The sequence below is a fragment of the Primulina tabacum genome, chromosome 11 (genome assembly GCF_025594145.1).
Source record: "Primulina tabacum isolate GXHZ01 chromosome 11, ASM2559414v2, whole genome shotgun sequence".
Lineage (NCBI taxonomy): Eukaryota > Viridiplantae > Streptophyta > Magnoliopsida > Lamiales > Gesneriaceae > Primulina > Primulina tabacum.
The window spans coordinates 8984820-9128998 of NC_134560.1; the positions used below are offsets into that span (position 1 = coordinate 8984820).

Sequence of the window (144179 nt, forward strand, 5' to 3'; positions counted from 1 at the left end):
TAACACAAAATTATTTTCAATTTAGAAGAGTTGTTCGATTTAAAAAGAAAATTTTATTTAGATTGTTTCTAGTAAAATATGAGGTGATTTGAGGAGGTTTTTAGTAGTGTAAGAAGTGTAATTATGAAATTAAATATTTTGATGTCCTCTAAGTTAGTTATTCTAATGATCTCACACTTAATAATATAATAACACAAAATTATTTTCAATTTAGAAGAGTTGTTCGATTTAAAAAGAAAATTTTATTTAGATTGTTTCTAGTCAAATATGAGGTGATTTGAGGAGGTTTTTAGTAGTGTAAGAAGTGTAATTATGAAATTAAATATTTTGATGTCATCTAAGTTAGTTATTCTAATGATCTCACACTTAATAATATAATACAGAAGTATAGGTAAACCATGTACATGTATATCTCTAATATACATCATTTGAACTAACGGATTCATACACCCGATGCGTGATCCATACAAAAATAAAAGAAATATTTGTTTAAAAAAACAATTAAAATTAAAGTTATCCAATTTTAAAATTAAAAAGAATATAAATATGAAATAAGATTTGTAAAATATGCAATTGAATGATTGAAATATATTTGAAATTATGAAAAAACTTTACCAACGTACCGAAAATTGATTAGTATAATGAATTTGAATTTAATTAATAGTACAGATTATATATTAAATGATTACAACATTGATAATTTAATAATTTTTATAAAATTTATAATATATATCATATATAATAACTCTTCGATCCGATTGGTGGAAAAAATAAGAGTGTATCCTTATGCTAATGATCTCGATATATTGAATATTAGTAATAAAATATAGTTTTATGTACAGTAAAATTTTGTGTGAAAACATATAACTACGTAGAAATATTTTTTCACCATCAAGTTATGTGTTATTTGTTTTTTTTGTTTTTGTTTTTTTTTCTATTTTCATGAATTATGAAAATCAATAGCTGACATATCACACCAACGTAACTAATTTCAGCTAATAAGCTGTGTATTTCACTTTTTGACAGAATACATTTAATGTGAAAATGTCACAAATATCTTATATCAACCCCTAATTATATTTATAATAAAATAATAATATTTTTTACATTAAAAATAATCACAAAATTGATCTGTAAGACTGTTTTATACGAGTTTTTGTATTTGAAAAATTACATTAATTGTTAATTGACACTCCATAATAAATTGATATATCTTTTTTGACTCAAAATTTGAGAGATCTTAAAACTCTAGAATTTTGCATATACTTTACATTTTCATTTTAAATCTTTTGTTGAGAAAAAAAAGGTAGATTTTGAGTATATAATTTCCAATTAATCAACTGCATACTGAAATGCGAAACGGGCACAGCACATAAGCTCATCTGAAATATGTCATAAAAATTAAAATTTTCCCTTTTGTCAAAATAATAGATGCATAATTTTATTTTTATCAAAATAATATGTGAGATACATTCAAAATTTCATAAAATGGGAATATTCATATTTTATTAAATTTCTCTCAAGGAAAAATTACAAAGGGATGAGTTATCGAAATTGAAATGTGATTTACGAGGTAGGCTGGGAGGGTTTTTTAGCTTCTTCAATAATTATATCAATACTCGATCACTCCTAAGCTAGCTGCAAATTGTGAAATACTAAATAATATTTCTAGTTTAAAAACTAAACAAACTTACCAACTCAACTACTCAAGGCATAAAAGTCGAATCTTTATTTGCGGATCTACCAAATAGGCTATGATCCTTCTTCTTGAGTGAATCTAATGCAGGGTATCCCAGGATTATTCCATCCTTTCAGAGATGAATGATGTCTAAAAGGGACAACAACCTATTCTTATGTATCAAACGATTTTGTAACAGAAATAACACTGCTTACTTTGAGTCATCTTGCTTAAATCTGCAGCAGATGAGGATTGAACAAAGTCAAGGGATCGGTTTATCCTCTTCCAGGAACAAGTGAATTATAGATCTCATAACTTCATCATCCGCCATGGACGAATTCTGCAGAAACAGAAAGGGAATGAGTGGAAAATCATTGATTCAGATACAATCTCCCAAAATTCGTCTCAAATCATCACCAAACTTTTTTTTGAAACCATTCATTACCAAACTTCATCTTCATACTTATGGTTAAAAACGAATGACTCGTCGTTCAAAAGTTCATCACTGGCAGGCTTTAAGTTGGAAAATTGGCACAAGTACTAGAAAAGATACTGACAACAAGTAATATTATGAACAAGACAATATCAGCAAAAGGTAAACTTTTTTATGAAGTTCAGTTGGGCTGAGATATTCTATGAGTGACGATGCATGAGCATGGACTACGGCTCATGCTGGACCATCCTAACGACCCATAACCAATAGTGGTGCATAGGTATGGGCCGAGGCCCATGTTGGTTCAGCCTAATGGCTCATGATCGTTACAAAAAAAGGTGCACTTTCTTGCAAAGCAATATATATATGTGCTGAGGGTGGAAATTAGGTCTAGCCATAAATCATATTAGGATGTCTTGGAAAGGAAGTTCAAGGTCAAGTGAACATTCAGCATCATTTGCAACTAGAAGGATCATAAAGCAATGCACAAATATGTACCTGAGGCTTACTAATGAGCCCCTTTAGAATAGAATGTAGAGTTAAGCGAAGTTCTTTGAAGAGGACCGCAGTTTGAGCCGGTGCTTCCATTGTCAGCCAATTATCTACAATGATTCGTCCAGTCTGTAATATCAAGAGCAGACACCATTACAAACCATTAGTAAATTAGTGTACATAAGAAACGACAATGAAATCCCAATAAAATCCTTGAGTTAAAAAAAAAGGATACCAGATGCTGAACACTTATTGATCCCCCAAACAACAAAATAGAGTAGGGGGAAACAATTGTTGTGTCTCGCAGGAATACTTTCTTGGTCTCTACCTGAAATTATGATTTACAAGAAGGTTATACATATGTAAAAAAAAATTCCCTTGGAAAAATCAGTGTAAAAATTTTTCTCCATCGGAAAATATGATTTATAAGAGGGTTTATAAATCAATGTAGAAAAAAATTTCCCTTCTATTTCTTTTATTTATTTATTTCACTAATTTTGTTTTACAGTAAAAAAATATGTTCTTTGGTAGGCAGTTGGGGGGGGGTTCAGCATCCATCCACAGAGTCAAAAAGCACGAACCTTTTCGAGAAAGACAAGAAATGGATATTGAAATGCTTTCTGGTTCCTGTTAACAGAAGAAGGGTGTATGTGAACTTCTCTTTTTCCATCATACCATACCGGACGACCTATTGCATTGCTTCCTTCAATTTTGGCCACATTAGGATAGAGACCCGCACAAATTATTGCCTGAATATGTACCTTGAGGATCAGAAGAGCCAAAAAAATTTCCACAGCTCATGAAAGAAAAGACATCATAAGTTTTGGTTTTTCAACTTCGTCTATTTCCAATTGTTCTAACTGCCAATTAATGTTGGATGGTGGGTCAATACTTATTAAATCCATAACATCTACAGGCTAATACAAAATCTATCAGGTTTGACCGCTTTTTCTAGTAAACCATGCATTGACTCCTTCACAGGATATTGAATAATGACACTCTCATTTCTTGTGTAGGTAAACTCGATGACATGAGATAAGATAACTAAAAATGTTACATACACTATTGTGTTATAGTAGTGTCAGGTAAGTTAAAATAACAGGATGATGGATGTGATCCAATAATTCATGGGCAGGCATAAATCACAAGTCAACTGCTAACAAGACATGGGAAGTAAATCTATTGACAAATAAGAAAATACATTAATAATGCACTCTAACTATGATGTTTAAGCAGATTTTGAGACCCTATGGCACATGATAATCAAGTTGATGGAACTTGAGGATGGCGAAATAAAATTTTTACCTTTACTACAACAAAATGACTTGAGTGTTTATTGAATGGCTGTGAAAAATCTGTAAGCCAACTGTCGAGTTTTTCTTTCTTTTTACGGCCAAACTGCTTCGGAAAAAATATACTAAATTAAATGCAAGCTGGAATGCAAAGCTTTCAGAACAAAAGTCAATGTCAGAAATACAGGGAAAATATCGGTCTCTCACCAAAAGAACTCGTACAGTCATCAATATATCTTTACACATCAAATGTGTTATCAATTTACCTGGGACCCTGGTGTCAGATCTGATAACCCAAAATAATATGCAAAAGACTCCAAACAAATAGGGAATCAATTTTTTGTCGCCAAAGTCCCAGGATTAGAAAAATGACTACGTGATTTCCACAGGTAGCATTCCAGTAAGGAAAATTACTAACACAGATCAACAAAATCTCTACTGAAATTTTTGAACCAATGTGAAAATGGGTGTTCGAAACATGATACTTTTCTGTCATCAAATACGACAAATATAACTGTTATATATTGTCTCAGTCAAAATTAAATGGAAAGTCATTAAACTCAGGAAAACAAGCATCATGAAGAAATGTCTACGAATTCCTGCCAGAAGGTCAGAATTCCATGCACTCATATTGTGTAAATCATGATATCTAAGTTGACAAAAATATGTCTTCCAAACCGTCTTCTTTCCATCCTTCAACCACTTTTCAAAAGAATCAAGATCCAAATGAATCAAGATAGAACACAAATTAATGCAAATAACAGTTTCTCTGGCTTTTCTAGATTATCTGCAACAGCAGGTAAATAAGACTAGACAAGAATATATTTTTAATCGATTGTACACAAGATTTTTTCTCAGTTTGGAGTTGTGTGTTCGTTATTACTCAGTAACTGAAATATATAATCACGCGGAGTGTTCATCACAGTTATCCGAGGGAAAAATAATCTCTAATACAGAAAGCAAACACATGAATGAATCCCAAGAATTGACAACCATGGCTTGTCTTGGTAACTTAAACAGAAGTACCTGATAATCTCTTGGAATATTTATCAGCCCAATGTCAGCAAGCAACGTACCAAATTGTATTCTCATATCCCTAGAATAATAGCATGCTAGTTTAAATGCAACATTCACTTTATATTCCTAGAAGATATAAGTTAAGCTATTTTTATGTTTATGCAAGCTTTTTATAGCACAAATCCCAAGAGAGACTCTCAACTACAAGTTCCAGAGAGAATATAATTAACCATGGTTGTATACAAGTCAATACCAACAGGAGACAGACATTATACCTTATCATGTACATGACAGAGCTGCTTAAGAAATGTGAACTGCAAAATTTTTGAGCTGCTTGAACTCCATGCTGAAAAACATTACAAGTTATCACCTTCATAATTTATGTGAGATAAATAAGGACCTCCCATAAACTGAGATAGCAACAACCACAGTACGAATAAGCCCATAGATGTTCAATCTATAGAGAAGCGACCAGGCAAAAAGTAAAAGTTGAAATTAATCATGTCGGGTGTATGATTTACTAATTTTAGGTGGATTCCCTTATCAAACCAACAATTAAATAAATATGAAAAAACTGCTGGCGTCTCCCCATGTTACCAATTTTGGGCAGCTAGAATATTTAAATTAGATTGGCAAACCAAACCAGGCTAGCGAAAGAATATATTTTAGAAGTTTTATCACATCTTTAAGCCAACAATCAGGCACAGTATACCATTAAAATGATCGTTTAAATTCAAAGTGTTGAAACATTTACCAAAGCAATATAGCCACCAAACTGGCCTAGTAACAAGAATGCTGCATGCAAGAACTCAATTTGTTGCCATGTAACTATGAAATTGGGAAAAATAAACAGAATAACAGATATGCCCTTGGGCAATGTATTGACAGACCAACCTCAGTCAGAATTTTATCCCATTTTTGATACGCAATCAGCATGACTAGATGATCTGAATGCCGGATAGTGTCAACTGGAACAGCCATATCACCTACCTTATCAGTCAGCAAAGCCAATTTTGCTCTATCAACATTTTCTCTCTGCAAATTGTTTTGTGTACATTACATTGTAAATTCATTCCCTCAATGAACTCAAGGAAAAAACTACAGAGCATTAAGATAACTACCTCATCTCTTGGCTGTACAAATGGTGACTTGTAACTCAAAAAAGCTGAAATGGTAAGAATTGGTGACAAACAACTAAATATTCCGCCATATAACATCATCTGCAATTCAAACAAGAACACAAGATTAAGGCTTCCAAAAAATGTGCATAGCAGAGCATCCAATTGGTGTTTACCATATAAAAAACTTAGTGAAAACCATCCATTAGCCTCTGTCAGATTATGTAGATAATATATTATTAGAATTAATCTTTTATTATAGTAGATAAATCATGCAGATTATGTTAATTATATTGTGAATATTCTATCCCAATTTTGTAGGGATCTTATTACTAGATTTAGAAGATTATGCTCTTATTTATATGTACCATTGTAATCAATTGTAAAATAATAATAAATTCTATTCTTTCTACTCTTTGTTTTGGTATCAGAGCGAAGTTCATCCATCTCCAGCAAAATGTCCGATAGTACTGTAATCAGCCTTAGATCTGATGCTGCCTTTGTCGAACATACTGCAGCAACAAGAGAATTACAAAATTTTCATTCTGCTCATAGATTGAATGGAAAAAATTACTTGAAATGGTCCCAACTTGTCAAGACCTTTATGAAAAGTCGAGGACGGCTCGATCATTTAACAGGTACTGGACCTTCGGAGAAAGATCCCAAATTTGCATCTTGGGATGAACAAGATTCCATGGTAATGTCATGGTTATGGAATTCGATGCTGCCAGAGATTAGCGATACGTGCATGTTCCTTGGATCAGCCAAAGAAATTTGGGAGGCCATGCGACAGACTTAGTCCAGGGCCAATGACGCAGCCCAGATTTACGAAGTTAAGTCAAAGATCGCAACAACAAAGCAAGGAAATCAGACCACAACAGAGTACGCTAATCTCTTACAAGGACTGTGGCAAGAGCTGGATCAATACCAATACATTAAGATGACTTGTGCATCAGATGCTACAGTCTTAAAGCAGTTTATTGAAAGGGAACGAACCTATGAATTTCTGGTTGGCCTCAACATGGAGTTTGAAGATTTAAATTATCAGGAAATCTTCTACTACTTTTTTGATTAAACCAAGAGAATATATATACACAGAGATTGACAGGAAGGATAAAAGCTGACTCCTAAAGTTTAGCCCTAATTGATAGACCATAAAATTAGGAACTGCTAACTTACATAGAATAAAATATACGCATGCTAAATATAGCCTAGATTACAAAGATACTAATCCCTAACTTCTAGTGATATAATCGACACTCCCCCTCAAGTTGGGTAGTACATATCGTACATGCCCAACTTGTTACATATTTCATCAAAGTTAGGACCTAGAACGGCTTTAGTGAGAACATCTGCAATTTGCTCTCGAGTAGGTGTGTAGAGAATCTGAACATCGGAGTTCTTGAGCTTCTCGGCAATGAAATGTCGGTCTATTTCGACGTGTTTTGTACGGTCATGATGAACCGGGTCTTTCGCCATGCTAATGGTAGCTTGGTTGTCACATCTGTGGGTTACTGATCCTTCCTGTTTTATTCCCAAATCTTCCAAGACACGACGTATCCATATTCCTTCACAAGTAGCTAATGCTAGAGCCCTAAGTTCAGCTTCTGCACTGCTTCGGGAGACCACCGGTTGTTTCTTGCTTCTCCAAGTTACAAGATTTCCCCATACAAATGAACAATACCCCGTTGTTGATCTTCGGTCCGTGTGGCTTCCAGCCCAATCCGCGTCGGAATACAATACAACACTTTTATCTTCGTGTTTCCCAAATAAGATTCCTTTACCCGGGCACTTCTTCAAGTATCGGAGAATTCGATATACGACTTCCATGTGTTTCTGAGTGGGACAGTTCATGAATTGGCTCACATAACTCACTGCGAACCCGATGTCTGGCCGTGTATGAGACAAATAAATAAGCCTCCCTACGAGCCGTTGACACCTTCCTTTATCGGACAAGATCTCTTCATCTTTTTTTTCCACTTGGTTTGATAGCTTCCATGGGAGTACTTGCTGGTTTACAGCCAAGCATCCCTGTCTCACTGAGTAAATCCAAGACATGTTTGCGTTGTGACAAAACAATTCCCTTCTTTGACCTTGATACTTCCATACCCAAGAAGTACCGCAGCAACCCAAGGTCTTTCACCTCAAATGACTGAGCCAATGACCGTTTAATATTCACAATCGCCTCTTCATAGTCCCCGGTCAAGATAATGTCATCCACATAGACAATGAGGATGGCAACTCTATGATCGGTAGATCGTTTGACAAAGAGGGTGTGATCGGATTGACATTGCTGAAACCCTTGTTCCTTTACCACAGTAGAGAACCTCCCGAACCATACCCTTGGTGATTGTTTCAGCCCATAAATCGATTTCAGCAACTTACACACCTTATTGCTACTCTCATTGACAGAAAGCCCGGTTGGAATATCCATGTAGACTTCTTCCTCCAATTCCCCATTAAGAAATGCATTCTTAATATCAAGTTGTTGCAGCTTCCAATCTAGATTCGTAGCCACGGACAAGAGAATTCGCACGGTGTTAAGTTTAGCTACAGGTGCGAATGTCTCCTGATAGTCGATTCCGTAGGATTGAGTAAATCCACGAGCCACTAGTCGGGCCTTTAACCGTTCAACACTTCCATCCGCCTTGCATTTCACGGTGAATAACCACTTACAACTCACGGTTTTCTTCCCGGGAGGTAAATCTGTGATAGTCCACGTGTCATTCTTTTCCATAGCCCTCAATTCTTCTTGAACCGCCTGAGTCCATCCCGGGTGCTTCAAAGCTTCTTGTATTGATCCCGGAATAGGTACCGTGTCAAGGTTTGTGATGTAAGCCCTGTATTTCTGTGACAAACCACCATAGGAAACAAACCTCTGTATTGGATGATTAGTGCAACTCCGGGTACCTTTTCGTAGAGCAATAGGTAACTCTTCGGACTCTTCGAGAGGTGGAAGTTCCGGTGTGTGTGGCTCCGTGCTTGGAATCGGAACCGAGTTTGATGACGGCTCAACAGTAGGATGTGTCAGTGGCTCACTTATTCTTGGAGTGGGTCTCGGCCGACGGGTGTATACTTGTATGTCTGCTGGGGTTGTGGGGATTGGACCTGGTCATCAACAAGTGTAGGAGGTGGATTCGAGTCATTTTGTGGCATATTTGGTGTAGTAATGAGGAGAGAACCCCAAGACCAAGGTTGTACTTCCCTCGAGTTCTCCCCCTGAAGAACAGTTTTGGTGAAATAGGGAGTCTCTTCGAGAAAAGTAACATCCATAGTGTTAAAGATCTTTCTAGTCCTAGGACAAAAACACTTATACCCTTTCTTATTGGAAGAATAGCCGATAAAGACACACTTAGTGGATCGAGGATCGAGTTTGCTACGGTCGTGTGGATAGATGTGAACAAATGCGGAGCATCCGAAGATTTTTGTTGGTAAGTTGGAGGATAGGATGGCTGCATGGGGATAAGCTTTGATTAGGGTTTGATATGGCGTAGCAAACTTCAAGACTCGGGATGGCATCCTATTTATAAGGTAGGCAGTAGTCAACACCGCCTCGCCCCATAAATATTTTGGGACACCAGTTGAAAACATAATGGATCGGGCAACTTCTAATAGGTGACGATTTTTTCGTTCGGCTATACCATTTTGTTGGGGTGTATTTACACATGAACTGATTTGAACTATCCCATGTTTAGAGAAATAGTCTCCTAGAATTAGGTTGAAATATTCCCTGGCATTGTCAGATTTTAGTACCCGGATTTTTGACATAAACTGAGTTTGAACCATGGCTTCGAATGCTAGAAAAACTTTTTCAAGTTCTGATTTTTCTTTCATGAGAAATACCCATGTGAGCCTAGTGTGGTCATCGATAAAAGTGACAAACCATTTGGCACCATTTATATTAGCTATCCTTGATGCTCCCCATATGTCACTATGGATTAAAGTGAAGGGTTGCGATGGATCGTAAGGAATGCTTCGATAAACTGAGCGTGTGTGCTTTGCAAGTTGACAAATTTCACAATGAAAATGTTGTGGTCTTTTATTCATAAACAATTGAGGAAATAACTTTTCAAGATAATAAAAACTTGGATGTCCTAGTCGATAGTGCCAACACATGACTTCAGTATCCTTATTGACTCTAGAAACTAAAACAGATTTTGAAACCTTGGATTTGATTGACTCATGATTAGGCTGACTAAGGGTGACATGGCTTGATGTGGATTCCGTTTGCGAGTTAAGCAAGTAGAGTCCTGAGCACACCCTAGCACTGCCAATCATCTTCCTCGATCCCAATTCCTGAAAAATGCACATATTTTGGAAAAATTCAGCGGAGCAATTATGATCAGATGTTAACTTATTTATTGATAACAAGTTGCAATCTAATTTCGGAACATGCAACACAGATTGTAGGGTGAGAGTTGAGGTTAGGCAGATTTTTCCAATCCCGGCAACTCGGGATTTAGAACCGTCAGCAATCCGCACGGTCACTTGGGTTTGGCTCGGTTGGTATTCTTGAAACAGGGACCGGTCTCCCGTCATATGGTCTGATGCTCCTGAGTCAATAATCCAATGACGAGATAGAGTATTCCAAGTAGACAAAGCATAATACTTGTTACCTTTATTTGCATGCAAACTGACAGGTTGGCTCGTGGTATCGTGGTGTGTTAAAGTGGTGGCTAATGCCTTCTGTAAGGCCTCGATCTGCTCCTTTGAGAATGAAGTGACTTCCGTGGAAGTGGCTGAATTTGCTCGGCTATTTCGCTCATTGAACGATCTAGAAGGCTTCCAATCAGCAGGTTTCCCGTGAATCTTCCAACATGTGTCTTTTGTATGGCCTGGCTTGGCACAATGAACGCAGTATGGTCGAGTTTTGCGCTGAGAACGAGTATCCTGTTGGCTGGCAGGATGTGCACCGTATGATGTAAGTGCAGATCCTTCTACGCTGACCGAGCTATTCTGAGTGCCCATCATCACCCGCTTTCTACTCTCTTCCCTTCGAACCTCAGCAAATGCTTCTCTCAGGTTCAGGAGTGGCTTTCCACCCATTATTCTGCCTCGGACTTCATCTAAGTCTTTGTTGAGACCTAGTAAGAACTTGAATGTCCTCTTCTGCTCCTGAATTTTGAGGAATCGCTGACCATCCTCGGCACACTTCCATTCATGGCTTTCAAATGCATCGAGCTGCTGCCACTGTCGGACAAGGGCGTTGTAATATAGAGTGACTGGCTGATCTCCTTGCCGCAAGTCATATAGTACCGATTCTACAGCGAATAGCTCTGAGGTATTATCTGAGCTAGAGTATGTTTCCCTTGCGGCCTGCCACATCTCAAGGGCTGTTTCATATAACAGGAAATTCTCTCCAATTTCCACTGTCATAGAATTGATAAGCCACGCCATAATCATGTGATTCTCGATGTTCCACTTCTTGAAGCCTGGATCCGTCTTCTCTGGGATGGCCGACTCGCTCATCAAGTACTCCTCCTTCCCTCTACCCCAAATAAACATTCTAACCGACTTAGACCACTGAAGATAATTGTGGCCATTTAATTTGTGGCTTGTGATGACAAGGGAATTGTTTTCGGTGGGGCTAGGGTTTAGAGTTTCTGATTTTGAGGTTTCGGTAGCCAGGCCATGTTTCACCATGGTTGAGGATGGCTACACGAGAATGAGGCTATAGGGGAGGAGATTGCGATTTGAGAGAGAAGAGCCGTAGCTCTGATACCATGAAGATTTAAATTATCAGGAAATCTTCTACTACTTTTTTGATTAAACCAAGAGAATATATATACACAGAGATTGACAGGAAGGATAAAAGCTGACTCCTAAAGTTTAGCCCTAATTGATAGACCATAAAATTAGGAACTGCTAACTTCCATAGAATAAAATATACGCATGCTAAATATAGCCTAGATTACAAAGATACTAATCCCTAACTTCTAGTGATATAATCGACAGAGTTCGATGCAGTTAGAGTGCAAATTTTAGGAAAGGCAGATCTGCCTTCCTTAAATGAAACAATCTCTATCATTCGGGTAGAAGAAGGCCGTAGAAGGGTTATGCTCGAGACACGCGGAGAGGAAGGATCTGCACTTGTTGCTAAAACGGCTGGGATAAAAGAATCCAAGTTCAACAATCAACACCAAAAATCAAGATTCAACAGTCGTGAATCTCTATATTGCACTTACTGCAGAAAGAATGGTCACATCAAAGATCAGTGTTGGAAGCTGCATGGTAGGCCTAATCGAAACATTGATGAAGGAGGCAAGGCTTATATGGTAAGTGCACCATCGAACAATGAAGGAAGTGAACAAAACATTGGTGCAGGATTAAGTGAGCAGGAGATCAAGGCGTTGAAAAATTTCTTAGTGTCAGTTGAGAAACCCTCCTCATCAGGTACTAGCTCCTTGGCTTTTTCAGGTATCACATCTCTGAAAAGATTTCTCCAAGGTTATAGATAATCTATTCCGGAGCCACTGATCACATGACCTATAATTCCAAATCATTCTCTACCTACACACCATGCTCTAGCCACAAGAAAATCACCTTTGCTGATGGATCTTTCACTACCATTGCTGGTCAAGGTGATATCTATATAAGCCCATCCCTTGTTCTTAAAAATGTCCTCCATGTTCCAAAATTGTTTGCAAACCTAATCTTCATTAAGAAACTAACCATGGATTCCAATTGTTGTGTGACCTTCTCTTCCCATTGTGAGTTTCAGGAACTGAAAATGAAGAGGATGATTGGACGTGCTAATGAGAGGAATGGTCTTTCCTATCTGAAAATCAAAATGGAGGAACTAGGATGGAGAGATCCACATCATTTTTTTTGAGTCTGTTTTGTTAACTAAGAATAAAATTTGGCTTTTTAATCGTCGTTAGGCCATCCTTCCTTTAGGGTCCTTAAGTTAATGTTTCATTTATGGTTTAAAGAAAATAAATTAGAGTCTTTTCATCTAATGACTGTGAATTTGCGAAACACAAACGTGTTTCATTTCCAGCAAGTAATAAAAGAACTAGTATTCCATTCTCTTTGATCCATAGCGATATATGGGGTCCCTCTAGTGTTCAAAATATTTCTGGTGCCAAGTGGTTTGTGTCTTTTGTCGATGACTGCACTCGCATGACATGGATTTACCTTTTGAAAAATAAATCCAAAGTTAGCACTATTTTTCCAAAATTCTATAACATGATTAAGACGCAATTTGATATGAGAATTAAAAGATTTAGGTCAGACAAGGCCAAAGATTACTTCAATTTGTCTCTTTCCTCTTTTGAAAAAGGAAGGAATTTTGCATTAATCCTCTTGTGTCAATACACCACAACAAAACGGCGTGGCTGAACGAAAGAATGACCACCTCCTAAATATCACAAGAGCATTATTGTTTCACAAAAATGTTCCTAAATACTATTGGGGAGAAGTTGTCCTTACTGCTGCACACCTTATTAATAGACTTCCCACTAGTATTCTTGATTTTAAAACTCCAATAGAAATTCTCACAAATTTTTTTCCTAATTTTATTGCGTCTAATAATCTTGTTCCTAGAATTTTTGGAAGTGTCGTCTTCGTTCACATACATTCCCAAAATAGAGGTAAACTCGACCCTCGAGCTCTTCGATGTATGTTTATCGGATATTCCTCTACTCAAAAGGGATATAAGTGCTTTCATCCTTCCACTCGAAAAACTATTGTTTCTGCTGATGTCACCTTTGTCGAAAATGAGTCTTATTTTCCCTCAAAATCTCCAGAAAACAAAACTGACAGGGATGGAGGGGATATATGCCTTTCACTTGATCTTCCCTTCGAGTCTAGCACACTGCCACTACCACACAACTCACCATCTATACTTCCTTATCAAACAGCCAAATCAGCCCCACAAAGTGATCTGATCGTGGATAAGGAAAAAGAAACCCCAACACAACCACTCAAAACTCATTCCAGCAAAAAAATTCCAGCCTCTACAGTAGCACCACCACCTCTGAATATTGCACGAGTTCCTGAAATTTCCACGCTATCAGCTGGAAAAGGCCAAGCCACAGCCGAGAGTGAAATACTAGTTGAACCCAAAATCTTAACAGATTCTAAGACCTTAGATGATGTTGACCAGGACATGAACTTGCCAATCGCATTAAGAAAAGGAATTAGAACCTGTACTAAACATCCCTTGCATAATTTTATTACCTATCAGAACCTGTCCCACAGCCATAAAGCCTTGTTGACCAATCTTCACAATATATCCATTCCAAGAAATCTATCAGAGGCATTAAGAGACAAGAAGTGGGAAGATGCCATGAAAATAGAAACGGAAGCTCTTGAAAAAAACAAAACGTGGGAACTGGTTAGATTGCCACACGATGTTAAACCGGTTGGTTGTCGATGGGTATTCACTATCAAATATAAATCAGATGGGACAGTTGAACGTTATAAGGCGAGGCTATACATATGGACATGACTATTGGAAACCTTTGCACCTGTTCCAAAGATGAACACATTACGGATCCTTCTGTCATTAGCGGCAAATTTTGGATGGAATCTGTTCCAATTTGATGTTAAGAATGCATTTCTTCATGGTGATCCTGCCGAAGAAGTGTATATGAATATCACACCGGGTTTTGAATCTAAAAAAAAGATGGTGCGTAGGCTGAAAAAGGCACTTTATGGCCTCAAACAATCACCACATGCTTGGTTTGGAAGACTCAGTAAAGCAATGACTAGCTTGGGATACAGACAACGCCAAGGGGATCATTCTTTGTTTGTGAAGCACTCGGCTTCAGGGGGAGTGACTATTATGCTGGTGTATGTTGATGATATGATAGTATCCGGGAATGATATAGCAGGAATACAGGACCTCAAGCAGCGCCTCCTCAAAGAGTTTGATATCAAAGAACTTGGGAAGTTAAAATACTTTCTAGGAATTGAAGTGGCTCACTCACAGCATGAGATATTCATTTCCCAACAAAAATATGTGCTGGATTTGTTGAAAGACTCAAGAAAGATGGGATGCAAGCCGGCGGACACCCCAACTGAAGTCAATCACGGACTATGTGATGCACCAAATGACCCAGTGGTAGATAGAGGTTCTTATCAGAGGCTGGTTGGGAGGTTACTGTATCTAACTCACTCTAGACCAGACATTTCGTATGCTGTAAGTGTAGTTAGCAGATATAAGCACAAAGTCCGAAGGAAAAACACCTCAAGGCAGTCCATAAGATCTTACATTATCTTAAAGGCAGTCCAGGAAAAAGCATCTTATTCACAAAAAGGGATGCTATGTGTCTTGAAGCCTATACAGACGCCGACTATGTGTGCTCCTTGGATGATCGAAGGCCCACTTCCGGCTATTGCACATTCTTGGGGGGAAACCTAGTGTGCTCCTTGGATGATCGAAGGCCCACTTCCGGCTATTGCACATTCTTGGGGGGAATCCTAGTGACGTGGAGAAGTAAAAAGCAAAATGTGGTTGCAAGATCAAGCGCAAAATCAGAATTTCGAGCTATGGCTTTGGGAATATGTGAATTACTATGGTTGCAGATAATTCTTGATGACTTGAGAATTAAGTGGAAGACACCCATTAAGTTATATTGTGACAATAAATCAGCGATTAGTATAGCTCACAATCCGATGCAACATGACCGTACGAAACACGTTGAAGTTGATAGACACTTTGTCAAAGAGAAATTGGAAAGTGGATTAATATGCACTCCATTTGTCTCTTCCAAGGATCAGTTGGAAGATATATTCACAAAGGCGTTATCCAGTAGTTTGTTCACAATATTGTTAGCAAGCTTGGAATGGGCGATATCCATTCACCAGCTTGAGGGACAGTGTCAGATTCTGTAGATAATATATTATTAGAATTAATCTTTTATTATAGTAGATAAATCATGCATATTATGTTAGTTATATTGTGAATATTCTATCCTAGTTTTGTAGGGATCTTATTACTAGATTTAGAAGATTATGCTCTTATTTATATGTACTATTGTAATCAGTTGTAAAATAATAATAAATTATATTCTTTCTACTCTTTGTTTGCCTCTTTTTCACAAAGGGAAGAAAGTGATACGAGGAAATCAAATTGCCGATAATTCTTAAACTAAACTAACCAATCAAAGTGTGAAGACCATTTAAAAAAATTACCTAGGCACTATGAGAATGTTGAAATGTCATGACAAAAAACACTAGGTAAAAATTGATGTTTAAAGATGGGATACCTAACCAATGTTCTGCTGTTAACAGCTCGCTCTTGCTAAACTATATCTATATGAATGAACTCTGGGAGTACTTGAACTTCGTGCTTGAGTGGATTCCATCAATACCAAATCGCAAACAAGAAAAGCATATTTAGAGAGAACGTAAGTGAGATTCTCATCTTGTATTCCCTTCACCCCCCAGCCAAGAAGATAGGAAACCTCCCCCTCATCTATTTCAGTCCTAGATCAACTGTAATTTTATCAACAACCAATAATTCTTTTTAGGGCAGCTGATGGGACAGTAAAATTTGAAAGTAAACATTGTCGATATTGGAGTTTGTTCGATGCACGGGAGTGCAAAAATATGTTTGCCATCTCAGATACAGTCACTGGTAGTACAGTATTGGGGTTTCTCATGTCCGAAATTGAGGAAAAACCGATGCCTGTGATATGATAGAAACATGAGTTGCGTTGCACAAAATAAGTTTTCCTCATTCAGTGTATACTTCAGGTGCTTGTAAAATTGGGTTGCACTCGGTGAACAGCCATATGTAACGAAACTCCGATGGGAGTCATGGGGCAATGGTGAAGGAAAAATTGGCTTGATTCAGCTGGGTTCAGCGTGAACAAATTCTCAACCCGCCGACTAATATTCAGTACCATAACTCTCTATGTTAATTCATTGAACAATTCATCTAACTAATGATCCAACTAGCAGGTACATTCATATCAGAGTCAAATATTTACCAAAAATTACCACTGATACCTAAAGCACCAGCATGGCACATAAAATCAATCTGTCATCTTTTCCTTGAATCTGGCAAGATGACACTTCAATATTGAATTCTTAAGATTTTGGGTAGTATTAAAAAGAAGTTTGATCATGCATGCCTTTCCAATCAGTACATCGACTGGGAGTCTCGCCAGATGATGGCCAAGAGGTGTCAACTCTTCTTTTCCTTCAATGGCCCCAACCTATGGAGATAGTTCAACTTCAGCATGGCAATTGAAGCACAGAAATCAAATGCAATAAAGACAAATTATAGGAAGTTTTTCCCTGGCGTGAACGATAAGAAAAAATAACTCTACAACATTAGATGGTATCAAATATCATTACCATAAATTTAGCCTGAAAACATGTGTAGGTAAGGAAAAGATATGTTTGGGTGAAGTCGGAAAAATCTCTGTTCATAGTTGTGAAAAACATTGGTAGGTACAATGAAATAAGAAGTGTTTATGTTATAATAAATTCCCATGATAGTAGGTTAGCGATTACACTAGTTGCAACGTATTTTTGCATTTGCATCAATTTCGTAGATATTCTAGGATTTGATCACTAGATTCAGGGGAATTAGTTGTTCCAACTATTCTTATATAGATACTGTGTATTTTGATTGTAACAAATTTAAGGAATCATCCACTTAGGATGGCAAGTTTATAACTGGTTATTTCACCAAAATCTAGGGAAGGTGAATCTGGTTACATGGAGAAGCAAAAAACAATATGTAGTTACCTAAATGGTGCAGAAACAAAATATAGAGCTATAGCAAGGGGAACATGCGAGCTAATTTTGGATACAGACACTGAAGACGAACTTGAATGTGGCTTCGAAACAGGTCCATTAATATATCAAGTGATAGTACACCAACAATCACATGTTCCACAATCCAGTCAGATTAAGATGCAAAATATAATATTTTAGCCAGGATTTGATTTCATCAAAATTAAAATAGAAAAAGTAAAACCTGCAACTTGCCCAACTTCCAACTGTGTTTTGAGATGTAGATTTTCTTACGAAGACATAAAGTGGATTTGATCCTTGTGGAAACAAGACCGGAATAACTAATTTGTACTCAATGGTTTGAGGGAGAGTTTTTGGAAATTCGGGAAAAAAGACCTAGGATAATATGTTAAGTAGTCGATAATCCGTAACTTATCTCCGTATCTAAATCAATTAGTAGATATTTGGGATTCCGTGCACATATGCCAGGATTTTGGCTATTTCCTATAATCCAATAAAGCATTGGACAAAGAGAGGTTTCTGTCTGGGGTCTAAATAGTGGTAAAAATGAATTTGATAATAAAAACATTGTTTTCCAAAATTGAAATCAAGCTTTCTCTATCCAGTATTATGACATGTATGGACCTGAAAATTTTAATGCAAGTTACTTCAAAATTGAAGATATAAGTTAAATGGAAGAAGTCTGTTAACCTATAGAGACATACATGATTTGGTTTCATACTCTTATTTATCTTTCAGAACATGTGATGTTGCTCTTCCATTCTTTCTCTCTATATATGGGTGTGTGTGCATATATGTATCTAATATTAAAAGGTGCAAAAAAATCAGCAATTTCAGTTTTGTTTATCAATCGAATTAAGGCCTTGTAATCAGCCCTAGAGAAGAAAAAATGTGCCTTCGCTAACATATTGGTCATTCTGGCCTCAATTCAGAAAAAATGGAAAACCATTACCTCATACAGAGAAGAAATTGCCGAGGCAATGGCCTCTTCCCTGGGAGGTTCCAAAGCCTGAAAATGGTAATTTGGACCAAATAAACTTAGTGACAAAAGGCACATGCTGTTAGATTAGAACTTTGCAACAAAATCTAGAAGATGAGTAAACAAACAACTGGTTTCTAGTACAATATTAGAAGTCACCTCAAGTAAAAATTGCTTTATGCCACCAAGAGAGAGAATCTTTACTTGCAGACACAACTCAACCAATGGCATTCGCTTCATCTCTGGTATCTAGATGGCCAAAATTTGGTCAGAACGAGTCAAGTACAGTAACATAATCTACATAGATACTCATCTATTTATTTATTCTTTCTTACTAGAACAGTCATTACCTGATATGGGCGCATTAACTTTTCGTATCTATGGCGAGTATACAAACAAAAGCAAATTCCGGGCTTCACGCGTCCAGCTCTTCCTCGCCTTTGCCTAGCATTTGCTTGAGATATCCAATCTTCCACCATGCTTGATAGTTTCTTTTTGCATCAATCACAGTACGTAGTGTATACATTGAGAGATAGATATCAAAAGTTATGCAAATTCAACAGATTTCCAAATCAACAATTCATACGCACTCACAGAGGTCATAACATATCCTAGATAAAAAGGAGTCGGCAGTTGTAAAAGAAAATTAACTTATATTATATAAAACATTATTACACTTGTGTAATTTAAATGTTGTCACTTCATATAGCATCTTTTTGCATCCCATTGTATACCTAGATAGATCTAGGTTTCTAGGATGGTTACATCACTTTCCAACTACCATAATAAAGTTTCGAAACACTATGAATTGCCGCTTCCTGTTACGGTGTTCCCCAAAAGGAGGAAAATTAAAACTAACACCAGAACAAACCCGGTGACTTTTGAGACAAAGGACCATGTACGATATCTAGCATTCATTAGTGGAAAATAGTGGTGGCTGAAACCGCTTTGTTCCACCAAATCAAGAAACCACTTGATCAGCATAAAAAAGTAATTTCATATTCTATTTTTTAAGAAGATAAAAGATCCTAGTTCAGTTTCTAACCATCCAACAAAGGCCAACAGAAACATTGAAGTTAACAAGAAATGTACGTTCTGGAATGTGCATCGGTGATGCAATGTAGTAACTAGCTTAAGTAACAAGGAAAACACATTCTGGAAAGTGTATCAATGATACAATGAGGTAACTAGCTTAAGTACCATAATGCAAGATCAAATTATAGTATTCTCTCACTTGAAAACTGAAAAGTTTTTTCTTTTGGTGAAATATTCTTAAGCATATAATAACCAAATAAGAATTTATCCACACTGCAAGTTTGTTAGGACAATTCGTCACAAAAAACATAACTTATTTCTAAAGGAAATACATGAAGACATGAACAGACCTTTTGAGGATTATAGTGATTCTCCTTGTGCTTTCCACAATCTACCACATACACCACGTCATCTACAGTTATACTCGTTTCTGCAATATTTGTGGCAATTATAACCTGGAAATAAGAGCAAAAGAAAATATTCAGTATAATGAATATATTTTACACATAAAACGAGATCACTTGTATAAAACACTAAGCAGAAGATCCATGTCTCTCATTTCCCACTGATATTTTATGAACAAGATAACAGCAAAACACTAAGCATACCTCTTTCAAAACCACAATACTCAGGCACCATGCATTAGTATAAACTACTATTTCTGACGATTAGGGGTGGGCATTCGAGTATGAGTACCCGACACCTAACCCAACCTGATCGGGTGCCCGCTGTTTTTTTAAAAAAATTAAGTAGCCCTAAACTAATTCAATCTCTTTGGTCGTTATATTTTCTGCCTCTGGTTTGTATCAGTCGGCAAAATAATGATGAATGGTAGGTATGCATTAATTATGAGGGAAAAGTCAGGTCATATTTTGCGGCGGAAAAAACGGAGTTGGCATCGTGAATTCAGATGATGAAATTGTGCAGAAATCTCTTGCGTTCAGACGAGGTAGAACACCTATAAATAGGTGCATAAATTCACCTCATTTATCATCTCATTCTCAGTTCTTTTCTCTCATGTCATAGAATTTGAGTGAGGTGTTTATTCTCCTGTATTAAGAGAGTGTGTGTTCTCTTTGAAAACACAGTAAGTAAATGTACATTATAAAATATTATAACGAAATTCTCTTTATCTTGCCCGTGGTTTTACCCTAATATTTTTAGGGGTTTTCCACGTAAATCTCGGTGTCCAGTTTTAAACTTTATTTTCATATTATTATCTAAAGATGTCGCACCTAGGACCAACAAGTAGTAACAATTCTTGGTTTAAAATTTCTTAAAATTCTATGTGGTTACAGCATAGACTGATCTTCCACATCAGAAAAGTTTTTTTAAGATTTTTTATTAAAGCAGAATTATTTTATTCAGTCTACTAAATTGTTGTAGATATAATGACAGACAAGTACGAGACAACAAAGGTCAATGTGAGCAATTTTATGATGTGAAAACTAAAGATACAAGTTTGACAACTCTGATTAAAGTTTAACATTTCTGCTGCCAAAAGCAAAAGCATATTGGAGCCGATTCATTCGGATGTTTGGCAAGCACCGGTTGTGTCCCTAGGAGGAGTGAGATACTTTGTCTCGTTCCTTGATGATTTCTCTAGCAGATATTGGGTATATCTAATCAATAAGAAATCAGATATTTTCTAGATCTTCAAAAATTTAAAAGCACGAGTTGAACTTGATTCTGAAAAGAAAACCAAGTGTTTGAAGACTGACAATAGAGGTAAATATACAAGTGATGAATTTAATGTATTTTGTCAACATGAGGGCATCAAAAGATAGTTCACGACGGCTTACGCACCTCAACAGAATGGATTGGTAGAGCGGATGAACATAACTTTGTTGGGCAGAACAATAGCCATGTTGAGAACTGTGGGTCTGATCCTACTGTCCACAAGCTTGTCATCAGCGGATATGTTATCTTGGAGAAAGATAAAGTAAAAGGAGAAAAAGACACAATGAATTCAGAAACTACAATAATTCAGGTGGAAAAGAAGACATGCGAAGATCAAATTTCTAGTGAAGCATTACCGGAGCACGAGGAACAAGAATATGTTGAGCCTGAGGTTTCCAAAATGAGGCAATCAACTCGAGAGATAAGATCACCGAGTTGGCTTTCAGACTGTGTCACTGAAAGCAATATTGCATATTGTTTATTATCTGAAGATGGTGAGCCAGTTTTCATCAGACTACTCAAAGCTCATATGTATCCTTGTGGATGACAGCAATGCAAAAAGAGTTGGAGGCATTAGGCATGAATAAAACTTGTGATCTTGTTACACTACCACAAGAGAGGAAAGTTCATTGGTAACAGATGGGTCAACAAGATCAAGCGTGATGGCAATAACCATGTTGTGCAGTATCGTGCTAGATTGGGGGTAAAAAAATATGCTCAGAAAGAAGACATTGACTTCAGTAAGATATTTTCTCCTGCGGCTCAACTTACAACAGTCGGTATAGTGGTTGCATTATGTACGGTGTTTGACCTACATCTAGAACAACTAGATGTGAAAACGACATTTCTTCATGGAGATCTTGAAGAAGAAATCTATATGCTCCAGCAAGAAGGTTTTGCGGAAAAAGGCAAAGAGAACTTGGTTTGCAGGTTGAACAAATCTTTGTACGGTCTCAAACAGACGCCGAACTGTTGGTACAAGAGATTTGATTCCTATATCATGAGTCTTGGATACAACAGACTTAGTGCAGACCCTAGTACATATTTCAAGAGATCTGATGATGATTATATCATTTTGCTGTTATATGTGGAAAACATGTTGGTAACAGGCCCCTACAAAAGATCGGGTCCAAGAATTGAAGGCACAGTTGGCTAGGGAATTTTATATGAAGGACTTGGGACTGACAATCAAGATTCTAGGGATAGAAGTTTACCGAGACAAGAGTAATAGAAAAATTTATGTAATGACCCGAATCCTTATTTTGAATGAAGTACAAACTAAAAAATAACTAAATAGTTGTTAATTAAGTATTATTAAGGAACTGATAATTCGGGATCAAGCTGTTGGGATCTACGGAATTTAAAATGGACAACCAGATCTACTTCAGATTACATTATCCCGAGAAAATCTAACTAGACAAATGAGATTCTGACATGTGGCAGATAAGATTGATTCATATTTTCTGAACTAGTCCGGATGCAGCCTATAAATGGAAGTTGATTTTTTTTGTTTCCTACACCGCATTCTTCAGAGAGAGTTCTAGCATTATACCTTGGGTTTTCTAGCCAGTTTCTAGGGCATTTTGGTGTTGGTAAGTTTCGAAGCTAGTGTCGACTCGATGAGGGGTCGGTGAGCTGAGATCGAGACATCATCAACGGGCTGACGACAGATGCAGGTATAATCCTAAAACCTTAAATAATGATTTAAGGATCATTAGGGAGAACTTTGTAGCATGTTTGGTAATTCAGGATCTGCTTTAATAGTGATTTCATTATGTTGGTATTGTCTAGGTTCAGAGCTTTCTGTCAGATTGTTTTAGTGAGGTACGTGATGTACTGACTGAGATATCCAAGCGTAGTATACACACTTATATGCTGCATATTTATCTGTTGCATGATACATGTTTTACTGCTTTGGCATATTATGCATGACATATCATGTCTTTTGATATATATCTCGTTTGTTGGGGCCGCTCAGCCCTATTTTGTACTGTGGACGATGGGGCATCGAGAGCTACAGTGTCCGATGGGACCCGCGGGCTCTGTTGACCTGGACATTGTAGGTTCGCGTCTTGATGATGAGTGTGAGAGCCAAAACATGCCTAAGACAGATCAGAGATTACACACTCAGACGCCTCTGGACTGAGCATGAGATTCTTGACTTGATCCTTGATATCCGAGCATATTGCATTTCGCATGCATCATATCAGTTTGTATACTCGTACATTCTCGTATTGGGCGATTGTCGCTCACGTCCTTGTTTTCATCTTGGACACCCTATTCCACGGGACAGTCTTAGGTTGGACGGTTCGGACGGCCAGGGCAGTGGCTAGAGCAGTTGGGTTTTCGGTGGTGATATATTGGAGGTTTTATGTGGTTTATCATTTTCTCATTCAGAATTATGTTTTTCGATATGGTTGTATTAATGTTTAAGACTGCTGTTACTGTTCTGTTTTCGTTTGGGTTGTAAGATGATTAAGTATTTAGTTTCCGATGTTTAATTGTTGTTATTAAGTTTAATGTTGCATGTTTATTAGTAAGTTTTGTAGTGGCTCGTGTAAGGGCGCTACAATTTGGCTTTCCCATAACAATTATTTGAAGAAAGTTTTGCAACGCTTCAATATGCAAGATAGTAAGCCAATCTCAACCCCTCTTCCTGTTAGTTTCAAGTAATCCTCCGAAATATGTCATAACAGTAAAGCACAGAGGATGAAGATGTCTCGAGTACCATATCCATCAACAGTGAGAAGTTTGGTGTTCGCCATGATTTGTACAAGACCGGACATTGCTCAAGCAGTGAGAGTAGTTAGTCAGTATATGGCGAATCCTGGACGAGAGCATTGGAGTACTGTTAAGACGATCCTTAGATATATTAAGGGTACCACAAATGGTGCTTTATATGATGGAAGATCAGATTTTTCACTCAGGCGATATGTCGATTCAGATTATGCAAGTGATCCTGGTAAGAGAAAATTTACTACTAATTATGTGTTTACAAATGCAGAGGGAGCAATAAGCTAGGTTTCAAACTGCAAATAGTTATGGCATTATCTACGATAGAACAACTACTCAAACTTGCAAGGATGCAACATAGATTAAAATGTTATTGGAGCACATCGGACACAAACAAGAGAAGGTTCCTTTGTTTTGTGACAGTCAGAGTGTCTTGGACATCGCATGAAATCCAGCTTTTCATTCTAGGGCTAAAAACATTGGAGTTCAATTTCACTTTGTGCGAGAAGTAGTAGAGGAAGGAAGTGTGAATATGCAGAAAATTCATACAACGGACAATGTAACTGGTTTTCTGACCAAGCCAGTGAACACAGATAAGTTTGAATGATGTAGATTCTCAAGTGGTCTAGCAGAAATGTAAGCAGCGGAGAATAACAAGATAGAAAAGATGTGTGGAGATATGTTTGATTCTAAATCAAATCTTCAAGTGGGAGAAATGTTAGCAAAATAATAATGAATGATAGGTATGCATTATGTTTGAGGAAAAAGTCGGGTCATATTTTGCAACAGAAAAAACGGAATTGGCATCGTGAATTCAGAAGATGAAATTGTACAAAAATTTCTTGTGTTCATACGAAGAAGACCACCTATAAATAGGTGCATAAATTCACTTCATTCTTCATCCCATTCTCAGATCTTTTCTTTCATCTCATAGCATTTGAATACTTAGTTCTATAATATTTGTGAGGTATTTGTTATCATGTATTAAGATAATGTGTGTACTATTTGAATACACAGTGAGTGATTGTACACCATAAAATATTATAGTGAAATTATTTTAATTTTGCCCATGGTTTTACCTGATAATTTTTAGGAGTTTCCCACGTAAATCTCGGTGTCTAGTTTTATACTTTATTTTCATGTTATTATATAAAGATGTCGCACTCAAGACCAAAAATATCATGCTTCTACTTCAAAAGGCATTGGAAATATTTGAATAAATTCAAAGAAAATAGACGTTGAAAGGTCAGTTGTTGACAGGGCTTTATGTCATAATTCATATCTTGATTCTTGACTTTGTTTCTGTATTTATTCTACCAAATAGATATATCTACTTGACTGATGCAGTGGGCTAGTGTTTTGAATGTTTAACTAAACCTCTTGTTTTATAAAGAATGATATGAATGGATTTGGCGACAAGTATTACTCCCAATAAGACTATTATTGTTGTGTGCTGCTTCGGAACCGTATATGCTGTTTTCACAAAGGGCCGTAAATATTATCCCAAGATTTTCAATAATCATTTGTTGTGCATAAAAAGAATGGTTTAAGATTTTGTCCTAAAAAACAAGAATGTGTTTATGGGGTACCCCAAATCATTTAATGGATATAGTTAGTCGGGCATTTTTTTCCCCAACACGATATGTCAGGTGCCCAATTAAATTTACCCGAACCCGACAAAATCCGACCCACGCCATCCCTATCGACAACAGGGATATTTTCAAATAAAAAAGCACAAGTACAGACAAGAAGTCTAAAACGCCACGTCTCGAACAATTATCACAACACAAGAAGGCAGACCAATCTTACACATATTTTTCATTTTTTAAGATTATCAAAATGAAGGAAAACGAAAGATAAAGATTGTAAAAGTTTCAAAAGTAAAGTCACATAATCAGTATATGTAACAGAAATAAAACTCACAACACAAGGAAAGCTAAAAAAAATAACAGCGGAAAGATTTACCTTGCGAAGGTTATCAGGAGGTTTCTGAAATACTTTCTTCTGATCCTCATGTGCTATAGATGAATGTAAAGGAAGAAGCCATTCGGATGAATTTCCCCCAAATTGGCGAGAAGCAGCAAGTTTTTCAAGTAACATATTTATTTCTGCAACTCCCTATCATATTATAAAATATTATATCAACTTACGTTTAAATAAAACAATAAGCATGCCACCAAAGTAAATTACACATCAATGGCCCTACCGGCAAAAAGACTAGTATGGCCCCCTCTGCGTAAGTTTTGTCAATGTGGCAGACAAGATCCTCAAGAAGATCATAATCAATAACATCTTCGTTCAAATTTCTCTGAAAACATGATTGTGAACAGGTAATGCATAAAAATTAATTAAAAAATGTTAAATATTTGACCTTGACAAGGAGAAACATACCAAATTCTGGCAAGTTTTTTCATTGTAATTTAGATAATTACTTCGAATATAATACGGATTGACAGATTCTTCAGAAAGTAAGGACTCATCACCCCATCCAGATAAGACAAGGTTTTTCTTCCCTCTTTTGTTGCCAACAGGAGCATTCTGCAATAATGCAATAACAGTTGAACCAATAAGCTAAAATTAGACAATGCACATGAAATGTAACCACAGGTGGTTAAGACACAAGTATCAAATTTATTGGTAAATTAGCTGGTTCCTTAGCTCTAGGTGTTAATTTCTGATATAACAAAAATGCATAAAACTCATATTTGTAGATTATGAATTACGATTACCAATTTCTTCTATCCAGTGTTTGAGATTGCTTGTCTCCTAATGTTAGTTTTCAATAATAACCCAATCAAAATTGTACCTTGCCTTTTGCAGATATTCCATAGTTTATAGAGGCCGGAGAATCTGAAGCAAGATGGTAGTTCAAGTTTTCATGTATATCTTCAAGAAACAGGGTCGACACAGGATGAGTTCGCCCTTGCACGGTAATTACTGGGCAATCACCAAAATAGTGGGAAAACATGTGTGAATCAACAGTTGCAGACCTAACACAGAAAAAAAGAAAGATAAATTAAGTATATCATAAAAACACAGACCAAAACACCTCACATTCACCATAGAAAATGTAAATTGCAAATGCTACCAGCATACATAAGAATAACTTTCAAGTTCGATTTGCTGCTAGCACGTCGCTTCTCAATCAGATTCTTCAAAATAATAAGCAGAAAATCCCCCTGTTACAGCAAAAGAATTTGCAAAATATAGTTCACATGGAAATCAAAATCTTCTCAGAACACTTTCATGTTCCCAATGATAATGATGAATACAAATTAATAATTGTTGCACCGCGTAATGACTTTATTTTTTAAGAGGACATGTAGGATCGAGTGCTTGCCACTTTACCAAAAGCTATAGCTGGTGGTAACGGTGCAACTCAAATATTTTAAACTGTACAACAGTCCATGCGTCATGGTCCGATTACTCTATTCGACACGGGCAATTATTGCACCTCTACATAGCAAATCTTAAATGTTTTGTGAGTATGCTAATCTAAAAATATAAATTTTAAGAATTTAGCAATCTTAATTGAATATTATGACACTTACATCTAGCATTCTTAAATGAATTTTATGGCAAGACAAGAAAGGTGATCAAATATTTTTAAGACTTCATATTGTAGTAATAAAAATTAACAGAAAGTAGGGTGGGAGAAAATACCCAATACTTGCTCACACACCAAGATGACATGGGAGTTTCAAAGAATTAATTTAATCTCTGACTGTTCCTTTCACTTAGAAATAGATTGGTTTCATGGTTCCTCATTTGACAAAAATTCTAAATAGCAGTGTAAAGGAATAACAGGCACAATTTTATATTTCTAAGCACATGTGGACCCATATGACCACATGTTGTTAATCAAGCATATTAAATTTTACACAGGCAAAGCATGACAATCTTTAAAACTTACAGGTAAGTTTGGTTTTATTTCCGGTGTGCTGGTTGTTCTGAGAAAATGAGTTTTCAGATGGTGGATTGGGTAATGATATGAATGTTCGTTTTGGGTTTTGGATATTTTTAGAGGGAAATAATTATTGTAGCAAATCAAAATGTATTATTTTCTGTCTTGTAATTAATTTTTCATAACATAAATTGTAACTGGCATAGTATTGTAAAATAATATAATAATAGAATTTTTTTGGAATAGATGAAGTTTTGAATGTAGATAATTAAAATTGTAACTGGCATAGTATTGTAAAATAATATAATAATAGAATCTTTTTTGGAATAGATGAAATTTGAATAAAAAAATATCGATCAAATCGATCATGCAACAATGCATTTTTAGAAAAGAAAATGAAAATGGTTTTGTTTTTGTTTTTAAAAAATGGGAAAATGGTTTTGAAAACAAAACCAAACTTAGCCATACATGTTATAAAGCATCAATTTCTGAAGTTAGTACGATGAAGGAAAAAGATAAGCAATACATAATTGCTACCATTTAGTAAATACATCATGCTATTTTCTACCGTATTGACATCCGGTGCTTGCAAAAATTATTATTCAAATTGACAAATTATATGAGCACGCATATTCTGCTAATAATTATTGACATAGAATCCCCAAGACAAACAAGACCAAACAATTTTGTACTCACCAAAAGAGATCGCTCGTGTACTTCATCAACAATTACATGACTAACACCAGACAAGTCTTTATTTCCCTGAGAATTCAACTCAAAATATGTAAGAGATGAAAAAAACTGAACGTTCATGTAATTTGAGATGACATTTTTTCGTTGCTTAAATTAAATTTTTTTAGGATGCATTTAGATTGATGGATTAGCAACAATGGTTTCAAGGTTTTTGACCAGAACTTGCTTTCATTAATGAATTGATGGGCAGCTCGCACGTTCGTGTAGGGTCTTCCTTGAGCATTTTTATTTCATGGATGCATTTTAAAAATCATTTCATAAATCAAATCCTTCCACAAAATAAAATCCAACAATCCAAACGTAGCCTTAAGGTATCTAATTACATCTGAAAATAACTGAATTTATACAAATGTACAGTATTGTCTAATTAATACACTGGACGTACCGATAAAATCCTGAGAAGAATGCCAGTTGTACATAACAGAAGCCTCGTTTGCTCAGTCCTAAAGCAGCAAAACTAATTGTAAGAAAAAGAAAAGGTAATCCAGAAGCTGAAACAGATAATGCACATGTACAATTGCATCTGACCATAATTAAATGGGTTTTTTGGTGAGATAAGTGGTAATTTTTTTATTTAAATTGTACATCACCAAATGAACAAAAATTTCACGACATTACATAATCGGTTCCGTGCCAACATCGTGAAAAGCTCTAGAATACACACCCACGGTTGGAACAAAAGTAAAATTTAAGCAAAATACATATCCATTGGAATTAAATTTTAATTATGTAGCAACTGAGGACTGGCAATGTTATCATGTGTTCATGTGCATGTGACACTTGCCAGTCCAAAACCTTCATGTGAGTACAACCATTAATGAGTGCTGAATTAGCAAATGCCATATAGTTATTTTTCACCTGCCAAAACCCTCAACGGAACTCTTGGGCAGAGAAAAAATAAAAAACACAGACAAAAAGGAAAGAAAAAAAGTAAACAACTAGAAAAGAAGTGTTTTAGGTAATATTCATTCTTTCCATCACATGATATTTCCTATAAATACTTTTGGTTTGGTAAATCTAGAATATCTACAAGCTTATACATCCATAAACCAGAAACAACCATGTCAGGTATACAAGCAATAATGCTTTCAGTAAATACATTTTCTGATGAACATGGTCACATCATCTCTTGCCAACACAAACATATCACATGCTCATCAAAACTATCAATGGCGAACATCAGAAAAGTGATGGGACTTCACCACCCGATAAGATATGATCTAGCATATTCCACCAAACTACAATCACAAACAAATTTAATTTTATAATTCAGACAGTATTTTAACTTTTATTATCCAGATTATCCATTTCAGCTCAACATGAATAAATCTTTATTAAAACATGCTAAAACATGCTAGACGACTAGTATACACTATTCGAATTTTTATCGCACTCTTGTACAAAGCAAAAATCTTTCCAACTAAACTTATAGAAGAACCCAAATCAAAAGCACTTCCCAATCAATAAAACCAGCTCTCTCACCCAGTGCATAAGACAAGCATACAGTATTTATGAGGTTCAGTTGATCGGTTATTTGTAAATTTAAATAGATTTGCCTTCAATTCTATATCGTTTCTTTTGTATAGATCATGGTATCATTTTGGCAACCATCAAACCCCATCCATTTGTTGCTCATTGGTCATATACCAACCGCCTCTATGTAAATATTCAAACAAGCATATTAAAAATAAATTGCAAAAGACAAAAAACTGCCGGTAATCTCAGTGATGTATGATCAGTCAAGCCCAGTCAAAAACAAAACAAAAGTTTGCCACAGTGTTTGCAAAATCACCAAGGAGATTCCAGTGTATCTGATGATTTAAATGCAAAGAAAATGATAAAATTCATGACATACTACCCTAAGAATGTCCGAGGAAAATCGCCAAAAAAAATTAGCTTACTGAAAATGATGACAACATTTAGCAAATCCAAAAGGTTGAAAAATAAGCGGAAGAATTAGGATGTGAGCCTCACATTCAGAGTATTACAATATGTGTTGCCAAGGGTATTCCACTTCATTTAACAGGAAGCCATATAATTATGGAAAGTGTACTTCAGAAAAGGACAACAACAAACCTTGCACTATCAAGACGAACCTGATACCCAACCAAACAATCATTCGATCCTGGAGAAGATTCACAACGCTCATCAGCAACTCTTTCAGCAACAGAAATAGCCTGAAAACCAGAGTATCTTCAGTCCAACATTTTCAATTCTCTCAATGACAAACTTGGAAAGCAATATATTTGTACAACTGCCGATGCTATACACCTATGTATCACGGACACTCCTAAAAATTTTTTTTCTAAGTATCGGATACGGACGGCAAAATCGGAGTTGTTGACTTTTTGTATGTTTGCCCAGTCGGATACGCCATGGACACGGCTAGGATACGTCATGGACACGGTGGATACAAGTTTTTGGATACATTTCGAGAAAAAATTGGAATTTTTTTTTTTTTTACATTTTCTTTTTAAACCACCGCTCCAAAGTTGTACATTATATATATTTACATAAATATGTATATATATTTCTACAATATATTCATATAAATTCGTATATATCTACAATTTTTATTACTAAATTTATATATATATATATATATTATTTATATATTTTTTAATAATTGTCGTATCCTAGCCGTATCGTGTCGTATATTTTTAAAATTTTCCTTATCGCCGTATCCATACCGTATTCGATACGATACCTGTACCCATATCCATGCAACATAGTTATACACATACCAAGGCCTAATCGAATTATGGTTCTTCACATGAATCGAAAACACTATGGAATAATTTTATGCCCAAATTAGCAACTGAGTTATATCACTAACCGCAATCCTCCGGGGCTGAGTGCATATTACATTACAGAAACCCCCACGTTCTGCTTCAATCATATCATCCAATATGTACTGTGGAACCTACATAACCGACACAATATACAACAGCCCTGAGTAAAAACATGCAATGACTAAAGCATAAACTTACTGAAAGAGTTAAATTAGAGGGATAATTTCAATGAATCTCAAACCTGAGTTGTTTTTCCACAGCCTGTCTCCCCAGAAATAACCACAACATTATTTTCTTCAAGTGAATGCAAAATATCACCTCTTAACTCAGCAATAGGGAGGCTCAACCTTGATTTCAACAACTCCTACTCAGAAGAACATTGGCACATCAACAGCGAAGACAAGATGCAACTCCTACTCATCACAAATTTTCTGGATAGCGAGACACTAACCTTGTACTTTATTATTTCCTGCTTACGCTGTTGTTCCTTCTTAAGATGCAAGCTTACAGCAAGCATGTTCCTGTTCATGCCTGTATGTGAAAAACATGAGAATGGGGAAAGCATCAACAAAGGATTTCAAGAGCTGAAAAAAAAAATGCTTGCACATACTGTCTAAATTAACTACATTTAGAATAATTTTACTGTCTAAACTGACTTTGATCAGCCTTCCTCTTCAAACACACAACTTAATGTTTAATGTAAACGAAAAAAATGTTGATTGACATATCATGACCATTACGATCAGCGCCAGTAGTAGCTTCAACAATACGTGGCATTTGAATCTTCTCGTGAAGAGCACTATTTGCACCATCAGCCTTAATGATGGAAGTGACTTTTTCATTACTCAACAATGCATCCACAAACCCAGCCCTTCGATGTTCCTGGCTGTAGTTTTCTTTTCCCCACATTTCTCCTGAAAATTTTAAGGTGGATGATTTCAAAAAATCATCAAAGATAGTCCTTGAAAAAGGTGACAGAAGGATTACTCTGAACGAGGCATAAGTTTTAACCAAGACATATTCATTGTTGTCATTTGTCAACTCAAAGCAAAAATCAGATGCAAGGTAATCACCTTCTTTCAGTCTCAGTACAAATGAAGCATATGGCTCTGAAAGTGCTAAGTGAACAGGCAGATCTGGAAATAGATAATGGAGTGCATAAGCTGCGACTCTGTTTTGTGCATCCTATAGAGAAAACAGTTAATATGATCCTTTCAAATTAATTAAGTAGGCGAAACATATTCAGATGTCCAACGGTAAACATATAAAAAAAATCAAACTATCACATGAAGTTTCCAAATTGACCATTCCAACAAAAACAAGTAAGATATCAAGGGCTTGGGATACTTCTGAATCAAATTTGGAGATCCAGATGATCCACTCCTGAAGTAAATTAGTAACAGAAAGACCCTTGTGAGCCCTCGTTAAATTGATCAACATTTTTTAAGAAAATAAGCCAAGTCTTCTGCTTCTTCCCATATTTCTAAGGCTCATCTTCATAACAGAAGTTGGTAAGTGTTATGGTATTTTCTCAATTCCTGTGCATATATGAGAAGACATGAGATAGAATTCAGGAGAAAATTTTCATTTTGCATATCATCTTTGGTTACCAAAATGAGGAAGTAGAAAAACCTGGTTATAACCACTACAATTGAAGTGGCCATAGATTTCTCGGGTTTTGAAGAAAACCAAAGGGATTATCCAGATATTAAGTTGGTAGCAAGAGACAGAGATACAGAAAAATCATCTTCTTCAATGTGAAGCGGTGATCCGTGATTTCACATTAATACTTTAAAAGATACATAAAAAACAATTGACTCCCTTCAAATTTATATCCCTAATCAACTCATAATCTCGTTCTAAGCTTCTGTTAGAACACTACTGCATGCATATATGCAGGTTTCTTTCATTAATATAACAACAGAAGGCATTATAAACTAGGTTCTAGTCAAGAAGCGTTATGCAGCATGTTAACTAATATCAGATTGCAGATATCTGAATGAAAAAGAAACCAAACCACACAGTCCCAACTGGAGCTTGCAGTGAATTTGATCCCCTAGTGTTGTCTCCATGACCGTTTGACCAATCTAAATTGGGCTGTTATGTGATATTTTATCATATTGATATAGGGATCAATTCTCAGGCACGATGTCTTAGGTTTATGGAAAAATGCACACACTAGCACACCACAAGAACAGATCAGTTCCTTGTGTACTGAGCCTTACATTAAGATCAGATGCATTTTACTATTTGGATAGAAAAAATCAGGATTTACCTCAGGTGTATTAAAAGTTTCATCCTGATTTGGAAGCTGGATAGTTGTTAGCCCTCCAGCTTTCCTGCTCTTACCCCTGCCACTAGCTTTCCGCAATATACTGACAGAGTAACCAGACTTATGTCCTTCACCAAGAATTTTTTCATATTTTGGTGCTTCCCATTCAGATCTTTGACAAAGTTGGTGAAGAACAGCCTTTGGAATCTTTGGTAGATCGCCCTAGAGTTAAAAGTCGTGCAATGAGGGATTAAAAAACTGTCATATTACCAAAAAAATACAACACCAAAATCAGAGATAAACTAATTAGTGAGAGAAGAGATGGAAATGACAGTGAGAGGGCGAAGGAGAGGAGGAGGTTGTTCACTTGTCATCGTTGTTAGGTATCTTAGAAATGGTTAGGCTTGTCGAAGGGGTAGATGATTTTAGAGTGTGGGAGGGGGATCCGTCGGGGAAGTTCACAGTCAAGTCGTTTTTCCATTCATTCTTCTCCGCGAATAATGGTGTCCAAAACTTCGAATTTAACAAAATCATTTGGAAGACACCGATTCCTTCAAAGATTAAAATTTTTTCTTGGACGGCAATTCTTGGTAAGTTACCTACATCAGAGTTGATGCAAAAGCGATGGCCTAACTGTGCTCTTTCTCCCAATTGGTGTGTGTTGTGTCGTAATGAGATGGAAACGCAGGATCATTTGCTGATTCACTGTAAGCTTGCAATTGAATTGTGGTCAAGGGCGTTGAATGAGCTGAAATTCGTTTGGGTCGTACCGAAGACAACCGCTGATTTGTTCAATACGGATCTCGGACAATGGGTTGGTAAAAGAGGAAGAGTTTTTTGGAGGGTGGTGATCCATGGCATATGCTGGGGCATCTGGCTAGAAAGAAATAGAAGAATCTTTGAAGATGTGGAAGACAGTGCAGAAGAGTGTTGGGAGAAGATCAAATTCAAGATAGTCAGCTGGATTGGAATTAATAAAGATTTTCAGAGTTTATCAACACTAGATCTTTTAAGGGATTGGACTTATGTGTATTGCTAATTTTGAGTTTTATAATTTCCTATTAGTGGACCACTAGTCCACTTCATGTAACTGAAAAACTATTTCAAATTAATATAAGTAAGTTTCTATCAAAAAAAAAAAAAAAAATCGGCATTATTTATATGTATTATGATTCGAAAAAATGAATAAGAAACAGTCATAAGCCTATTTCAGATAGGAAATATGAATTATTAGAAGGATGAAAGCACTATAAATTTTAATTTCAAATTCAAAGTACTCAACAATTATTATGATGACTACCTCCATAGATGACAGATTACCTTCTTCCAGATTCCTTCCATTTTCTCCAAGTTCTTTCCGCTACAAAGCTCTTTTAATTTTTCTTTCTTTTGTAGTTTCAAAACTTCAGTAGGCAAAACCTCCTCACATGCATCTTCTTCCAGAAAGAAATTACCCAGCTCTACATCACCTGATTCCCTTTCTGATGCAGCTTCATCTAGTGTTGGAATACCCATACCCAAGGAAACATTGTTGGTTGGGTAATCCTGTGAGCCAGAGTTAACAACTCCCTTATGATCAACTTCAGCTACAAACATGGTAGAGGGTGAGTCTGTAGAGGGTGAGTCTGCTTTCATATCACATTCAGGAACAGCAGCATCGTGATAGCTGTCTGAGGGAACAAAATCAGAAAGTGCATCCACAGGCGTAAGATGGTAAGAACTTTCAAATCCAGATTCCAACACATCAACTGATAACCCTGAATAGAAATTTACATCAAGTTTTCAAAATCATGCACTCAGAATAGATCAATAAATGAGAAATGTAAGCCGTACACAACAAAATTTTGGTTACCTGAGGCCAACATTTCCTGCTTGAGTTTTCGAATAACTAGGCCTGCTCCTTCCTGGCTTTTTTTATCTCCTCTTGCTTTGGCATTTATTGCTTCCATCCTGGCAGCATTATATTCATCAGCAATAGACTCGAAGTTTCTCTTTGGCTCCAGGTCCTACCAATTGCACATAACAAAAAAATGCTAAAAAATGAAACTTATTTTGCAGTTGGTGATGAACATCAGAACCGAAGAAATATGAATACCAGGTTACAACGTCATAAGGTTCAACCATGCCTTAATTAAGAACATCAAAATAGCTATAGACTTTTAAAGAGAAGATCAACTAAGCATCCAACCAAAAATATAGTTTGGTGAAGATCCGATTCACCTTGATCACACCAAAAATATAATGATTATATGTGACAAAACAGCATGTACAAAATTTGAAAACTCGAGATAAGACAAGCAGCACTATAATACATACATATTTGCAATCAATTTCTACCAAGCTTAATTGCATAAAAAATAGGTGTATCGCTTAAGTATGTTTGTCATCAAACAGCTAACAAGATAATTATGGTTAGTAGTTAGTGTGATCACAATAATTTGCAATACAATGATGGAAGTACCTTCTTTGACAAGCCATCATCCACTAGATCAGTTTCCCAAGAATCATAATCATCCTGCAAACAGAAATTTTGTCATAAATCTTCCCTATGGTAGAAAGAATAACATCAAATTTTCTAGTCAGTTAATATCTCGGCATAATGAGACTAGATGAAAATTGAAAACCCAATTCTTTTAACAAGAAAGAAGATGAGAAAATCCTTATTTTCTGATAAAATACTAACAGATTGACATATTATTTTCCACATTATTTGGCAGCAAAAGGTTTATTGCAGATTAAAAGATATTTTAGAGATAAAGTTGCTGAAGGCAACTATCTCATACAGTTTTGTTGAAGATATCAAATCTTATTTAATGAATGGGATAGAGTTCTTTTGTATGTAAACTTTGTATTAAAATAGATGATTAGGAAGTTATCTTATCCAGACTTAGGGAAGTAGAAGAATAAGTGACTATAAGTTATCCCGTAGATTCTTCCTGTTTTTTTGTAACATAATCAATAAAACATTTTCCTTTCTCCCACGTTGTTCTCATCTCAAACTACATAGTATCAGAGACGGTGGTGATCCATGGTTAAATACGGCATGGCATCATCGGACAGCTCCTCTGCCTCAACAGAGGTCACCTCTCCTATGGTGCCAATGTCACCCATCAGCCTTTCCGACAACATTGTTATTCCCATTTCAAACCACAAATTGAATGGGCACAATTACCTCCAATGGTCCTAGTCTGTAATGATGCTTATCTGCGGCAAAGGGAAAGACGATTTCCTCTCCGGAGCGGCTGACTGCCCCAAAAAAGACGACCCAGGCTTCAAAGTATGGCAATCTACGAACAATATGGTGATGTCTTGGCTAATTAGTTCAATGACAACTGAGATTGGTGAGAATTTCTTACTTATCCCACGACAAGAAATATTTGAGATGTTGTGCGTGACACATAATCTTGCAAAGAAAATACATCGGAGTTGTTCGAAGCTGAAAGTCTCCTTTACAACCTTAATCAAAGCAATGGACATGTCATGGAGCATTTCACATCCCTAACCTGTTATCCCTAACCTGTTACTGGCAACAATTGGATTTATTTGAGGCCCACGATTGGAAGTGTCCAGATGATGAGGCCTGCTACAAGGCCGTTGTGGAGAAGAAAAGAGTTATTAAATTTTTTTGGGCCTAAACAATCAGCTAAATGAAGTTAGGGGCCGTGTCTTGTCTACAAAGCCCATGCCCAATCTTCGAGATTCTCTCTGCAGTTCGACATGAGGAAAGTCGACGTAAATTAATGTTTGGATCGCCTTCTTCCTCGTCTTGGAGGCCTCGACCCTTGCCTCCCAAAGGGCATCCTTTCCGCATGGTGATGATTCCCCTAATCTCGACTCTAGGCAGCGCAATATACCATCTAGGCAACGTGATTTACCACCTAACAGGGCTGTCTTTGGTGCAAAAGGTGTAAGAGGCCCAATCACTCCTAGAAAACGTGCTGGAAGATTCACAATAAACCTGCAAATTTGAAGCCTTCACGTGACAGACAGGCGAAGAATATTACAAGAGAATCTGGCGCACCGGAATCGCCACTCTTCAGCAAAGAACGACTAGAAATGCTTCAAAAACTTTTTGGTCAGTCCCTTCCAGTATACAATCCTTCAACTATCGGGGCTACCAGTGCAACACGTAAAGGTAATTCAACTTTTGCATCACTCTCACAACACGTTTTATCTTCTTCTTGGATAGTTAACTCCGGTGCTTCAGAGCACATGACTGGAAACTTTAAAGCTCCTGGATTCCTACTACCCGTCCAAGGAGTCTCATTCAGTCAAAATCGTGAATGGCTCTTGCTCCAAAGTCTTTGGTTCAAGAATAGCACATCTCTCTAACAATATCTGTTTAAATTCAGTCTTTTTTGTACCTGATTTGGATTGGCACCTACTATAAGTTAGCAAAAATAAAGACCTCAACCGCTCAACTAACTTCCTTGTTGACGCTTGTGTTTTTCAGGATTTGGCCTCGGAGAGGACGATTGACAGTGCTAATTTTAGTGCAGGGTTATATCTCCTCAAAGCTGACTCCTCGCAACCACACCTGACCAAAGGCCCAATCATTTCGTTATTGTCAGCTTCTTCTTCTAGTTTGAATAAAGCGAGTGATGTCTAGTTATGGCATTATTGCCTAGGAACCTGAATTTTTATATCTTGAAAAAGTGTTTCCATCTTTATTCAGGAATAAAATTTACAAGTTTGTTAAATGTGATGTTTGTCAACTTTCAAAACACACGCGCAACACTTTCACACCACAACCACACGATGGTTCTTGCAGTTGTCGATGATCATACGAGACTCTCATGGGTCTTCTTAATTAAAGACAAAACTGAAACATGCCAACTCTTTAAAAACTTTAACTCTTTATACCACCTTGATGTCAAGAATGCATTCCTTAATGGGAATCTCGAAGAGAAAATCTATTTGGAAATCCCACCTAGTTTTGACACCGAGTATACAACCAATAAAGTATGCAGATTAAAGAAGTCCATGTATGGCCTAATCCAGTCACCACGAGCCTGGTTCAATTGATTCACAAATGTTAAGAAAGAAGATGACTACACTTAGTGCCAAGCTGCTCATACCTTGCTCGTCAAACACTCAGAAGAAGGTAAAATCATTGTTTATCAGGCTATTGTACATTTGCGTGGGAAATCTTGTAACCTGGAAAACCAAGAAGCAACCAGTAGTAGCACACAGAAGCTGAATATCGAGCATTGGCCCATGGAATAAGTGAAGGAATGTGTCTTAGACGACTACTCAGTTAATGGAGTCTCGAAAACAGTAACCCAGTTTACACGACTAATAAGTGAATTGAGTCTCGAAAACAGTAACCGAATGAAAGTGATGTGTGACAATCAAGCAACAATCAGCATATCAAAAAATATAGTCCATCATGATCGGACCAAGCATATTGAAGTGGATTGACATTTATTTAATAAAATTAGATATCTTCAACATTCTCCCTCAAGCTGAGTCATATATGTTGGACATGCCTAGCTTGGAACTCAAATCTTCAAAAATTGGAAGCATATTGAAGTGGATTGACATTTATTTAATAAAAAGATCGAGAGAGGAATCATTGATCTCAACTACATCTCTACTCATTTACAAGTTGCTGACATTCTAACTAAAGCCCTTCGTCGACCAATTTTTGAAGATTTGAGTTCCAAGCTAGGCATGTCCAACATATATGACTCAGCTTAAGGGAGAATGTTGAAGATATCTAATTTTATCTAATGAATGGGATAAAGTTCTTTTGTATTTAAACTTTGTATTTAGATGATTATGATATTATCTTATTTGGTGGGGGAATTCTTCCTTCCGGGATCTTTATTTGTCTTTATGTTAGCTTTCTTAGGTTCATAATATGCATATATCTCATTTTGTTTTACTTGATAATGTGTCCACTTCCCCATCACGGGACTTGCATTTTCGGAGGGTTTTGAAAAATGAGGAATTGTGTGAGTTGAGTGCATTATTAGGAGATTTAGATAGAATCATGTTGATTGAAGAGGTAGATGATGTCCGAGCGTGGGGTAGGAATCCATCAGGCCTCTTTCAGGCAAATCTTTGTTTGAGTCTTTCTTTTCGAGCAGTAGCTTTCTCGCTTTTCCATTTTACAATGTTATTTGGAAAGCTTCCAGTTCCAACAAAGATTCAAGTATTCTCGTGGACAGCGGTTCTGAGTAAGCTACCGACCTCGGAGATGATGCAAAAGAGATGGTCCACGTGTGCTCTATGCTCAAATTGGTGTGTGTTGTGTCGGAATGACAGGAAGACTTAGGATCATATGTCGATTCATTGTACGTTCACAAGTGGGTCGAGGGTGAGTTTTAGAAGAATTGAGATTGGTTTGGGTAGTGCCGAAATCAACGCAAGATTTATTCGATACAGATCTTGGACAATTTCTTGGCAAAAGAGGCATAATTTTTTGGAAAGTGATTGTTCATGACATATGTTGGTCTGTGTAGATAGAGAGAAATAGATGAATTTTTGACAACATTGAAGATACGAGAAAAGAGTGCTAGAAAAAGATCAAAATATCTACTTGGATTGAATCTCATGTAGACTTTCAGAATTTCTCAATCTCAGATTTATTGAGAGATTGAGCTTGTGTATAATTAATAGGGCTACTAGGGTCTTGTCTAGCATTTTGTCGTGGGTGGATTATTAGTCCACTTAGGCTGCGTTTGGTTGGAAGGATAGGATAAACTAATGATTAGTATGTAAATGATAAAGAAAATGATTGTGGTAGGATTGTAATATATGGTGTAAAATAATATTATATTTGGTAAGATTTTTAAGTGTAGGATAATTTTGAATTTTTTGGTGAAAAGACAAAATTGCCCTTCCCCTTCGCGGCGGCGGCGGCGACGGCGACGGCAACAGTGGCGGCGGCGGACGGCGGCCGGAAACGGCAAGCGGGAGGCGGCGGCCAGAAACGGCTGGCCGGAAATTTCGACCGGCGCCGGAAATAGTCGGCGCCGGCGGTCGGCCGGGGCTCGGCCGACGGCGATCGTGGCGGCGGCGGCGGCGGTCGGTGGCGGGAAGTGGTGGTGAGTTTGAATATAAGAGAAGGGTAAAATTGGAAAAATAGGAGGTATTAAGAGTTGGATAAATAATCCTAGGGGGTGAGGAGATATTATTTTAACCTACCTAATATAACCTAATCATTCATAGGAGGGATTGACTTGGTTAAATAATCACGCGTACCAAACAGCTGATTAGGTAGGATAAAATAATCTATCCCGGCTAATCATCCGAACCAAACGCGGCCTTATTGTAATTAAATTAAAGCTACTAAGTATTTATTAAAATATCTTTTTTTATAATTAAAAAAAGTATATTATTTTATCTAGATGTAGGGAAGTAGATGAATAAGTGACTCTATAAGTTCTCCAGTAGATCTCTTCTTTTTTTTTTTTTTTGAAACAAAATCAATAAAACGTTTCCTTTCTCCCATGTTGTTCTCATCTCAAACTACAAGTTTAAATATGACTGGAACATCGAGCAATATTTTTAGCAGAAAAACAGAAGCAAGTCTCCAGTTTTACACAAACCCAAGCATATATACGTGACTCAAATGCAAGCAGTTAGATATGGGTAACACCATAGATGCTACCAAAGGTAAAACAGATCTTGACAATTTATTCGAAAGAAAAAAAATAAATTAATTAAAGTCCTCAGCTCTTTCGTGCAGAAAATAAACTTAATACTCTGGTGAAATTTGTTTGCTTATCACAAAAAATAAGATAGAGCCCTAGTGAGAGAATTTTTTGAAAATGCTCTCCCCCCATTTCCCTTTCATTTCAACCGAGTTCCAGTACTGTTCCATCTTCATCATAAATCCCTGAATCCTGCTGCCCGCACCCTTCACCATCTTCCGGCGATGGTCGCTGGCCGTCGGCGAATCTCTCAGTACCATTTTTTCAGGTTTTTCCGAGACTACGGTTTGGTTCTTTCCTACCGTTGCTTCAACCAAATCCCGTCGACTCTATTTCTTCACCGCCCATCTATAAAATTCGGAATGCTCCGTCGGCCGGTCGTCGGCTAGTCCTGTTCGGTTTTTCCATTTTCTTCGATTCACGCACCTCTTCTGCTGCTTCTTCGGCGATATAGGTCTTCCAAGTTTTCATTCGGTTTGGAAGATTTTTCTTTAATATCCGACACTGCAATGCTAGAGAATAACAACAATCATCGTTGGTATGGACCAATAAAGACCAGGTCAGTAAGTCGAGACGAAACGATCAAGATTGAATTTAAAACCTTCACTCTGAGGCTGGGGAATGATGGTAGATCCTTATGGTGGTCCGAAAGAACTAGAAAATCTTGCTATATGATGGACTTCGATTGCGAGGAGGCACGATGGATCAGTCGTCGGTTTAAGGACTACATTGACTCAACCCATTCAGGATCGGACTTCCATCGTTTCAGAGGCAGAAATGCAGTTATCATAATTCAGAAATTTACTAACAAGCGGGGAAGATTTCTAGAACTATCCAAGTTCAACAACCATGGTAGAAAACAGACTACCATTGTGCCTAGTGGGTTCAATGCAGAGGGATGGATTAATATCTCAATAGCAATGGACAAGTTGATGACAGGAGGATACCAGAGGATGAAAACACAGCAGGCCGTTGCACACAAAGCAAACCAGATGAAGGACAATTTAGACAGTCAGGACGAGAGATTTTTGGGCAGAAAAATTGATGATAAAATGTTCAATGCATCGGAAGTCAGTGCCGGGTTGCGGTCAAACAAGAAATGGAACGAATCAATAATTGTCATCAGAGGCAGAGTAACCTCAGCTTGGGAGTCTATAGAAGGAGTTCTTGGGAAAGCTACAAACAGAAGAGTTGAACTCTATCCGTTCCAAGCAAACAAAGCTCTATGGTGGCCTTCAAATGCGGCTGAAGCTGCTTTCTACGTCAATTTGAAAAGGGGCTTCTTTGACTTCGGCGTGTCTTTACAATTTGAAGGGTGGTCACAAGATATTAATACAATGGATACGGTAGAGAATTGCTGCAATAGCTGGATATCGATTTGGGGGCTACCTTGGGAACTTTGGTCCCCGACTTCGTTCAAAATCATTGGCGATCATTGCGGGGGTCTGTTAGCCATCAGTGCTGATACTCTACACTTACGAGTGCTTGGTGCAGCGAAAATTAAGGTAAAAGGAAATGAGGGAGGTTTTATTCAGACAAAGATGGTTATTCCGATTGAAGGGAGAAAAACAGAGATAAGAATCAAGGTCGAAAGTTTTGACCCTAAGGGTTATGAGGCATATGAAAAGCAGACATACGCTCAGGTCGTAGTCAATGGAAAGAAAATTTTGGCAGGGTGGGGCAATAACAACCTTTACAGGACCCTATCAGCGACGGAGGAACTATATAACAGGCAGGTGACAAACAACGAAGTTCAGGGGGTAATATCACCACAAGAAGTACGCACGATAGATGGCAAAGCAGGAGTTGGAGCAGGCAGTCTGGAGAAAAATATGAAAGAGAAACAGGGGTCCTTCACAGCGAACTACCAACCACAAAGTTCAAATTCGAGGATACAGACAACGAATCAATCAATTGGTGAAAAGGCGGTGAAGATACTGAAAAAAATTGATCCAAAAGATGCAACAGAATTCAAAACTTCCTCTGTTGAATCCATGTGCAGCAATCGAACAGATGGACGAGATATCAGGATGAATTCCGAAAGGAACAATAAATCAAGTCAAAAGGTTTGGAAAACCTACTGCAGAAGAGGCAAAAAAGATGATGATGTGGGGCACGGAGACCAATCTTTATGGGGGAAGTCGACAATAAAATTACACGACAAGGGGATTTGCATGAATACAGGGGCTGCTGATGCGGAAGGTGGAGAAGAGATCGAGTTCGAAGATTCACAAGATGAGTTGTTAGAAGAGGAGTTTGATTCATCAGATTCTGATAGTAGTGACTATTACAATTTTAACTCTGAAGCTTCCGTGACAGCTGAAGAAGAAATAGAAACACTGACCGGAATGTTCTCACCTCTGAAAGTAACAAACGATACCTCAGGCTCACGAACACAAGAAAATACGACATCTTCTGTGGGACAGGTACTTAATGGTATTCATTCATCCATTCTAAATCATTCTTTCTCTTTAAATGCTATTTGGCCATCTTCTTTTTCAGTCTTGGGTTTGTCTAGTGGTCTAGTAGGGTGTGGGTTACAAAGGGTTGATGAAAAGCTAGGTAATGTGAGAGATACACCGACAGGGGAAGTAGGAGATAAAAAGATTGGTGAGACAAGAAAGGTGGTTGAAATTGGAACAGAAGACGGAAGTGGAAGAGGACACAAGCGGTCAATTGGTTCCTTACAGAGAGAGATCTATAGATTACATAGTGGTATAAATTACGAGAGAGGCTCAACTTCAAAGGGTGCCACTGTGTTCTCATGAAAATTTGCTCATGGAATATAAGAGGTGGAGGGGGAGCGAGAAGGAGACAATTGGTTAGGAAAATAATTTGTAACGAAAAACCAGAAATTGTTGTCCTTGTGAAAACAAAACTCGAAAAGGTGGACAGAAAATTTGTTGCTAGCGTTTGGAAATCAAGATTTGTCGATTGGGTTTGTCTGCCATCAGTTGGAAGATCTGGGGGGATTCTTGTGATGTCGGATCCAAGAGTGGTATTAGTCAAGAATAATTTGATTGAGGAATTCTCGGTTTCAATTCAAATCAGCTGGAATGAAGACATAACTTGGTGGTTCACAGCCATTTACGGACCGGTTAGGCCGAGAGTGAGAGAACTATTCTGGGACGAATTGGCTGGACTGAAATCGATTTGTGGGGATAATTGGTGTCTAGGAGGGGATTTTAATGTTGTGAGGAATGCGGGGGAAAAACTGAATAGCCTTTCTTTAACCACAAGCATGTCATGTTTTGATGCTTTGATAGAAGAGTTGCAGCTCATAGATCCACCACTGCTGAATGCCAAGTTCACATGGTCAAATTTTAGAACGACACCGATTTGTTGTCGCTTGGACAGATTCCTATTCTCAGGGGGGGTGGACGAATTTATTCCCCAATTTCAGACAAACAGTGTTACCAAGAATCACTTCGGACCACAGCCCTATTCTGATTGATACAGCCAAGTTCACGTGGGGTCCAGCTCCTTTCAGATTCGAGAATGCTTGGTTATCACATCGAAAATTCAAAGAGCTAGTGAGGACATGGTGGTCAAAGGGAGGAATTCAAGGGTGGGAAGGATACAAATTTATGCAAAAACTGAAAGTCATCAAAACTGAGGCATCAAAATGGAATAGAGAAGTGTTTGGTGATGTGGGTGTCAGAATCCAAGAGCCAAGCAACAAGATTAAGCAGTTGGATGCGATTGAGGCAGAAGGAAGATGGTCGGAAGCACTAAACATTGAAAGAAAGGAAGCAAGGACCGAGTTGGAAAATATGTCATTTACAAATTTCCAAATTCAAAGCCAAAAGGCAAAAATTAAATGGATCAAAGAGGGGGATCACAACTCAAAATTTTTTCACTCGTTACTGACTAACAGGAGGAACAGAGCCCTGATAGACAAAGTGGAATTGGACAATGGTACTGTGGTTACTGAGGAAAAACAAATTATACATGAGATCCTAAAATTTTACGGGCAAATGTTTAAGAAATCAGCCGGGGAAGGGGGGAGTTTTGATGACATGGAGAGAGGCCTTAACGGGCTGGATTGGAGCCCTTTACAGAGAGGAGATGCTGATGAGCTGGAATCAATTTTCGAGGAAGAAGGGATTAAAAAGGCAGTGTTTGATTGCGATGGTACAAAAGCTCCGGGACCGGATGGATTCACAATGGCTTTCTTTCAAAAAAACTGGGATACAGTGAGGATGGATTTATTAAAGGTGTTTGCTGAATTTTTTGAAGATGGGATTGTCGATGGAATTACAAATGAGACTTACGTATGCCTTATCCCAAAGAAAAAAGATGCGAGACTTATTAAAGACTTCAGGCCAATCAGTTTGATTACGAGTCTATATAAAATTATGGCTAAGGTCTTGATGAATAGGTTGAAGAGAGTCGTGTCTAACACCATTGCGGAGAATCAGTGTGCTTTTATTAAAGGAAGACAAATACTTGACTGTTGCCTTATTGCAAATGAAGTTGTGGAAGAATATCGACGAAAGAAAAAAAAAGGATGGGTACTAAAAATTGATTTGGAAAAGGCGTATGACAACGTAGACTGGCGATTTTTAAATTTCGTGTTGGAAAAAAAGGGATTCGGTGAGAGATGGAGGAGGTGGATCAAGGGATGTGTTTCTAATGTATCTTTCTCAATCTTTATTAACGGAAAGCCACAAGGTAAGCTAAAAGGGGAGAGAGGTCTCAGACAGGGGGATCCATTATCACCGTTCTTATTCAACTTAGTCGTCGATGGGTTGGGAAGAATGATGGAAAAGGCAAGGACAGATCATGAGGTCGGGGGACTCGAAATAGGGAAAGAAAAAATTGAAATGACGCATTTACAGTTTGCGGATGATATTCTTTTCTTTGCGAAATCAAAAAGCGATGTGATGGCGATCATGAACATTATAAAACTGTTCGGCAACTACTCTGGGTTGAAAATAAATTTGGGCAAAAGTGTTGTGCTTGGATTGAATTGCTTGGAAGAGGAAGTGGAAGAGTTGGCAGAACGTGTTGGGTGCAAAAAAGATAGCTGGCCTATTAAATATCTTGGGCTACCGCTGGGAGGTAATCCAGCTAAGAAGGAGTTATGGGAACCCGTCCTCTCGAAGATGTCAAAGAAATTAGCGACTTGGAAAAAAGCTTTTCTATCGAGAGGAGGCCGTCTAACTTTGATAAAGGCCGTGCTAAGTGCGATGCCGTCCTATTTCATGTCCCTTTTCAATGTGCCGGTAAATGTTGCCAGTAAAATGGAAAAAATCATGAGAGAATTTTTGTGGGATGGTGGTGACGGGGAAAAGCATTGTCATGTCGTCGGATGGAAACAAGTGTGTAAACCAAAGGAAAAAGGAGGGTTGGGATTGGGGAATGTTACTCTCAGGAATAAGGCTCTTCTTGGCAAATGGTGGTGGAGAAGTTCAGTGGAAACGGGGTCTTTGTGGAAAAAAATTATTCAGAGTTTATATGGCATACAGGAAAACAAGTGGGACTTGGGGTTGGCGGAGAAGGCGACATTTAGAAGTCCTTGGAAGTGTATTTCTCGGTTTTACCTGGCTTTTCATCAACTTATCAGGGGAGTGCCTAAACAGGGGAATATCATTCGGTTCTGGGAGGATGTCTGGGAGGGAGATACGTCATTTAAATTAAGATTTCCATCTTTGTTTCGTATTTGTACTTCTACCAATGAACCCATTCGTCATTTCATTGATGTTGTCAATAGTGGGGATAGTCTTTCGACCATTTGGGATGTCAGATTTAGAAGAGATCTTAGTGAGGTTGAGGTTCTAGAGTTCACTAACTTGCTTCGAGTATTAGAGAGGGTCAGACTGGATAGGGGTACTGAGGATGTTAGAGTTTGGAGGGGGGACCCTTCAGGTTTGTTCTCTGTTAGCTCTTTTTATTGCTCCTTCTTCCCTATTTCCACCTTTCCGTTGTTCGATTTCTTTAATACCATTTGGAAAGTTCATGTCCCACACAAGATTAAGATTTTCTCGTGGATCGTCGCCTTGGGGAAGTTGCCTACGTGTGATTCAGTGCAAAGAAGGTGGAAGACTTGTGTTTTAAGACCGCAGTGGTGTTGCTTATGTCGACAGCACGAGGAGAATCAGGATCATATACTTCTACACTGCTCCTTCTCTACAACGATTTGGGCTAAAGTTTGCAACGAGCTGGGGATACAATGGGTTATGCCGCGGCATGCTAAAGATCTCTTTCATTGGAATTCAGGAGGCTCATTCAACAAAAAATACAGCGATTTCTGGTACATGATCGTTCACGGCATATATTGGTCGATATGGTTGGAGAGAAATCGAAGAATTTTTGAAGAAAAAGCAGAATCTGTTGACAAACTATGGGAAAACATCAAATTCAGAGTCGCAACTTGGACAACTACCTTGCAAAAGTTCGACCACTTGTGCATTTCAGATTTATTGAGGGACTTCAAATTTATTTGGTCATGAAATTTGTGTTTCCTTGTAACGCCGGGGTACTTTCGAGTTGATGTAGCTGTACTGTTGTCGTGGAATGCTCATCCACGCTCATATTGTAATTTCATAATATTATAATAAATTTAGTTTCCTATCAAAAAAAAAAAAATTTGTTTGCTTGCTGTAGAATTAAAATCCCCAAATTCAAAGATAAAGACATAATGAAACAGGGGTAAAAACAAATAAATTTATTGTAATTATTATTTTTGTAAAATGTATGATGGACTGTGAAAGGCTGGATAAGGCAAGAATTTCCAATAAAAAGAGGCCAACACCTTTGGCACAATGTATGTGCGAGCATTTCATCTTTCACATGTCCCCAGCTTATGTAAATCCACGTGCATTTTAGATCTTTGATTTTTACATTGATAGTTTCTTATCCAAAGTAATAAGATTAACATGATGCAAAATTTTCAAAACAAATAATCTGAAAAGTCTTTTGGTAGTGACTCATCCTTGGCATGCTATGCAGATACCTCTTCATGTAGTTCCATATACTGACGAATCCAATCTGCTTGCGAATGCTGAAAGGACTCCAGCGTTTCATCACCTTTTCGTCCCTTAATTTTAACGACTTCTAAAGCTTCATCAGCTATAAATTCTGGTGACTCCATCGATGAAACCCAATCATCACGAGCGGTGGAAACCACTCCAACTGAACCTGCTCAGAATGTTCGTTGAGACGGTTGTGCACAATAGGAGATCAGAATTAATCAACAATCTATGTAATTACCAGTACCTCTACTTGGGTGCGAAGAAGTGCCACTAGAAAACCTCAGTGGGAGCTCATTCCCAGGAATATTTAAGCACAACCAGTCTAAAGCAGACTCATATGTTGCACTCTCCTGATTAATGTAGACAAGACACGAAGAAAATGTTCAGATATCAAAATCCGCAAGGGAAAAGGTTTTGACCCCTAATTGCAATATAAATACTACAATCATAATTAATCACCTGTAGCAAAGAATAACTCTCATGGTAATTAACTTAGAAGGAAGTCAAGGCTAAGTCAAGGAACCACCATGGAGAATCACAACACCTAATATAAGTATTTGCCTACTTATCAAAACAATTGGCAGTCCACAAAGCTTGAAGCCGTAAGCATCAAATACGTAGGCAAATGCTTGTTCTGATTTCTGATAATTTATTAATCAAGACATCTTGGTGGGGTTTTCCTAGGACTCAGTACCAGAAGAAGCAAGTTAATAACTACCTTTGGCACAAGCTAGGTAGCAATCACTCCGGACTCCGGAGTATCTAAGTATCACTCTCAGGAGAAGTAACCAAGACGAATTGCAAAATAGGATATGTATTGTCTACAAGAAAGCATTTCAATTTTAGTGCAATGGCTCTCCATCGAAGTGTGGCATGTTTTACTCGAAGAACTTTAATTCAAAAATAAAACAAAAGGAAGCTAGTAATTATTCTACTATGTACATTTGACAGTTGATCTTCATGATTGAAAACCAATTCTTTCTGAAAATTATACCACCAAATAACATAGAATGCAAGAAGAAAAGCTTTAAAAGTGCTGGTACGCTCCCCCCTAAGATGTCGGGACATCAAGCGCAGCTACATTCCAGGGACAACAAGAGAAAGAGTTTTATTTAGAATAAGTTCATACTTTGCATGCGTAATATCTGGACACGCAACGTACTGTTCCAACCGGATTCCGTAAAAATTGAAATAGGAATTTATGGTTCTGGGTAAGCACTAGGCACTACACCAACCTTGAGACTGGAGAGAGCAAGTTCAATCTGATCATCTTTAAAACCCTCACATGACAGCTTCTCGTATATCAAATGGAGCCTTTTCGCCTTCTTTTCTTTAGAGAGATGGTCTTCTACCGGCGCTGGAGAAGGCGATGAGCGGCCAGAGTTTATGAGGAGGCGTCGGAGGCGGTTCTCGTTCTCCGTCGACAGCTGGAGCTTCGGACCAGCGGATGGAGTAGGCTTCCCCTTTGATGACGTTTTCTGGTTTTGATGTTTTTTCTTTGGTGCCATCGATGCGTATGATTCTTTCCCGGCGGAAGCGTGGTCCGACTACGGTTTATGTAGCAGCCGGTCGCCGTAGTTCACGTCCACGGATTGGGCTGTTTTGTTACAACGGCCCACATACAACGCCCATTTAGATTGGGCTGGCTCAATTATTCACAGATGAGGATCCAAAGAATCTAAAGCCCGAAATTTTATTTCCTCATCCGCATAAAATTAAATTTTTAATCTTGTAATTTATAAATTTTTTATTTTTGTTCTTGTTTTCGATATATTAATTCACGTTAGGGAGGTAAACGAACCAAACCGTTTGTGAGCTATTCGAAGCTCGATTCGATAAAAGCTCGTTTGAGCTCGTTTAATGAGGCTCGTTAAGATAAACAAACCAAATTCATGCTTTACAGTATTCGGCTCGTTAGCTCGTGAACATGTTCGTTGGTAAGTAATCTTTTAGATGAAAAATTAATAGTTTTGATATGTGATTTATTGATTTTGCATATTATTTATGAAATATATAGAAAAATCTATTAAATTTATTTATTATAATAAATTTACAAAATTTAATAAGAATAATATATTTTTCTTTAAATATATAATTTACTTTTTAATTAATTTAATGAAAATTTAAATGTATAATTCATAATTTATTAAGCTTGTTTAGGCTCGATAAAGGCTTGAATAAGCTCGTGAATCATGCATATATTCGTTAAATAAAGCTCGAGCTCGGCTCGATTATAAACGAACCAAGCTCAAACATTCAAGAGTTCGGCTCAACTCGACTCGATTACATCCCTAGTTCACATCATCATTTCAATAAAAAAAAATGATTAAAATTAAGAGAAAAAATCGTGCACAAATAATTATAGATTGATGGCACTATTATTTGATCACATGACACAACCTTTGTAGTTTGTTCAAACTTTCCAAGATTCAAGAAAACCAAATACTTATTATACAGGAAAATAAATTATACGAAAAGAAACTAAGCATACAAATCAAAGAAACAGCAGGAAAAATACACATCAAAACAAAGCATAGACTTGTTTTCAGTTCCAATGCAAATGAGAAGATGAATGAAGAGAGCTATACATGCTCTTTGATGTCCTTTTTTTGCCAGAGAAAAGACCTCCAACAAAAGGGATGATAGGCTTCTTTTTCACAACTTTCTTTCCCCAAAACAAGCCTTCATTCTGCCCCACATTCAAAATCTGTCTCAAACTTTGTGAACTTGTTCTTCTTTCCCTCTTCTCCTCTTGATCACCCCTTGTGATCACATCCCCTACACCTCGAACCAAGTCCACTGGTGCCAGCTTCGACATACTCTGATGGAGCTCAGCATTCAACATCGCCAATGCCACCTCCGTGTCGGATTCTTTTTCCTTGAGCAACTTAAGCTCCGCCTTCGTCTCCTCCAGTTCCACCTCAAGCTTCTTCACGGTGTCCGAGAGAGTCATGTTTTGGCCGTAACTAGGGGACGAGTGTCTAGTCCATGTTTCTTCGTATACTTTCTGACCTGGCGTAAAAAACGGTGCTTCTTTCTCAGGGAAAGAGAATGGCTTCTTGGAGGAGTAAACCTCTCCTACCAAGAACCGCTCCCCAAACACTGCCACTGCCTCCTTAACAGAGCGAAAAGGCCGCGAACTGTCCACGTTGGAGCGATAATCGACAAGATTTTCGTCGACGTTGTAGAATTCTTCCATATGTCTCTATAGTTGAAGACAAACAAATGACCCATCAGGTTAATATAGGAATAATGTGAAGGAAGTTTTCTTTGCTTGTAAGACAGACAAATTTGGAGGGGCTTCTATGGTATAGGAAGTGTTGGCTGGTGAGAAATGAGATACAGTGATTTGAAGGTCAAGCAAATAAAATATTTCATAGGAGTTGTATGAAGCAGACTACTCAACCACCCAAGTATATCATGTGAGACCATCAATGTTAAAGTGGTTAAAATTCCTTCAATCACACTTTTTGAAAATAGTAATCAGTTTGGCTGCTGGGGGACGTCGCCGAGATGATCAATCCAACATTTTATATTAAAATCAAATCAGCATATATATTACAATCGTTTCTTAAAACATAACTAAAAAAATTATATTTTTACGGTGAAAATTTATATTTTGACGTAAAAATAATAATTTTTTATAGATTTAAATCAGAGATCTTTCGGTTTGTTGACATGTGAATATAAAATGCTATTTTTTTTTTTTATAAAAAAATAAAATGCTTTAAATTGTAATAAACAATAATAATAAATAAATAAAAACTATGCTATTTAAATAAGCATTTTAATATGTGTGTGTCATACACAAGCACAAGCCAGATGCCAAAACTACCAGAAACAATTATAATATAATAATTCTGACAAAGAAACCAAAGAAGAGTCAGAAATTTCGACAGCATATCGATTCGCGATGCACGCAGCCATGGCCATGAATCCTCCCCTCTGTTCGATCCATTCCAGGCTCCATCAAACCTTAGAGACCTCCTCCTCCTCCTCGTCAGCATCTTCGTCCACGACAACCGCCGCCGCCGCCACTGTTCTATTTCGTGGCCCTGTCCCGCCGCCAGCAGAGGTCAGCTTGTTACTTTCTATTTTTTTGTGATTTATATTTCCGATGAATCGGTATGGGTTGTTTTCGAACTTTTTTACTGAGGTGATGGTGGTTGATTTGATTTTGCAGATTTCGAGTTTCTTCGGGTCTCGAGTCCCGCTTTCGGGGAGGCTCAATCAGGTACGGCGGGCGTCAGCGGGTGGTTTGAGGAAGATTGGTGAGTGTTTTTGCTTTCTTTGATTACTGTAGGAGCATCGGTTGCTTGGAATTGTTGACTTCGCTGATCATAAATTAGATGATTGATTATGGGAAGTGAATTATAAAATTAGTCAAGTTTGTTATGGTCAAATTAATTTAGCTACAGTATTAGTTCCCCGTTTGACTAGAAATTGGAAATTGATTTGTATATAGTTGATACACACACGAACTGATTGGGGCATGGGTTTTTTAGAAAAAAAATTTTGTATCTGCATTCGATCAATTAGGTGGAAGTAGTTATGCTTTCAGATTATATTATATTGTATCGTTCCACCAAAAGAACTGTCATATAGGGAAAAAAATTGTTGAGTTAAGGTTCTTTTAGGTACCTGATGATGAAATCACCCGCTTTGTTTGTGCATGACTGGCACTATATGCAAACTTATATCCTGCTTCTGGTAGTTGATGTTTTGATGACTTTCTTAGTTGATCCCTTGTTGCTCTGTAAGATATTCTATTGAGTTGTATAAATGTACACTAGTACTTTCTGCATCTTAGCAGTTGTGTGCATCAAGTAGGGTGGGGTTGGCAGACACCCACTCTGCTGAAACTGTTGCTTTGCCTGCTGACTGTCCAGTTAAAGTTCCGGAGTTGTATATTTCGCGCAGGTGTAAAAGCAGTTGCCATTCCTGAATCAGCCGTGGAACTACCACTCACGTCCGATAATGTCGAGAGTGTGTTAGATGAAATCAGACCTTACCTCATAGCTGATGGAGGCAATGTTGCATTACATGAAATTGATGGAAATGTCGTAAAACTGAAATTACAAGGTGCGTGTGGTTCATGTCCTAGTTCTACAATGACGATGAAAATGGGCATTGAGCGTCGGCTTATGGAAAAGATTCCTGAAGTAGTTGCTGTTGAGGCATTACCTGATAAAGAAACTGGCCTTGAGTTGAATGAAGAAAACATAGAGAAGGTAAAATTCTTGTTTTTTGTGCTCTATATCCTTAGATGTTTGTTGTTGAGTTATTTTTCAGCTACTAAGAAATGCTTTGGTGATATTAATTTAATTTTTACTGAATTTCGACTCTCTGTTTTTTACATTATTTGTCAAGCTCACTATAATTTCATCTTCTTTGGTTGAATTTTATCACATGAATATGCTCTTAGTTATTCTTAGATCTTGGGTGTGATGAGTGATTTTTATGGTAATACAACAATGCAAATGATGTCCTTGCACATGCCTTGTGCAATGTTAATTTACCATGTTTTCTTATTTGACTATTAAATCCACTAGGGGTTTCGTACATGCTTCATAATTTTGAATAAATAGCAGTTTTTTATGACATTAATTCCAGAATCTTCCTCTTGAGAGTTGATTCCATGTTTCCTCGTACCATCTATTTTGATCGACATGCAAGAGAAATGATTGACCTAATTTTGTACATTGTGACAAACTTTCTACAGGTACTTGAAGAAATAAGACCGTACCTCATTGGGGCAGCGGGCGGAGATTTGGAGCTAGTTGCCATTGATGAACCGATAATTAAGGTACGAATTACTGGTCCTGCAGCTGGTGTCATGACCGTTCGCGTGGCTGTGACTCAGAAACTTCGAGAAAAAATTCCTGCCATTGCAGCTGTTCAACTTTTGTCGTAAATCAATCACTCGAAGATCTCTTTAAGCCAAGTATCTCTCAAGACCCATAGATTTCATTCTGGGATGGATGCTGACCGGAAGGTTAATCTTTTATATAAGAATCATACGTCTGAGTTGTACGATTTTGATGCAGCACAATTGGTTAAATGCTGCACTGTACATGTATACATCATGCCATTACTTACATCAGGAATTTGTGCTTAAATAAACATATTCAACAGGTGATTCGCAAGTTTGGATCTTGTTTTTCAACTGTAGTAAAAATGGCGAACGACGCAACTCTTACATTTTGATTCTTGAATTTTTATTTTTTATTTTTGTCTGAGCGTATACTTGGTTACTTACGTAAGTTATCGACTCTCGGCAGCCTTTCTTTTCGTTACCTGTCTTTTTAACAACGCAGGAGTGGTTTGTTCTTTTCCGGTACTTATTGGAGAATGAATCTTGCCATTACTGATTCTGTTACGTAAACGCCAAGTGAAAAAGTTGGATTCCGAAATGGTATTCCATACGTACAAAAAAATCTAGTAACACGACTATTATCAAACATCGAGACCCCCAAAAATACAAAAAAGAAAAATAAGAGGCATCGTTCTGGATCAATACTTATGCTTTCTTTCTTTTAAAAAAAATTTAATCCAATTCGATGTTTGAATTCCAGACCTTTCTTTAATCAAGGAACGGTCATTTGATAGTAACCGCCAAGTACTCTTGAGTTGATAACTTGGCAAGCAGTCACAACTCACAAGTCATATCACTAAACAGAAACTCATAGTTCAAATAATTCCAGTAAAAATGTGGTTAACGAGATCGCAAATAATTCGGATGACAAAGTTGTCTACAAGAATAGTCGATTCCAACTGAGGGGAAAACTGGTCGGCAAAAGCATTTTACATTTCCAAGGGAGATGAGCGAATAAAATCTGGAATCAAATAATGTAAATCGAAACACATGATCGTACCGGAATATGTTTGGCAAGATTCCCCTGCAGGGAAACTCAAGCGGCCTGATAAATGACAAGGACTCGAGTAGCAAAAAATGCTCTGGCATAGACATTTTCCTAGATTTTCAACCCTCATTTTAACACATTCTAAGATCTTTTGTCACGAGTGTTCGTCAACTTAAAACATCTCACCCATCTATACTCAAAAAACAAGTGATGGTACACAATTTAGACGGACAATCTATCTAGACTGCTTTCACGTGTGGTGTTTAGTGACAGTAGAGCTTGATCAAAGAATCCGCCCCTGCAGTAAACAACCAAGGTTGCCTTGGATGGAACTTGCAGTCCAAGACACCTGCAAAAGTGACAACCACAAGTTGTTCAAGAAAAAATAAATATTCTAATACCAATCACAAATTATGTATGGAAACAAATTTTCTAACACCGCAAAGGGTGAGTACATCTCGTGGGCTAATTACAAATCATGCTGAATTTTGTCCGAGGCATACCCATATATTTCAGAATACTGACTGTGATCAGCCAACATGATGTATATATGAATTGGGGTAAAGCTAAGGGTTGCCTAATTATAGGGGCCAACATTATGTAGGATTGATTCAGAAAAGAAACTAGTTCTTATATTACAGCAAAAAAACAAAGCAGCAGATTTAAAAAATTAGTTACCTCTTCCATCAGCACTGGCATGCCCTCGAAGAATCTCTAAGGGGACAATTAATGGATTCTGATTCAGATCTGAATAAACCATTCCATGAAATACATATGCGGTGCAATCATCAGAGCATGAGGCAAATAAAGGGTAGGACCGATGGTAAGCCACCCCAGTAATGTCCTTTGAATGACACCTGCAAATTTAGGCCAATGCTATAATGGTAGAAGACTCTACCCACAACTTCGAGAGTACATTGGGAAATAGTTTAAATTCTCATTCTGGCTTCTTTCTATAAAGGGTAAAAAAATGGAATCAAAGGAGTAAGTGAATAAAGACACCTTTCTTAGGTTCCGGCTTTCACAGAACAAAGTAAGGATTTTGGCCAGTGACCTAAATGAACTAAATCATAGTTGTAAAAAGTGTACGCCTAGGCGCACCCTAGGCGCCGACCTTGCAAGCGGCGAGCCCAGACTTAAATCCAGCCAGGCGCACCCAACTGTTACCCAGGCGCCGACCTTGCAAGAGGCGCACGGCTTTCCTGAGGCAACAAAAAGCATGATTCTATATTTCACCAGCCCAGTTTCTCTATTTTTTAACAAAAAATGGCTGCAAAGCTTAGAGCCAAAGCTGGTTTAGAAAAAAGAAGTCATCATAAACCCTAAAAAATAAGAGGCAGGACATCAACGACAAAGGCCAGTTACCTTCTATTATGTTATGAAAAACTAAAAAAAATAAAAATTCAAAGCCCCACATCAGCAAGCAACCTGAAGAATAAAAAGCGCAACAAGGACAACGAAGGGTCTCCAAATCATCAACAAACAATGAATCATTTTTATCGATGAATTAGACTTCTGAAAAGCTTAATTATTTCAATAACAACATTTTTGTCATATAATGATATAGTACATAAATAGGTTTTTTTAAAATTAATAGTGTGACTTGCTTCAACAAGACACGTGCCTCGCCTTGCACCTCTAATAACTATTATCTAAATCTTGAGAGATAAAAGGCATAATGGTAACTTGCAGCTAAACATGCACTAAGATAAAACTTTACAAGGCCCTTTGTAAAAATCCCAATCTCCATAACAATGACTGAATATATGTGCCATACAGGTAAAAATATTAACTAAGGGTAACACATAAACCTGTCAACTTTAAATATTTTACGTTTTTCTGCTTTTACAACCTAAAGCCAGAAGATAGTAATAATAGTGTATTACCACATTGTTTTGATTTACTACCACGTTGTTTTGATTTAGTGTGGAATTTTAATTAACAATACTTTAAATTACCGTTTTTATAGCCAGGTAGATAACTCCACGAGTTGATATCAATCAATATTATCACAAGAACTTCAAGAGTATCAATAAAAACTTCAACTCTTTAAACAAGTTCAAACTAACTTTCATGAAATTCTTACTAAATTTTAAGAATATTAATTTATGGAGCTACATACTTGAGAACTTTGTAAGGTCGAGATGAAAGGTCCATGTCAAACCAGCACAATTTTCCATCTTTACTTCCCACAATGACATTATCACCTGCAAACCATGAGAAACAAATGTTAAAATTGTACCCTAAACTCTAGTCCCATACAATGCATCAACGATGTTGCAAGCCGAAAAGCATTCACAATGTAAAGAATGAGAAGGAGATAAGGATGTACCAGCAGGGTGGATAGAAATGGAAGAAATTTCACGGACTCCAGCATCAAGCTTTTTAACAAGTTTTTGCTTTAACAGATCATACACACGCACATTCTTCTTTGTTGCAGTAAAAATTATAGATCGAGTTGGATGAAAAGCAGTTGACACTGGAATTCCTTTTGTCTTGAATGGGATTCGTTGAGTAAGTTTTTTGGACAGCTGGTGAATCAATACTGATCTTGATTCACGTTCAAATAAGTTAAGAAATTATTATGGCCAAAAGTGAAATATATATTTATATATTCACAGTTACATCATTATCTCAAATCCCCAAAAGAACAGAAAAATCCAAATTCAAGAAGCAACTAGCTCACTAAGGATGCATTGCCAACTTGCTGCAGAATGCAACCAAGAAACTTCTTCAGAGTGCATATTTCCTCCACACCACTGCAGCCATTCCCTTCAATAAGGTGATTACTGGCATTTGAATTTGTAATTATAATTTTTCCTGAGGAACTGAAGGCTTCCTTTGGAGACAGCATTCCATAATTTTAGTTCCACCCCTTCACATCAAGATACTTGCCACACCCGACACAGTGAAATGAAGCCTTACCAGAGTATGCCATCAAAATATTGAAGGCCAACAAACAGTTTTACATCATGACCAAACAAGGAGAAAGGACAGGAAGATTTTAGTTAATAAAAAATTGGTCAGTAAGATGTACTAAAAAAATCATAGTTAGAAAAAGGATATCAGATGGCGCGAGTGTGGACAAATAGTCTCCTTTGCGATGCCATTCCACTTTGCTCACAGCCTACAATCCACAGCATTTGATTTAAAGAATATTAACCACAATTTCATTATCCAAATCTAAGTTGAATGTCAGAACAATATAACACGTGAATTACCTTAAAGTGCTTCAACCTGATTCCGCCATGCTTATCATCTTGACACCAGTCAACAATGGATGCACTTATATCTGGGAAAGAACAAGAACAAAATGTGAATGTCAAAATTGTAAGGTTGCATAAAAAACAAAGTTTCTTACTCGACAGACCATTATTATTAGTTGTTTCTTGGGGCTCAAAATGGAGAAGCTCTTCGGTATTTTCCTGTTCTTCATCGTTTCCTACTCTGGTGTCCAAGAGAAATACGTCGTGTCCCCTATAAAACATCAGGAACTCATAAATACAGAAACAAACATTTAAAATCAATGAAACTAAAATCTCATTTATTGCTCTTACACTGCCACTGCTAATATAGAAAGAGCAGGCAGAGGATTCAATGCAACTTCCTCGATTGCATCACCTAGATCCCAGATCCGAAGACACCTTCCAGTTTCAACTTCCCAAATACGAACAGTTCCATCCTTAGAACCTGCATGCTGACAACTTAGGATACACCATGTATCTTGTGCATTCTTAAAGTTTGAACAAGAAAATGACAAACCAGAAGCAATCCATTGTCCCGTTGGTTCTGTAGAAATGGACGTGACAGGACCCCTGTGTCCCTTGTACTCAAGATAACGTGTTGTTGGATAAGGTTTAAGGTCTTTCCGGCTAGGCAACTTTGGTTTCAAGGACTCGGGATCGATATTAATCTGAAAAAATTGACCGCAAAGTAAGTTGCTATAAACTAGAGGTTGTTTGCTAAGATTTTAAACCAAAGAAAGAATCAGTCTAAAGAATTTTGAAAAAACATTCTTTGCATACATACACGTTTTTTGCGAACTCGTGGGCATAAATAAAGATCCAAACAACGATCAAAAGTTTCTTGGACAGCTTTTTCATATGCGGGAACCCCTCTCAAGGACTTGAACCTAAATTTTCATGCAAACAATAATTTAAAATTTCTAACACAGAAAACATAAAAGTAAAGGGATACAAATAAAAGAAAAATAATTGAAATGAAGAATACTGTTTAGGAATATATTTAGGTCGGTCTTCCTCAAACATAAGCTGGTAAGAATTTACTTCTTCTTGTGTTGGAATGTATTCAAGAGAGGGATTATATGATTCATCGTGACCTGAAATAATAATTTTGATTAGATCAAAAATATATATCTAAATGATAATTAGGAAAAAGATGTAAATTTTTAAACATGCAATAAACTAATAAGAATGTCAGATTTTTCATATCCCAGGCCATATCTATCAGAGATATACCTGGCAATTTAGGTTTTGGCGCAGGTATATAAGCCAATCCCTGTCTGTCAGCAGTGGAATCATCATCCCACAAAGCATAAAACCGAGGCTCTTCCTTAGGTTTGTCATCAAATTTAATCAATCCCTTCCGAATGGCACGGACATACCGTAGAACCTGTAAGTTCAAAAAAATGATGGAGTCAACTTAAGCATAAATGCCACAGTTCCACTGAGGTCTCAACTTATGAACTTCATCTGTCACTCTAAAATACCCACTGAGCATGTCCACAGATTAGGATATTAAACCTAAGCGAAGAGAAAACATATGACCATCTAAAACCATTTGAATAAATAAAAAACTGATTGGGTAATTACTGCTTGTATCATAAATGTCATTTGAAATGAAAGGGTGTTTTAATTTTTGTAAAGATATTTGGGGGAAAAAACTTCAAAAATGAAATAGGAAAAAATCATTACAAGATAAACCAACTACAGCCTTATCATCTCACCGTGTATTTGATCCCATTCCACATCAGAAATTCATTAAACAAGCCAAAGAATTAGCAAATAATAGAGGGACAGGCACGTGCAAAAGATTAATTTGTTACCATCTGGCCAATAGTTCATATAAAAAAAGGGAAACGCGAAAAAATTCAGCCAGAGACATGATATTTATATTATGATACAGCAGCAAATTCCATCGCTAATTACCATGTTACTTTCCCACTTGGAAGCAATGAAACGCCTCTTTGGTTCTGGTGCGTTAGAGAGTGGATGCTTAGCACCGTCCCAAGCAAACCAATCCACATAAGGCTGCGGCAAAGAGAATAACCATAAGAAGTTTCTCTTGGTAAAGAGAGAAATTAATGCATAATCTACAGAAGATTGGCAAGTCCAAAAATAATATAAATATAAAAATTATAAAATGGGGCAAGGACGCACAGCATATGGATCAAACTCCGCATGTGGTGCCTTTCCTTTTAATAATCTGCTAACAAGTTTGGTCTCCGCTTTCGTCAATTCCACTTCTTCGTCATTATATTCATCATATATCTTACGCCTGAACACAAAAACCAAAGTATCAGTTGAAAGTTGATCAAGCATCAGCAATCCAAACAAGTAAATCTTCCATACACAATCAAATGAATAATAATAAAATCCGATACAAATAATAAACTTATTTAAAGTTATTAACCCACCAATTCTTTGAGTCATCAGCACTTGCAAGAAAGGAATCCAATTTACTTTGTCTCTCCTTTTTCTTGATCTTCTTTCCAGATAGATCGTATCCAATATGTTCCTCATCCTTGTACCATTTCAGTGGAACATCTCCAATAGTGTTACGAGGCGCAACCTGATTTTGTCCAGAAAAGAAAAGGAAACAGCGTTCAACAACTAAAAATATTTATACAGCAAAGAAAAATAACAAGTAAAATGACGCAATTCACACTCTATATACAATCATTAACCATGTCAATAAGTCAATTGAAAAAGACAACAAATAACCGAAAGATGTTAAATGAATGAGAGGATGCAAGTAAATTGGTTTTATCTAGCACACATGAAAGTTCGTCTAAACTGACCAAGAAGTATAAAACTAAATTATGAAATCAACCTCGTCTTCTGACGAATCACTCTCTTCAAGCACTTCACGGGAGTCTTCGCTTTCATCAAGCTTGCCTTCACCATCATTATTGTCATCGTCACTGGCACTACCTCCACTTCCATGGCCATCATCATCACTACCAGCCCTAGGATTGTCACCATCACCGGAGTAAATATCTTCCTGTCATTACCAAAATCAGATCAACATAAATATAAAACCCAAAATATGAAACAAAAAGAGATGAACCCTTCGCCTTTTAAACAAAAAGGCACAGCATCTGCACAAACATATCCTTATTTATTTGTTATAACTGATAAGTCACAATTTTTTTCATAAATTAATGTACAAACAACTAAGTGAACATTTTTCAATCAACAATTAATCACACAGACGTCTAACACTGTTGTATAAGGAATAACCATGAGATGAAATGGGTATCGTTCACATAAAATTAAACATCCATATTCCTCAAACCCTGTGGTAGAAAAAGCTCGTTATTAAATGGGACACCTATGCAAAAGAAAAGAAAAAAAGGTAAAAAGTTTAAAAGTCAGCAGGCAGGCAAAGAAGAGTTCTGATCATAAATTTCAAAGTAAGATTTTCGAGTATAGAAGGAAGTACAGCAGCTTTTTTGCGCTAAACTTGTACAATTCTTTATTAAATTTAGCAAGAAGTATCACAGAACTGAGAGAGAAATCTAAGCAAGAACATAAAAGCTAAGATGAAGAGAGAAAGAGGCAGCAGAAATTTCTAATTATTCTACATCTTTACAGCTCTAGGTAAAACTTGCAGTTGAATTATGAAATTCCTAACTTCACTATCCACTCACCAACCCATAGGCTCTAAATGAAAATCGATTGAGATGGGACAAACAGACAAATAACAGAAATAAATTTTGCACACAAACATATATTTATCCAATTTCAGAACATTAAACAAAAGGGAGTGGCTATGTTAGGGTGCACCTACTTTGGAAAAAATTATAAATAAAAACATGTCTAAAAACATGTTCCTTTGTGTTTATTTCTAGGATGTGGCTATTTATTATTTTTATAATATAAAATGTCTTCTGTATTTGTATTCGTCATTTTTTTTTCACAAAATCACCCCTTTCATATAACTCGAATTAGAAATTGAAAAACTATTGTAATTCATGAAAATCAATTTAACACCAAAAATAAAACTAGCACAGAAATAAACCCTGGCACTTGAATTATAGCTATTATCATTTTTAGTTTAATATTCAATAACTGTGCCTTTTTACTTTATATTTTAAAATTTTAAATTATTTTAATACTTCCATTAAATAGATTTTCTTATGATTTTTTATGACTAAATAAGCATGTTATTGATCATTTCAATTAATAATTCATATAAAATATTTATAAACATCTTAACATCAGCATCTATTTTTTAGCAATAGGAATTACGAATGATTTTATTAAAACAAAATCTATTTACCAATATCATTTATTCTTCTTCAATCATAACCATCAAGGAATTTTTTTTTTTTGAATCTTTAACTAAAACAACCCCTTTTTCTTCTACTTAAAATAAGATTTTATCTGTGAAACATCCACTGATCCACATGTTTATTTGTTTCTTGAGGGGAAAAAAATATAATTCCCCAAACACAAAACCAAGAAAGAGAAACATGAAACAGATAACATAAAAATTGTGACAAAGATTGTACACTCAATTGAACACGTCGTCCACTAATACACAAGAGTGTGAACGAATATGCACAGATATATCTTGAGTTTATATTGAGTTTCAATCGAGGTTCTTCCATGTGGAGAACACAGAGAAGTTTTAGTTTTAAAGTTTTTTTAAACACATACGCTGCATAATTATTGTAAACAAATAATGCAAATGAGGAGCAAAAATGTTCAGCAAAAGACATCATAATTTGCAAGTTCACTGATAATTGCAAGCTGTTGGTGCCAAAATTATCCTTTTGCGTCTGAAAGTTTCAAAACAACTGTACGGTAATTTTTACATATCCAAGACTCGAGATTTAACTTTAGAATTTTAAACCACAAAGTAAACAACGAAGAATATTGATTTGGAGGAAAGCAAATACAAATCAAAACCAAGGGAATTACCATGTACCTCATCCTCAGAGAGTAGGCTAAGCTCTGATACAGATTCGCTTCCGGTGAATTCACCCTCGGGTAGACTCTACGAAAATAAAAACAAATCACAATCGCAAAAAATGTAATTGCTTACAAATGGAAATATCAACTTTAATTTAGTTTCACACAGGATATCATATGAGTGGAACAGAACTAAAAGGTAATATTCAGTAGCACAATAGCCTAGCTTAATAATTACCAATTTAGTTCAACAATTTCGATTTAATTCAAAACTTTCGCTCTTTTATAATCAAATCGAAGGCTTCTTTAAATTTCAATACTGTAGCTAACTGGGACTTCCAGCATTACTGTCTTCGGAAGAATGATCATCACTCGAATCACGGTCCTTTCAAAATCAATTATTGAATATTCGCAACATACAATAGTAAGCTCCGTGAAGCTCAGTCAGAAACGAAACAACAATAAAATGACCGCAATACTTCGCCGCAGCAATTTGTGAAGCATGAACAATACCTCATCATCGTCACCATCATCAGAACCCGAATCAAAAGGCGAATCGTCGGAGCTTTCAGCTGCTGTTTCTTCTGCTTCTTTTATTCTGCTTAGAGTCCCTTCAATGTTTTTATCTTTCAAAATTTCAATTTTCTTCCTTTCATTCTCATTCTTCGGCTTCTGGGAGGAGCCGATTGCTTCCTTTCGCTCCCTCTTCCCCATTCCGCGAGTCTGAGTTCGTATGGTGTGTGCGAATGAAGAAGGGTAAGAAGCCGGGGAGGAGTAGGGTTCTAATAAAGGTTTTAGCAAAGGGCTTGCCCAAATTTGTTTGATTTGGGCCATCAACATTGGGTTGGCTCAATTTTATGACAACGGGCCTGGGTGTTAGATAAAGGAGATTTTTCATAATTTTCGTGTAGTTGGTCAAAATCTAAATTATTTATAAATAAAATATATTTATATTGGATAAAAAAAACACCATTAGATTGAGTTTTATTTTCTTACAAAAGTACATATTATGTAGATGGATGTTGTGCGAAAGAAAATTGATAAAAATGTATTCTACAAACCAATGTTAATTATCACAAATATCTCTTAATTAATAGCATAGCATAGCATAGCATAGCATAGCATAGTACATAATTTACCAAAATCATATAAGGCAGTCATCGTATGTCACCCCTTCTTCTTCAAGAAAAGTTTGTATTAAAAGAGTTTGATAATTATAAGTGATTTGTAATTACCCACTTTAGTAGGATTTAACACTGTCTAACTGAACAAAATTGATTTATGGTGTCATGTGTAGATTAATTTTTCAAAGAATAAGAAGATTATAAAATATTGGCATAGACATGTGAAAATTATATGTTTCAATTGTCGTAAACAAATATTCGTATTTGTAGTACAGTAAAAATATTAGATATCTTAATCGAATATTGTATCAAATATTCATTGATCTCTCGAATCATTATATTGTATCTGAAGTATGTTAATAGAATTATATCAAGCATGATACATTGTTTGTGGAGGAAATTTGTAAGGCCCGAGATTTTATTACTGTAATCTGAGATTAATCTGAAATGATTTATTTATTAATTGAGATGATTATAGACGAAACGGATCAGACCGGGAGAGCCGAAGGAAGATTTGACATGAGGTGCAAGAAGAGTCCCCGCGCACATGCGAGACATGTATGGGCGCACATGCCCGAGGAAGACAGAACCATGCGTGCACATGCGCGGCTTGAATGCGCGCACATGCGCGGAACGTCCAGAGAGTTCGGCGCACATGAAATGAGATTGAATTAGACTATGTTGTACTTGTGTTATCTGATTCTGACTATATTATTGATATTGATATGCTAACAATTACAGAACTATTATAGATTCTTGCCAGGATATGGTAAGATTCGGACCTGAAATGGCCGATGAACGAATGATATACGGTAAGGATTCTCGATTTTGAATTCCTTGATATCCGTATTATGTATGATTCGATAATTATAAAAAAGAATAGAGTAATTCCTTATGTATTCAGTTGATTACTGAAGTTGAGCCTATCTGGGAATGAGTTGTCAGTAGCAGGAGAGTTGCTATAGTTTTTCAGATGAGATTTCAGGTTTGTCTTATATCAGAGAGAGCGACTTCAGCCTTGATTTGATATCAGGTATGAATTTCATTTTAGACTTCTGTACAGAATGATATTGATTGAATTGAAAGAATTGAAATGTCAGTTAGAAGATTTACTGCCTGAGAGTTAGAGTTACATCTGATTATGTGTTCCTCTGGGAAATACTTCAGTTATGTGTATGGGTTGATAAATCATGTGTTCCGAAGTGTTCTGATGACCTTATGCTCGTTTTATCTATGATATTTTGATATATTCGCAGCGTATGATTGATTGAATCGAACAGTTGAAATTTGTATTGAATATTCTGGGAACTGAGATTGTTGTATACAGAATTGTTCGGCTATGAATCCAGATTGCACCAGATTGTATTCAGAGTCTGTGATATCTGAAGATAGTATACTGATTGATTGTAGCACAGTTGAGACAGTGATCAGTGGCTGAAAACGACATTGATAATGGCAGAACTTCAGCACGTTTAAGCCGGCTCAGAGCTGATGTTGAAAATTACAGCAGTTCCGAAGTTTGATCAGATTGTTCAGAACATGATTTCGATAGTCAGAACAGTGTGTCAATCAGAATACCAGGTAAGTAATGCTTTATTTTATATAATTAGCTGATTTGTTTGTGCCAGATATTTCGAATTTGAAATAACAGGTATTGTCAGATGCACACAGTAGTAGATTCAGTATTATTCTGGTAAACGAAATCAGTTATGTCAGAATTTATATTGAAATGTCTAAATCGCTGACAGATGAGGACAGGAAAATAGAAACCAGGAGATTGAATATACAGATTATCGATTCCTGAATAGAAATAGGAGTACAATTCTATGGATCTGATGATAGTTACCAAAATATTGCCAAGAATGTACCAGGATATGGTTATGATTGAACGATTGTTCAAATCTGCATATGTATATTGTACAGGATGACATACAGATATGACAAGACGACTGAGAGGTATGTCAAAAAAAAGGGGTCAGATGGTATTGAATGCCAGAGTTAATTATATCATACCGTGATTTTGGTTGATTTTGTACTTTTGGCAGAATGTATAGCATGATTTTTTATCTATGCTTTATAGATTGACGGATAGTCGGAGCGAACTATCTAGATACTGGAGGATATCCAGGAACTGTAGTGCTGGATTTTAGCACTAGTGACCTGATGTCTTGTCACTTTATGAATTATTATACAATAATAGCTATTAGATGAGTATCGAGATAGCTCTAATCGAGGTATTGTACAGTGAGAACTGCGAATTTCCTTCATATGGGGATGATACTGCGGTGATACCTGAGATTGGATTTGATGGGATCAAAGATCTGATAAAGAAAATGAAACTGATTCAGAAGCAAAGGAAGGTAGCTCGGAAGTTGATATGAAATATGCCAACGTCAGATGATGACTGTTGGTATTTGAAGCCGAGATTGGGTTGAAGAGCTATTGATTGGTATATACGGATGTTGTATAGCCAGTATTCGCAATTGATTTTATCAGAATGATCTTAAGTAGTATGATGATATTATACTTCTTGAATTCTTCTTCAAATTGAAATCAGGGATGCGTGAAAGAATGAAAATTCACAATGAAGACTATTCTGCTGTTGGAAATACGGTAAAGTTAGCAGGGCATTAAAAGAGACAGAATCTGATATGAGATTGAGATTTCGGAATGATTTTATAGAATAAATTTTCTGAAGTAACCTCTAGTATACATTTCTTCTTTATCTGATTTGATTGCATGTGATTTCGAGGACGAAATCATATCTTAGAGGGGGAGAAATGTAAGGCCCGAGATTTTATTACTGTAATATGAGATTAATCTGAAATGATTTATTTATTAATTGAGATGATTATAGACGAAACAGATCAGACCGGGAGAGCCGAAGGAAGATTTGACATGAGGTGCAAGAAGAGTCCCCGCGCACATGCGCGACATGTATGGGCGCACATGCGCGAGGAAGACAGAACCATGCGCGCACATGCGCGGCTTGAATGCGCGCACATGTGCGGAACGTCCAGAGAGTTCGGAGCACATGCGTGGCGGAAGGCGCGCATATGCACGAGCCATGCGAGAAGCCAAGGGAGAATTCCAGAGAGTTCGGCGCATATGCGCGACGTAGATGGCGCACATGCGCGTGATGGGCAGAATGTTCGGCGCATATGCGCGGAGTTGATCGGCGCATATGCGCGAGCAGACAAAAGATGCTGGTTCGAACTACCGGCGCATATGCGCGACCTTGTGCGCGCATATGCGCGCGACGTGCAGAACATGCAACAAGCCACTTGCCTTTTATGCACCGTGTATATATATAAATATATATACATATTAGTCTTTGAAAATAGAAAGGGGAGAAATCGGAAGTGCCGAGGAAAGTTTCTTCAAAATTAGGAATTGTGATTTGCCGAAGATTCCATCGTCTGATTTTGAATATGAGTACAGGATCGAGTTATTAGCGACGACAGCTATAACGGGACGTAAGTTTTGTTACGTTTTGATGTCGTTTGAAATTATGATGTTGTTAGAATTGAGTATGAATCATATATGGTGTTTCTGATATAGTAGACATCGTATAATCGAAGTCAGATTAAAGAACAGACTGGTTATGTAATTGTTATGATTTTTGGAATTGATTGATTGAGATTCGATATCAGATTTGTATTGTTATTGAAATTATGAGTTGCACCGATATTGATTATGAGTTATGGTATTATATCTGTGGTGTTGGAATTAACGGGGTTATCGATACTGTATTGTTATGCCGTCGAAACATCCGTAAATTGATATTGATCAGACTCGGTATTGGTTGAGATGGTATTGTGGTATCATATGTCGATTGGCGTTGATCAGATTATGTTTTGATTTGAGTATTAATCAGAACAGGTTTTGAACTGAGTTATATACTGATATCGTATCTATTCGATTGTCATTATCAGATTGGGTATGGACAGAGTTGACTTCAATACTTCGTCTTCGTCAGACTGAGAAGATAAATGTATAAATTAATGTTGAGTTGGGATTGCACAACTCGAGTGAGGTTTGGCTCGAGTTTCCCTAAATCACATACTTTACTTTATTGCATTGATATTTGCATTGATTTGATTGATGTACTTGTTCTCTTGATTTATAGATAGCAGGTATTAGACGAGTAATCTTGGGACAGAAGTGCCTGATAGTGGCGGGATCGCCACGGGCACATTGCACGATGTCACAAGATAGTGTATTGGCGATAGTGCCAAAGTCTGTCACCGGATGTTTGGTTATCGATGTGGATAGAATTGTAGCTTCTTCTATTACTGGTGATCGGTACCGTATCGATGTGGATAGAATTATAACTTCTTTTATTACTGATGATCGATATTATATCGATGTGGATAGAATCGGAGTTTCTTCTATTACTGGTGATCGATACTATACCGATGTGGATAGAATCCGAGCTTCTTCTATTACTGGTGATCGATATCATATCGACGTGGATAGAACTGGAGTCTTTTCTATTACTGTTGGTCGATATGTGAATAACCACATCTGGAACCGGGATCCCTAGGCTAGGATTGAGTCTAGTCTAAAATGTGGAGTCATGAGTCTAATTGACAGTTATATTGATTTATGTTGATTATGTTCCTGAATATGGTACATATCGATTTATGTTCCTGATGATAGTACATGTTTAGAATAGGATTTATTCTTGATATTGATTTATATTCTGATCTGAATACATGTTAGAAATATCTGTTATATGCTTTTATATTGTTTTTATGATTGCATGTATACATGATTTATACTGAGAATGTAATTTTCACCGGAGTTATCCGGCTGTTGTCTTGTTTGTATGTGTGCATGACAACAGGTGGGATAGGATCAGGGTCAAGAAGAGAACGAGGCTGGACTAGATAGCGTGGAAATCCGGGCTTCGAAGCAACTTAGGATTTATCACTGATATATAGTTGAACCTAGTTGAATTCTTGTAGATAATACAAGATTTATATGTTTATGTTTAGTATGTAATCTGAATTGAATTACATTACGTTTCCGCTTTGTATTTAAAAAAAAAAAATTTAGACCCTGTTTATTATAATTGTTTGAATTATTCCTAAAGACGATTAAGGAATGAATTAGCGTCCGGGTCCCCACAAAATTAATAATCACCCAAATTATATTTTCGTTGTAACTTAAAATAGATGTATTAAAGATCCCGAAGATTACTGATAGCAGATGAAAAAATGATGTGTTTAAGATAGTTTAATGTTTCTATTCATAAGACGTGGTTATTGGCAAGAACTTAATATTTGGATTTTTGAATCCAATGATAATACTCATTCAATATAGTATGTTATTACAAATAAATTGTTTTATAAGAGCTCTAGTGCTCCATTAGAGTAAATATGCATTTTCTTGAAAAAATAACACATTTAACGTTAAGGATATAAGTTTTTTGGTGTCTCGTAGACAAATAATATCGAAACAACTAGTTCAACATATATCGAAATAAAATTGGGTGGTACACAAACACGATTTCTTAAAAATGGTATTGTATCATGCCAATATGATAAAATATATGTCACAATAAACCAATTGTTTATTGATATTGAAGTTTGCTTACATTATAAATATGAAATTTATTGATATCGTAAACAAAAATTTAAGGACGTTATAGAATTAACTATTTTGATATTAAAATCAGAAGTTTTTATCAAATAAAAAATCTATTGATATAAATACTTCTATAGATTGACACAATTGATTGATTTGTTCATCCCAGTTATATCTAATATAAAAAAGTATTGATAGTGCATAAAGATATTGATCAAGGAAATAAAAGTACTTGAACATATCAATAAGAAGATTATTGAATCAATTAACAAGAAGATTATAAGATTTTAAGAATTTTTATATATTAAATTATTAAATATGGTATCACTATCAGTTGTTCAAATTGGGACTGAATCCCTATATTTTCTGAAATGAAAAGATAATTATAAATATGGGTCAACGACTCGCAACATGATGTTTGCGAAGATATTTACTGAGAATAATAATTTTCATAATATACAATCATTTAAAATGATTTGATTGATTAATTATCAAATGCCTCCAATCAACTATTAAATTGTTAATTCTGAAAATAATGCGTCATATTTTGGGTATACAATATGTGGCCTACAACAAATATTGTAGACATTATGTCAACTAATTATCGACGATATTGGTTTTAGCCAAAGTTTATTATTAAAATTATTGATTTTGCAAAAAAAAAAAAAAACAAAAAAAAAAAACAAAACAGATGCATTATGTTGAGTATCTAAGGGAGACTGAAAATATTTTGGAATTTATGTTGAAGTATCTTGAATCATTAGCATCGAGATTTTTATGACGCAACATCAATTGTTATTTTAGCAAATAAATGTTTTCCAACATTGAAGGGGGAACGTGGAAGCTAAATGTATATTAATGAGAATATTCTCTTTTTTGATCATTCATATGAAATATAAAGTGTATTCTAAGTTCGAAATTTAGTTTTAAAACACATTATTTGATATAATGTGTTAACATATAAGATATATTATTTAGCTCTTATAATTGTTCCAGTTGAAAAATTTATGTTTTCTTGTATGAATCATATAAATATACCTAATTGGTTTTTAAATATAAATATCAATAACTCTATTCAAATGAATTTATAGAATAACTCATATGCCAAAATTAAGGAGGTTGATCATCGTGAAGAGACCGTGACATAAATAATAGTAAAAATTTAAAAGAGGTTTAGGTGTCTGGAACATATTAAATTAATTGATGTCACGCAAGAACATATCGTATTTTACTTGCAAATAAATATAAAATACACCTAATGTGGTAGACCAATAAATTCAAAAGAATTTGTACCCTTAAAGTATAAAAACTCCAGAAGAAGTAATTTTAGATGGTACAGTAAAAGAGATTGATAAATCAAAATAATTTTATTCCTGAATAATAACAAACATAGGTAAGAAATGAGATTTCAAAAAGTTATTTATTTTCTAAAAACCATAAGATTAAACTTATATCGATATTGATAATTATTTTAATCAATATATCTTTTGTCAATATGAAAAATAATAAGTACATAAAACTACAACTTGTAGATATGACAATATGGGCTAACCTCGACCAAAAAGTTATCAAAAGGACCCGAAGTCGATTATGAGAAAATGTTTTCACTTGTCATGGATGAGATGATTAAACAATGATAAACACAGAAAAATCCATGAATGATTTGAAGTATCAAATAGAATTAGATTCTACCTCCAATATTATATTTTCAATTAAATGACAAAAATAATTATGATGATTAAGATAATCCAGACACATGTGATTTATTCACATTAGCTTATACTTCTGAAAATTTTACTAAAAGTGTTAAAGTAATTAAAATATAAACATAAGATGAAAGACTTGAAAAATTTGAAATTCTTTTGAGCTATGAATTCAATATTTTCCACAATAAATATATGTTCATGGGTCATAATACATAAAAAAAAGAAACTATTTTTACATGGATATGTTAAATCTGTTGTTTGATAATGATCGAAAGATCTTCGTTCCTGAAATATCATATATAAGCATCAATTGATCTCGAGCAGTTAATAAGAAATAAGAAATGTCATACTTTTTTTCATTAACTAGGTTTTTGTCACATTGAGTACTTTTTCCTAATAAGGTTTTAATGAGGCATTTCGTCAAGAGACCATACAAGGAGAAATATATATCGCTATACTCTTTTTTCTTAGCTCAAGTTTTTCCCAGTGAGTTCTATTGTCAAGGTTTTTAACGATGCATCACCTGACTCTTCATGAAGCTTTCAAGCAACAATGTTTCCAAATAAAATATTCAATTCCAAATCACATTTTTTATACATCCAAACAATTGTTAATATAAAGAAGTTGGGATGGATTTTAGAACTAGAAGTAATTTCTATATTTTCTCTTTCTCTTACTGTTGTGATCAGGTTGAAATTAAAATCGAAAATTAAACTATGCTTAGGAGCTTGGAGGCGAGTCAATTGTGAGGTTTTTTTTTTTCTTTTTGTGTGCTAACTTAATGTAATTTTTAAACAAATATATTTTCAACGGCATCGAACACAATACATCGTACAACTAGGGGTGAAGCCATGAATATAGTCAAGAATGGGGAAAGTCAATGACAATAGATATACCTCAAAAACATTTATGCTAAAATTACAATTGTTCTCGACGAGAAGTCAGGATCTAAAATCGTTGCATAATAGATTTATTGTTAATTTCATTTAAAATATCTTTACTAATGTGTGGAACCAAACAAACATTAAGTCAATCATCTTCCATGCAGTTGCACATTTGATTTTTTATGATATAGATCGCAGAAAATGCTCTCTCTACACTCGCTATAGCAACTGACAAAGTCAATGCTAAAGTAACAAGAATATAAACCAAAAGGATAGATCACAATGTCTTTTTTGTTTCTACCATTTTTGTAGCAAGATATGAAATCTCATTAATTGCCGAAAATTCACTATTTTTACGATCAATTATATAATTCTCAAGTTATTTATCAAGTAACACAAGATCATATGCAGAAAAATCCTTAGGATATAATCGAGCAAAATTGATGAGATTTTATTAGGATCGGAAATATGTATAAAGGGGGTGAATAAACACTTAGATTTATTTGGAAATCTTTAAAATGTTTTAACAGTTTTCAAGCTATTAAGATGTGTTCTTGAATGACTAGACTTAGTGGACCACTTGTTATAAAATAAGTGCGGAAACAGCCTGGTTAGGCTAGTGATAGACACAAAAGTTGGCAATTTAACAAGAAAAGATCTGAAGATATTAATAAGCAAAGAGGTAAAATCGTGTAAGTAAAAGACATATAAAGTTTTATGGATGTTCGGAGATAAAATTCGTGTGTCGCCCTTCTTCCACTTAGGAAGATTTTCACTAAAAGATTTTGGTTTTACAACATCTTATAACTGCCCACTTCAGTTAGGACTTATCACACTACCTAAATTGAAACTCCTAGAGATTACTTTACAAGGACTTGATGTTTAAGAACCCTAGGTTCACCAGACAACACAATAAATAATGATGACCCAACGTTAGCTTTGTAATGACTTGACTTGGTTGAGGTAGCACAAATTGATCCTTGTAGATCTGATATATTCTAATATGAGTGGGTTGAACAAGCAGAAAGTAGAAATTGTAAGTGTTCTAAAAAATCTTTAAGTATTAATTTTTGTTTTCTTGAAAGCTTCAGCGATTTGAAATAGTTTCGGTAGTCTCTTTCTTTGGGATGTACTTCATATTTATAGTAGATTGGTTCAACGGTCAAAATCCCTTTTTAACGATTATCTGTAATGTTTTCTGATAATATGGACATACTCCGTACAAATAATTAAATTCTCATTACTGTTTTCTTGACTTCAAGTTCACGCATTTTGACAAAGTTGACATACAATGTCTGAATAGAGTGGCTTCTTGTCATTTTGGAAGTTGTTAGGAAAATGCGTAATCTTTATATATCGAGTTTCTATCTAAACGATTCGAAATGCACCATACTTTTAGGAATCATCAACGTTGCGTCTGGAAAACAATGGCTTGAACTTGTGCACTCCATTCAGTAGTTTGGACCAGTTACTTGTTAAATAATGTCTTGCAGCTGTAATTCAATAAAGTCCAATGGTTTGATTTCTAGATCGAGCGGCTTGAATTATTGAAATGGCTTGAAAAAATCCGGCGGTTGGATCCTAAAATGGCTTGAAGAAATCCAACGGTTTGAAAAACCTTTATTACAATAAAATGAGCGGCTGGATCCTGAAATCATTTGATACTGTGTATTTTTTCAATCATCAAAACCCAAGGTTAATAAAAAAGATATTCTAACAAATTTTCTCTTTTGTGATGACAAAACCAAGCTGCACAAATATAATATTATTCATAAAAAGATGTAAGATCAGAAAGAGGAATTGTATTTCATAGAGATAATGAAATGACAATGTCACAGGTGAGTAAAATTGAAAACTTATTGCCAAAAATCCTCATATTCTACTACTTGAACCGCCACTGCTACCACTCTTCTTTTTCTATCTTCTTCTGACCACACCCTATCTTCTTCGAATTTAGCCCTTTCTGTTTTTTCCGCTCCACGCTTTTTATAGCTTTCTAATTCCCCTTTTTGGTGTCACTTTTTTGCATATATTCTAAGATTTTTTACAACTGGCTGTCAAAGGTGGTCTGGATGAGATCTAGTCTTGAGAGAAAAAGGTGGACACATTAAGAGCAGTTGATTGTAAATAATTACATTGTTGCCAGAGCACATGATACTGGCGACGAAATGGGGTGTGAAAAGTGTAAGGATTGGAACAATTTATACAGTTGATCTAATTGCTCCTTGCTGAAAGTTGGTGCCCCAGAGGAAATGTCTGCATTATTCTGTTCTTCTTTTCCCGTCAGATAAGATTTTGAATCACCACGTCCCTTAGGATTCAAATTCTTCGGTTTTAGTTTGGAGGCTTACCATGCAAATCCCAACAATTCTGTCGAGTATGCCACGGTTTGTTACAGTAGTATCACCAAAGTTCTTTTTTATCTTGTCAAGATTTGAATGTTGGGAAATTTTTTCTTGCTGAACAATGCTAGGACTCTATAGTAGGTGACACATTTTCATTCAACATCAGTTTCCTCCCTTTTCTTGACGTATTTTTGCGAGTACTTCACTCAGTTATGGTAGAGGATTTCTGCCCAAGATATGTCCTCTGACTTCGTCCAATTCACGGTCTAACCCAGCCAAAAACTCATAAAGTTTGTCATTCTCCATCCGTTTATGGAATTTGATACTGTCAGGTTTGCGTTCCCATGATTCTTCATATCAGAGGTCTAACTCTTGCCATAGTGTTTTGTAATAGTATTCAATCACTCATCTCTCACCTTGTCTGGATTGTTTGGTCTTCAACTCAAAAATCTCTGATGGATTTTCCAGATCGGAGTAGGTTTCTTGCACAACCTCCCAAACGTCCTTTGCCGTGGGTAGAAACAAATAAGTCTTACCAGTTGATGGCTCCATGGAGTTTACGAGCCATGCAAAAAAATTTATTTCCAATTTACCCGTTTTGGATGTCTTTTCTTTGGTTCTTGAACTTCTCCCATTAAATAGATCAATCTCCCCTGGTCCCCTTGCTGTCAATTTCTAATTTAATTGACTGAGCCCACTTCAAATAGTTTCTCCTTCAAGTTGTGAATGGTGAATTGAATTGGAGAGTTTTCGAGCCCAGTAGAAATCATACGTTTCACGATTCCACTTTCTTCAAAGGCTGTCTTGCTCTGTTCGCTTGAAGATCCAACCATTCTCAAATTTTTATGGGCTTAAACACAGACACGTAATTGGGCTTAAGGAATATGACAATATTGAGCCCAAGAAGTGATATAATTGGGCTTATACACCACAACTGGACGGACGTGGCAATCATCAAATAGCCACACCAACCATTGTTTCAAATTATTGTGTCGCACACCACCTCCACAGCGGACTCCTGGACAGAAATTACAAAGCCAGTATTGAGAACTGACTCAGATACCATGTGGACAACGCAGAAGAAGACATAACGGCATAAATTAAATTCCTTGGCAAGAAGAACAAGATTATATATGTCTGTGTTTTTAATGTTTTTTTCTATATCTCTGTCGTTCCAAGTCTACTAATTCATACAGAATATTTTAGCTTAATTTCTAAGCAAAATCTCGTAAATAAAAGAACTAAACATATTTATCTCCAAGTGTTTAAGAAATAATAAATATTTACAAAAATATGAATATATTTTCTTTTTATTTTCAGTCTCTAGCCCAATGAAGAACACCAATGATGTCCATTAATGTAGAACGTTTGATTTCTTGTTTACAAACGCACGAGAATAAATCTACCTAGTAATTCTGGGCATAAATATTAAAGCGGAAATTTTAATACAACAAAGAACACATTTATATCATACATTCATTCCTCAACCAAAAATCTATGCGAGTGACGCAAATATGTTACATAATTAATGGTACAGCCACCAACCCCCTGAAGTCCTAAAGCAAGTGGAGATGAACTGATTTTCTCCAAATGTTGCAGAACACGAGTTATTAACTGAAACGAGAGACGATAAGAAATTTGTCAATACTTGGAATTTTCATGATATGGCTTCCCGTTACAGTTGAGGACGACAAAGAAGGCACAGGATACACTGATGCTCTAAAGCCCCAAGTTCGAAAGAAGTTGGTGCCATCTTGGAGTTTCCTCGTCAAAAATGTAGGTCAGAGGAGAAATGAGAACCCCACTGCCTCCAATCTGCACCAGATGATAAATGAGATGTAAATACTTCCGCCATTTCCCAAAGAGAGAACTTGTACTTGAGGCAAACAAATGATAATCACAAGCAAACGCAAACTAGCAAGTGAAAAGGTGGAGATGAGGCTGTAAAAACACACAAACAGCACATATAGAACATATCTTTGCAGGATAAGATGAGTTCAAGAACAGGATCAAAAGAAAAATCTTCCCCGGAGCCACAATGCAGAAATAAACATGACAATATGATATTGATGTCAAATGAAGAAGATGAAACGGACGAACAAACAACCTTAAGATCCCGGTTTAAAATGGAAATACACTCAAAAGTGTAGATAAACGTGGAAAAAGAGGTTTTGATGCTAGAACTATTGTCAACTGAAGATGGGATGCAGTTCGCCAATAGGGACAATCCAATTCCAATCAAGCTATATTTGTTACAATAAAGCTTATAGAAATGTTCTTCTCAAGACCATAGTAGAAAAGTTACCCACGGCCTCACGCATGAACAAGCACACATAGATGTAGCAGCAAGAGTAAATTCTCACCGCTCTAAGCTGTTGAACAGACTTGTAAAGAGCTTTCTTTGGTACACAAATAACTATAGCATAATATTCCACTGCTACCTTCCCGTCACGCTTGCAAAAAACTGGGCTTATAGTGGGTCCCTGCATACAAAGTAAAACACAAAGAAAGAAGCTTTAGATCTAGAAAAAGAATACTATCAATTGATGCCCCGTCGGAAGTTATCAACATCACTAAATACCACATAATATAACAAGTTGGTCTGACCTGCAAACCAGTTAGAGAGGTGTGGCTCAGAACTCGCTCAGCCACTTCTTCTGCATTTCTACCCCTCATGTTGGCAGTTACCTGCAATGAGAACCGTCAAGGAACATAAATAACAAGAAGATTATAGTTGAACTTAGAAAGCAACCAATTCATACCGTGAACTGTCCAGCAGCCCTTAAATGTGCCTCCAATCTTTCAATCATTTCATGTGTTACATCAAGCACACCTTTCCGTTGGATCAATGACCTTTTGCTAGCAACAAAAACAGCCTGAAATAGCAAACCAAGGTCAAAAGAGATTCCGAAGCAACAACTGTATATCAATTAGCATAACCATTTCTAAACCAGATCCTGATCTTTTGATGAGTAATTACCTGGCTTTCCAAAATAATTCCACCTTCGATTTCTTTCAAATTATTCTCTCTTAACGTGGTTCCACTACTCACAAGGTCCACAATAGCATCAGCAATCCCCATCTGAAAGAATAGGAAACAATCAGCGATAATTTTCGCAAAGGTGAATGCTTCATGTGAGCAAGTATTCAAGAAGATACGGCTGTAATATGATAAAGCATCAAAGCATGAATTAAAAGCTTAAAAAAACCATCCAAGCAGAAAAACTTGTATATACTTAGCAGCGAACTTGAACAAAAGTTTATTCGAGATAACTGAGCTAATATTATTCCATAATCTGTGCACGGTGGGTGAGAGCTAACTTTCATAGAGTAAATTCTATGGCTGTAGTCAATAGTTCAAAAAATCAATATATATACAGGACCCAGCATCTTCTTCCCTAGGGCATTTCGAAGCTCATTTCACCCAACAGAAACTTCCACTTATTTGTCTCTTACTTCTACCAAGAAATTTTTTACATCGACCTCACTAATCTCAAGGTTCTCATCTCGACCTTAAATTTTCTGCTGATGGATTGGCATAGTGGTATTAACAAGGCTCTCAGATTTGCAGGAATTCTTGGTGAGAAATAATGTTAACATGATGAAACATCTGAAAATGCCAATGATAAGCAGATAATACGTAAGACATAAATAGGATTAGCAAAGTGGTCAAAGGATGCACTCCTCCATAATATCTCAATATGCATAAAACTGCTACAGCTTTTAGTTCTTTGCTGAAGACAAGAACTGGTTTAAGGTGCAAATCTGTGATGGAAATTGCAAGCAAAGAGTGGCTCCTCTGGTTTGCACTCATTACAAGACTTTATTAAGATGAAAACTGCTTGAATCTATGTCGCGCGAATACTTCTAAATTTTTTTCTCTGAAGTATCGGACACGGATACGACACGATACAGATACGACACGCCGACACGCATGTCGGATAGCGCAAAATTTGTATCGTTGACTTTTTGTAGGTTTGACCATTCAGATACGTCATGGACGCGGCTAGGATACGCCATGGACGCAGCTAGGATACGTTTCGGCAAAAAAATTTGAATGTTTTTTTTAGTTAAATCACTCCTCTAAACTTGTACATTGTACATATATATATATATATCTCTACAATATTTAATATTAAATTTATATAAATAAATATATATATATAATATTTATATATATTTTAATAATTGTCGTATCCTAACTGTATCGTATCTTATATTTTCAAAATTTGCAGTATCATCGAATCTGTATCTTATTCGATACGATACCAGTATCCGTATCCGTGCAACACATGCTTGAATTTTTTAGTTAAAACGTTCAATGCCAATAGTTTTACACAGCTATATGTATTGTCTTACAAATAAACCCTCAATTAAGATGGCTATTGACAGCTAGCAGTGTCCTATACCATACACTCTAAATGAATAGGTAGAAAACCAGTGCAACTCAGCCAACGCATAACATGATGACATTTTGTATCAAAGTTCAAACATTATATGAAGCTCTATTTTCTCTGATTGCTCTAATGAGCATTATTTCTAGATATGAACTTCTAAAAAAATTATGTTTCATGCTTCTGTTGATGGCTTCTTAAACCTTCCCCAAGGGTTCATGCTCCAGAAAACAAGGTGTTCCTTAAATCAGGATCTCGCAACTCAAAATGAGGAGAAAAGTTGTCAATCAGAAGAAAAAATATGAAAGTCATTTTCTTTTAAGGAAGACATAGCATATGATTTGTGGAAGAATATCATTCTTACTGCAGGAGCAGCCTCCAAAGCGCCATCAGCAGTTGAAAAGGTAACATGCTTCAATCCATTTTCTCCCATAAACCTATGACCCAACTGCAAAAATTATTTTAAATAAAACTTTGACCATGAAAAGATTTTTAAGAATGGAAACCAGGACCAATAATAAATTGTACTCTTTAAATAATACATACATATGTGAAGCCAGTAGCAACTCTCAGAGGTCTCTCAGGTGTCCACTGTGGCATTCGAGCTAGTTCTTCCAAAGAATTTATATTCTCAAATATGCCATACCTGGGAATCTAGCAAAGAGAGAAACACTATACACATTACACCCACTATCCAAAAATTCAAAAACAAGGAGTTGCAGATGATCGATTACAATAATAAACAATGACTCACTGCTAGCGATAAACGGCAATCTCCATACTCCAGAGTGTCGTGGACAAGAATGAGGTCTTCACTCCCCTACAAAAGAAAAATATAAATGTCAAAGATCCTATACAAAACCCTACAAGTCAACAGCCCGAATACACAATTCATTATGTACAAACAATTACCGATAATAAATAGAAAAAATACATATTTCCAAATACTGGAATTTACTATTTGTATCACAATTAAATCAGAGTTAGTGCTTGCATATAATCCAAGTCCTTATTCTAGAATGATTACTCCAAAAGTAAAAAAAGCTTCGAACTTTAACCTGAGTAATTGGAGAGAAACGTGAATATCAACGCCCAAACTACATTACGACAAATCTATAGGCAAACATAATAAAAATAAAATAAAATTCATGTATTCACAGCAACATTATGCATAATGAATGAGCATTGCCACAACTAGTAATAATAAAACACTACTTTCGATGGTGTCGAATCATCATCTCTTTCGGTTCCTTGAAGATGAGTAAAACTCCATTTTTATGCATATGCGCCCCTGTTGAGGAATCAACACTCTTATAATAACCTGGCCTTTCCTGGATAACATTTTAGAGTTGTGGAACAAGTAGCCTTGAGGAATTATAAATGAAATGGATCCTACATCATGCTACTCCCAATTCGGAAGAGGTCACAGATAGTGGAAGAGAGCACCGCAGCAGGGAAATCAAAATTCAATTCAAGGTGTTTGACCAGGAGTCGGGCACCATAAGTATCTAGTATGGGTTTATATAGCAAACAATGAACTAGTAATTCCGGTAAGTCGTTTGCAAGATGTTAGGACATGTTCTGACTAGCCTGTCAGGCTATCCTGAAGGGATTTTTCTGTGCTGTCGTGCAGCAACAGTAGTAGTAATCCACAACATCTGAAACAAATATAACCACCTCTGGCACAGCTACAAATGACGTCAAATAGGAAAAAAAAACAGAAGTAACTTAAAACATAGGGAACACGTGCGTGGATGGTTTTGTTGCATAGATAAATAGCATCAAGAAGTGGAAAATGGACCGATTTTAACAATAACAACAAAAAATTATAACTGTATGAAGTTATTTTATGCTAATTATACACAGTATTCCAAAAATTCATCATGTTAGACTACAATCTCCCTATGGACTCCCTCTTACCTGCCCGTACTCTTTAACAGTGTCCAATCCAACAATTCCGAGGTCCAAATCTCCAGATATTAATTTTCTCACAATGTCTTTAGGCCGTTGAAACCAAACTTCCAAATTAGTAATCTGCAATATCACAAATAGGCTAAAATAAGATAAACTACAGTGAAGTCATATAAACAAGTACACGCTCTTCAGCTGATGACCGCGAGAGGAGTTAAAACTATATAAGACAATACACCACTTCCCTTTGGCATCACAGAAATATATTCGAGTTCAGTACACAGCAAAACGCCAGCTGTGAATCTTTTGGGAGAACAGGCTTAACTGAAAACATTTCGTACAATTGCATAAGCTTTAACTTCAAATGAGTTTCAGCTACATCAATCAACTACGTCTTGTTGACACTGCTTCATGTAACATAACAAAAATTACCATAACTGACTACAAGATCACTAAGCTACATCCACGTTTTTACTCACAAAAAACACACTAAACTTGAACTCAAAAGTATCAATTATAACTGAATATCATTTTAAGCAAACCTCATCAACGAGGAAAATAAAAGGCACAAACAGATTAATCTCATATCAGCAATCAACAAGGATTTTACTTCGGATAATACCTAGAATTTTCTATAGAAATGTCACGCTCGAGAGAGAGAGAGAGAGAGAGAGAGAGAAAAGCACCTGAGGCACTTCAGCGACATACTGCCGTGGATTCACCTGCCTCACTGACAATTGACAATCCTTCAGTCCCAACCCAAAAAACAAAACAAAACAATAAAAAATCAGTCGACCAACTAAATTCCTCAAAAATATAATCGCAAACAATCATCACTAAGTTCATTAACAACCCAGAATTACCTTGAGAAGATCAAGAGTGTCTGTAGCCATTCGACCTTTGCTCGGCAATCCAAGCCGAACCTCATTTCTCTCATAAGACTGCTTATCCACATTTCCATTCACCACAGCAACTGGAGACGTCGCTGAGCAGCACGAAATGGCCAATTTAGCCGGAAAACAGTAACCTGGAGAAGAGAGCTGCGAGAAAGGTATAATTGAAGCCGTCGGTAGCAGAAAAATCGTTCTAAGAGCCGACATTTCTAGAATTTCTTGTACTGCCCGCACAGCGAGAGAGAGAGAGTAGACGCGGATTCGTCTGCCGAAGTAAAAGGGATGAAGCGCCGCCGCTTATGCTGTTGGATATACACCTTCCAACACTTGGAGCCCAATGATTCATTAAAAATGTTTTTATTTATTTATTTATATTTTAATTAAAAAAATATCAATAATTCTTTAAAAAAAATTCTTTTGCGAAAATATATCCTAAGCGCCATTAAAATTGTGATATAACACCACTTTTCTTGTTTAAATCGATGCACAATTGAATTATAACGGTCATTTAGACAAGAGAAAAAAAACGACGTTCATATATTTGAACGCAAAAATATAATAGGTTTTGCGTGCGCATGCACATATACACTAGTTCAAAAATTTTCTAAGTTTTGCGTGCGCGTGCACATATGCACTAAAAATTTCAGTGCTTACGTACTCGCGTTGTATGGTGAATAGGAGTGGTTGATAGTTGTGGTATAAGCCCACAGCTGTTTTGATAATTAATTACTAATTTGAGTTTGTTCTTTTTTATTTCATCATGGTTTCTTATCAAAAAACCTGAACTGTGATATGCTGATATTCCTGTTTTGATTAAATCAATGTTTAAATGTTTTTTGAAAATAATCTACATATCTTTTTGATCTACTATGTTCATTGGATTTGCTGACATCTAACGAACTTATATTCCTTGACTTTCTTAATTTTAAGACTGACTTGAAGTTTGTTTCCTTCCCTACCATGCATATGGATCTCCATTATAGTTTTTTTTCCTATCATTTTCTTGACATCTTCTTTAGACACTTTTGATTCGAGCTCTACATCCTCCTGGTGTAAAGCTATTTTAAGGAATTTTATCTCATCTGTTTGGAAATTTAGATATGCTCTTAATTGAAACATTGTTTCTCCAAACTGTCTAGAATCCTTCATTTTTTATTTCGAAAGTTTTCCTTCATTATCAGCTTGCTGCGAAATTGGATTGATAATTTTCTGTCAAATGACTCTCTTAGTCTTTTGACTATAAATTTGTGACTATATGGTGTTGTGAATATTAATATTATAGTCTCATTTTCTTGTCTATATGATTTAATCATTTGCAAGAAATTATTTCGTAACAGAATGTCCACTTCAATATCATGAAAGTAAATTAGTGGTGTTTTCACCTTGTACCAAGGTGTTTGTCCAACACCTCTAATTAATATTTATGTCATCTTAATCCCTTTATATAAAATTAAGATTCTCTTGGAGAAATCTCGTCCAACAATATGAGGTAACTTCTTCTTCCAATTCTTTTGATAACACTCATCTTTTTGTTGTACAGATCCCTACTCCGGAATCAACATAAGCAGCAAAATATTATGCTTTATATTGTGCATATAACATCCCTACGATGATGTATAACGAGAATAAGCTCGTGTTCATTTGATTTTTCACATTCTATCATCTCCCATGAATTTCATTTCATTCTTTAGATGTTTACAAGGTTTGTGTTTCTCGAGAAACTCTAGCCCAAGAACCATTGATCTGGTTGTTTTACTAGGATTCCTTTGATATGAAAATTTTAATTCACTAATATTGATCATTCCTTGGTAAGTTTCAATATTAGGTCGTTTCAAATATTATATAGTATTATAAAGAAATTGATTTATTTGTCTTGTAATATCAAATGTTATTTTGACTTCTCTCTAGCCTTTCAAACATCTAAATTTTCCTGTTGTATAAAAGGTTTTTAGTACTTGTTGGGCTTCCTATACTTGTGTTTTTTCCCATCTGTGGATTATTATTCTATCTCTTTGAAAAGATAGTCTCATTGATTTCAGTCTAATATTTTGATTCCTTTGTGGAATCAGTTTGTCTTGGATATGAATATTTGTTTCCTGTATCAAAGGAAACTCGATCTTTCTAGATAAATTACATGAGCAACTTTTCCAAATATTTTAGGTACTTCGATAAACTCATTTCTAATAAACAATTATGAGTTATGTATATTAGATAGAGCATGTGAAATTTGATAGGTAATATAATATGGTTTATTATCATCTTTCATCATACTCTTTTCTTTGAAATTTTTGGATATAATGTTAAAACACGACAGAAAGTTTGATCAGTCATGTTGTAAGAAATTATTGGGTAAATTAATCCCACAATTTTTCTTGTGTATAGATTCACTGATATTGTTCTCAGTATTGAATGTTGAAGATTACTCATTCACTTATCGCATATAGCAATGTCAATAGGTGAATTTATCTGGATTGATCCGATATGAAACCAGGACATGATTCATGTTACTTTTATCTTGAATTTTTGCAATTTTCCTTAATTTGTTCAGAAGAAATTAATTGTATCTCCATCCGGTTTCTCGTAAGTTACATTGGATTGCCATTTTCCTCCTTGAAACTTTATAGATTATATGATGCTTTCTATTTCTTAGACCAAAATTTTTAAGAAATTTTCTACTTGTCATCTAGAGAATCCTTGATATCTCTGTAGGCTAAGATTTTCCCTCATTATATTTTGGACCATGTTATGAGATATTGTTGACTGGATAAAGAAACCAGACAAGTCATCACGTGCTTCGTGTTGAAACACTACGTCTTCAGTCAGATTCTGATTATGTTTCATCATATTCTTCCAGACTCAAGATTTCTTCTTCATATATACTATCATCTGAAGTAATATTTCAAACTAGTATACTTGAACTTGATCTTTGTAATAAACCAGTTTCTTTAGTACCCGGAATTGGTTCGAAGTGTTTTATCCATTTTCTGGACAGTTACTCGAAATATGATATCTTGCTCCACATGTCTAGCAATTACAATCTTTAAAACTTTCACTAACTTGGATTTGAGCTTTTTTGAAAGTTTTCTTTGTTGGTGCATGACCCGTGCTTCGAGATGAGTTTGATGCTTGGGATAAAATCATACTTCTTGATATTTCACTTCTTTGCCTAGATTTGTAACATCCGACTTTTGTCTAGACCATAATGTTCTTGGTTTCTAAAAACTACTTCCACTTCTTCCCGTCTGGTATAAGGATGAGATCTAAATCTCTTCATTTTCTGCATTTGTGGCTATTTCTAATGATTGTTAGAATATCATTTTCTCTACAACATAAATGAGTAAATTTATTAATACATCTTAAGCGTTTGTAATTCTTTTGTAATGTTGTAATATGACACCATTATGCCAATTTTTCTGTGAGAAAAGTGGCTTTCGTGCCAAAGTATTTGGATTACCAGAGATATATTTTTTAATTAGCATTTCTCTCAAAAGACTTGGTATTTTGTCGAAGAAAAGTTGCATTGCTATATTTTATTCAACCCTTGAATTTCATCTATATTTACCGAATAACTTATGTATTCATTCACCAAACAAATGGTATGTAATTCAACACTATACAGAGCTTGAGTATATATTTTTTATTCTCTATGTATTGACTGTTAAATTAGTCTATTCCTATAAATTGTGCTTGAAATAGTGTGGCCATTCTCTCAGCTTTCTCATCAAAAAATTCTCCGGCTAGGACTGACTTTTTGTTTTCGACCGAAGTCATGTCCCAATCAATTTTAACTGATCCCGTCAAATTCATTTCTAAAATTTTAATGAATTCTTCTTTGTTGAGATCAAAAGTGTGTGATGTGATTCTCATAGCCGATGTCCAGTCATCTATACAATCTCATATGCTTTTGAAATTCAGTACATCAAGGTTAAACATAAGCTCAAGAAGATGTATTTGTTCTAAAACATACTTTCCATGGGCTGTTTGGTGCAAGAAAATTTGATTTCTTCTTAATCTTGTTCTCGCTGGGTTTTTTTCTCCACCTACTTGGAAATATATTTGAAGTCCTCTTGTAACTTTATAATGAGATCCCACACTTTTCCTTGGTGATTGATGGGAAGATGAACAAGTTATGAGGGATGTTTGCCCCATGTTGTATTCATCTTCAGATCTGCAACTTTGAGAATCACAAAAAACTTTGCAAGATCTTGAAGATCTTCTAGAACAATAATTTCTATAGTTATCATCAGTTTAATTTTTTTTCTGAGACTGTTTTAATCAGATTGATATTTTTTTTCATCGGTTAAATATAATGACCACTTCTGGCCCAATAACATCAAAGATATTTCTGATCACTTTGTCAAAATTGAAGAGTTTAAACTAAAATTTTAGGTCACAATAAGTAAATGTTAAATTGAAACTTGAATTGATAATTTTTTTTCCTAATTTACCCTAAAATTAATATCATTTTAAACATTTTGTTCTTTAAAATCATACACAAAACTCTCTAACAGATGAAATAAATGCGTGTGACGTTTTATCACATAGAAGGGAAATGTATTTGATTTTTTTTTAAATGATGTAATTAGCATATTAATATTTTTAAGTAGTGTTTAAAAATAGCTAAAAAAATGATTATACATTTTTTCTTTACAAATTTATAAAACTTGATAAATAAAAAATCTATAATCACTTTTATAAACGTTTGAAAACACTGCCTTATAGATTATTATTTATTGGTAGAACTACCTTACAGATTTTTATGCAGGTTAGATTACACTTTTCAAAAGCATATTGGTTCAATTAGTCCCCAAAGAGAATCATAAAAATTAATTTTAATAAATTTGTAGTTCTTCTATAACCATCCTATCTTATCAAAATTTTAAAATCTGTAAATAAATTTTCATATTTATCTAAACTTTTAAAATTTTTAAATGATCTTGTAAGTCCCCACATAAAATTTTAGCATAGAAAACATGAATTAAAGAAACAAAAAATAGAATTTTATGAGTTGATAGTAGTAACATATAAGAACTCTGTATTGTTAGTAATCGACAAAGATTGAAGCTTTGACGCAAAAGATCACACAATCAAGTCAACCAGCTACAAAAACTGAGCTGGGTAGCCCGAAAGGCTCTTGAATCTTGAAGGCAAATAATATATTCCTTTTTTACACGGATGCGAGAATAAGAAATTTGATGGGCAACACGCCAAAGTTAAAGCAGGTTTCATCACTGTGGCTGGAGGGTTTCAGGGAAGCTTGCTGTCTTCATCGTGTCATCATCTACTGTCTCAGGTTCCGAGGAAAATACCCAATTTTGTCCACAGTTTGGCTGCAACCAAAAGTATATATATCAACAATGTTTGACGCTTTTGTTCATCTTTTTGTTTGTTGGGCTTTTGATTTTGAAGGTCTAAAGAACTTGCCATCCGGACCGGGCAGTGTTTCCTCTTGAATGGTTTTATTTTCTTGGGAAGGTATCTTCACGCTCCCCATAGTTTTTGTGTTTTTTAGTTTTTGCCAGTGGGATCCTGGAATTCTAGAGGGTTGATTTTGTATGTGCTGGGTGTGGATTGTGAAACTTGTGGATAAAATTTACAGTATAGTTTGATTTGTTTCACTTGAGAGACCGAAGCACTTCATACTAGCCCTATTTCTGGCCATCATTGCTTTGAAAACAAGTGTGCCCCTCTTGATGTTTCTTGAATCTCTCTTAACCATTTTGAGTGACCCTCATTTTGCTGATTTGTGAATTTTAAAATATTGCAGTATATTGGTTTTAAGATCAGTTGTCATTCCAACTATTGGATGGTTATTGCCTGATGGATACCCGCACATTTACTTGGAAGAACCATGTTGGGGTATTTTTGGATTCTATTCCTACTTACGATTTGGACTGATCCAACTCTTCTATGTGAGTGCTGCATTTCACTTCATATCAGTTGATACATTGTCTATTTTAAGTGTCGTTGGGGAAAAGTTGTTATATTCGCCTGTTATTTTTCACGTTTCATGTGATTTTCATTGTCTTCTGATATTTTAAAGCCATTGGATCTCTGAGCAGAATACATCAAGGCCTTAAAAGCTCCCGAATTTTTTAGTTTTCTTCTTGTTATAATTATTTTTTCTTGTGCATGGTTCATCTGACAAAGAAAATGTACCGTGTGTTGTTTATGACTAGATAATGAGTAAAATTTTGCAATGTCTGCATCTTGAACGTTTGATATTAACAGCTAAGCTCCAAAAGATAATAGATTGGAAATGAGCTTAGTTTATAAACCGATATTCTTCGACATTTGTATATCTAAGACTAGGATATAATTAATGTGTCTCAACACATGATAAAGTCATGCTAAGAGATCGTTTAGAGCAAATCTCTCTTCTGTTGTTTGCTTTACAATTTGTGTGGGTGTAACTAATTTCAGTCTTCAATCTACAATATAACTGATACATCGTGAGATCTTATTTTCAGCTGGGTTGATTTTTTAGTAGTTTATCAAATATATGTTCATTTGTTTTAATGACAGACTAAGGAAGAAACATTTATATTTTCCAAATTTTCCCATGAGAATATATTTCTCCATCTATCCTCTCTTTCTTGTGCAAGAAGAGCATGCCTGATATGCTCTCTCTCTCTCTATATCTATATATATATATATATATATATTTATTATTTTGAGTTGATGTGGCAATTTTTGCAGGTATTTTGGTTCTATCCGATGTACATATTCAGCTTTATTCTTAGCACCATCTGGTATTTATTTATTTCATGATCTTGTTTATTTACCTTCTCTTTGTTCTTTCTTTGTCTATTTGTCATGATCAAATATCACACGCATATTCCCTGCTGACACACTAGCAGTTGGCAACCATCAAATTGTGTAGCAATGTTACTGTTTATAACCGAAGATGACATATTCTATGACATCAAGTTCTCTTTCCACTATAGTTGTTTACTTGCAAAAACTATTGAAAAATATTGGGAAAATAATCTCGAAATTTCTTAAAAAGTATTTGTGGAAGGTCGGGTCAAGTGTATGACCTAATTCATCATTTCTGGCTTATGGCTGGTGTTGTGCCAATTAATACTTAGATTACCCTGCCCTATAATCATGGACTGCATTAGAATGTCATGGAAAGTAGTCAACAACCCATATTTTTCTTCACTTGTCCATTTCGATATCCTGACTTTTTATTTTATATATTATTGAATGAATCCTTGTTACTTGCTTTAGGGAAACTTTTTGCCTCCACCACATCCTATTTTTTGTGCTGCTTTCCGTGTTGGGATATCTTAATGATATATAGCTTGAAACAGGACTTAACGTCAACTCTCTAATCATGTATTTTGTTGAAACTAGTTCATAGGTGGTATTCAAATAAAGGAGAGACTTGCTATTATTAGAAAACCAGTTTGCTCATAGTTTTGCGAGACTTAGAACTTCAACAAGGTATAATGGTTTCCTCTCCTTCACGATCACACACTGCACACTGTGAAGCTTTTCAAGGGCGTTAACCGATAGTATCTTAGCTGAAACCGGGATCACAGGCCTAATGAATTTCGCAACTCCTTAGGACTAGGGGCTAACCAAAGAATTAGGAGTTTAGACCGAGGGCGATGCGAGCGAAACTGGGTGTGGAGTGGCAACTCAATAGATTTTGGTGGGGTCTAAACCTGATTATTTTGAGAAAGCGTTCATAAAATTTCAGAACTTTCCTTTTGAGACGAGGCAATCAGTACCACGTCCCTGCTATGGAAGACACAGCTGGATAATTTAACACACTCCATGTTATTGTCACCAAAAGAGTTATGTATTCTTTGGGAGCTGCCGGTTATCATCTTGATGAGAGCATACACATATTCAAACGGATTGGAAAAACCTTTATTAGAATACTTTATGACAATAATAATATATTTTTTAGTATTTTAAAATACAACCTGAAATAGATTGCTGAGATCTTACGGATATTTTATGGTTTCTTTACTAAATATTTTACTAAAAGCGTTAAGTGATTATATGTCCATGAACGAGGCAGGCGACCAAGATGCCAAAAACCATCATATGTTCGTCTAGACGCTATTTTCTTTAATTAAATGGTATTTAGCTCATATATCTAAACAGTGCTTGGTAGTTTGTTCATTAGTTCCTGTTATGTTGTGATCCAGGTACAATGACATTGCGAAGTATGGTTTTTTTGCCATTGAGAAGTACCAAACTTCTGGTTCTAGGTCATCCGTCCAGAAGGACGCACGTGATTCCTTGACCAAAACTAACAGTGATACAGCAACTGACATAGAGGGGTATGTTCAATTTTTTTGTTTTAACCCTCGAAAAATTACATTTGTCAATAAAACTTCTATGATATCTTCAGGATATAAATATACTTGTCCATTCTTCAACTGATGTGATCTTTTGTCCTAGCTTAATGATTGGGATAGCCGAACAGATCTATTCAATACTGCTGTTGAGTTTCTTCTTCCTACAAGTAAAGTAAAATTTTCATATCATCTTCTGTTAATTCGATTTCAACTGGAATTGATAATTATAATCTTATATTTGAAGGTATATGTTACTGGATTCGTCCCATACATTGGAAAGGCCCTTAATTTTCTGCTCCTTTCTTGGATGTATGCGTATTATTGTTTTGAGTGAGTGGTCATGTTCCATGCTATATTTTCTTTTATAGTATTTGATTCTCTATAGGCTGAAATTTGTTCACCAACATACTCTTTTTTTAGGTATAAATGGAATTATTCTGGTTTGAGTTTGGACAAACGGCTGGACTTCTTCGAATCCAACTGGCCATTTTTTGCCGGTTTTGGTAAATAATCTTTTGGTAACATAAGCCTTCAGTTTTTACAATTTTATATGGTTCACCGGACCTTTTGGACTCGTTTATCCTATTTGATCAACTTGGTATTTATTATTTGATCTACTTTAACCATAAGCAAGAATAGGTGATTAGAAATACAAAATATTTCATAGCTATGTTGATATTTTATTTATAAAATACTGGGACTGAATATTCAGGAAGCCCGTGTGTCCTGGCAGTATTCTTTCTCTCTCCCCTTGTGAGCTATGGGGTTATGGCGACACTCTATCCATTAGTAAGTGCCGATTCCTCGTTGTTTGTATCTTGCATGTGTTTCTTACCAATACATTTTTTATGCACCCTCCTGTTTTGGTGAAACTTTTATGCACTTGGTTAGTAAACTATTTCTATCTAGCATTATTCGTAAAAATTTGTTTTTGGAATTGAACTATTCTGAATGCTTGAGAAGAATTGAGGTTATCTTGTTGAATATGTCATCGATATACAAAATGTGACAGATTTCTTCACACCATGTTTCAATTTCTATTCTAGTCACTAAACTTCTATGTATTTCAGTATTTTGGTAGAATGGCCTTTTACGCTGGCCTAGTTCAGAGATTGGTGAATTTATGCGAACGAGGAAAAGTCTTAGGCAATTGAGAATAAATGATTGGAAGTTCGTCGATTCTCAATTTTACTCAGCTTTGTCTGCAGTTTTCCTGATCAGTTTGGTATTTTCTTGGTCAACCAGCCTGGTGTAGAAATGCAGACAAATTGAATCGAGTTAAACAACACTTGCTTTTTCATAGTTGAGTACAAGCTAAAATTTCATTAGATAGCTCGAAACTCAAAAGATGAAATATTTTATTACTTGTATTCTGCTCAACTTAAAATTAGAATCTGGGCTCGATTTGTTTGTTTCAAATTCAATTATCGGGTTTTTTAATATTTAAGTTCCCAAATAAAGACTCAAGCTTGTGAGCTCGTTTAATTTTAATATTTAAATATTATTAGGAAATGCGCGTGAGCTATCAATCAATTGGTTTAAATTCCAATTGGAAATAAATTTAAGTATGTTTGAGCTCAATTTGAGTTCATTAATTTCAGATAATATTCTGTCTTGCTCAATCATGATGACCTCCAATCTGGTGTGGTATTGCTCTAGTATAAATTGTAGAGCTACTGCAGTTTCACTGTTCATTCTCCGAGGTACATGATGAGGATGAGCTGAGTAATGAACTTTTAATGAAGATTTATCTTGGATTGAACATAAAGAAAAATGTCTTGTTTTATATGCCAGCAGTCTCTGGTATTTTGGTCGCATGATGTTATATTACTTGGTGTTATGATACCTTTTATCTGTTGACAGTGGTAGTAATTCTGTACCCTTTGTCTAGTTTGTTTTGACTGCCACAGGCTCGGAAGCAGACAAAGTCATTGCTTCTCAAAGAAAGAAATGGAAAGGTGCAGGATTGGGAAGGGTTCCGATATTTGTTTCTGCTAATTACTTGTCGTAAGTTATGCTCTTCACTCTATCTGTTTCTCACATTAGAACTTGCTTTTTATTCGGTTTATTAGTATTAGAAGTTGCGAGAAATTGTATGTTATGGAAACTGCAAGCGATCGTATACAAATTCATTGGAAAGTGAAATGACATTTGACATGGTAAATCATGTTGGAAACAATCTTGTTGCTATAAGGAATTTATACAAGGGGGCTGATTGGTTTAATTTTTTTCTGTCAAGAGGGGCAAAAGTATTATCATTTGAAACATATGGATTAAATTTGGAAATTTGATTTGTCTACGGTAGGCAGTTGTTCTTACTAGCTTCCTGGTAGCCTTTGTCCTGATACGTGTGAACTTCCTTAAAATGCGTGGATACGATCTTTTGAAAGCGAGTGTTGAGCATATTATGTCATAAGTCCAAGAGGAGAGAGGATCTCAATCTTCTGGTGCAGCCATTGCAAAACATTTAACAGTATCACCATCTTCTCTGCTCAACCTACAATTTCTGATTCCTCCATGAGTTTCTGGCTTGTTTCAAATATTAAGCTGTGTTTGGTACCTGAAAATGTTTTCAACCCTTGATGCTCTGTACTATAGGTTGAAAGTGTTGTCTCTCTTCCCCATCAAGCATTGCCCGCAGGAAGTGCACGATCAGTAAACACTCCAGTCATCAGTTGCGTTTGACTTATCCACATGGCTCGTCTCATTTGCTTCTTGTTGAAGGTTGCCATTAAGGTTCAGGATTCTTGATGAAGTTCTGCTGTTTCTTGCTGATTGAAATGCCCCAGAGATCATTGGCGATGAAAGCAGATCCTCCTCCATTTGTATCATATATATTTTATGTACATAAAAATAAGAACTGGTCTTGTGTATTCTTTGGGGGAATTCAAATTTCTTATTTAGAGAGAAATATCGTTATATACAATGAAAATGTCTAGGGTATTTTATTTTTTGATAAATAAGTTTTTTTATTAGAGTAGGTCTCTCGTGAGACGGTCTCACGAATTTTTATTTGTGAGACGGGTCAATCCTACCGATATTCACGATAAAAAGTAATATTTTTCATGGATGACCCAAACAAGAGATTCGTCTTACAAAATATGATCCGTGAGATCGTCTCACAAAATACGACCCGTGAGATCGTCTTATACAAGTTTTTGTCTCTTTATTAAATAAATAGTTGATAATGTTATTTTACTAATTTCTCGTGAAATACTTATATTATTTACACCTCAATTTATGTTGTTATTTCACTTGTATAAATTTTTTATTCACATAATAAAGTGTGAACAAATTTTTTGTCGTAGAAATTTTGATGACGTCAAAATTATGTTGCACTTTAGTTTCAATTTTCAATATTTGATGTTTCATTTATTGATTGAATTTTTGGTATCAAATTTAATTTGAATAAGTTTTTGAGAATTTTTGTACATTTATTTTTTCCACAGCTTGCAAAATACTATAAATATAATAGGGTTTTTTAAATAAAAAAACCATAAATATTAGTGTAGGTTTTGTGTTATTTAATTATCAATAAATGGTCGATTTACGTAATAATTACAATTAAAGTGTATTTCTTTTTTATGAAAAACCTTTTATTTACCGGGACATATTTAGATTATTGCAATCGTACGTATACATCGATATGTAGTATAATAAAATTTTATAAAAAAAATTACAGAGAAAAAGATCGAATATTTTAAAATATTATATTAATCATAAAATTAATTTTTCTCTTTTGACTTTTAATTTCATTTCACTTTTATCAATAAAAGATTGTTCATCGATACAAGATTAATCAACTACCAAGAAAATTCCTCGCTATTAACAAAAAAACATTGAAGAAGAAATAACAAAACTATCTATAAATAAAATCACAGTTTCCGTTAAATATAGAAATATCCCACCAAATTGATTAGTTAAAAAAGAAATACAAGTAATATATTTTAATTTATTTCGGTTCAAACTACTGACTCAAGCCCTTATGATTCAGAGTAAATAATTTGTCTTTCCCATTGTTAAATAGATTAGGTCTGACAAAAAATCTTTTTGCAATAATAAATCAAATAATTATGACAGAATTCTTAATTTCAGTCTTTTGGGCGGCCTTATTTGAAGAGCCTAAAATAAAGAAAAAACGCGTATAAATATTTTATCAAATATTAGTCATTTTTACATATTATGTCAAAATCAATCTCACGATTCTCAAATATCAAATTATCCCTTGTTCAGCTCCATCTCTGAGGTGAACCCTACGAAGACACTATGGTGCCTTAAACTTAGATTGGTTCGACGCTAAGAAATACCTGTATTTCAAAAAGACATATATAGTTTAGAATATATCTTTCATGATCGAGAAGTAAGAATATTTATTTCCCTATTCGACATCAATTTAAATTATTCTGTATTTAGCTATTATGAAAGTTTTTCATATATGACAGGGTCACGCATACATGCTAGCATTGAAAAAGATGAGGTGATGCAAATGTTGAAACCAATTCTCAGGGAAGGGCATGTTTTTGCCATAAAAAATATGGTAGTTGCAGAAAATGAAATGATGTTCAAGACCACAAAGTACAAATACAAAATTATTTTTATTGCAAACATTAATGTCTATGAAATTTTCGAAGATACATTTCCCAATTTGATGTATGAATTCAAGTCTTTTCCTGCACTATCAACTGCATTAGATGTGGCGAATGAGACAACCTTTTTTGGTACGAGAATTTATAGTTTCATTTTCATGTGCATTTGAACTAATATTATTTTCTTGTACTTTTGAATTTTTTTTGATAGATGTCATTGTACGATTGGTGGTAATAGATTTCCCACAAAACAAAGATACTAGTTGTGCTAGAGAATGAAAGGCGACTTTGTCCGACCGTCTACAATGCTTTAAACTAAACTTTGCGGGATCCATAAACGAACGTATTCTCCCGAGCCTACGTTCCTGGAGCGCTTCTGTGTCTTGCAGGAATAAAATTTTTTATGTGTATCTCTCCTAAAATCGTCATCGGACTGGCTCAATCCGAAACGGGTGAATTTCCGAAGCAATTGTCAATTTTCACTTCAAACTGTTATTATGAACTTGGGATTAATTTCATATTGAGATGAGGTTGTTTAAGTCCATATTCATAAGTTTAATATGATATCAGAGTTCAGACTAATTATTATGTGTTGGACTGTCCTTATTAGTCACAAGGTAATATCTTTTAAAATTTATGTTCCAATTGTTTATTCATAAATCTAGCTCAAGAGATAGGATTGTTCATGTCTATATATAAACATAATTCAGCCGTTATGAACAACTAACGGAAAAAAAAATCAGGCAAGTTTTCCTAGAAAATGTAAAGCAATCTGAACCCGGTCTATTTGATTTATTCGAGTTCTGTCCGGAGCTGGTTTCCCAAATTGAACTAAATCCGACATAAATGTTGAATATGATTGAGTTGCTTGAAAACTAATCTGAACCATGTGATCCAACAATATATATAATGTTTGTATCATTTTGCCTTGTAAATAATACATAGTGATTTCAATTATGTTTTAATCCAGATCAATTTGATTTCAGTTTCGGATTATGATATACTGTTAATCCGAAAAAACCCAATCCGGTCTGATTAATCTTATAAGATTGATTCGGTCATAATATCTCATAATCCGGAACTGAAAACAATTTAATCCAATCTTGTAATAACTCTAGATGATCCTTATGGATTTTGATAAATAAATTTTGAATATTTGTCAATTATTTATAGATTCTTCCCTATCAAAATAAACAATTTGTTGAGATATATTTCTACTTAATTTGACAAGTCTTAATCTAAAAATGATTTAATTTAAGAAAAAAGGGAAAATAATTGATGAGAAACAAAATAAAATGTAAATAAGAGTAAAGACAGCTTTAAAACTCCACAGATAGAGTGGTGGTTTTCGACAACACAATTCAATGTGGGTAATCAACACAGGCTAAATACTTAGCAAATTTTTTGTGTGGGAGTAAGGATGCTTGAATGACTAGATCGAGCAGAATATGATGTTCTACCTGATTGATTCGGTACCATTATATCATAATTTGGAAAAGTTTAATTTGGTCCGATACGGTCTAGTGACATTACATTTGAGAGTTTGTACGAATTTTTAAAATAATTTAACAGACACAAAATAATAATAAGTTTAAGTTTGCTCGTGTTTTTTTGTTATTTCTAACATTGGTTTTGTTGGAACATTTTAGTTTTGATTATGTGCTTGTTAAAACTCAGTAGCCGATAAAATTTATCTCGAACTTAGAACATAAAATTAGCATATTGAACATTGAGAATGCTAGCACTCTATTCAAGGAAAACAACTTCTGACTTATTAGGCATATCATGTCAAGCATTTAATGTCGTCTTCTATTTTTGGAGCATGTCAAATTATATTTGACATATTAGATAAGTGTATTAATTATCATGACTCGATCAATTTATAGTTGTTCAAATTCAAACGTTTTAAGATCGTTATTTCTCATCTTCAGCAAGACACAAACTTATGTGACCATTTTCTTACAAATCAGAAGCATTCCTGAAATTATCAGAAGCAAACCCACAAGTTCATATCAGAGATCATATTGTGTTACTTCGTACTCACTATAATCTTACTTGTATTTCATCATTTGAGCAAGTTATTGTAACTAACATAAAAAGTCTTTTTGTTCAGTAGCATGTTTATATTGTGAAAAGAATTGTTATTAAGATTTTCAGTAAATATTGTTAAGTCCTATTGAAGTGGGAATTTACAGAAACTGTAAATATCAAAGTCTTTTATAGTGGATACCTTGTGGAAACAGAAGAAGAGGAGACATAGAAGATATTTATCATTCGAACTTCAAGAAACAAGTATTGTGTTCTTATTATTACTATCATTACTGTTCACAATGTTCGGTAGCTTCATTTCGCATTACACAATATCTTCTGATCTTTGAAGGTCGAGATCAGATTTCTACTACTAAAACCATTGGAGGTCACCCTTTCATCGAAAAGAAGAAAATAACTTTGTGCTTTATTCACCCCTCATCTAAAGCACATCTCTATGTCAATAAATGTTATCATATAGGGTTTTCTCAACCTCTGAACCCATACATTCAAAAGCGATGATAGCATTAAGCAAAATTCTCATGTTCTCTAAACAAGAATTTGATGATTAGAAAATCATATTGCAGGCTCATCTAGTAGTCAAAGACGATGATATGTGGTATATTATCATTGACAGACCAATTAAGATAATGGAAGTCAATATTGCAGTTGTTGTATCAGATGGAGCACCTAAGATGATCGAGAAGCATCAATCTGAATGGACTACTGATGATAAGAAAAATAAAATCTGGATAACGTGACAAAAGACATTACACAAGATCCTTTGTCAAAAATGCATTTAGTAAGATCAAGATGTATACCACTGCAAAAGAAATACGAGACAAGCTGATTAAACTCTATTAGGGAGATGATCAGACAAAAGAAAACAAACTCACATTATCCATGCAAAAGTTTGTGAATATCAAGATGAAGCCTGGTGAATGAGTTTGATGAGATTTTCAGTTGCATCGTCATGGAATTAGCTGTTATTGGAAAAGAGTACACCAATCAAAAAGTAGCACTCATGGTGATGAAAATCATGCCAAAGGAATGGAACGTAAAAACAAATACACTGAGAGAATCAAAAGACCTAAATAAGTTGGAACTGCATTACTTGTTTGTTCATCTAAAGGAGTACGAGTACTATTGCTAATGTCAGAAGTTCAAGTTGGTATATAGACTGTGGATGTTTAAGACACATGACTATTCAAAACAAATTATTATTAGAATTCAACGATTGTGGTCGACCTAAAATCACAGTTGGAGACAATTCTAAAGGTAAAATTGTGGTTAAGGGTATGATTATTCACGAAAAGATTGTTACTAATGATGTGCTATTAATTGAAAATTTGTGTTACAACTTGATTAACATTAGTCAATTTTGTGACAATAGTTATACCGTAAAATTTCACAAGCACACATGAACGATCAAAGATGCTGATTGCAATGTTTTTCTGCAAGAAATTAGAAATTGAAATACTTAAAAAATAAACTGGAATTACATTCATCATGTTAGTACTACATGCTTTGTTGCTTCTTAATCTGACAAACATTGGTTATGTAATATACGTTTGAATCATTTGAAATTTAGATCGATCAATAGCTTGCTTAAATTGAATCTAGTTGAAGGTTTATCGGAGATAGAATTTTTAAAGAACCATGTATACTCAGCTTGTCAATTAGGTAACCAAATAAGATCATGATTTACGAATAAAAGTAGTAAATTGAAATCCCGTTGCTTGAAATTATTGCATATGAATTTATTTGGACTCATAACCATAAAGAGCTTAGTGAAAATTCAGTATGCTTTGGTTATTATTGATGATTTTTCTAGATTTACATGTGTGATATTCTTGAGTGGTAAAGATCATATATGCTCTCAATTGATTAAATTTCTTAAATATGTTCAAAATGAAACATTTGTTTCAATTATTAGAATCAAACGTGACCGTGATACTGAATTTACAAACAAAAGTTCATAAGAATATTTAGTAGAATAGGAAATTCAGCATAAATTTTCAGTAGCTAGGACCCCTGAACAAAATGATATTGCTAAAAGAATAAACATAGCCTTAAAAGAAACAGAACAAACTATGCAGACCTATTCCGAGGTTTCACAACGATTTTGGGCAAAAGTAGTCAACACTTCCTATTTACTCAGAATCGAAAAAGTATCAATAAGAAAACTGGTAAAATTAAACTACATATGGAATATGAAAATGGAAGTAATCCTATTTTTTTTTATTTTCATATATTTGGTTGTAAATGTTATATTCACAATAATGATAATAATCAATTAATTGTCTTTGATTCGAATTCATTTGCTGGTATTTTTCTCAGATATTATTCTATCATCACAAAAATTTAGAATATTCAATCAGAAAACTTTGAATGTAGAGGAAACAATACAAGTTGTTTTTTATATGAATATTTAAGTACTAATGATGAATCTAACCTAAAAGATTTGATCATTAGAATTGAGAACTTTCATATGGATAAAAGCATTGATAATGATATAATATTGCCACGAAGATCTATTCAATCTCCTGAACCTGAAGTGACTGAGTTGCAATCAGAAGATGAAAAAAGCATAGCACAAGATCAAGCTACTGAGAACCAAGCTGGTCAAGAAGTCATTGACGAGGAACAAATAAAAAACAATGTTGATTCAATTTCAGCAGATATTCTATTTCAGAATCGTGTTATAAATGGAGTAAAGATCATCCTCTCTCATTCGGAATCGTTAAGCCCTCAGCTCCCCTCAGAACTAGAAGGAAAAATTAATTGAATATATGCATGTTGCTTTTATATCTCATTTAAAACCGAAAAATATTGATTGGGCTCCTTGTTGATTCTAGTTGGATAGATGCCATGGATGATGAGTAAAATCAGTTCAAGATGAATAATGTTTGATATTTAGTACTTAGACCTGATCATAAATAAGTAATTAATACCAGATATGTATTTAGAAATAAATTGAATGAGGATGGCATAGTGATTAGAAATAAGATTAGAATAGGAAAAATAAGTTTTAGATAAGAAGAATGTATTGATTTTGATTAAATTTGTGTTTTAGTGACTAGATCAGAAGCTATTAGAATATTCATTGCTTATGATATTTACAAGAATTTCAAGTTATTTGAATGTCAAAAGTGTGTAAGTGCTGTCGAACTGGGTTGTAAATTATTTTGTAGCATTCAAAGTCTTTTAGTTTACTTTCTGGTAATAGAGAAGAGGAAACTTTTGTCCTCGAACTTCCAGAAACGAGTCTCCATTTGTTTGCTCTTCCAAAACTTATGTTGGAAATTTTAATAAATTTTGAGGTTGAATAAAAAATTATGTCTCATGAATGTGGGAGTGTCTTTTGGCTCTCCATATTCTTGAGTTAATTGAAGAGTTTTGGCTCTTCATATTCTTGAGTTAATGGGAAGATTAATTGAGTTAATTAATCTTGCATGACTCTTGGTATGCATTTTGGGGTTTATAAATAGTGTGTTCATTTGCTCATTTCAAACACATGAAAATTTTATCTCTTTCAAGTACTCTCTTGCATTACATATTGTTATCTTTCCATTTGGCCTCCGTTAAATCTCGGTGATAAAGTAAAGGTATGTTTTCAGTTCGCCGTAGTAGTGTCTCGTGCTAAGTCACTGCTGGTTGTTCCGTTGTATCCTGGGAAACAGACGTCCGCTGAAACCTCGAAGCACATACCAGAGAGGGCGAATCTGTTTTAAGGAAACTGTACACGCTGCAGGCCTCGGTTTGGTTTTGCTTTTTTTTTACACAATAGTCATACTGTAAACATCACACTTGTTTCGGTTATTGCTTTATCTCTACGAGTTCGTTTCTACGCTACTGTTTTTAGCAATTTTTCTAACAAACTTAAAACAGATTACTTATTACGTGGTTTGTTTCATATATAACTACTGAAACCAGCGTGCAAAGGGAAACTGGTTATGTTATCCCTACTGTGGCTCAAGTTCTCCCTCATGTTACCCCACGTGCTGCTGCGATTGCTGTCCCAGCCAGTCACGGTGAAAAACCTGAAAAGTTCACTGATGTGGACTTCAAAAGGTGGCAACAAAAGATGCTGTTCTACTTGACGATGCTGAACCTGCCCAGATTCGTGTCTGAGGATGCTTCTAAACTCGAGGAGGGTGAGAGAGATGTTGAATCTGTTAGTACTGTGGAGGCATGGAATCATTCTGATTTCTTATGCCGAAACTATGTACTAAACGGATTGGCCGATTCGCTCTACACCGTGTTTTGCGAACAGAAAACGGCTAAAGAGCTGTGGGAATCCCTTGACAGAAAGTACAAAACCGAGGATGCCGAGGCCAAGAAGTTTCTTGTTGGCCGCTTTCTGGACTTTAAAATGGTGGATTCAAAGCCGGTTATCAGCCAAGTTTAGAACTCCAAGTGATTCTTCACGAAATTCACGGTGAGGGGATGACTTTGAGCAAATCATTTCAAGTGGCTGCTATTGTTGAAAAGCTACCACCAGCTTGGAAGGATTTCAAAAATTATTTGAAGCACAGGCGCAAGGAGATGAATGTTGAAGAGCTCATTGTTCGACTTCGCATCGAGGAAGACAATAAGAGTTCGGAAAAACAATTGTTTTCTCCTGTTGCCGCTAAGGCAAATGTAGTCGAGCATGGTCAAAGCTCGAAAAAAGAAAATTTCTTCTCCTCCAACATAAGGTTGAACATGGGACCCAAGGGAGGCATTTCGAAGAAAAAGTTCTCCGGAAAATGCTATAACTGTGATGACATGGATCACAAGGCATCTGAATGTAAGAATCCAAAGAGAAATCGAGAGGTAAATGTGGTAGAGAACATTTCTCAGGAGGTTTCTAACATGAATCTCTGTGCTGTAATATCAGAAGTCAATCTGGTGGGTTCTAACCCAAGGGAGTGGTGGATCGACACTGGTGCCACTCGCCATATTTGCTCCGAAAAGAAGATGTTTGCTACTCTTGAGGAATCTATGAATGGGGAAAAGTTATTCATGGGAAATTCCGCTACTTCTGAGATCAAAGGTCAAGGAAAAGTTGTTCTTAAGATGACATCTGGAAAAGAACTGACTTTGAACAATGTGCTGTATGTGCCTGAAATCTGCAAGAACTTGATGTCAGGGTCGCTTCTTAACAAGCATGGTTTTCGCATTGTATTCGAGTCAGATAAGGTGGTTTTGTCGAAAAGTGGAAAGTTTGTTGGCAAAGGTTATGTTTGTAATGTGTTATTCAAACTCAATGTTATGGCTGTTAAGCCCGTGATGAATAAAGTTAATACTTTTGCTTACTTGCTTGAGTCTTCTTGTTTATGGCATGATAGACTTAGACACGTTAATTACGATACAATTCGTAGACTAATTAATATGAAAAGCATTCCTACATTCCAAATTGATAAACAACACAAATGTAAAACTTGTGTTGAAGCAAAACTAACAAGATCATCTTTTCGAACAATTGAAAGAAATAGTGAACCACTTGATCTAATTACAGTGATATATGTGATCTAAAAAGTGTGCAAACTCGTGGTGGAAATAAATATTTCATCACTTTTGTTGATGATAGCAAAAAATTTTGTTATGTGTATCTCCTTAAAAGTAAGGATGAAGCTATTGACAAATTTGTCCAACATAAAAGTGAAGTTGAAAATCAACTTAGCAAGAAAGAGGTGAATGTGAATCACCATTTGCTGAGTTTTGTGATCAACACGTTATCAAACATGAAAGAACTGCACCTTATTCTCCTCGGCAAAATGGCATTGCAGAGAGAAAGAATCGCACATTGAAAAAAATGATGAATACGTTGTTATTAAGTTCTGGTTTACCTCAAAACATGTGGGGGGAAGCTGTTCTAACAACAAATTACCTTTTAAATAAGGTGCCCCGAAAAAACAAGATAAAAGTCCATACAAGTTATGGAAAGGTAGAAGTCCATCCTACCAATACTTGCGAGTGTGAGGGTGTCTTGCCAAGGTAGCAGTACCCACTCCAAAGAAAGTAAAGATATGATCAAAAACTGTTGATTGCATTTTCATTGGATATGCTCAAAACAGTAGCGTATATCGTTTTCTTGTACATGAATCTCAAATACTTGATATTCACAAGAATATGATAATGGAATCAAGAAATGCTTCGTTTTTTGAACACATGTTTCAATGAAAATCTAAGGAAGAACCAAGTTCATCCAAAAGATTATATGAGACAATTGAAAAGGAACAAGAGCTTGATCAAGATATAGAACCTAGACATAGTAAGAGAGCTAGGACTGAGAAATCATTTGGTCCGGATTTCATCACTTTCATGATGGAAAGTGAACCTCAAAGCTTCAAGGAAGCAATCAGTTCATCTGAGGGACCTCTATGGAAAGAGGCTATCAATTCCGAAATGGAATCCATTTTACAAAATCATACGTGAGAATTAGTAAATCTTCCTCCGGGAAGCAAACCACTAGGCTGTAAATGGGTTTTCAAAAGGAAAACGAAATCAGATGGAACCATAGATAAGTATAAAGCCAGATTGGTAATCAAAGGTTACCATCAACGTGAAGGGCTTGATTACTTTGACACATATTCTCCTGTATCGAGAATAACTTCCATTCGTGTGATACTCGCGATTGCCGTCTTGCGAAGTCTTGAAGTACACCAAATGGACGTAAAAACAACTTTTATAAATGGAGATTTAGAAGAGGAAATTTACATGGAAGTACCTGAGGGATTTTCTGCGACTGGGCAAGAAAATAAAGTTTGTAAACTGGTGAAGTCTCTGTATGGCTTAAAACAAGCACCAAAGCAATGGCACGAGAAATTTGATAAAGCCATGATGGAAAGTGGATTTAAATTCAGTGAATGTGACAAATGTGTATACATAAAAAACACTGAAAATGGATATGTCATTTTATGTCTTTACGTAGATGACATACTTAGCATTGGTAGTAATGATAAGATGATCAAATCCACCAAAAAATTATTGAACTCAAGATTTGACATGAAAGATTTGGGCTTAGCCGATGTAATCCTTGGAATTAAAATTCATAGAACATCAGAAGGGCTAGTTCTAAGTCAGTCACATTATGTTGACAAAATACACGAGAAATTCAATAAGGATGACTCTGCATTGGCTAGAACCCCGATAGATATCAGTCAGCATCTATCAAAGAATCGAGGTGAGAGTATGTCCCAATTAGAATATTCTCGAGTCATTGGAAGTCTGATGTATTTAATGAGTTGTACAAGACCAGACATAGCTTATGCAGTGGGCAAATTGAGTAGATTCACGAGTAATCCAGGAGTTGAACTCTGTAAAGCAATAATCAGATTGCTAAGATACTTAAGGTATAATCGTAATCATGGGCTGCACTATACCAGATATCCTGCTGTTATTGAAGGATACAACGATGCAAATAGAATATCTGATATGAAAGACTCAAAATCTACAAGTGGATTTGTATTCACTTTAGGAGGTGCGGCAATTGCGTGAAAATCTTCTAAACAAACTGTAATAGCCAGGTCCACAATGGAATCTGAGTTTATAGCTCTTGACAAGTGTGCTGAAGAGGCTGAATGACTGCGTCACTTATTAGAAGATGTTCCAGGATGGGAAAAACGAGTGCCGGCTATATGCATACATTGTGATAGCCAATCTGCGATTGGAAGGGCACAAAATAAAATGTATAATGGTAAGTCTAGGCATATACGTCGTAGACACAATACCATTAGACAACTACTCTCAACTAGAGTTATCTCTATTGACTATGTAAAGTCAAATGATAATATAGCGGATCCGCTGACCAAGGGGTTAAACAGAGAGTTAGATGCGAAATCGTCAAGGGGAATGAGGCTCAAGCCTATTGTTAGAATTAAATTTATTGTGGAGATGCTAAGGAAAACCAGTAGATGTTGGATTAAGTACAAAACCAGTAGAACCAATAGATGTTGGATTAAGTTCAAAACAGTAGAACCAGTAGATGTTGTAAACTAGAAGTACTTATATCGCGCTAAAACCTGCTTAAATAATTTCTTAGCTAAAACCAGAACTAGAAGGATACAAAATTCGAAATATACACTAACAGAATCTTGCGTGTCTCAAAGTCTCTAAATATTACCGTTGATATATTAACGTGATACCAGCATTTATTGCTTCATTAAATGCCATTAAATGCTATACAAGAACATTTAAGACGGTATACCATTTTTGGTATGAACTGCGACTGATTACTTTTGATATATTCTGCAGGGTCCATTTTAAGCAATAAAGCTGAACCACCAAAAAGAAAAGAACCATTCAATTTTTTTTGAACGTTGAATAGAGCCTATATATGGAGATGAAGGATTTCGTGAAGTAGCACGCAGCATTGAACAAAAACCTGAATTGAAAAACATCATTCGAGCATTGTTAGAACTTTCAGTTGTCTAAAGAGCTCAAACACTGAAAAAGCAGCACACACTTCATTGCATACTCTTGATCATTGAGATCATATTGTGCTAGCTATTTTTCGTTATATCTTCTCAAGCTATTCACTTCACTATTTCATTGATAGAAGAATTTGTAATTGGAAAAGAGTCTTTTCCAGAATTTAAGATCATTCAAGAAGTTGAGTTGTAAAGCTAAGAGTTTCAATAGGCGAAGGGTAAGTCCTGTTGAAGTGGATGTGCACAATTGTTGTGCTGTATTCACCAAAGTCTTTTAGTGATACCTTCTGGAAACAGAAGAAGGGGAGACGTAGAAGATTCATCTTCGAACTTCCAGAAACAAACCTTTGTGCTATCTACTGCTTTCCGCATCTATTATTTTTCACCCACTAACCAACAGATCGTTTTTCGCACATTATCTTGTGATCTGCTGGTCTTTATACTTGAACAAGAATCGTTAAAATCTCTAACAGAATTTTAGCACATCATTCGAAAGAATTTAATAAGTTGGCCATTGAGTTTATTCAACCCCCCCTTCTAAACTCAACCCGATCCTCAACAAGTGGTATCAGAGCAGAGTTATTCTTGTTCTGAAAAATATTTAATAGACATGGCTCATTTCAGCAAAGTTCCAATGTTCTCAAAAGAAGATTTCGATGATTGAAAAATCAGAATGCACGCTCATCTTGCGGCTCAAGATGATGACATGTGGTATGTCATCACTGATGGTCCATTAAAGATCTTAAAGCCAAATCCAGCTATTGCTATCACCGAAGGTGCACCTCAGATGCTTGAAAAACCAAGTTATGAATGGACAAGTGAGGACAAGAAGAAAGCCAATCTTGACAACGTTGCGAAGGACATTTTATACAAGACACTCAACAAAAATACCTTCAGCAAAATCAAGATGTGCCATACTGCCAAGGAAATCTGGGAAAAATTAATTCAGATCTGTGAAGGAAACGAAGAAACAAAGGAAAACAAACTGTCTGTAGCCATGCAGAAGTTTGAGAATATGAAGATGAGGGCTGGAGAAACTATGAATGAATTTGATGAACGATTCAGCAGCCTCGTCAATGAACTCTCAGCTCTTGGGAAAGACTTTGGCAATAGAGAAATTGCATTAAAAGTAATGAGAGGCCTACCCAGAGAATGGGACGTCAAAACAATGGCAATGAGAGCTTCCAAGGATCTCAACAAGTTAGAACTACACGACTTGTTCTCGGATTTAAAGGCATATGAGTTTGAACTTGAAGTTCGGAGTGGAGAAGAGCCCTTAGCAAATCCACCAACCAAAGCTCTCGCAGCTACTGTTAACTCTACTACTACAGTTGCTCCAAGTTCATCTTCTGCTACTGCTTTAGAGAACACTTCTAAGAGAAGTGCTGAACAGATAAGCAATGACGCAATGTCATTATTTGTTAAGAAGTTTTCCAGATTCATGAAAAAGAATCATAGAACATTTCAAAGTCCCAACCGCAATTTCAAAAAGGAATCATCACCTAGTGATATGGCATGCTTTAACTGTGGAAAAGTTGGACACTTCATTGCTGATTGTCCAAAACCAAAGAAGGATGACCAGAGGAAGAAGGGTGTCAAACGCAATGATAAAAAGACCAGAAGAGACAGAAAGGCAATGGTTGCAGAAGAAAGTAAGTCCAAATGGGCAGACTCAAGTTCTGAATCTTCTGGTTCTGAAAGCCATTCGAGTGAAAGTGATGAAGATGAGATCAAATGTCTGATGGCAAATACTGAGTCAACCTCGATATCCGGAGAGGTATTTGACTTTGACTCTGATGAATTTACACGCAATGATTTAGTCAAAGCAATACACGATATGATAGAAGAGTATTCTAGACTTTCTCAATCGTTCGAGGAAGTTAAGATCGAAAATCAGGACTTCAAAGATCAGAACAGTAAGTTAACTTGCTTGCAAGTAGACAGCTGTAATGATTTACAAGTTGAGATGAGTAAATTAAAAACGAAGAATGAAAGAGCAAAAGCAGAATACCAGAAGATGCTTTCTGAAAACCAGAAGTTATCACTACTGGTAAATGTTTGGAACAAGTCCTCTATTTTACTGGAAAAGATGCAAGAATTACAAAAACAATCTGGAGACAGGAGTGGTCTCGGATTTTGTAATAATGAAGGCACTTCTGAAACGAATACTAAGCCAAAACTGGATATGTGCAAAGGGAAGTATATTCACTTTGTGAAATCCAGTGTGGTACAGAAACCAGAAGTACCTACTGTTTCAGTAGAAAGGAATGTAAATCAGATGAACAAAAGGATGCATTATGGTCTGGGTTATGTTGAACCTAAGGAAAAAGTTGACCAGAGTTCTAGAATCAGAAGAGGATTCAACACAGGAAGACAACCTCCTATGAAGGTTAAAAACTACCAGTACTACAATTCTAAACCTGTTCAGAAGAGATACAGGCTAGACAACAGAAACAAAAGGGAAGAACAACATACTAAGATGCACAATGTTAGAAACAACAGACCCTCTGTTGCACACACCTCCATGGATACCCGAAGTATAAAAATTATACAAATGTGGGTTCCAAAGGGACTAATAAGGCTTGGACCCAAATAGATTGGGTACCAGATACTAAAATTTGTGCTTGCAGGAACAGGTGAAGAAAACCAAGATCAGTAGCTCAACATGGTATTTGGACAGTGGATGTTCAAGACATATGACTGGACAGAAAAGTCTGCTATCAGAAGTAGTAAATTGTGCTGGACCAGAGATAACCTTTGGGGATAACTCAAAAGGTAAAACCGTGGGTAAGGGTAAGATTATCCATGGTAACATCACTATTAAGGATGTGCTCTTAGTTGAAAATCTTTGTTATAACTTGATCAGTATTAGTCAATTATGTGATAATGGATTTTCAGTAGCATTCCAGAAGCACACTTGCACAGTTAAAAATGCTGATGATTCTACTGTTATAACCGGAGTAAGAAAATGCAACACCTATAAAATCTCATGGAACATAAATCATATCATTGCTCTTACATGTTTAGTTGCATCTCTAAGTAATAAACACTGGTTGTGGCACAATTCTATCAACAATCTCAAAAAGCAGAACTTAGTCGATGGATTGCCAGACATAAAATTTATTAAGAATCATGTATGTTCTGCATGTCAACTTGGTAAGCAAGTAAGATCTAGCTTAAAAAATAAAGGCAGTGAATCATCCTCAAGATGTTTAGAATTATTACATATGGACTTATTTGGTCCAATCCCTATCATAAGCTTAGGGGGAATGAGATACACCCTTATTGTTGTTGATGATTTCTCTAGATTTACTTGGGTAATTTTTCTTGCTGGAAAAGATCAAACCAGTAACCTCCTGATCAAACTTCTAAAAAAGATTCAAAATGAAAACTCAGTTTCTGTCATTAGAATCAGAAGTGATCGAGGTACTGAATTTACTAACAAGATTCTTGAGATATATCTAGATGAACAGGGCATTCATCATGAATATTCAGCTGCCAGGACGCCTCAACAAAATGGAGTAGCTGAGAGGAGAAATAGAACACTTAAAGAAGCTGCTAGAACAATGCTAGCAGATGCAGACATCTCTCAGCGCTTCTGGGCAGAAGCTATTAATACAGCTTGCTACACACAAAACAGAACGATGATCAACAAGAGAAACAATCAAACTTCGTATGAAATATGGAAAGGAAGTAAACCGAACGTATCTTACTTTCATGTTTTCGGTTGTAGATGCTTTGTGCACAATAATGGCAAAAATCATTTAGCTGCTTTTGATTCAAAATTTGACATTGGTTTATTTCTTGGATATTCAGCAGTTAGTAAGGCTTTTAGAGTTTTCAATAATAAAACTCTTAATGTTGAAGAAACTATTCATGTTGTCTTTGATGAAGACAGCAATGTTCCCGAGATTACTAACATATCTAATTTAAGTAAAAGATTAGACAGGGTTTATCTGGAATTAGACAGTGAAGATGATGCAGAAGCAAGTGTCAAGGATATTCAAAATCCAGAACCAGACATTCACATTTCAGAACTAGCAGCTGATACTCCAGAACCAGCAGCTGATACTCCAAAACCAGCAGCTGACATTCCAGAACCAGCAATCGATACTCTAAAACAATCTACTGTTTTATATGAAGACAATCTAAATCCTTTTATTTGGAGAAAATCTCATCCTCCATCTTTGGTAATTGGAAATCCAGCAGCTCCACTAAGGACTAGAAGACAGATGATAAATGAATACATGTATGCTGCTTTTATTTCTCAAGATGAACCAAAGAAGATTGAAGAAGCTCTTCTGGATCCCAGTTGGATAGAAGCTATGCAAGAAGAGTTGAATCAATTTGAGAGGACTAAAGTTTGGTTTCTAGTACCTAGACCTTCTCACCAAGCTGTCATTGGAACTCGGTGGGTATTCAGAAACAAACTAAATGAGGAAGGAACAGTTGTAAGAAACAAAGCAAGACTGATTGCACAAGGATTCAGACAAGAAGAAGGAATAGACTATGATGAAACCTTTGCACCAGTAGCTAGGCTCGAAGCTATCACAATATTCTTAGCCTTTGCTGCTTTCAAAAACTTCAAAGTATATCAAATGGATGTAAAGAGTGCGTTTATTAATGGTCTACTACAAGAGGAAGTCTATGTTGAACAGCCTCCAGGTTTTTCTAATCATTTGTTACCAAATCATGTTTTTAAATTATATAAAGCATTGTATGGTCTGAAACAAGCACCTAGGGCTTGGTACGACACACTTTCACAATTTCTCATTAATCATGGTTTCACCGTTGGTACTGTAGATAAGACTTTGTTTACCTTAGCCAAAAACAAACACATATTGTTAGTACAGATTTATGTTGATGATATCATATTTGGGTCAACTAACCCCAAATTATGTGCAAAGTTTGCTAAGTTAATGCAGGACCAGTTCGAGATGAGCATGATGGGAGAATTAACATTTTTCTTAGGACTTCAAATCAAGCAACTTGATACTGGAATCTTCATAAACCAAACAAAGTATACAAAAGAACTACTGAAAAAGTTTGGGATGGAAGCATGTGCTGCTGCTTCCACCCCTATGAGCTCATCTACTAAACTTGATAAAGATGAAGGGGGAATTTCAGTAGAGATAACTCAGTATCGTGGTTTGATTGGTTCATTGTTATACCTTACTGCCAGTAGACCAGATATCATGTTTGCTGTTTGCATTTGTGCTAGATTTCAATCAAACCCTAAACAATCACATTACATTGCTGGTAAAAGAATTTTAAAATATCTTAAGGATACTCAAAATGTAGGCCTCTGGTATCCCAAGGACTCGTCGTTTAATCTTATTGGATACTCAGATGCTGATTATGCAGGATGTAAACTGGATAGAAAAAGCACAAGTGGTTTTTGTCAATTTCTTGGTGATATGTTGATCTCCTGGTTTAGCAAAAAGCAGACTTCCATAGCCACGTCTACTGCAGAAGCTGAATATCTTGCTGCTGGAAGCTGTTGTTCTCAAATACTTTGGATACAGCAACAACTCAAAGACTATGGAGTTCAAGCCTCTGAATCACCAATATTTTGTGACAATACCAGTGCAATTGCTATATCACATAATCCAGTACTCCATTCCAGAACTAAGAACATTGATATCAGACTTCATTTTATCAGAGATCATGTGCAAAAGAAGAACATTCGTCTGGAATACATTCCTACTGATCAGCAATCAGCAGACATTTTTACAAAACCTCTGCCTGAGAATAAGTTTTCTTACTTTCGAAATACACTTGGATTAATAGATTTAACTTGATTATTTATCATCATCTGATATTATGGCTTAACTTTTCCTCTGTGATTATTCAGTTTTTTAATTTTGCAGAAGGTAAAAGCTGAACGATAGAAATAATCAGTAGACATAAAATTTCATTAAAAATAATAGAAGCGGGGGCGTACATTTCTCACTTCTTTTTTAACGTACTCCCTACAGAATGCCAACCAAGTAGTCAGTTCTCCGGTGGAGGTACGTAGAAACTCCTCTGAAAAAGCAATCTTTTTCAGAGTCTTTTGCTCTTTTAAGAGCATGAGAAGGTAGACGCCATCATCAGAGACGACGTCTGCACTATCAGCACTATGGAGACGTCGATAATATTTCTTCATCATTAACAACTCCTTGGTGGAAGATGCTCGCCCACTCTCGAAGGAGGACTTAAGCTCCTGGATTTTAGTCCAGGTAGCAAGTGTCTTCTTCATCACTTTGTCTTCTATTGCTTTCTTTCTTGCAGCGGTCACCTCCCTCATAAACTCATCAGCCAAATCAAGACTATTATATCTTGCCATTTCTCTTAAAGAATGATTATCTGGTTTACCCCATGTTCATATTTATAGATAAAAATCAGGCACCAAAGCTCGAGAAAGTCTTGACTACAATAGATATATATATGAAACATCCCATATCAAGCTATCATCGGTTCAGTTACCAAGTATTTTCATTTAATAATTGCACTAATTTAGGTAGAACTTTATTCTGATTTTCTGTGATTTTGTGTCAGATGCAGAAAATATTTTGTCTCATTAACAAAACAAGGCTTTCTTCAGTTTCCAGTAGAAGCTATCATAAGACGACTTAATTCCTTCTAAACTTAATCATTTATTCATTTTATTCTTCTAACATTGAGTTGTTTGCAGAAAGGAATAAAGGAACATCAAGTACTTCAACTGAAATTTTATTAGAAATTTTCCAGTACATTAAACAAAGCGAAAGTTACAGAAATCTCAAGACAATCGAAACGTCTTCTGAAATTCTAGACTAATCAAGCTCATGTCTTCAGTAATATCAGCATCTTGTAGTATTCTTGCAAAGTACTTCAGCAGAAGAAAGAGAGTTTTTTTTTTCGAAAAGAATCTAGCAAGCTTGGGTCTTGTCAGCACTAATGTATAATCAGATACTTTACAGGGCATTATAGATGATATTAGCATTATCGATCCACCAGCACTCTCTTATTGCATTAGCATGCTTCTGGAAGGGATCGATGCTACATATCAATCTCAATGAAAGAAAACAATCTTTTTAATTGTTAATATTACAACTCCAGGAGTATGATCCAAGGATCATTATGTGCAGAACGACTTTTTCCAACATCTTCGTAGAAATCGCAGCAAGCTGTCTTCTGAACATTCTTGCTTCTGCTTCCGGATCAGTTGTTACCTCTTCTTTCATTTGATTTTTATGTTTATTTAACCTTGTTTAACCCTTGCAGGTATTTATAGTGATATTCAAAGGAGATAAGGATTCTTGCGACTGTTCAAATTCAACGGTTTAAATTGAAAGATTGCCAAGAGTCGTTTAGTATTTAATATCCATTACTACTGCATTAATTGAGGGGGAACATCTTTATGGCATTTATATTAGAAACTGATTTGTCTTTTCGATAAAACAGTATACCTACCAGAAGTTGTTAAAGTGCTGCATTTGTTTCAGCATATTATCCACTTCCAGTAGATATTATCATAAAATGACAAATCAGCTTCTGTTTATTTAGCAACCGCCTCGGACAGCCCGCCAATTTTTCAAAATATTTTAAAATGAGTAGAGTAACTGACACTTTTGTCTCTCTCTCTTCTAACATATCGACACGTGTCCCTATGTTCACTGACGGCTGTATATTTTGCTTTAACCGTTGAATTTTTTTACTACGCTTTACGAACTCAGATTATTTCCTTGTCTCTACTGCTTTTTCGCATCTACTGCTAACATACTTCTATTCTCTTTCAAATTTAAAAATGGCCGCATCATATACGTTGTAATGCTTATCAGGTGAATTTTGCTTCTGTTCTCACTATTAAGGATGAGAATCTTGTCAAGATGTTCAAATCATTGAAAAAGTCCGGGCTTCGAATATTCTTGGAATCACCTGCTGTTATCTACAAGTCTGTTCTTCTGGATTTCTATGCCGAAGCAGAAGTTGTGGAAGGCAAGATTACCTATACACAGGGAGATGCATCGATTTCTATTGATGCTGCACTTCTGGGTTCCACTTTCTTCCTACCGATTTCTGGCCTTTCCGAGCTCTTGGACATTTCAAAGGAAGACATGTCCATCGCCTTGACAAATTTTTCAGCCACTGGAGAAGAACTTTCACCCTCTTGCTTCAAAAAGCTACTGAAGATTGAGTACCAGGTACTCGCTGATATAGTAGCAAAAGCCTTGTTAGTTAAGGCTGGAACCTTTGACAAACTAACAAAAGAAAAGGTTCAAGTGATGGTGGCCATCACATCAGAAAAGAAAGTAGATTGGGGACGTTTTCTGTTTCGCATCATGAAGGATATGGTTCTCAGGAAAAGTACTGGATTTGCTGTGCAAATCAGTAAGATGTTGAAAGATGCTGGTTTTCCTGGAACAGCAAAAGAGGATGGCTCTTCGGTAACAATGATTGATGCTGATAGCGTGCTTGCTTTAAGGCCAAAGCTAACCGTTGGTGAGTTTGTGGCCATTAAGAAGGAGATTGGAGAATCTCAAATTGAGGGGCAGAAGAAAATTAAACGAAAAAGGGTTGTGGTCTTGTCTGATTCTGACAAAACAGAATCTGGAGAATCAGCAGCACCCACTCAGCAAGCTTCACTGCCTCCCACCCCAGCTAAGAAGAAGCCTCGCACAACAATCCGCATCAAGAAAACAGCGGTTCTGTCTGAACTGGAGAATGTTCCTCTCCGCCAAGTTTTTTCATCTGTTGTTTCATCCACCAAAGCCAAACCGATTGAATCAGGGCCCTCACCTGCTCAAAGATTAAGACCAACTTCTGGTGTGGTCATTAGAGAATCTGCTACTGGTTCTTCTGCTTTTAAACAAGTAGTCCCTGTTACTTCTGAAAAAGGGAAAGAAAAGATTACTGAGTTGTCTCAGTCACCAGCGACAACATCAACCATTCAAACAGCAATAAATCTACATCTGGAAGAAGTTGAAATATCAACCAAAGAAGATATGAAATTTTTTGACGATTGGCTTAAGGTACGTGTCTACCACCCACTCACATTTTTGAAAACTACTGGTGTTTATGCTCAAACAGTAGAAAATGAGAAAAAGGTCTTTGATGCTGCCGGGACACGAAATGTGATAGAAGCTATAAATCGTCGCAATTACATTCTGGAAAAATTCAAAATGCAGAAGATGGACACTGTTCTGAAAACCTTAAAGTCAAATTTTGGCTATGCAAGTCCTACTGCTTTTCATGACCAGAATGTCATTCAAATTTTGTCGGAGCAGCTGACAATTCTTTCTGAACAAACTGCTAATAAGGAAAAGGCCTTTTCTCGCCTCCAAAGTTCAGTCTCACTTCTGTCTCCGCAATTTTAAAGAATCAGACAGTTGAGGAACCGACCAAAGCTTCTCCTGAAGTCAAGGTCTCTAGTACTCCTGCACCTCAAGAAGTTCCTACTCAATCATCCTCTCTGATTTTTGTTCATGATCTGGCATCGGTTGATGAGGTAATCGAATCGATTATGCCGACCCAAACAACACAAGATGAATTGCTTCAAGCTATTCCTACTACTACTGATCCTTCTCCAGAATCTGCTACTGCTACTGCAACTGCTGCTGCCAGTGCTACTGTTATGACTAGTGCTTCATCGTCTCTTCCAGCACTTGAGCATTTTTCAGAAGCTCACCAAGATGATATGGCAATTTTATTGCATACTTCACCCTCTGTTGTTGAGCCACAAGCTGTATATGTACCTGCTGCTGTTTTGCAGCAACCAGACGAAGGGCTAACAGAACAGTCTACTGCTTCAGAAGGACCTTCTGCTGAACCAGAACCAGCTGTTACGACTCAAGCAGAAGCTTGTACCATTCTCTATTCCTTCTTTGCAGTCTCCTGAGCGCGTTGCCCGAATGGAGGAAATTAAACAAAGATTGCAAGCAAGGACTCCTTCCGCAGCTATGGAACCATTTGATATAGAATTCCAAATTGATGCTCTTCAAAGGGATCTTGTAAATCTTTCAGACTTTGTCAAGCGGATATCTTATGAAAATGCCGCCGAATTTCATGATGCTCAATTCTTCCGAGAACCCATGTCTAAGGAAATACAGAACACTGCGGAATCTCTGAGTAAAATGCATGCTGAGACCATCGTCTTTCGACAGGCCATATCCAAAAGTTCCAGTCAGATCGCGCTTGCTCAATCTGATATATTTACCAGGATCACCGAGCATGATGAAATGTTTCGATCAATCTCCACCACCATGGACCTGATGGATGCCAAGATTGATTCTCAATCTCAAATGCTCACTGCTATTAATGATCGAGTTTCTAATCAGACTCCTTATCTGGAGATGCTGACAAATGGAATTCACAATTTATCTGGGAGAATGGATGAATTAATTGCTAGGGTTCTTCTTGATGATGCCAAAAAGGGGGAAGACGATAGAACTGGAGCAAGTAGCAGCATACCAACTGGAAGGAATCAAAATCTAGATGAAGCCATCTTCAGGGATATTGGAACAAACTAATTTTTCTTTTTTTTTAATTTTATATTTATGCTTTGTGTGATTTTCTCTGGATATAAATTGTTTTGATTATCTAATCTGTTCTTATCTCTATTTTACTAACACAGAACATCTAGGTTTTGGCATCACCACAAAGGAGGAAATTGTTAGAATTAAATTTATTGTGGAGATGCTAAGGCAAAATCAGTAGATGTTGGATTAAGTACAAAACCAGTAGAACCAGTAGATGTTGGATTAAGTTCAAAACCAGTAGAACCAGTAGATGTTGTAAACCAGAAGTACTTATATCGCGCTAAAACCTGCTTAAATAATTTCTTAGCTAAAACCAGAACTAGAAGGATACAAAATTCGAAATATACACTAACAGAATCTTGCGTATCTCAAAGTCTCTAAATATTACCGTTGATCTATTAACGTGATACCAGCATTTATTGCTTCATTAAATGCCATTAAATGCTATACAAGAACATTTAAGACGGTATACCATTTTTGGTATGAACTGCGACTGATTACTTTTGATGTATTCTGCAGGGTCCATTTTAAGCAATAAAGCTGAACCACCAAAAAGAAAAGAACCGTTCAGTTTTTTTTGAACGTTGAATAGAGCCTATATATGGAGATGAAGGATTTCGTGAAGTAGCACGCAGCATTGAACAAAAACCTGAATTGAAAAACATCATTCGAGCATTGTTAGAACTTTCAGTTATCTAAAGAGCTCAAACACTGAAAAAGCAGCACACACTTCATTGCATACTCTTGATCATTGAGATCATATTGTGCTAGCTATTTTTCGTTATATCTTCTCAAGCTATTCACTTCACTAATTCATTGATAGAAGAATTTGTAATTGGAAAAGAGTCTTTTCCAGAACTTAAGATCATTCAAGAAGTTGAGTTGTAAAGCTAAGAGTTTCAATAGGCGAAGGGTAAGTCCTGTTGAAGTGAGTGTGTACATTCGTTGTGCTGTATTCACCAAAGTCTTTTAGTGATACCTTCTGGAAACAGAAGAAGGGGAGACGTAGAAGATTCATCTTCGAACTTCCAGAAACAAACATTTGTGCTATCTACTGCTTTTCGCATCTATTATTTTTCACCCACTAACCAACAGATCGTTTTCCGCACATTATCTTGTGATCTGCTGGTCTTTATACTTGAACAAGAATCGTTAAAATCTCTAACAGGATTTTAGCACATCATTCGAAAGAATTTAATAAGTTGGTCATTGAGTTTATTCAACCCCTCCTTCTAAACTCAACCCGATCCTCAACACCTATAGTATAAATTGTTGCAAAGGAAAACCCAACCTACGCTGACTGGAGATCCCAAGAACTAGGTTAAATGGGACAACCTAATCGCACTGATTTGGTATATCACTGTGGGGGTTATCCCTAGCCATTCCTATTATGAAGCAGTGAATGTTGAGGATAAGCGTTCGGCTTTTAATGATTCTGATTCTAATGAGAAGAATATAGAATCACCATGTGAGAGAGAAGTGAGGCCGCTTCGAAGGAATTGTAAGGCTCAATTCTAGACCCTATCGCAGAACCAGGCGTGTGTTCATGGCCAAAACAAACACAATCATGAGAACTGAATAGTATCAGGAAGAGTCTTGTGTGAAGTATATCTTAATTTACACAAACGACAGAACAGTTCAAGGACATCATGTCTATTGGTCAGTAGTAAAGCAAATATATTTCATAAGGGAAGGTTCAAAGGGTAAGACCTACCTATCCTATGCAAGATTCAACTGTAAAACTTTGTCACCAAGATTTGTATCAATTTTCATTCATGTGGGGGATTGTTGGAAATTTTAATAAATTTAGAGGTTGAATAAAAAATTATGTCTCATGAATGTGAGAGTGTCTTTTGGCTCTCCACATTCTTGAGTTAATTGAAGAGTTTTGGCTCTTCATATTATTGAGTTAATGAGAAGATTAATTGAGTTAATTAATCTTGCATGACTCTTGGTGTGCATTTTGGGGCTTATAAATAGTGTGTTCATTTACTCATTTCAAACACATGAAAATTTTATCTCTTTCAAGTACTCTCTTGCATTACATATTGTTATCTTTCCATTTGGCCTCTGTTAAATCTCGATGATAAAGTAAAGGTACGTTTTCAGTTCGCCGTAGTAGTGTCTCGTGCTAAGTCACTGCTGGTTGTTCCGTTGTATCCTGGGAAACATACGTCCGCTGAAACCTCGAAGCACATACCGGAGAGGGCAAATCTGTTTTAAGGAAACTGTACACGCTACAGGCCTCGGTTTGGTTTTGCTTTCTTTTACACAATAATCTTACTGTAAACATCACACTTGTTTCGGTTATTGCTCTATCTCTACAAGTTCGTTTTTACGCTACTGTTTTTAGCAAATTTTCTAACTACTTACATTTTTGCCATTGTTTTTAATTTAATAATTTCAAAAAGTACTTTGCTTCACTAAGTTCGGTGAGACTATTTCCGCACTTATTCCAAAAGTTTTATTCTGCACTCAGCAGATCGAGATTAAATCATTGATGCTAACATCATTGTTGAGCACAATATAGTTTTCAACAAGAAAATTTATGAGGTATTTATTCGCTCTCCACTCTAAATACCGTAGCCGATCGTAATAGTTATTATGTTGACATCTGATATGGTATATTGTGGTACATATTAGAAAGTGACTAAATATGGTATGTCGATACCTGATATGGTATATTGTGGAATTATTAAGCATTAGATGCCAATACTTTTGGTATTAAAATATCATACTTTAGGCGGTTAGTTATTGAAATATATTTATTTAACAAATAATGAATGGATGTTTATTGTTTATGTAATTTGTTTTTTTAATTAATATTTTATTACAATAAGTAATTTCAAATAAATCTAATAAATTAATATATATATTTTAAATAAAAATATATTTGTATTTGTGGTAATAAAAATACATTATGACTTATACTACAAATTTAATATTTTAAATTTGTGTAATTATAATTTTTATAGATATTAATTTTTTCTATTAATTCTTTTAAAAATTAAGAGTATTAATAAATTTATTAAACAAAATAAAACATAATGAAGTCCAAACATTGTCAATTTACAATATAAAAAGATATTTTTTAAAGTAGCTTTAGGTAGATCCTTATAATCAAATTTGACCTTAAAAAATAAGTTAATTAATTAAAATAGCATTCTAAGTATGTCAAATTCCGAACATGTCTTTGCATAAAAATATGTTAATTATTATTTTTACTTTCTCCATATTATTTTGCATGAACTTAACCATAAATTAGAATATTATAGGTTATATTAAATTGATCAATTTTATAGCGTAACTATACACTATTTCATTATAAACACTTATAATTTTTTTTTTCAAAAATGATTAAATATTTTAATATTTCATATGTATTAAGCACACTAATATTAACTAATTTGTCATATTAAATACAATTTTGTATATTTTAAAAATATAATTATATTTAAATAATAACACTGATTTTTTTAAATAAAAACACAAACTTCTGTTTATTATTATTACAATTATTATTGTTATTTTATGATTATTATGATTAAAAATATAATATTCAACAAAATCATAATTATTAGTACAATGCAAGCCAACAACATTATAATTCTAATAATACAACTATTATTTATATAACTGTCATTATTATTATACCACAATTATAAAAAAAAATGATTGAAATTACCTATTCAAAAGTGGTCATATCAATATTAAAACATGAAATAAATTAAAATTGTTATAAAAAATATTATAAAAAACAAAATAATTTCAACATTCACAAAAATTTAATAAATATCTTACACGTAAATTAGAAAAAAACAAACTACGAGGAAAAAGAAATGCTGAAACCGCAATAATTTAGAAAATGTTTGTTGCTTGAGGAAACACTAAAACAATTTTTTCCGTAATTCTAAATTACACATCACAATATTAAAAAAACAAAACAAATATTTTAAAATAAAATTATTTTAATAATAAGAAAAATATATAATTACCTGCATGCACGTATATTATAACAAAAAAGAACCAACATTGCTTCCTCAAAAGAAAAACATAAATTATTTCAATGCAACGAATTAAGCTCCCCAACACTGCTTCCTCATAAGAGCAACGTAAATTATTTCAATGAAACGAATTAAGCTCCGCAATTTATAGCAGAAAAATGCCATAAATTTGGGTGAATCCGGAACAGATGGCAGTCAGCTCCGGAATCAAAAGATTTCTTCTATTTTTTTAAAATAAAAAATTATATTTAAAATTTAATAGATAAAATATACTGGATTGTAATAGATTCATAAATGTTTTCGAATTAATATAAGTTTATATATTTTTTTTCTTTTTATATTATTTAAAGAAAATAACCTATTTACGTAATATGTTTATTGTTCTCATTATCCAATAAGTCTATCGGTAATGCGGGCAGCTGCATTATATCTTTGTAATCTGAAATAATGTCACAATTATACTCTAAAAAAAATTATGTTAAATTTGAGATTGAAATTTTGGTTTAAAAATAAAATAACGTTTTTAGAAAATAAAATTTTCAATTTAAACAACGGTTTAACCCAAAAATTAAACAAAATAAACAGCATATGTTTGTTTGCGGATTGTGAAAAGAGAGGATAAAGAAAAACATAAAAAATAGGAATACAAACTTTTTTTATGATTGAAGTTGGACCAAAGAATACACCTTTTGAAGAATATTTTATTGGGTAAATTGCCTCTGAGAAAATTTTTATTCACTCGCTGATAAAAAAAAAATTATATATTCCTTGAGCCCAAATATCATCTACAAGTGAAAATATGTACAAAATATGTACTGATAGAATAAAATATTCGAATTATATGTATTTTATATTTCATCTCTCAAAAACTGAATCCAATCATGATTTGTACCTAATTTGAGTCACTCGATACTATAAATATATAAATCAATACGTTAATTTAATATTTTTTATTTGAAATTTCTTAAATTAGTACTCAAACATATATAGTAAATATTCATATAAATAAATTTAATCTAATTTTATATTCAAGATCTTATTTTTTATATGTGATTCAGAATAATTAATATTCAAATATAATACATTAATATTAAATTTTCAATGTTTCGTACCTTTTTTTTTATCCTTGGAAAGACATTTGGGCCTAAAAAGAGTATTTTTTTTGTTTTAATGAAAAAGTGCAGAAATATTTTTTTACGGGAGTTTAGGGTTGGATATTTAAAGACAATTTACCCATATTTTATAGATTTCCAAGTAATATATTTCTATGCTATTTATAATCACAGATTCATATGTAATATATATATCATAAAGCATTGAGAAATTTAAATATATTATCTATGATTTAAAATATCTAGAAATTTATTATGAAGCTAACAAAAATTATAAAAACAATAAAAAATTATATTAGTTAAATAACTATTCTAATTACTAATTAACAATTATTGATTACACCACAAAAAAATACCATATATATAATTTACATTACAATTAAATGTGTCAGTAACTCATACCCAATTTTTTTTTTTATTTTTTTTACATTAAAACTATATGTCGTTATATTTGATATGTAAATTATCGTACTAACACAATAATACATGAATCAAACTATCCAAGTAAAGGTCACAAACCAAACCCTATGACATGCTAGGTCGGGCAAGTGTCGTAGAAAGAATAGAACATATGATCATTGATCAAATACTTACTTATCCAACCAAATTTAACATCATTTTCGGATCTCATGCCTATCTTTTAGCATATTATTTTATTAAATATAAATATGTAAGTCTATATTACACCTTAAATGACATATCTAATTGATTTTTATTTTTTTTATATTAAAAAGATATCAAAATTTGATAAACACCAATAACCACAAAATCAATCTCCCTCCTATACACAATCACTCTTCACTCAAGAAACCTCAAAACATAGGTTTTAAATTCTTCGACACGAATTATAAAACATTATTAATCCTCAAAAAAAAAAAAAATTACATTTTATGATAAATATTTTCACAATGCACACAACAAATACAAAAATCAAAGATTGGAACTGGATGGAGAGATGCCTTTGTACTTTCTTTTTCTTGTGGTTTCAAAAATCGAATCACTTTCGGTTGCAGGTGATTTGTTCATGAAATGACGTAATTGATCAAATTTCTTATGAAATTACCATTTACCAACCTTGATTATGTGTGATTATCATTGAGAATTGGTCTGTTCATCGTCTCGGCTATCTGTAGTTTGAGCCTGATTCTGCTGCTCAAGATGTTCAGAATTCATATTCAAGTTGTTTCTTGAATATGAGTTTAATGCTGCTAAGATTCCTAGATTTGATTCCGCTGAAACCCCTAATCCCAGATGCTGAGATGGTTGAAGCATCGATCCTAATTGCAGCGGGCTCGATCGTCCGCTTTGAAACTCCAGATTCCCCGAATAATTGTACCTCGGCATGAAATGCAGCGGGGTTTGCAGGGCGTTTCCGCCGCCCTGTGCGGTGGGGAAAGGCCAGATCTGGGTCGTCTCCGATGGGGCTCCTGACGCCGTCGGGGAAGAGGACGTTGGGTTTCGAGAATCATCGCCGCCTCCGGCTGATGCCGTGAGGGGGAGCATCCAGAATGTGCTGCCGGTGGTGCCGCTGCTTGGGGAAGGTGTTACAGCCCACATGGCGGTGGTGGGGATCATGTTAGTGTGTCTGATTATACTTCCCGGAGAATGCCCAGCGGCGGCAGCCACCGCCACTTCTTGTGTTTTCTGTGCTTGCATTACTTGTGAACTGTTTTTTGATTTGAATTGTTTGTGTGGAGGCGAGCTGGGGCCTTCACCGTGTGAATCGATGGCTCCTTCTTTGAACAAATCTTCCCTGTATCTCTTCTGCAAGTAATTCTCCGTTGCTTGCTGAACTGCGCCGCCGCTTTCGCCGCCTGCAGATTCCGAATTTTGAGCTGCTTGTAAGAGATGGGAGCTCTGCTGCTGGTGATGAAATCCTAACATCTGTGAGAAACTCTCTTCGTAAGGGTGATGAGCTAACCCCAGCGCGCTATGAAAAGAATGGGGCATGCATTTTGACGGAGGAGCCGAGTGGGTGGAGCCGCTGCTCCTGAGAGAGATGTTAAGAGTGGAAAAATTCGCCGGGATTGTCCCAGTGCCGGTGGCGGCTAAGATGGCCGGTTCCGCCTGCTGGAGGAGCCACTCAATCGTTTCACCATCCGATTTGTGACCCAATTCTTTTGTCAACTGAAAAACCCGAGCAGCACAAGCCGCAGGCATGCGGATGCGCCGGCCGCGCCCGTCGACTTTGGTGTGGCGGTCTTTGGTAGGTTTCTTGGCTGGCGGTAGAGTCCCTTGTTCTGCCGGTTGTACCTGCTGCCGCCGATGTTGTTCTTGGTGGGCTGATTTATTGGATGCTGGATCGTCAATTAGGTCTTCTGATCTGGTCGCGAATTGCTAAGGAGGCGTCCACCGGCTGCGTCGACTGGGATTGACCACCGCCGCTGTCCGCCGCCGCGGGAGTTGTTGGGGCTGTGGAATTAGCTCCAAGTAGACCACTACCTGGTGTACTGAGGGCGGAGAAGGAAGCCAGGTACGGTGGCGTCGGCCACCCATGAAGGCGGTGGACAAGGTGTGGCGGAGAAAGGAGGTGGTGGGAGGAGGAGGAGGAGGAGGTGGCGGCGGCGGGATTGGCGGTGGTGGGTTGTTTCTTATTAGCTTGTGTTGACTCATTGATTTCCATGGGGGATATAAAGGTGAGAGTATAAAATTATGCTGGTGGGTTCAATTTTCCTTGCTTCCTTTTACTTTGTCTTGCGATCGGTCATTCGTTACAATTTTAAAACTCATTTTCATATAATAATAAAACCCATTTTTCAATTTATTTTATTTATTATTTTCTATTAGTCTTTCCTTTTCTTTTTCTCTTTTAAGATGATGATATAATTTGATGTCTCATCATCTGATCAGGTATAACTCGAACTCATACTTAAATTTTGGACTCCTGACCCATTTCTGACAAACGTAGGGTAGTTCAGGGTAGACCTCATATTCTATCTTATAAATACTAGGTTGGTTTATTCATTCACTATATTAATTTTGAACAGTCTTTTTATCTGCTTGAGCTTCCGAAGGACTACGCCGAGGCATCTTCCGGGCCCCCCCCTCTAATGATTTTTTTTGTGGTTTCTGGTCCAGATTAGGTCATGTTTGAATTCGGGTTAATCTCATCTACCGGAATCGAACTCTATATTTCTAGTGAGTATCAAAATTCTACTGTCGTTATTTTTCGATATACACCAAATAAGTTTTCAAATTATTCCATTAATCTATAGTCCACGTTAGTTAAATAAATCATATCATACAAATTTTATATGAAAAACTCCTAAAAAATATTGTTATAATTTTCTCTTTCTTTTCTTTTTTCCTATAATGGGAGACAAAAAATATCCCATTAGTAGGGATGACAATAGGTCCGGGTTGGGACGAGTTTGGCAAAACTTGGGACTCACCCCGCCTTCCTTTATACCCACCCCGCGAACCTTACGGGTCCAATCCGAGTTGGACCCGTCGAAAATATATAAATTTATTTTTATTCAATAATTTTTTTAAAAAATTAACAAATCATTAAATTTATATGTCAAAATTTATATTAATGATATTCATGATAAAAAATATATATTATCACAAGTTAAAATATTTTGATTTGTATTAAAATGATAACAAAAAAAATTGTAATAATATATTTTCATATTAAATATATAATAATAAATTAAAATAATTTAGATCCAAAAATATTATAAACTAAAATTATAGATAATGTATTAATTATTTAGTCTAAAAAATATAATTATATCATTAATAATATATATACATCTATATTTTATATTTTAAATATATAAGTATATTTTGGCGTGGTGAGTTTGATCAAATCCGAAACTGCTCGGACTCGTTTGTAGATCCATTAGACCTGACTCATTGTCATCGAAATAAATAATCAAATTGATTCAATTAAATACTCTGGATTGATTATCTTCACTTCGACTATATATATTATAGTGACCTAATCAGATATGTAGATGAACTAAGATGTTTGTGAGCTATTCTTATATTCGATAAAAACTCGTTTAATTACGCTCGTTAAGATAAACGAACTAAGATCAAGCTTTACAACGTTCGACTCGTTAACTCGTACAAATTTGTTAGTAGGAGCACGAACTCAACTCCTAGATAAAAATAATAAAATAATAATAATAATTTTGATATTTGATTTATAGATTTTATATTTTTACATATGACAAATATAGAAAATCTATTAAATTTATTTATTAGAATAAATTTATAAATTTTAATAAAAATATTATATTTTTTTTATCTAAATATTAATTTATTTTTTCAATGAATTTAATGAATATTTAAATTTATTGAGCCATGAATAAATTTGTTAAATTAAGATCGGCTTGATCATAAATGAGTCAAATTCAAGCATTCAAGAATTTGACTCGACTTGATTCCTTCTCTAAAACTAGTTCTTGGTTTTGCGTCGTGTTGCATTGTCTATACATGTATATCCTAAATTATAAACATGAGAATAGAGTTCTTTATAACAAGAGACTAAACTTTGAGTGAAAGATTTACTTTAATTTGTTACACATGTGATGGTCCTGTAATTGGTGATTTCCAACGAGTTCTATGATATCATCGTCTTATTGTCACTCTCTTCCTCATTTCAGAGGTTTTTATTTTGTGATGAACTTCAATATGAATTAGATAGAGACTAGTGTGATCATCATCTGGAACGAAAATGTGCCCACACAAGATAAAGGAAAAAAAGTGTTTTGCCCCTTACAAGAAAACAAGCCCAATAAAAAACATACTCCGAGGAATACTCTTAGGGCCCACAAAGTCCAATAAGTCAGAATATGTTTATTTCCACGACAAGAAGCTTGAACATTGAAAAATATCTAGGCTAGAAGTATTTTTGCAATATCTAAATTTCAAAGAATATGATGATATTCTATTAAAAAATGTCCAAATGATTTCAGCAAAAAAAAGAGAAAGATAATCTTAACCAAGCACATTTATGAAACGCTAGATCATGACATATTTTTCGAAGAAAGATACACTAGCTAGTAGGAAAAGACGTGTTTGACTTGTCAGACATAAACTCTCTTTATATATGTGAGTCATGTCTAAAAGAAAAAATTGCCAAAGTTCATTTCCTGAGGAAAGTGAAATGTGCACACTGAATAACCCTCCCTCTGAATTTTCAAGCGGATATAATTTATAAAGTTGATTAATATGCGATTATGGTTGTACACCTTTAGTCTTTTGATCCGAGAAAACATGAAAGCTCTACGTAGTAGCACTGCACTTTTATTCTTTTACTGATTCCACAAGGGCCATTAGGTGGCGATGTTGAGTGTATTTTCTACATACATAGGCGTGGATATCTTATGTGATTTGATGAGTTAATAGTGCAAGGAATATCTAGTTAGAGTAAGACATGTGCATTATGTAAATGTGTTTCCTTAGTTGCACCTATGATGATACTATGATTACTCAAAGATACATCACATCGTTATCGAATTAATTTGCAATTCTTAATATAACAATAGTTGCAAATTCGATTGGGATGTATGTGCTGAAAGGACCATACTGTACTCTAATTACAACCTACTGGTTCTTGCAGGAACTATCAATGGTACCTAGATACCATTTGTGCAATGCTATTAGACTCTCTTGCCATGATCTGACGGGTGCAATCAGACTTGAGTTCAAATGTTCTTGATCAAGATGCTGATTAAAAGAATGAGGCTAATTAGGGTAATATCGAATAAGGACAAATGTTGTCCTGAAAAATGTGAAGTTATGAACATACGACTAGCTGTATCCCTAACCATTAAAAGCCACACAAGTATTGAATTATGTATGTTTGTTGAGATATTCAAGTTCAAAGAGTAGAATTTGGAGACTGTATGTTTGACGGAGATCAAACATATTGCTTATAAAAGAGTTTTTAAGTAGATTTCATATTTGAAACTTGTGGAAGTTAGCATGATTGCTAATTTTGTGAGGAGAGTGCAACTGTCTAATTTAGTGAAATAGTTCCAAAATAAACAACTGCCAAAATTGAACATTGAAAAATTTTTGCGTTCAAAATTTTTATTTTTCATTATATCAACGAGTTTTGTATCCTTGTTACATCGGCGCTGTCTGATCGTCGATTGGAAATATAATGAATCAACAATCCTAAAATGTTTAATTAGTAAACATAAAAATTCTAGTCAAAGGATGATCAGTAGATTTTTCAATAATCAAAACACACATGAAATATTTTAGAAAAATTAGAATTGATTATTTAAATAGTTGTTATTTAATTATATTAAGTATTTTCAAGAGTTGAAAATAATCCATGAGAATATTTTAGAGCAACCTATATTGTGTTAGTTAAGTATATCATGTGTTATCAAAAGTTGAAAATACAACGTAGGATTTTTGACAATGACAACTCACATAACATACTAAAATCTACTGAGATTCTCTACTTTCTCTCTCCCTCACACCAAAGAAAATTGGCCACATTTGTTCTTGGAGATTCATATATCGGCTAACACCTCTTCCACCACAACGTCGCCAAGCGCTGCTATCTCCGTGATCCCACCACCTTCTGGCGTCCGACTCTCAATGCGAAATTTCTTCTATATTATTTGGTACAAATTTGAAGAGAAATCTAGTTTTCGACTATGAAATTGATTATGAGATTGAAGAACTTTTGTTAATCCAGTAGATCGTTGTATGGAGTTACAAAAAGAACTATCTCTGGTGGATTTCAATCGTACGATGTCCAAGGATATTTTGGTCGTCATTTTATTCTAAATCCGAGAGATATGAGGCCCCGACACTTTATCTAAGCCCAAGAGGCATTAGGGCCCTATTATTTTCCAACACTTATAAAATTTTACGAAGTGTTAGGGTTACTTAGTCCTCGGACAGTGAACAAGACCCCTGCAGTTAGCTTGACTAACTAACGAAAATTCAAAAGCGAAAAGATTGGGCTAGAAATGAATATTTTCATGAATGGCTGAACAAGTACAGTGGATGGGATGAGGTTAAGAGATGGATCATCATCAAACAAAGAGTCAATGGACTTGTCCTAGATTGGAGAACTCTTTCATGTTCGAAAGGAGAACGTCATCCTCTTCAAATTTATACTTTTTATTTGTAGGAGCCGATTTGAAAGCAATAATTAACTATCTTTCTGGCGGAATCCAAGCATGACTAATCGGGACAGCGAGTATGACTCTATCCCAAATATTTAATGAAGGAGTGAGGATGCATGGAAAGGCCGAGTCACCTTGGACTCGGGTAGGAAGGGAGGACCAAAGCAAGACTAGATTCCAAGTTGCTCCTAGGAAACTGAGTAAAGCCCATGTAGAAGGTAGCCAGGGTTCAGCTCACCTGACCACAGTCATCTCGTCGAGTAGGTTTCATCTTCCTCGACCAGGGTTTTCATGTCACCTGACCATGGTTCATCTCGTCCGACAAGGGTTCAGGTCACCTGATCAAGGTTCATCTTACTTAATCACCAGCAAAGATCATTCCAGATCGTTCCTTCTTACTTTGGCTGATCGCATGCTGACGGCCCTCCGATATGGTTCACCATGCCTCAAAATCATTATCTTGACAATAGTGCCCATGACAAGACCATTACAATATGGGTTGCCATGCCTACTGACAAAAGACAGGGCATGGACAGTTGTCAGATGACAGGGCGTGGGAAGATGTCCTAATTAGTAACAGTGTCCAGACACCATGATCGAGGACATCTTCTCCCCTATAAATACCTAGGCTTAATCACTCATTTGGGACATGAGATATTGCATTCTACTGCATTCAATAAATTCTCTATAATTATAAACCCTGTACTGACTTGAGCGTCGCAGTGGACCATGGCGGAAACTATTCCGCCGCCCCACTAACATTTTCTTGTTGAGTGTGTGCAGATCGTCTGACCCAAGTTCATCTCATCAGGTCAGACCAGGCCAGGCAGGCCACCTATGCTCATCTCATCAAACCAGGCCACCCGGGCTCATCTCACCAGGCAAGGCAAGGCCAACCGGGCTCATCTCACCCGGCCAGACCAGGCCACCCAAGCTCATTTCATCAAGTTAGGCCATGCCTATCCTTAGGGATGGCAATTTTTCCCAAGGGTTTGGGGCCCCACGGGTAAAACCCGAAACAGGGATGGGGATCCTCGATTTTTTCGGGTTTGGGTTCGGGTACGGGGACTTTTTTTAAATCTCCGATGTAGTTCGGGGCAGGTATGGGATTATTATCCCCATCCCCGAAATCCCCGAACCCGCCCCGAAAATAATATCAATAATAAAATAATAGTATTTTAATATTAATAATATAATAATAATAATATTTTTTAAAATATTAATAATAATAATATTATTAATATTGATATTGTTATTAATATTAATATTATCTTTAATAATAATAGATAATAATAAATTTTGGATTTGAAAAAATTTACGAATCCATCATCGTCTTGCCATATTAATATTTTTGAAATGGGGATGGGGGCGGGGATGGGAAATTGATTCCCGAAGTTTCGGGTTTGGGGATTCCCCGAACCCGAAAAAGCGGGGATGAGGACGGGGATGGGGGTGGGGATGGAATTCGGGGATGGGGATGGGGATGGCAAACCCGCCCCGGCCCCGGCCCATTGCCATCCCTACCTATCCTACCATGCTAGGTCACCTGAACTCATCTCATCAGACAAAGTCAGGCCACTCGGTCTCATCCCATCAGGCCAGGTCAGGCCCATCCCACTATGCCAGGTCAGGCCACCTGAGCTCGTCCCATCATTCCATGCTCATCCCATCAAATAAAAAATCTTCACAAGGAAAGTGCGTCTCTCTCTTCGTTAGATTGTCCACCCAACTCACTTAATCTACCAGAACATCATCATTGGCATTGTCTGTGAGAAATCCGATCTATAGACGTAGATACGATTTCTATTCAAACATAAGCCCGACAAGCTAGGCACTTAGATTTTATCTATGGCTCTTCATCTGGGCTCGAATTCCAGCCACTATTTTCATATTGGTATGGAAGGGCATTTGGATATGTACTCAGTAGCATACAACTGTACTCTTCACTTAATTCGGCTGAAATATGAGATCCCACTCTACCATAAATGAATTTGGGTTCAGGATTTTCATATTAGTAATTTGGTTTTTTTAGAAAACTAACCCAACATGAGATGTTGGAAAGTTAAAAATCCGGGAGGCATGAGTCCATCACACCTTATCTAAGCCTGTGAGGTATGAGGCCCCAACACCTTATTCTAAGCCTGAGAGGTATGAGACCCCAAAACTTTATCTAAGCCCGAGAAACATGAGGTCCAACAGCTTATCTTAAGCCCCAGAGGCATAAGACACTGACATTCTGGGAGACATGTGGCCCCAACACCTTATTCAAAGCCTGGGAGGTATGAGGCACTGACAATTTATCTAATCTCGTGAGACATAAGGATCTGGCACCTTATTCTAAGCGTGAGAGACATGAGGCCTCAAACTTTACCAAAGTCGGGAGGCACGAGGACCCAACACCTTATTCTAAGCCCTAGAGATATGAGGCCAAAGAATTTTATTTAGACCCATGAGACATGAGGCTTCGACACTTAATTCTAAGTTCTGGAGGTATGAGGCTCCGACACTTCACCTAAGCCAGGGAGACACGAGGCCCCGACACCTTATTTTAAGCCTGGGATGCATCATGGCCCGTTTACCTTTCAACACTTAGAAAATCTTACGAAGTGTTGGGCCTACTTAGTCCTCAATCAGTGATCATGACCCTGCAATTAGCCCGACTAACTAACAAAAATTCAAGAAAGAAAGGTTTGGACTAGAAAATGAATACTTTCCTAAATAGCTGAACAAGTACAGTGGAGAGGCTGAGGCCAAGAGTCACTTTATCTTCAAAGAAACAGTCAATGGCCTTGTCCAGATTGGAGAAGTCTTCCATGTCCGTAGGGAGAACAACATCCTCTTCAAATTGCACTTTTTTATTTGTAGTAGCTGATTTGAAAGCAATAATTGACTATCTTTCCAGCGGAGTCCAAGCATGAATAATCGGGACAATAAATATGACTCTAGCCCGACTATTTAAGGGTCATCCTTAGACTCGAGTAGGAAGAGAGGACAAAAGTAGGAATTGATTCCAAATTGCTACCAGGAAAGTGAGTAGAGCCCAGGTAGAAGTTAGCCAGGGTTCATCTCGCCCTACCACGGTTCGAGTCACTTGACCAAGGTCATCTCATCCAACCTAGGTTCATCTTTCTCGACCAGGGTTCAGGTCACCACACCAGAGTTCATCTCACCCGACCAGGGTTCAGGTCACTCGACCAGAGTTCATCTCCCTCGACCAGGGTTCATCTCGCCCGACAAGGTTCATGTCGCCGACCAGCAAAGATCTTTCCAAATTGGGTTCCTTATCACTTGGGCCGATCGCAAGGACAGGCCTGTCAGTGTGGGTCACCATGCCTCAAAATCATTACCCTGAAAATTAGTGCCCGTGACAAGACCAAAACAGTATGGGTCGCAATGTCTACTGACAAAGGACATGGCATGGTCAGTTGTCAGAGGACAGGGCATGGACAGTCGTCAAATGATAAGGCGTGGGAAGATGTCTAATCAGAAATATTGTACATACACCATAATCGAGGTCATCTTCTCCCCTATAAATATCCAGATTTTCTCATTCATTTGGGACATGAGATATTACATTCTACTGCATTATATAAATTCTCTCTCTACTTAGTGAACCCTCTATTGTCTTGAGCATCGGAGTGGCCATGTCGGAAACCATTCTGACAGCCCACTGACATTTTCTTGTTTAGCATATGCAGGTCGTCTGATCAGAGCTCATCCCACAAGGCCAAGTCAGACCAATCGAGTTCATCTCATTAGGCTAGACCAGGTCACCCGGGCTCATCCCATCAAGCCTGACCAGGACTATCCCACTAAGCCAAGCCGCTCGGGCTCATCTCACCCGGCCAGGTCAGGTGACCCTTGCCCATCCCATCAGGCCAGATCGTCCATACTATCAGGCCAAGCTACCCATGCTCCTCCCATCAGGCCAGGCCAAGCCCATTCCCTCAAGTCAAAAATCTTTGGGGAAAACATGCATCTCTGCTCGAAAAATTTCCCCCTCAGCTCACCCAATATACTCGAACATCATCACCCGTCAATGTTCCTATGTATCGAGAGGCTACTCTAAGCCTCCTAATCTTAACATGAACTATATTCTTTATTTTCTTTGTAAATAGCGATAACCTTTGCTTATTTATTCTGACATCTTTGGCACCGAAAACTCAATTATTGGATTGGTCACCAGTCATTTCGGGAAAGTTTAGAACTCGAAAGTCGTTGAGAGTGCTCTCAAATCTGTTTGTTTTTTTTTTTACTCCGATTGTATTTTGATTTTCATGCAGTTGCTCATCACATTTTGCGCTGTACAGATAAAAGTTTGATGGGTCACTATTGTCATGAATAGAGCTTCTCTGTATTTTAGGGACCAACATCCAATCATTCGGCATACACAACATTTACCATCGTGCCAAAGGGTTAAATTCAAGAATCATTAAATTTTGAATTGTACCTTCTTCATCTTCTTGACCCAACAAATATTTTTTTATAAGGTGAGTGAATATATATAATAATCTTAGAAAATAACTTATAAAACTATGAGATAGAAGTCTAACTATTGATTTAATTGGACATTTATCACCAAACAAATGTAGAGGAAATGATTAAAGAATTTGGTGGAATCAGTTGGTATCTACGACCACAATCTACCACCTAAAAAATTTAATTCAAATATTTGAGCTTAAACTTAACAAACTATACATTTTTAAATGCATATAATCAAGTTGCATCTAGATTGAAAGATTCGATTTCAAATTCGATCTGAGCTTAGAATGAAATAAGCTCAAGTCGAGCTTTAATAACGCTCAATTCCACTCGCTTGCACCTCCATTCTGGACAAACCCAGAAATTTAACAATTTTGTATATATATTTTTTCAATACATAAAAGAAATTTTTTTCCTTTTACTAGTTAATATTAATAATATATTTTTTGTGGAGCCAATTTAATTTATAAATAAAAAGTAGACCTTGTGTCTCAAATCTAAAATAAAACTTGTAGAATCAAAGTGTACAACAGGACTCCTCCTATATGTGGCCTCTTCTTATTTACTTGTTCCCATTAAAAGAAAACTATATCGAATTCAATTCGTGCAACATTGAATGTTGTATGGTGATTTGCTAGAAAACTGGATTTTTTTCGATTAGAGCTTGAGACCAACCCCAACATAAATAAAATTCCGAAGGGAAAAATTAAGAAGAAAACATGTAATGTATTCTATGGATAAGCGAAGTTTATGGGAATAATGAGAGGTAAAACTAATTTGAGCTTGCATTCGACTAGAAAGAGTTTTAAATCTCGATACTCTCAAAATACGGTTAATGTAACATTTGAATTGACTCAATTTGTCTAAAAACCTAAACTAGATAATTGAAACATCAATGGCCTGATTTGTAACGTCCGCAAAACTAACTTACGTAAATCGCACACATGTAAAATTATTTTAATTGCTTAATTTATTTTATTTAATTGTTTTTAAATGCTAGCATGATATTTATTATATGATTAAATATATTATTGCATGATTAAATAATAATATGACATGATTACATGAAATTAATGATTTTATCTGAATATTCGATAATAGGTAGGGGAAAGGAGACCGGGGACGACCAAGACAATAATATGTAATTTTCAGGGATTAATGGCAAGGCTTCCTAATATGATTTTAAAGTGATTTAATTTCCTAAAAATGTTGGAATTCAAATTATTTTACGAGTCGAGCTCGATTTTTCTCGGCAAGCCGATTTTGAGCAAACAAAGAGTTTTAAAAGATCAAAAATATTATTTTATGGAAACTTATTTTATAAACCTTTATGTTTTAATTAATTAAGTGTTATTGGGCCCAATTTAATGATTTAAAGGAGGCCCAATTACCCTTAAGCTTGCAAACCCAAACCAAAGCCCATTTAACTTACAAATTAAATTATAAATAAATATCCTAGGTCTTTTAACCTCACAATTGAACCATCAATCAGTCCGAAATTCTCCGTTGCACACACTTGCAATTTTCGAAAAATAGGAGGAAAGAAAAGCTTGTGTTCTTCGTCGTCCGGTCGTCCAACGTCGTACCCTCGCCGAAGAACGTATATTCGAGCGTTATAAATGCAAAGAAACGTTTTTATGAACCATTTTAAACATCATACAAATCATAATATGTGTGTGTTTGTTGATTATGAATGAAAAGTATTGGTGTTAGATTATTTTACGGTTATGATATGTTTTTTACAAAGTTCTAACGAATTTACGTTTATTTGAAAAACGTTATGAATCCAAGGGTTAAGCTGCCAAAACATAATAAAATATGAATGATTTATAGCCAAAACATGACAAAATAATTGAGGAAACTAAGCTGGGACCGTGGGAAAAGAATCACAAAAGGGACGTGAGTTTTGTGTGATGGGTGCTAAATGCATGTGGCTCGTTTTCTTTGCATGGGTTGTTGGGGCTCGTCCAGGGCTCGTCCAAGGGCAGTGGTGGTCTCGGTCTAGGGCTAGGAAGGGTCCTAGGGTGGCTAGGGTTCGAGTTCTAGGCTTGTGGAAGGAGTCCACCCGAAGTGGGACTCCTCCCATATTCACGCACGACTTCTGTACCAGGGGGGCTGCGGCTTAGTAGGGGCTGGGATAGGTGGTCTGGGTGATGCCTTAGGATGGTCCAGTGAGGGGTAGGAAGGTCTAGGTCCAGGGGTGTGGCTTGGTCCAGCGAGGCCGAGCAAAAACGTGGGAGCGCAGGGGAAGGAGAACGCGCAGCTTGTGATTCTGAATTCAGGTGGCTCACTACTTGGGTTCAGGTGCTTGGGCTGGTCTGGCTCGGGTCTGGGACTCGTCTAGGGTCAGTAAGGGTCATGGGTGGTTAAGTGGTTAAGGCTGGAAGAGTCCTAGTTGAGTTAGGAGTCATAATGCTCAAAGGAGTCTCACACACACATGCAGATTATGTAGCTCGGTTCCAGGATGGTTTGAACCCCTTAGGGTCTGGCTCTTCGGGCTGGGCTTGGTTAGTATGGTCCCTATATGGGTTGGCTCGGGTTTGGCACAAGGTGGCTTGGGCGTGGCTCAAGTAAATTGGGAGATGGCTCGGTGTGTTCAATAATGTGTCAAATTCGAGATTTTAAGAACTAAAATTGGAATCATGGGTCCACAAGTGCGGTTCATGGCTCACAAGGGTAGAATAAATAATAAAAATGTTATGTTTAAAATTTGAGATCAAAATAACGAGTTTTGGATTTATCCGGGATTTAATCGTCTCACGTAACGTTAATTAAAGAATTAATTGAAAAGCCTAGTTTTAAGCTTTATAAAATTATGAAAATTTTATTTAAGATTAAATAATTATTTAAGGTAAGCCCATGTCATTAAAAGTGAGAAAAAGATCAATTCGAAAATTTTTACGTCCAGGGGCAAAACAGTAATTTTACACTTAGAAAAATATGTAAAAGCTTGGCAGCGTCTTCGAAGGATCATAATGTATGTTAAATGATATTATATGATTTAAAATGATGATTTTGATGATAATATGTATTTTTATGATTTATTATAAAACTGTGTAATTTCTATTGTTAAAATGCTATTTTTGGAAGTTATGTTATTTTATGATTTTAAAAGAAAATAAAAATATTTTGAGGGATGTGAATTGACTGTGACATATGATATATGATTTGTGGGGGATCCGTTTATTTTGAGGACGGTGAACTTACAATTTTATGGGGATGTCGTGAGGGGAAAATGTCTCGGAGGGAGCCCATCAAGTGGAAAAGGTCCCAGAGAGAACCCCGACGATCGTATTTCCATGGTGGAGCCTAGTGCACACCCCCATGGGCCATGTGGAGCTGAAGACTGATCAGTCGACCGAAGGATAAAAGCTAGTCATTTTCAAGGATCAAACTTCATCCAAAATGATATATGATTGAAAGCTTATGATTAAAATGATTTTATGATATATGATTCATGATGATGATTAAAGTTATTTTTAAATGATTTTTAAAATGATTTATTTATGTTCAAAGCTTATTTTAAATTATTTTTAAAGGATTTATTTATACTTAAAGTTATTTTAAAATGATTTTATTATTTATGATTAAATGATTTAAATGATTTATTTATGTTGAAAAGCTATTTTAAATAAAAATATGATTTTTAATGCATGTGATTGTATATGTATTATTTGCTATCCATGTTTAGAACGTCCTTAGTCTTTAATCTTACTAGGTTTGTATGATGCATGATTTGATGATTTATGGGAGGCGCTAACGATTGAGTGGATCGAGTGCAGCAGTACACACCCGAGGGCCTTTATGTTTCCGTACTAGCTAGATAGATTTATGATTCAAAGATTTATGTTAATGATTTTATTAGAGATATTTATTATGATCTATGTTAATGTTAGTTGATCTATTTAAAGATCAATTTAGGAAGTTTTGGTTATTTGATAATTTAGGATTTATTTTATGCACTTGAGATTTCATATGTTAATTTATTATGATTGTTAGAAATGCTAAGTTATTTATTTTATAATTTTCGAGTTATGAATTATGATTAGAAAAAAAAATCGAGGTCGTTTCATGATTGGTTGAATGCAACCACCAAAACTAACAAATGTTTAACAGTAGCTTTACCAGATGAATGCTCGAATTTCATGCCGATTGCACACCTAAAACAAAATGATATGATCCGAATAATAAAATCGATAGATTTTCCCAATTCAGTGCTTTGATTAGCTGAAGAAAAAATAAACAAGAATGAAATAGTGGATAGATTTTGCGAGAATTTTATATGTCGTTGGACATCACACTAATATCTATAGGATGGAGTTTAATTCATTATGGAACTATACGATTGCCATACTTTCTTACCCATGACCAGAAAATTGATAAGTGTGGGGGAAATGCTATTTGGTTTTTTTGAAAAAAGGGTGGTAAAATTTTAATTTGAAACTTTAAAGTTGCGTTTGAATCGAAAGATTTCAATTTGAGAGAGGAAATATTTCACATGATTTCATTTAGTAAGAATTTGAAATCTATTGTATCAAGCTAATAATAAGTTAAAAATGTAAAGGTATGGATATTAAATCCATGGATTCCAAGAGTATTAGATGGATTTGAAATCCTTTATTGCACCGTGTAAATTTTTCATACAAATAATCAGCAAATACCTTCACAAAATAGGATCAACTGACAGAATTTCCTTCAATTTCAATCTCACACCTAATGCATCTCAAATTTCCCACAAAAAATTTCCAATTTCGCTGCTTGATGCAATCTTCTACGACCAACACACGTGCAAAATATATATTCATCCCCCCAATCAAAATTTTCTTGCATCAACACTGGGTATGTTATAAATTAACGAGGTGACACCAACAGACATGCATGTATGTTATCAATTCAACATCATCATTGGCTACTGATTACCAATCTTGCGTCACACCATAAGCTACTTCTCATTTGACGCACATAAATAACAACACAAATACGAAACTAAAACAAAATTATTAATCTCATCAAACTAAATTAACCAACTACCCACCCCCTATACTAAAATCATGCAGTGTCCCCATTCACTAGACTGTAGCTTAGACAAACGAAAACGACACGATTGTAACATGCTAAACAAAATGCAAAAATAAAAAAAAAAACAAAAACAAAATAACATAAAAGGAAAAATAAAACTCCCCTCAATGATCATCATCGTCCTCCATGTCTGGTGGTGGCACTCCGGCCTCATGGTCATGTGGAAAAGCATATTGAAACTAGAATGTAGGGGGAAATGCCAGCGGTGGTGGTGGGTAGTTTGATGGATTAATGCCCATCTATGTGGCCACCCCTCTCAGCAGAGAATCCATCAAGGTCTGATAAGCGCTGCTCACCATCTGATATTGTGACTGGTGGTTTGCGCAAGCACATAACTCATCAATCCTCTGACTGTTAATGAATTTATGGGGTGGTGGACATGGTGATGCTGGCTGCGCCTAAGAGCTGACCCCGACCCAAGTGGTCCAAATTCATCCAACTTGTTCTTCCAGCTCGAATCATCTACTGACCTCATCGACCGCAACCACTCATCATCATCATCATCATGAAATTCAATGCCAACATTGGTGCATAGTTCAGTGATGATCGCGGGGAAGTACAATGTCACATTGATTTTGTTGATGCTCAGATTAATTTGAGGAAAAAAAAAAGTTTTCCCACATTTATTTGGATGTGAGTCATCAACGCATACAGATCGCCGTCCGATTTTTCTGTACTTCACTCATGTGCCCCACCGGCATCCTCTGCTTTGCAAGAAACACATACCACAAAGTAGGATCAATCTTCAAAAACTTCTCTCCAAAACAAGTGTACGTACAGGTGTCTTCCACTTCGATCCCAGATAGCAAATAGTTTGAATATAGCATTCATAGTCCGGATCTGCTATCCACGCTTCAAAGATTGTGTCATCAACTTGTGGTGTACCTAATAGCTTATTGATAGTTTTGGAATCATACGACACCAAGTGGCCCCTAACAAATGCTTTACAATCTCGACGTTCTGCAGCATTTGCGTAAAATTCATGGACCACCACCACCACCACCACAGCAGCTTTAGGAGGTTCGCAAATTTTTTCCCAACCCCTGCTCACAAATTGATCTTTTGACCACTATAAAGTTATTCGTCAATTGGAACCCAAGCTTCTAGCCTCATCATTAGCAAATTTGCCTTACGTATTAGAGGATGAGGAAGAAGCGTTGTTACCTTTGCTTGCTTCGATGCCATGGATGACAGACTAGAGTAAGGTCGCCGGAAGAAAACTTGAAGGTGACCAGAAAGTGTACGGAAACTGCCGGGGAGTGTGATTGTGTTGTCGAAGGATATAGCGATAGTCCACGAGATTTCTGAAATTTTGAGAGGATAAACGAGAGAATTTAGAGAGAAAATTGAAAGAGGGTTTAGAGTGAAATGTGGGAGAAAGAAAGCAAATGAGAGGGAAAAAGGGGTTGCACAGCGCGCTTAGGGTGGATGTTTTGGAACCGGATTGACTCCAATTTGTGGCTAAACTGTGCCACCAATATAATGCTTCAATATCTAGGAATTGACCGTAATGGTCCCATATTTTCCATCTTCGAGCGTTATGGCAACTGATGGGAACAACTTGGCAATCACAACTGGTCCCAACCATCTCGACTTGAGTTATCCTAGAAACAGCCTCAACCTAGAGTTATAAAGCAAAACTGCTTCGCCATCCTTGAAATTTCTCAGTGTGATGTGTTCGTCATGTGCCTTTTAAATTCGTTCTTTGTATGTCAATGCCAGATCGTAGGCTTGACTTCTAAATTCATCCAATTGGTGAAGTTGCAGCAACCACTTTTCACCTATAAGAGCAAAATCAAAGTTCAATGCTTTAGTTTTGCAATAAGCTCTATGCTCTAACTCAACTGGTAGACGACACCGTTATCAAATAGTGACTTATATAGTGTAGTGCCTATATGTGTTTTGAATGCAGTTCGATATACCCATATTAGCAGCATCTAACCTCAAAGACCTATCTTTCCGACTCATGCTCACTAATTTTTCCAAAATTCTCTTGATTTTACGATTATAAACCTCAACTTGCCCACTCGTTTGGAGATGATATGGAGTGGAGGCCTTGTGTGTGACATCATATTTGCTTAGTAATTTCTTAAAAAGTTTGTTGCAAAAATAGGTGTCATCATCACTGTTGATTGCTCGATGTGTACCAAATCGATTAAAAAAAAGTCGTTAGAAATTTCAACACCACTTGAGCATCATTCGTCACACAAGCCTCCGCTTCTATCCCATTTAGACATGTAACCAACCGCCAATAAAATTCATTTTTTTGTAAAAGAGACAAAAAAGGGTCTTATGAAGTTTATTCCTCATACATCGAACACTTAACACTCAATGATGTTATTCAATGACATTTCATGAAGATTAGAGATATCACATGTCCTCTGTCATTTATCGCAAAGTGAGCATCTTTAAAAAAAATAGATCAATAAAAGCCACATTCAAGTGTCTTAGACGATGTTCTAATTGATTCAAAGTGACAACCTATCTCACGATCATGACAGTGGCTCGGAATCTATTCCATTTCTTCCTCCGCTACACATTTTATCATGGAATATGCACAAATTCTGAGCAAAAATGATTTATTCTAAAAATAATATTTCACGTCAGAAAGAAATTTATGAAATATCAAAAGTGGAAATAATAATAAATAGTATAAAAGTGTTACATAATTATATAATTTAATAAAATAAATATTTTTTTTTAAAAAAATGAGAAAAATAGGAGGAACTATATATAGTAAGTGGGAATATTATGCAAAATTTTTATTTAATATTCTTATACCTCTTTTGTAAGGTTACATAAATGAGGTTCAAATTTTGTATTCTATACATTGAATTTTATTACTATTTTCTTCATTTATGAAATATATATATATATATATATATATATATATATCAATTATCGTAAATATTAATTAAGAAATAAAATAGAAAAAATAACGAAGAAATTTATGACATATCACAAGTAATATTTCTAATCTTTCTTCATCATTTATAATGTATAACGTTTTATTTATTTTGGAAATATTTATTTGTAGATATTAATTATGATTTTATTAAAACGGGAATAAATCCAAAAAGAATGAATGCTTAAACAGAGAGGTGTTTCAAATATCAAAGAAATTATACCAGAACGGCAAGCATTTGGTATGCAGCAAAATGTGTGAATTTTAAGCCAAAATTCCCGCAAAGACACGTTCTTTGCTTCCTCTAAATATGGCAAGGAGAAGGAATTGACGTTTCTTTGCATTTGCCACACCCCATTAATTGTGTAATTTATTGTTAAATCCTCCATTTTCGAGGAAAAGATTGATTGTTCAAAGAAAATATTAAAGAAGATTACTAGAATTAGCTCTGATTCTATTTTATGTATTGTATACATGCATATACATGTTCACACTCCACACTCTCTCTCCAGCACTCACAAACCTCCACAGACATACTTTTGTTGTCTGAGGTTTATTTTCGAGATTTTTAAGGATTGATTGATGATTGATTTTCTTGAACCATTTTGTGGGTACCAAGAAATTTGATTTGTTTTACCACCTATTTTCCCCTTTTAAACGATGGATTGGATCCCATGTCCGTTTACTGTCAAGAACAGATTCTTGGATTTAATCTTGGTTGCATCACTCATCTTTAGCACTGATTTAGTCTCAAGAACATGTGAGTTCTTGTTTTTCTGCCTGAAATTTTTGGATTTTGCATTATGAAATAATGGATTGATTGTGGGTTTATGATCCTTGAGTGTTTCATTATGTTGAGTTTTCAGTAATAATGCAGATGGTTATGATCCATTGGATCCCAATGGGAACATTACTATCAGGTGGGATGTCATCCTAGACTCGGGTGATGGTAAACAATATGTAAGTCTACCAGTTCAAGCACAAAAAATGGAAAAAGAAATGTATTTTATTGGTTTCATTGGATTCTATTTGTTACACCTCGAGTACCATGTCTGAATTTAAGATTTGGTTACTGAGGTTAATGATGTGATCACAACAAATTAATCGTAAGTCGACTTAAGGTAGTTTAGGGATGACACATATATGACACAGTACCAAGGAAGAGAAGGATAGATCATGTTTGAGTGAAATAGTTTTCTTGTTTTCCAGGTACATTTGTGGATAGTAAACTTCCAATTATTTCGACACGTAGAATTCCCGGGATGGAAGCTAAGCTGGGAATGGCCGGGGGATGAGGTTATATGGTCGATAAAAGGAGCTGAGGCAACTGAACAAGGGAACTGTTCTGCATTCAAAGTAAGCCAGCCGCCTCATTGCTGTGAAAAGGAGCCAACTATAATAGATCTTTTGCCTGGTGCCTCATACACCAATCAAGCACAAAATTGTTGCAAAGGGGGAGTGCTTTCATCTATGATTCAAGATCCCGCAAAATATATTGCTGGTATTCAGATGGAGATTGGAAGTTCTGGAACTGATGGTCATGTGCCACAAGTACCTCAGAATTTTTCACTTGGACTTCCTGGATATACATGTTCAAGTCCGGTCCAGGTCCCACCTACTAAATTATTTGAAGATCAAGGACGTAGAAGGAAACAAGCGATCGGTAAGTGCAGACATGGAATTTGTTCGTGAAAGCATGTACTTGTTGTGGCTTGTGAGGGTGTGGATCTAGCAGGGATGCGATCTGGGCAGCTTTTCTAGTCCCTTTTGATATGAGAAGCTTTTCTCAGCCCTTCACTTCACAATTTTTAAGATTTTTTCGTTAGTGCAAATAAAGTTCTATTGTCGAGCAACAACAACCATCTCCGCTGTTTTGTGTGGCTGTCTATCCGGCACAGGGGTTCAAATGTTACCATTACAGTTCAAGATATCTGTGTTGCACCTTCTTGTAGTTTATAGTACATCAGAAAGCCCTTAGTCCTAAATTAACATCAAAGCTAGACATGTATTCGATTTATATGTGTTGCAAATTGGAGCAATTGTTGTCCGGGGATTGTTGACTGTTATAATTTGTTCCTAGGTGTATTCTTTGATCTCCTATGTTGATAATAATAAAAACTCTGACAATATTTGGTGTAAATTTCTTGCAGCTACATATAATGTGACCTGCTCTTACTCCCAGTTCCGAGCTGCATCTGCACCAACATGTTGTGTTTCATTGTCAGCATTTTACAACGAGACTATCGTCCCTTGCCCAAAGTGTAGCTGTGCTTGCCAAGGACAAAATGTATCATCTTGCCTTAGGTAATTTTATATAAAAAAAATATCGACTACCCTCGGTGGTGTAAATTTATACTAAAAACACCATCCATTCTCTGTAGGCCAGGGGACTTACCTCCAGTGCTGCAGTTACAACCCAACGAACAACCAAGGCCAGTAGTGAAGTGTTCTCACGATATGTGCCCCATTCAAGTGCATTGGCATGTAAAGCAGAGTTACAAACAGTATTGGAGAGTGAAAATCACGATTACGAATATGAACTATGTCAAGAATTACAGCCAGTGGAACTTGGTGGTGTTGCACCCTAATCTCAAAAATGTTACACAAGTTTTCAGTTTCAACTACAAGCCACTCAACCAATATGGCAACATAAGTAAGTATACTTGATCTTTTCTTGATAGAACGATGTTGGGACAGGAATTTGTGTTCCTTTTCTCCCAGGCCGCCAAGCTCCCCAGATTCAAATTCCGCCATTAGTTTTGTGGGAATAAAAAAACGGTGACATAAAACATGAATCTTGCTTTTAATTTTATCTATTTTCTTGTTTCCTGCTTATCAGTTACTTATATAATCATTCCGCTTACACGGTGTAGTAACATAAATATCTCCCGTTAGGGAACATGCGATAGCAAAAAAGCTCCCACCCCTTATAGAAAAATACTCATATATCGATTTTTTTTCCAGATGACACAGGAATGTTTTATGGGATTGATCATTACAATGATATGCTACTACAAGCAGGTGTAAAAGGCAATGTGCAGACAGAAATGCTGATGTACAAGGATCCTGAAATTTTCACATTTAGAGAGGGGTGGGCATTTCCAAGGAAGATTTCTTTCAACGGCCAGGATTGTGTAATGCCTTCACCAGATGATTATCCAAGGCTCCCAAATTCATCTCATTTTAATGCACCATTATCAACCTTACTCATGGCTTTCTCACTTTTATTGTTTCTACTGAA

General features: G+C 35.8%; 8 protein-coding genes across 18 annotated transcripts in view; 3 read left to right on the plus strand and 5 right to left on the minus strand.

Moving 5' to 3' along the window:
* Positions 1–1476: 1476 nt before the first annotated feature.
* On the minus strand, positions 1477–50152 carry LOC142517766 (DExH-box ATP-dependent RNA helicase DExH7, chloroplastic). Of its 5 annotated transcripts, XM_075620201.1 has the most exons (35): positions 49767–50151; positions 48776–48881; positions 48513–48697; positions 36355–36408; positions 35746–35899; positions 35214–35650; positions 33897–34115; positions 32695–32806; positions 32356–32535; positions 32073–32152; positions 31863–31985; positions 31666–31752; positions 30906–31006; positions 29215–29272; positions 28773–28838; positions 27269–27351; positions 26979–27162; positions 26564–26710; positions 26379–26480; positions 26138–26290; positions 20110–20214; positions 19075–19215; positions 18884–18973; positions 18698–18754; positions 17115–17198; positions 6034–6132; positions 5807–5947; positions 5188–5258; positions 4922–4991; positions 3909–4004; positions 3185–3352; positions 2839–2931; positions 2610–2732; positions 1894–2018; positions 1477–1638 (listed from the first exon to the last, which is right to left on the minus strand). In XM_075620201.1, exons 1-34 carry the CDS (start codon positions 50037–50039, stop codon positions 1941–1943), a joined length of 4320 nt encoding a protein of 1439 aa, XP_075476316.1. In that variant the 5' UTR covers positions 50040–50151; the 3' UTR covers positions 1477–1638; positions 1894–1940. The 5 variants fall into 5 exon arrangements, with proteins under 5 accessions (XP_075476316.1, XP_075476318.1, XP_075476317.1 ...); XM_075620203.1 differs by lacking the exon at positions 1477–1638 and having other exon boundaries at positions 1707–2018; positions 32362–32535; positions 49767–50152; XM_075620202.1 differs by lacking the exon at positions 1477–1638 and having other exon boundaries at positions 1707–2018; positions 3909–4001.
* Positions 50153–50889: 737 nt separating this feature from the next.
* Positions 50890–51853, minus strand: LOC142518735 (WEB family protein At1g75720-like). Its single transcript, XM_075621544.1, has one exon. It carries the CDS (start codon positions 51728–51730, stop codon positions 51077–51079), a length of 654 nt encoding a protein of 217 aa, XP_075477659.1. The 5' UTR covers positions 51731–51853; the 3' UTR covers positions 50890–51076.
* Positions 51854–52360: 507 nt separating this feature from the next.
* Positions 52361–54743, plus strand: LOC142519157 (nifU-like protein 2, chloroplastic). The gene is made up of 4 exons (XM_075622091.1): positions 52361–52606; positions 52715–52802; positions 53452–53762; positions 54254–54743. Exons 1-4 carry the CDS (start codon positions 52445–52447, stop codon positions 54443–54445), a joined length of 753 nt encoding a protein of 250 aa, XP_075478206.1. The 5' UTR covers positions 52361–52444; the 3' UTR covers positions 54446–54743.
* A 454-nt stretch (positions 54744–55197) lies between these two features.
* LOC142517825 (ribosome biogenesis protein BOP1 homolog) lies at positions 55198–64327 on the minus strand. 5 transcript variants are annotated; one of them, XM_075620288.1, is made up of 18 exons: positions 64081–64327; positions 63570–63640; positions 61467–61637; positions 61051–61205; positions 60794–60911; positions 60563–60664; positions 59873–60026; positions 59625–59733; positions 59424–59526; positions 59157–59307; positions 58952–59084; positions 58756–58871; positions 58616–58686; positions 58461–58521; positions 57727–57954; positions 57517–57601; positions 56073–56251; positions 55198–55743 (listed from the first exon to the last, which is right to left on the minus strand). In XM_075620288.1, the coding sequence occupies exons 1-18, from the start codon at positions 64265–64267 to the stop codon at positions 55658–55660; spliced, it is 2280 nt and encodes a 759-aa protein (XP_075476403.1). In that variant the 5' UTR covers positions 64268–64327; the 3' UTR covers positions 55198–55657. The 5 variants fall into 5 exon arrangements, with proteins under 5 accessions (XP_075476403.1, XP_075476402.1, XP_075476401.1 ...); XM_075620287.1 differs by having other exon boundaries at positions 58765–58871; positions 63570–63638; positions 64067–64326; XM_075620286.1 differs by having other exon boundaries at positions 63570–63638; positions 64067–64326.
* Positions 64328–76630: 12303 nt separating this feature from the next.
* LOC142518351 (ATP phosphoribosyltransferase 2, chloroplastic-like) lies at positions 76631–82727 on the minus strand. Its single transcript, XM_075621107.1, has 11 exons — positions 82373–82727; positions 82196–82255; positions 81519–81632; positions 80353–80418; positions 80145–80252; positions 79963–80046; positions 78185–78286; positions 77967–78080; positions 77812–77892; positions 77568–77687; positions 76631–77019 (listed from the first exon to the last, which is right to left on the minus strand). Exons 1-11 carry the CDS (start codon positions 82607–82609, stop codon positions 76924–76926), a joined length of 1182 nt encoding a protein of 393 aa, XP_075477222.1. The 5' UTR covers positions 82610–82727; the 3' UTR covers positions 76631–76923.
* A 4723-nt stretch (positions 82728–87450) lies between these two features.
* On the plus strand, positions 87451–93687 carry LOC142518213 (protein EI24 homolog). 3 transcript variants are annotated; one of them, XM_075620939.1, is made up of 11 exons: positions 87451–87695; positions 87812–87877; positions 88170–88314; positions 89102–89154; positions 90568–90702; positions 90824–90887; positions 90965–91050; positions 91141–91223; positions 91433–91509; positions 92612–92727; positions 93319–93687. In XM_075620939.1, the coding sequence occupies exons 1-11, from the start codon at positions 87598–87600 to the stop codon at positions 93377–93379; spliced, it is 984 nt and encodes a 327-aa protein (XP_075477054.1). In that variant the 5' UTR covers positions 87451–87597; the 3' UTR covers positions 93380–93687. The 3 variants fall into 3 exon arrangements, with proteins under 3 accessions (XP_075477054.1, XP_075477055.1, XP_075477056.1); XM_075620940.1 differs by having other exon boundaries at positions 90965–91029; XM_075620941.1 differs by having other exon boundaries at positions 92612–93358.
* A 28308-nt stretch (positions 93688–121995) lies between these two features.
* LOC142518871 (transcription factor TCP8-like) lies at positions 121996–124075 on the minus strand. The gene is given in 2 exon segments (XM_075621695.1): positions 121996–123700; positions 123702–124075. Coding segments are annotated over 2 exon segments (1530 nt in total). The 5' UTR covers positions 123993–124075; the 3' UTR covers positions 121996–122461.
* A 17218-nt stretch (positions 124076–141293) lies between these two features.
* Positions 141294–144179, plus strand: part of LOC142519897 (COBRA-like protein 6) — a 2960-nt gene continuing 74 nt past the window's right edge. The window contains exons 1-6 of the mRNA XM_075622911.1: positions 141294–141698; positions 141816–141898; positions 142148–142601; positions 143089–143242; positions 143320–143591; positions 143903–144179. The exon at positions 143903–144179 is cut by the window's right edge and continues 74 nt beyond it. Coding sequence (XP_075479026.1) covers positions 141599–141698; positions 141816–141898; positions 142148–142601; positions 143089–143242; positions 143320–143591; positions 143903–144179 — 1340 coding nt within the window. The 5' untranslated portion in view covers positions 141294–141598. The remainder of the gene's footprint in view (positions 141699–141815; positions 141899–142147; positions 142602–143088; positions 143243–143319; positions 143592–143902) is intronic.

What these genes read in the sequence shown, in the direction of transcription:
- LOC142518735 (XM_075621544.1), bottom strand. Translation starts at nt 51,730, where the DNA reads ATGGAAGAATTCTACAACGTCGACGAAAATCTTGTCGATTATCGCTCC.
- LOC142517766 (XM_075620201.1), bottom strand. Translation starts at nt 50,039, where the DNA reads ATGGCACCAAAGAAAAAACATCAAAACCAGAAAACGTCATCAAAGGGG. An exon ending in AAACTTTTAATACACCTGAG is followed by an intron (nt 32,807 to 33,896) that starts GTAAATCCTGAT and finishes TTTTCTCTATAG; the next exon opens with GATGCACAAAACAGAGTCGC. An exon ending in TTCTTCTCAGGATTTTATCG is followed by an intron (nt 28,839 to 29,214) that starts GTACGTCCAGTG and finishes TTGAATTCTCAG; the next exon opens with GGAAATAAAGACTTGTCTGG.
- LOC142518351 (XM_075621107.1), bottom strand. Translation starts at nt 82,609, where the DNA reads ATGTCGGCTCTTAGAACGATTTTTCTGCTACCGACGGCTTCAATTATA. An exon ending in CTGTTAAAGAGTACGGGCAG is followed by an intron (nt 80,419 to 81,518) that starts GTAAGAGGGAGT and finishes TTTCTTTTGTAG; the next exon opens with GGGAGTGAAGACCTCATTCT. An exon ending in CTTTGGAGGCTGCTCCTGCA is followed by an intron (nt 78,287 to 79,962) that starts GTAAGAATGATA and finishes CTATTCTTTCAG; the next exon opens with ATGGGGATTGCTGATGCTAT.
- LOC142517825 (XM_075620286.1), bottom strand. Translation starts at nt 64,267, where the DNA reads ATGGGGAAGAGGGAGCGAAAGGAAGCAATCGGCTCCTCCCAGAAGCCG. An exon ending in TCTATATTAGCAGTGGCAGT is followed by an intron (nt 58,872 to 58,951) that starts GTAAGAGCAATA and finishes GATGTTTTATAG; the next exon opens with GGGACACGACGTATTTCTCT. An exon ending in CATTTCTATCCACCCTGCTG is followed by an intron (nt 57,602 to 57,726) that starts GTACATCCTTAT and finishes CATGGTTTGCAG; the next exon opens with GTGATAATGTCATTGTGGGA.
- LOC142519157 (XM_075622091.1), top strand. Translation starts at nt 52,445, where the DNA reads ATGCACGCAGCCATGGCCATGAATCCTCCCCTCTGTTCGATCCATTCC. An exon ending in CTGTCCCGCCGCCAGCAGAG is followed by an intron (nt 52,607 to 52,714) that starts GTCAGCTTGTTA and finishes TTGATTTTGCAG; the next exon opens with ATTTCGAGTTTCTTCGGGTC. An exon ending in ATGAAGAAAACATAGAGAAG is followed by an intron (nt 53,763 to 54,253) that starts GTAAAATTCTTG and finishes AACTTTCTACAG; the next exon opens with GTACTTGAAGAAATAAGACC.
- LOC142518213 (XM_075620939.1), top strand. Translation starts at nt 87,598, where the DNA reads ATGGGCAACACGCCAAAGTTAAAGCAGGTTTCATCACTGTGGCTGGAG. An exon ending in GGTTTTATTTTCTTGGGAAG is followed by an intron (nt 87,878 to 88,169) that starts GTATCTTCACGC and finishes AAAATATTGCAG; the next exon opens with TATATTGGTTTTAAGATCAG. An exon ending in TGAGTTTCTTCTTCCTACAA is followed by an intron (nt 90,888 to 90,964) that starts GTAAAGTAAAAT and finishes TTATATTTGAAG; the next exon opens with GTATATGTTACTGGATTCGT.